The 121,896-nt window shown below is 46.8% G+C and overlaps 1 protein-coding gene across 1 annotated transcript; it reads right to left on the bottom strand.

The window, feature by feature from the left end:
• Nucleotides 1-204: 204 nt before the first annotated feature.
• On the bottom strand, nt 205-62,964 carry DRD2 (dopamine receptor D2). Its single transcript, XM_081239617.1, has 8 exons — nt 62,687-62,964; nt 13,021-13,336; nt 7,890-7,999; nt 6,716-6,852; nt 5,363-5,553; nt 4,376-4,462; nt 2,491-2,818; nt 205-736 (listed from the first exon to the last, which is right to left on the bottom strand). The coding sequence occupies exons 2-8, from the start codon at nt 13,303-13,305 to the stop codon at nt 543-545; spliced, it is 1,332 nt and encodes a 443-aa protein (XP_081095743.1). The 5' UTR covers nt 13,306-13,336; nt 62,687-62,964; the 3' UTR covers nt 205-542.
• Nucleotides 62,965-121,896: the final 58,932 nt, after the last annotated feature.

Below are 121,896 nucleotides of genomic sequence, written 5' to 3'. Positions count from 1 at the left end.
GGGCTTGGGCTTCTCTGGGGTCCATCCAGACCTGGTATGTACATGGGTCTCCCTGGCCTGAAGTTGCCTGGGGCCTTGGCAAGAGCTCTGGCTTCCCTGGTGTAGGCCTTGGGGGGTGTGAACTGTCCATCGCTCCCCACTGCCCGCTCCAGCACAGGCCTGTGAAGACCAGGCCAGCATGGCCTCTGAGCTTTGACACTGGCCCAGCAACCCCAGAGCCCCAGAGAAAGGTCAGAGAAGGCGGCTGTGTCTTTGGTGCCAAGGAGAGAGGGTCTGGAAGTGGGAGGGGGCTCCGTGAGCTGCCTCTGAGCCAGGGGTCCGGCCTGAGGGCTGGCACCGTGCCTGGCTCTCTAGCACTGCCCTGGCAGAGCGAGGGTGTGCGGGCAGTGAGGGCCGTGGAGCCAAGCTAACGCCGCAGGGCCTGCGGGCGAGGAGAAGGCCGAGTCTGCCCCGCGTCACCCTGCCCACGGCTCCCAGGGCCCGAGGCAGGGCCGCTGGGCAGGGGGCTGGGAAGCAGGCTGCTGTGCAGGTGGGCAGCTGGGTCAGCAGTGTAGGATCTTCAGGAAGGCCTTGCGGAACTCAACGTTGAAGGTGGTGTAGATGATGGGGTTCACGGCGCTGTTGACATAGCCCAGCCACGTGAAGGCGCTGTACAGGACGGGCGGGATGTTGCAGTCACAGTGTATGTTCAGGATGTGGGTGATGAAGAAGGGAAGCCAGCAGATGATGAACACGCCTGGGGGAGAGGGGGGCAGTCAGGGGTGCCCGGGGCCGCGGAGGGCCTGGGTGGGGAGGCTGCACAGGCTGGGGCAGAGGGGGAGGACCTGGATCGCGTGCTTCAGGGCCCGCCCAGGCACCAAGGCTGCAAGAGCACCGCAGTGGGAGCCGCGGTCTTGGATGCCGGACCTGCCTCTGACCCCAATTTTCAGTCACCTCACCTCCCTCAGCCTCGTTTTCCTGCCTGTGCAGTGTACATAACGATACCCACCTCATAGGGGAGGATAAAGGGCTTGAACAAATGCGAACACGTAACAGCCTGACACAGGTCAGCTGGTAGAAATGCATGTATCTACTCTACTTCCTTGTTGTCTTTGAGACGACCTTCCGCAGAAGCTGGGAGCGGAGAGTTTGTTCCCTACCGTGGGGAACGCGCAGTTGGGGCCAGAGGGAGAGCTGGATGCCCAGCCGCTTAGTCCTCTTGGCATCCCCACGAGGAAGGCGGGAAACCGAGGCTCGGGACAGCTCTGTGATGTGCGCAAGGCCACTCCACTCTTGGTGGCAAAGCCGAGATCTGAACTCCAGTCTATCAAGGTCCCCAAGTGGCCAGGCTCTTGCTACACTTTCCCCCAGCTTCCCCAGCCCTTGGTGGACACCTCTTGCTAATCCCCGCCTGGTGACACAAGGCTCTCACGAGTCCGACCTCCTGCCCACCTCTCTGCCTGCCTAACTCAGGACCTCCTGCTTGGTGGGACGCTCCGTGGGGAGGCACCGTCTGCACAGAATGCCACACGGGCACACGGGAATTCCCCGGGGATGGAGCAGTGCCTGGGCAGGGCAGGGCCGCAAAGCAGAGACCCCCAGGACTGGAGCAGAGACCCCGGCTGGAGCCCGCTCCGCCTCTCCCAGCCGCGTGATCACGGGTTGGTCCCCTAACCTGCTATGACCGCGAGCTCTCATTTGTAAAACCAGAATAGTGACACCTGTCCTTCTCGTGTCATAGGACTGTTGGGAGGCCAAAGGGATGGTGGGTGTGGGTGGGTGTCACAACTACCCTGGCTGCTGCCCGGAAGGCAGAGACACATCAGTCCCTCCATCCTGTCCCCATCACCCATCTCAGTCCAGCCCTTGATTCTTGACCTTTATTATCTGGTTTTCTATGAGAATTTATTCTAAAGCCTTGTCTCACTCACTCTCATTTAGATCGGGGGCCCCCTCACAGCCCCGTTTATTGTTCACAGCTTTGGTCCCACCGGGTCTTGGTTGAGGCAAGTGAATTTCCTGATTCTTCAACAACAGCGATATTAATAACGCTTGTGCGTAAGGCTTTGTAGTTTGTAAAATGCTTTCACCACCGTGTATCATTTGATGACCAGGACAAACCCTGAAAAGTAACCTACTCTCTACTGATGGGGAGATGAGAGAGAGAAATGACCTACCCAGGGTCATGAGGTTCTGGGAGCCATTATGGTAAACTGGTCAAGTTCAGATTCTGAAGTGGGACTGCCTGAGTTGAAATCATGTATCCTCTTTGATCAAGTCACAAAAGCTCTCTGAACCTCAGTTTCCGCATCTTGAAAATGAGCATACTTATAGAATCTACCCAGTCAGATATGTCAGTGGGCTTGACCTGTGCCTGAAAAGTGCCAGTCCTGTGACCTACCAGCCATGATTAGGGAGCAATGGTAAGCACTGGGACCTACAGCGATGGGTCCATTTCTCAGCCAGGGCTGGGCAGAGGCGGGCTGTGTCCAGCAGCTGGGGCCGACTCACCGAGAACAATGGCGAGCATCTGGGTGGCTTTCTTCTCCTTCTGCTGGGAGAGCTTCCTGCGGCTCATGGTCTTGAGAGAGGTCCGGGTTTTGCCATTGGGCATGGACTGGATCTCAAAGATCTTGGCAATCTTGGGGTGGTCTTTGGCATGTCCGTTCTTCTCTGGTTTGGCAGGGCTGTCAGGTGTGCTGTGGAGGCCGTGGTGGGGTGCGTCGGGGAGGGTCAGCTGGTGGTGGCTGGGCGCGATGGGGCTGTACCGGGTCCTCTCGGGCGGGCTGGTGCTGGAGAGCATCTCCATTTCCAGTTCCTGGGCTCGGCGGGCAGCCTCCTGCACAGAGGCAGAGAGCTCTGGGTAGAGCCAGGCAAGTTCTCAGCCATAGCTACCCAGCCTCACCCGGCCCCTCTGGCCTCACCCAGCCCCACCCAGCCCTTCATTATCCCCCTACAGAGACTCCTACAAGCACCACAGGGTCACTCTGCCAGCGAGGCAAGGGGATGATCACTGGGAGGCAGGGACTGTCTGGGTGCAGGACCCAGGGCCCAAGGCAGTCTCCACCTTCCAGGTCACCACTGGCCCCCTTCGCAGAGCAATCCCCAGGCAGCCTCAGCGACCCCACCCCATTCTATGGGAGCTTTGTACCTAGGCACTTCTCTTTTATGAACTGAGCAACACTCGCTGAGTGCCAGCTAAGTGCCAGGCGCCAGCTGGCTGCCGGGAATGTTACTGATGGGCGCTCAGTGCCTGCCTCCAGGACCTCACGTTCTTCCTGCCAGGCTGAAACAGGGGCTGTCAGGCTGACCCAAGGCACCTGTACCCACACTCACAGGTGAGCTCCATTTCTCCTGGTAGACTGAGGCGGGGGCCGAAGGGTGGACCCCTGGGTCCCCACATCTTCCTCGCTGGGCTGATCTTGAGGGCCCTGGCCTCAGGTCCTTCCTCATGCTCCCTTATTCCAGGCCTTAGGGTCTCAGCCTGAGCTTTTGAAACGCAGCCTCACCGCGTGCCCAGGTGCCCCGATCCTGGGTGCCTGTCTCGGCCCCTATCTCACACGGTTGCCTGGAGCCCTGCCCTTGCAGGTGAACAGTGAATGTTCAAGTGAAGAGCAGGGGCCCTGCTTCCTGAGGACACCTGACCTGGACTTGGTGTGCAGTTCTCTGTGGGTTCCCTGGCCCAGCCTCTTCTCACCCCAGGGGATGGGACATCTGCTGCTTGGACCCTGCGGCTCCAGTCACTGAGCAGACCCTGGGGTCTGCTGGGATTCCGCATCTCTGGGCTCTACTTACAGGCTGCACTTTACTGTGAGCCCCATACCCACTCTGCTCCCGCCTCCCCCAGCTCCCAGCCTCCAGCCCCAGAACCTGCCTGTCTGTAAGGCAGCGTATGCAAGTAGAAAGAACACGGGCATGGATTTCAGAGAGTCACTTAGGTCTGGACTCAACTGCTCACTCTCTCACTCGCTGTTTGGTCTGGGTGAGTTACCTAACCTCTCTGAGCCTCTCTTTCTCGTCTGTAAAATGAAGATCCATAAGATCGAGAAGACTTAACCTCTCAGGGTCGCCGTGAGGATTTGATGAGATACTAGGAAGATGGTAGGTGTTAATGGTCATAGCCATTATTATTATTGTTATTGTTATAGGGCCAAGTCCTTTCTCCCAACCATTTCCTTGTGCTAGGGGTCCCTCTCTGTGCCTTGCAGAATTGAGCTGTCTTGCTCCATGCCTGCTTACGAGTGTGTGTGGTAAGCCTCGCCTCAGCTGAAACAAAGTGGGGGATCCTGGGAGGTGCTTATCCCTTTGACCAGCTGGTGAGGTCTTCGAGAATCATGGCAGGTGCATTTCCCTAGAGGCAGAGACCAGGCTCCAGGTCCCTGACCTGGACACTTACCACTCTCCGCCTGTTCACAGGGAAACTCCCATTAGACTTCATGATAACGGTGCAGAGTTTCATGTCCTCAGGGTGAGTGCAGTTGCCCTGTGGAGTGAGCCAGCACATGGGTCATGACGGGGAGGGGGCTGGGGACACAATCCCAATGCAGGATAGTCAGACTGGGCACAGGAGCTCAGAGGAGGGCAGAGATTAGGAGGGTGGGGGCCTGAGGAGGCAATCGAGGCAAGGGTGAGGCACTGTGATGGGAAGAGGTGGGCAGGATGAGGGACAACAGGACCCTGACTTTTATGTGGCACCTGCTAAGGATCTGGCACCCTACTAGGCATGCTCAAGCCCTCTCACACCGAATCCTCAAGACCACCCTGTGAGATCTGTATTTTGATTCACGTTTAACAGATGAGGAAACAGGCTCAGAGAAGTTAAGCAACTTGCCCAAGGTCACTCAGCAAAAAAGTGGCGGTGCCAGGATTTGAACCTGATGTGTCTAAGCCCAAAGCTCTTGTTCCTTCTGTGCCCACATACCGTCTTTCTCAGGGAGGGCTGAGCGGAGGGAAGAAGTCACAAGACACAAGTATGGAAAAGAAAGGGAGGCAGAGGAGGGATGTAGGCGAGAGCAGGTGAGGTTGAAGGAGGTTTGAACAGAAGAGAACAGAGCATGGGAGATAAAGGAGACGGGATGGAGGCCTCGGAGGGACAGAAAGGGAGACAGAAGGGCCAGCGTGAGGGAAGGAGAGAGGGAGGACCGCAAAGACGTGGAGTTCCAGCAGCTGCTGGGTTCAGACAGTGGTCTCCATGCAAAGTCCTCTCCTCCCAGGTGGTCTCCGCCCCCTCCCCACCTCCGCCCCCTGAAGATTCAAGTCGCCCACTGAGGCCCCAGACTTCGAAATCTGCCGGTGCCCAGCTCCTCGGAGCTCCTCCAGCCTGGACCCCATGCACCCCTGGGTCACGGTTAGGCAGGGACATCGGGGGAGGGGATCTCGGGACCTTGAGCGGGGCCTTCAGGTTGGCCCTGAAAGCCCGGCTGCTGCGCTTAGTGTTGACCCGCTTGCGCCGCCTGCGGAGGACGATGTAGATCTTGATGTAGACCAGCAGGGTAACGAGGAAGGGCACGTAGAAGGAGACGATGGAGGAGTAGACCACGAAGGCGGGGTTGGCGATGATGCATTCGTTCTGGTCTGGGGGGGGAGGAGAGCCCCGGGTGGGTGTGTCGGCAGGCCCCCCGGGCCACAGTGCCTTCCCAGTTACCGAGAATATGACTAGACGCCTAAGGTGGCCTGGAAACGTTAGGTGTAAATAAATGTGCAGCATAAATCAGAGTATTAAAAAGAACCATGAGCAGAAAGCCAAGCTGTGATGACTGTTTCCAAGTGTTTCCATTAATATCCCCTCGTTACTTCGTCATTAGTTTTGTCATCCATGAGCACACAAGTGGCGCCACGGTTTTGGGGACAAAATGATGGAAGAAAATGTTAGAAGAGTAACCTATTATTTTAGCCTTCCCTGTGGATTGGCGCGAGGTCTGAGACCTTTGAATTTTAGGGACAAGATGCCTTGGTCCTCTTTGCTGAACTCACCTGGGTTCCAATGTCTTTCCAAGTTCCCTTCCAGATCTAGCAGATGTCTATCCTCTCTCCCAGGGCCTTTCCAGATTAATCCAAGCACGTTTAGCCCTATTCCTGCTTCTTGGAATTCCCATGACACTTAGATCTTGAACCGCATGCTTTCAAGGCTTCCTTGTGTCCTGTCCAGTGATGGTCTCTGGAGGCACACCGGTGTCATCTATCTCCCTGACAGGCGCTGTGCCTCTTCTGGCGGAGGCGCTCCTGACTGCCTTGCACAGGACACCGTCACAGCAAGCTAGCCCCCTACTTGTTTCTACCTTTCCTGCTCCGGGTGGCTCAGGCCTGGTCTGGGATTGGCCAGCCCGGAGGCTGCAGCTTCATTATGCAAACACTATTATCAGGGGTGATGGAGGCCCAGCAGCCTCCTACGTTGTGTGCACACACACAGACAGGCACACACATGCATTTTGCAAGGTTGTCTGGTCTGCTTCAATTCAAACAAAGTTGAAAGTGGCCAGGCATCCTCCTGAAGCATTATCCCCACTCCTCACCCAGCTCCCTTGTGCCCCAGGCCATTGTTCCTCTCTGACCTTACCAGGTACACGTTGGAGTCGGGCTTGGCCCAGGAGACTCAGCCTGGCCTCAGTCCGAGGTGGCGAACAGGCTCCTGATGGGTCACCACCCATGTCTGCACCAGGGTTCAGCTCCCTCAAGGTGCTGCACAGGGCCAGGGCTGGGGCCAGCTGAGCCCCAGGCAACCAGAGGCAGGACTCACCTGCGTTGTTGAGTCCAAAGAGCAGCGGGCAGGAGATGGTGAAGGACAGGACCCAGACGACGCTGATCATGACGGTGACTCGGCGCTTGGAGCTGTAGCGCGTGTTGTAGAGCATGGGCATGGCCACGGCTGTGTACCTGTGAGGGCGCGGGGCGGGAACCTTGAGTCTGGGGTGCAGGCCCAGGGACCACTCACTCCACAACAGTGGCACAACAGAGACACCCCACTTTGGGAGGATGGAAAGTTGGTCCACCTCCTGTTTACTCTAAATCAACCCTCCTGCCCCCAACTCAGACAGCAAGGACAGTTGGTGACTGCCAATCAAGTATTTGATGACTGACCAGCTACCATTCAATCCTGGACCGTATCTGCCACTCCAGTCTCCCTGCTTGGATTTTAGGCTTTTTGAGGGGCCATGGCCTGGGTCTTTGCACCTTTGAAACTGTACCCCCTGCACCTGTGCTGGGGCCCATGGCGGGTAGAAGTGTTTGTTGATGGATTGGTAGCCAGGACCCTCAGAGCAAGGTTAGGTCTCATTCAGCAGAAAATAATAACAATTGTAATTGTTTATGATGCCACACATCGCCCTACCCAGCACTTCTGAGACATTAGTTCCATTCATCTTCCAAGAATCCAGCAAAGGGTGTAGACCCAGGGCCTCTGGGAGCCCATGTGGCCCATGTGTGCAAATTAGTAAAAGGCTCTGGGGATAGAGCTTAGCCAGGTGGGCAGAGCCCTTGGCCTTGTGCCCTGTGCTGGACGCAAAACGCACAACCAGATACGAGACCCGCATGTGGGCAGGGGTCATCATGCTTGGTTTCTAGACAATGAAACTAGGGTTCTGAAAATATCCGCAATCCGCCCAAGGTCATGTAAGTAAGAAGTGATAGGGCTAGGGCTTCAGTCAGGTCAGGAGCTTTCTCCTCTGTCTGGGTATTCTTTGTAGCATCACTGTCCATAGACAGTCTCCCTTTAGGGGGTCTGTCCTCTCCCACACACATGCACACACCCATGTGTGCACGTGTACATGCACACATGCACACACAAACACGTGGACTCACAGGCACACAGCCAGCCGTATAGCATCATGGACAGAGCCTGACCCTGCAGAAGCAGTGGGGCAGCCCAAGAGGTGAACGGTCTAGGTCACCTCTCCCATCCTGGCTGGGCTCACCTGTCGATGCTGATGGCACACAGGTTCAGGATGCTTGCTGTGCACATCATGACATCCAGAGTGACAAAGATGTCACAGTGAATCCTGCTGAATTTCCACTCGCCCACCACCTAGGACAAAGCAACATAATGGGTGGACAGTAGAGGAGATTGGCTCAGGCACTGTAGCTCGGTGTCCCGGGGCAGGTTGGGCCATGAGCTCAGTGGGGGTCTCGTGGGGCTCTGGCCGTGGGAGGAGAGGGGCAGCCATGGGGAGCTGTACCCACAGGTGTCTGAGGCCCTTGCCCCGGCCCCTTCTCCTCTTAGACACATAAGGCCACTTTGTGCCAAGAAGTTTGCTAGAAGAAAGATGACCAGATTACTCAAGTGCCTCAGCTTTGAGCCCTCACCTGTAAAACGTTTGTGTGAACACCCTGTGATCCTCATGTTACCAGTGAGAAAAGCGAACCTCAGAAAAGTGCAGTGACTCCCCTAAGGCCTTTCAGCTCGGCTTCTGCCCTGCCCTGGCCCAGGTTTCTAGGGGAGCCGGGCTGCTCCTTGGCGTATGGCACAGAGTTGGGACCCAGTAAGTGTCTGTTAAGAACAGTGGTGAAGACAGTGACTATGAAGCAGTGAAGACGTTTCTGCCCCCTGTTACACTTAGAGATTAAAGAAGGCAAGCCTGGACTAGAGCTTTCAGAAGAGCAGGACGGGCTGGGGAAGGTGTGTAATGACACATCCCTGCTTCAGTGTAAACTGAGGAGCCCAGCTCTTGGCAAGAGCGTTTTGCAACCCTCTTCCCCCCCACAGACACACACATTCCTACCCCCCATGCACACCCACACCCCGACACCTCCCATTTACACACACAGGCACACGCACTCACACAGCAGGCTGGACCTGGCGGCCGTGGAAGGTGGGAGCAGGCCCCATCCCTGAAGACAGAGCCAGGACAGGGAGCTACGACGTGCACTACTACGTATCGGAGACAAGGGGAGCGGGAAAGCCCCTCCCAGTGACGGGGCAGGGCAGGACGCGCTCTGTGGGGCACAGCAGGGCAGCAGGGCTAATTATAATGCTCACTCTCCACACTGCCCTCTTAGCTGCTCTGAGGCATAAAACCAATCGCTGGCATTTAAGCACAGTGATGGGAACCGCTTGGAGGAAACTGCAGCTTTTCCCAGAAGACAGGAGACCTCTCGTGTTGCCACGCTGGCCAGGTGAGCAGGAGCTGGATATCCGGGGACCAGGGAGGTGGGCACAGGTGGACGGGGATAGAAGGGGCTTCCCTGGCATCAACAGAGTCTACCTTTAAGACACTACTGAGAGGGTCCCGGGCCCACATGGTCTGTGCTCCACCTTGACGCCCTCCTAGGACTAGTATTTCCACACTGCTCTCATTCCCCTGGGGATCTAGGTCTGAGATATCAGGGCTGCCTTCTCCATCCTGCCTGCTTCCTCCCGTCCGCCCTGCCTTCTTTTCTGCAGACACTTACTGGACAACTTACTATGTGTCTGGCTCTGTCCTAGACTCTGGGGCACGGTGGTGAACAATCCTGACACAGTCTGCAGGGAGCTCTCAATCCCTGCCTGCCAACAGCCTTCCTGAAAGACAGAAGAAGACGGGGCTTCCTCCGAGGTACCAGGAGCAGCTGCTCTAGAACGCAGTTAGGGGCTTCTGGATCAAAGGCTCAAGAAAGTGTGTTGACAGCCACTGTATACAGAGCATCTCCTGTGGGCACGTACTTTATCTCATTTATTGTGCTTAAAGCTTGTACAAGAGGGGATTGCTTATGCCCATTCTTGGATGAGGGAACGAAGCTCAGGAGTACACCCAGCTAGCATGCAGCAGGGCTGGAATTTGCAGCAGGCTCTTCGGGCAGCACATCCTATGCTCTCTCCTGAGCTGCCTTGGAAGGGACAATCTAGCTTGTCAAAAGAGGAGATGATTATGTAAAAAGTACTAGATAAACACAAAGTGGGAAAGGAGAGATGGTAACTGCAAGGGTAGACTAACTTGGGGTCAGGGAGAAAAAGGACTTGCCCAAGATCACCTGATAATTTAGTAACAGAGGGAGCACCATCCCCCAGGTATACTAGTCCCACTTCAGGGCTGTTTCCTCCGCACCTTTGGACAACATTCCTCAATATTCTTGCACAGAATGAGACCGGTGGGATGGGCCTCAAGCTGCCTTGGCTAAATCCTAACAATAACTTGTACACATGTGTCAGCCACGGTTCCAAGCACTTTACACTCATTTCTATGGAATGTGACAGCAAACCTCGGAGGCCACTGCTCCTCGAAACCTCCAGCCAGCTACGCCCCTGCCCCCACACCCCACTCTGGGGCTTTGCACACTTTTTTCTCTGCCTGGAGTGCAAGTGCCTTGCTCCTCTCCTGGATAATTCTTCTGAAAGCATCACTTCTGCCTGCGAGCCTTCCCCAACGCCTCCAGGCCTGGTCCCGTGCTCCCCGCCCTGTTGTGCTCCCACATCTCCTGTGGAGGCTGCTCCCTTGTCATCTCCATCGGGCTGCACTATAATGGCCCTGCCGAGGCCTTAGAGCCCAGCCCTAGGAATGGGGCAGGACGCAGACGTGCTCGTACCTGTTGACTGAGTGAGTCAAGAATGGGGATCTGAGTCTGCCCACCTTCTCAATCGCACCTGCTATTCTGGAAAATTCACGAGGCAAAGCCTCCCCTCAAAGGCTTGTGAGGCCAAAATGGCCTAGGCAGACAAGCAGGCCCTGGCTCTCTTGTCTCAGTTTCTCCAGGTGGAAAGTGGTAGGGTCAGGAATTGAACCTGGTTCTCTCACTCCAAAACCAGCATGCTTCCCATATACTGAGCAGAATAAATGATGCACATCCAGCCCCACCTAGCTGGATGCCAACATGGCAGGCTATCAGAGGCATTTAACATCCCTGGAAATGGAACAGGATGGAAAATTCTGGACAACGAGATTATCTCTGCAGAGGGTACAGTATATGGTTGGGAGGATACTTTAACAGGATGTTTGGATAGGGTGAGACTCCACTTGGGACATTCTCTAGGGACAATAAGTACCCAAGACAATGTCGCAGGGCCCACTGTCCAGCTCTTGTTTAATGGGGGAGTTCGAGCACTGCCCTCTGAGATGCCATTCTTCACCCTCCCCTAAAACACTGAGCTTCACCTTTAAAATAATGTGAACAGGTATGCTTAAAATATGTGTGTCGAGAACCTATAGATTCCTAGGAGCCCTAAAGCACAGATGTGGCTCTCCCTTAGAGGCTCTGGGTAGGGGTGGTGGGTCTGGAAGCCCCAGATCCCACACCCAGAGTCCTGGGCAGAGCAAGCCTCCCTCTGGAAGAGGGCACCTCTTTGCCTGGGCATGGGGAGGGTCCTTCAATGTGCAGAGGTGTGGATACCTATCAGCGTCTTCATCTTCATCACCGTTGTCATGACTACTTTTACATGGTGCTTACTATATGCCTGCTGCCATTCTAAACACTTCTCATATATTAACCCACGTGATTCTCAAACAATGCTATGACATAAGCACTGTGATTATCTTCATTTCTAGATGAGGAAACCAGGCGCAGAGAGGTTATTTGCTTGGCCAGATACCCATCATTTTTTACCTGATGGTCTGCGGCCTGGGAACCTCCTTTTCAAGGGAGCAGGCGGGGAACAAGTGTAAGAATCAAGAAGGGGTTCCTCAGGGAGAGGCCCTCAGACAGGATGTGGGATGGACAGAGTCTAGGGGTCTCCACAAACGTGTGGTCATGGAATAGTTGGACGGCTGGCCAGTGGCGCCTGTATGCTTTTAGGTTGTATTGTATCTATTGTTTGTTTCTTGTTGGTTGTCTCTTAACATTCTGGTCCTTTTGAAAGTTCCAGCCCGTCTGAGCCATGCTGAAGGAAACCAAGGGAGTGATGTGATGACCCAGAGCTCCATGTGGGCCCGGGTGGTAGTGACAACAGGAGCCCCTGGGGACGTGGAGACCGTAAGACCAGCCTCTCCTCCCCACCTCCGCTTCTTCTCCTAGATGTCTCCTCTGCTCAAACCTACAAAGGTTTCATGTTTTCTTTGAAAGGTGGAAGCCTTCCCTCCCAGGCAGGGGCTTGTCTCTACGGCACAGGTAAATTCCCCTCTCATCCGGGTCGGGGAGGTAACAGCTCAGAGATCTTAGTGACCTTGGCTTTTTCCTGAATGCCTGGTCAGCTTCCCTTGAATCCAGACTCCACCCCAGAACCCAGGGCAGAGAAAGCGGCAGGATCCAGCCTGTGCCCACCCAGATCCCCCAGGCCCTCCCTCATCTGCCTGCCAGCTCTGGAAAGTGTCCTCCTGGAGGTGAGTCCCCACTTCAGGACTTCTCAGTGATTTCCCCCTTTGCTGTGTGATCCAGGTAAAGACAGGCAACTTCTTAAAGCTTCTGTTTCCTCTTCCTTAAAGTGAGAAGAATGATATCGAGCCAGAATCAGGATGACTATTTGCTGAGTATGTGTCTGTGGAATGCCCGGCAGCGCCTGGCCCACAGCAGGGGCTGCCTACTCACTATTCCGGGCTCGGGGCTGGGCTCTGTTCCTGGCCGAGCACTGCGTCACCATGTGGTCCTTCCCAAGGAAAGGGGGTACAGCACAGTTCACAGTGGCCTTGAGCTGGAGGTCCCAGACACAGCCTAGGACACACAGAGGAGCGGGGAGGGCAGGGAGGAGAGTGTGGAGCAACAGCCCGCATTCTGAAGCGGGGAGAGAAGGATGAAGATTTCAGGCCCGGGAGCACGAGCCTCTGCCGTCCTCAGGGATCCTTGTCGATGACTCCCATTCTCAACACGACCTAATGAACCAACTCTGGGGCCTGAATTCCAGCCGCTGTGTGAGGCTGGAGAAGTCACCTAACTTCTCTGACCATCTGGCTCACCATCCAGAAGATGCTGTGAGGGCTCGGTGCGGAGATGCTGTATGTGAAGGACTAATGCCAGGCCTGGCACTTATTAAGCGCCTTACAACAGGTAGTCGGGATTGTTAAGGAGACGATCTACCCATTTTGTAAGACTGAGCCCAGAGTGGAGGAAGGGCCCACCCGAGAAGACGCACGCTTGGAGGGAGCCGGTGAGGAGCCTGGACTCTCCCGGGGAAGGCGCCCGAGCACGGCAGGGGCCCAGACCTACCTCCAGGTAGACCACCCAGGGCATGACGAGCGTGGCCACCAGGAGGTCGGCCACAGCGAGGCTGACGATCAGGTAGTTGGTGGTGGTCTGAAGCGCCTTCTCGCGGGACACGGCCATGCACACCAGCACGTTGCCGAAGATGATGACGAAGATGAGCAGGGTGAGCAGCATGGCGTAGTAGTTGTACTGGGGCCTGTCGGCTTTCCCTTCAGACCCATTGAAGGGCCGGCTCCAGTTCCGGCTCTCCAGATCGTCATCGTACCAGGACAGGTTCAGCGGATCCATGGGAGCAGCGGGGCCACTGGGTAGCCAGGCTCTGGCCAGGAGAAACGGACACAGGGCGTCAGCAGGAGGGCCTCCCGAAGCCTACTGCCACCCACAGAGGGCTCCGGGGCTAAAACCTACCAGGGGAGGTTAGAAGAGAATTCTCCAGCCTCAGGATTTAAGGTTTGCATCCCCAAATCTTTTTTATTTTTTTATTTTTTTGCGGTACGCGGGCCTCTCACTGCTGTGGCCTCTCCCGTTGCGGAGCACAGGCTCCGGACGCGCAGGCTCAGCGGCCATGGCTCACGGGCCCAGCCGCTCCGCCGCATGTGGGATCTTCCCGGACCGGGGCACGAACCCGTGTCCCCTGCATCGGCAGGCGGACTCTCAACCACTGCGCCACCAGGGAAGCCCCCCAAATCTTTTTAAAACATTGGGGGTTGCTGCCACTCTTCTGCTAGCAAGTTCTTGCAGGTGGTAAAACAAATGAGAAAGTACAATTTTTTAACTATAATAAAATAAATGACCTTGAAAAGAGCTGATCATTCATTCACGCATTTATTCAACAAAAAATTAAGTGCATCCCATGCCCCACACAAGCTAGTGAGGAGTTCAGCTTCTAGTGGTAAGACTAGAAATATGCATTCATTCATTCTTAATTCTATAAATGTTTATTGAACATTGTTCTATATAATGCTAGAAACATAGTCAGGAACAAAATATACATAGTGCTCCAGCTCACATTCTAAAAGAAACAATAGCCAATTAACCAAGCAGTTAAATCTATGGGTGGTAGGCGCTAGGGAAACGGAATGGGGAGAGAGACACAACCTCGTTTAGGGATTCAAAGAAGGCTTTCCTGAGGAAGTGATGTCCGACACCTACAGGATGCAGTCAGGGAAAGAGCTGGGAGCCAGGGGAAGGGTCCACATATAGGAAGCAGGTAAGCAAATTTCAGAGCTGGAGAGTAGGTGCCATGTTGGAGGGCCGGCGGGAGATTCGGGACAGCTGGAGCACAGAGGGCTTGGGATGGGCTGAACTGGAGGCTGCAACAGGCTCCACCACAGAGGGTTTTGTAATTCACTCTAGGAGTTTAGACTTGACCCTAAGGGCAGCAGGAGCCACATGATCAGATTTGCCTTTCAGAGAGAAGAGTCTGACTGCTGCGTAGAGAACGGAAGTGTGCCACTCAGTGGGGTGGCCGGACCAGCTGCAGGAACCCAAGGAAGAGCTGATGAGGTTCCGCATTTGTGCACGGAGAGCCCTGAGGAATGGGCGTCTCACCTCAGGGGGGAAACACTTCCCGAAGGAGGCTTCATCAGAGATGAAGTAGAAGGAGTTAACCAGGCAACTGAGTGCAGGGGAGATGTTCCAGCCAGAGAGAACACAACATGGTACCAAACAGCAAATAATTCTGTTCGGCTAAAAATGTAGGGCATGATGATGAAGCTGGGGAAAATTCAACTGGAGGGCCGTTCTTGGGCCAGAATGGGTCTTGTAAGCTTGGAGCCCCTGAAAGCCCGGGTGCAGAGGAATGACTCCATTGGATTGCTGCTTTGCACAGGTCGCTGGCTGTGCAGTGCAGAGGGGACATCAGCGGTAAGTGAGGTTGTGACTGTAATTCGGGTGAGATGGTGATCTGCTGAATGAGGGCATGGGAATGAGCATGGAGAGGCGTGTTCAGAGTCCCTAGCTAACTTGGAAGTCAATTTCATGGAATTTGGTCATTGGATAGACGTGGGGTGGGAGAGGGGAGGGGGCAGGCAGGGAGAGAAAGGAGACGAGGATAACTCCAGATTTCTGCACTGCGCTCTTGGAGGCTTGGTGATGCTGCTCACTGAGAAAAGAAAGCAGAGGGGCTCAGAGGCAGTGGGCACTGATGAGCTTGACAGCCTGTGTTTCAGTTGTGATTGAAACATAATGCACATATAATATAGTTGGCTTTCCTGCTCACAAAAGTGTTCCTCCTTCACACAATGGAACTAAATGATCAGTATTTCAAGGCATTCCACACAAAGCCCCACGACTTCCAAGTGCTTTGCTGCCCAAATGGATTTGAAATCCAGCAATGTATGCCATTCGATTTGAACATGGTACCATGTCCAAATCAGGGAGGAGGGCACACCAGCCGCAGTGGGTCAGAGGGGACGCCAGAGAAGGGTCTGCCCACCTGTACACCCTCATCCCTGACATATCTGCTCCGCCAGCTCTCAGCAGAGGAGTACAGATGATGTCCAACCCAGCACCACCACTCTGGAGCCCCTTAGAGAACACAAAATGCCTAATTCCACGTGGGGTGATGTGGAATGCCACCATGCAGCAAGTCTTCCAGTTCCGCAGTAGTGAAGCACTATGTCATACTGATGCTGCACTGGGCAAAGCCCGCTGGTACCTTTTCCCATTTGGAGCACACAGAGGGAGACCTGCATGTATGTATTGATCAGGCAGCAGGGGCTGGTCCTGCCATTCATTTGCTCAATCAGCATCTACTGAGCTTGCTGGGCATAAAGCATTGCGCCATGCACAGTCAGGGGCCTGAAGACTCGGAGACACACTCTCCTCCCCCAGGATCCTGCCTGTTCCTCTCTGCCCCTCCTCCCACCTCTTTAGTCCCTCTCTGGGTAGGGCCGGGAGCATCTGATGGAGATTCTCAGCACCCTGTCTCCCCCACCCCACCCATTCTCCATGCCCAACCAGACTGCTGTTTCTGCAGCAGGATCCTGACCATGCCCTGTGATGACAGCTTCATCTGCTTGCAAAGGAGATGAGAGTTCGCCGAGTTTTTTTCTTTTCTCTTTTTGATATAGTATCTCATTTATCCTCAAAATAACCTCGAAGGCTTCTAATTCTCATCTCCACTCTACAAATGAGAAAAGTGTCTGGAAAACTCTTTTTCCCTTGCCCCTACTGGCCAATCCCTACCCATCTTTCAAAGCAAGCCTTGCTCAGAATCCTCCTGCCCTGGAATCCATCCCAAGTCCTGCTGGCTGGACCATCTCCCATCTTCCTCAGGGCTCCCAAGGCATTGTCTCATGGTTCCATTCTGGAACATTCCCCATTTGTGTGTCTGTTTTGTCCACTGGGGTGTAAACATTTCAAGGATTACACCGTGTCTTGCTCATGCCTCATCTTATTCGTAGAATAAACAAAAAAGCATACTCTCTTATTTTTCTCTCCCGACTCCTAATGCTGGGATTTGCAGGCAGGAAGTGTTTAACAGCTCTTTGCAGAATTGAATCAAAGGCTCTGTGAGTCCAACTAGGAAGAAAACCCCTCCACACTTGAAATGTAACTGTTAACATAACCCATCAGATCAGCTAAGTGACCAAAGAAAGATGCAGCCCAAGAATATCATGGGTGTTACATGTTGGTCCCCAGAAAGCAGACTGAGGAGGAGGGCAGCACACAGGAAATCTACTGGGGATACAGGGATACTCAGACACCAGAGAGCATGTGTGCATGGGCACAGCCAGAGTGTTCATGGAAGGCTTCCTGGAGACGGGGGAACTTCAGCTGAGACTTACACATGGGTACAGTTTCGATGGCAAATGTGAGCGTTGCTGGTTGGGGGAGGGGGAGGGGGTGGTGGCTGGAGGTTAGCACTTGTTCCTCTGCGCTGCTGGTTACTCTGCAAGGCAAGGCTCACCAAGGCTGGAAAGGCCTCGTGCATTTAATTGTCAAAGTGAGCACTTATCCTCAATTGTTCTTGCTGCTTTTTGCTGATACAAATGTGATATAATTACATTGTAGAAAAAATGAGAAAAGATGGAATATGCCTAAATACCTGTAGACTCTATTAACCAGAGCCCAGGGTGAGCTCCAGCTTCTCCTGGGTACTTCCGAGTTGGGGCTGACACCTCGCACCCACAGGGCCTGCCTGGCTAGCTCTCAGGCTGATCCGGGATTCGGGTGTCAGCAAACCCACCTCCACAGATGGGGTACTCTGGCATAGGAGACACTAGTATAACATAGGAGCTGAACACCAAAACACCTGGGTTAAATCCCAACTCTAGCCTTACTAGCTCGGGAGTGTTGGCCAGATTAGTTGGCCTTCCTGAGCCTCAGTTTTCCCATCTGTAAAATAGGGAGAGCAATGACTGTTGTGAGGATTAAGCAAGATGATGCGTATGTGGCCGGCACAGGTGAACCCTCATGGCAAAACCAAACCAGGCTAAATAATTCAGTGAAACAAGCAGTTAGACAACAAGCCTGAGGCTCCTGGAGATGAAGTGACAGGCGCTGTCCAAATGCAGCCCATCAGGGTCACAGGTCCTGCTGGGCTCCTCCTGTGACACCCTGTTGCCTCCTACCGCTTATCCTTGAAAAGTCTGTAGACTTTTACGGGTCTAGACAAAGGGAGAAGGATTCCAAGATGCAGCAATCGAGCCCTTGGGAAGGAGTGAAGGGAAGAAAAGACGAAGTGTATTCCTGGGCCGTGGTTGCAGGATGAATCTGGGAGACCCTCGGGATGGGGTCGCAGCTGGCCCGGAAAAGTCAGCTTTCCCAGGCCACCTGCTCTAACCAGAGACTCTAATACCAACTGCCATATTTCTTAGGCTTGAAGACAGAATTAAATGGAAGATGCACCATTGTCTTAGGTACCCCTAGGAAAGAAAAAATGCCATCTAACTCCGATACTGCTTTAAGATGGGGTTGATTGTGAAAATGCGTTCTGATTTCAGAGACATCAGAATGTTAGAGAGGATATGCGTCTTAGGATGGATAAAAGATAGTGACCTCCTGGCATTTCTCTGCTGGCATTTTCTCAGGAGGCCTGAGAAAACCTACTGGTCCCCAGGCTCCCCCTGTTCCAGCCCCAGCCCCTCCTCTTTTCCTTCTGCCCAGGGCTCTAAGGGGCATCAGTCAGAAGAAAGCACAAAGGAGAGGTCAGGCTATGGTCTTTCTCACTCCAAGGGCACCCGAAGGACCCCTCAGATCCCTGCCCCTGCCCTGCACCTCAGACTTCTCCATCTGTGTCAGAGCCTGTGCCTGTCAGGGAAGGGGAGGGCTCTAGGTAAATCTGGCCTGGTCCCGGATCTGGAGAAGCCAGGTGAGATCAGTGCCTACTCTGGGGCTGCTGTAGGTGGGAAATGCCGCCCAACAGCTGGCACCCTGGATTTGCCAGGATGGTCCGAATGTCTTGATCTTTTAAAAAAAGGAGAATTGGCTAAATGTATGACCCAAGGAGAGTTATTCTTACACTTAAAAGACCTCAGATAAATAAGATCACATATCACAGAAAAAATTTCTTTTGTGAGAACAAGCATTTTGATTTGGGGTTATGAAAATATGATCAACTTGCTCACCAACCTCCACATGCCACCTCCACCTTCCTCCCAGGTGGCTCCTGCCTCGTGCGTAAAAGCTCCAAATCTCAGTCCCCAGTCAATGTCATTTAGTGAGCTCCAAACACATGCATAGTCACAGCCATTTCTAAGATCTTAGGGGGTTAGCTACCGGGTCCTATCACCTCGGAGAGGGATGGATGATCTGAGCCTGCTGCTGTGGACTGAATTGTGTCCCTGCAAGATTCGAATGAAGTCCTAACCCTCAATGTGATGTTCTTTGGAGATGGGGCCTTTGGTCAGGAGGAGGTCATGAAGGCAGGGTCCTCACGATCAGATGACTGCCCTTATAAGCAGAGACACTAGAGAACTTGATCTTCTCCCTGCCATAGGAGCACACAGTGAGGAGAAGCCATCAGAGAGCCAGGAAAGGAGAGCTCACCAGAACCTGACCGTCCTAGCACCCTGATCTCAGACTTCCAGCCTCCAGAACTAGGAGAAAATAAATTTCTCTTGTTCAAGCCACCCAGTCTAGGGTGTTTTATGAAGGCAGCCTGAGCTGACAAAGACCCCTGCAGATGCAGGCCTCACTCACGGAGCGGCTGCCTCTCCCCCAGAGTGCCACCCTCACCTTCCCTGGGCAGCAAAGTGGGGCAGCTGCTGCTCCCCACCCCAGCTCCACCAGCAGAGGTTCCCAGATTAGGATCCAGGCATGCTCTGGGGCCACCTAGGCTCTCCTTTCTCAGCTGCCCTGGCATGTGGGAAAGTGGAGGGAGCCGGAAGCACAGGGAAACTCCATCTGTGTGGGTGCCAGAAATCACCTGGGCCTCGCGTGTCTCCAGGACACATTGCCCTGGCTCCACGCAGAAGGGCAAAGACCTACTGAAAGATCTTCCAGAATCATCCACGCTGGTGGTCAGTAGCCCTCCATCAAGTTCTCCCTAATGGCCCGCCCAGCTCTAGCCTGCTGTGACACCTGCTCTCTTCAGAGCCTACGCAACAGAGCTCCCTCACGAGCTGTCTGGGATGATGGAGTTGTATGGGGTTATCGGGGCAAGTGGAGTGTGTGCCCAGGTGTGTCCAGCCCCCAGTGCCTCTGCCATTACCCTACTTGCTTTCCAACTGTTAGCATTCTCTGTGTGTGCTCTAATTTGAAAACTAGCTAGCTCTCAAGTTGAGGAGTGCTGTGTGAGCCCAGACAGCCACCTGGGGCTGAGCTGGCCCACGGAGGCGGTCCAGGCCAGCAGCCCACCGTGCTCAGACCAGCCGCTGCACAGGGGATGGGGGATGAGGCAGATATTGCAGCTGGGAGGAGGGTGGCCAATCCCCAGCCTGTAAACAGAAACAGCTTCTCACAAGTGTGTTGGAAGAGAGAAACTCCTCTGGAGCTCACAGTTCGAGGCTGACACCCCGAACTGGTATTTTCTCCTAGGAGGGACTGGGAGTCCGGTCCCTGGTCCCTAGCTGGGTGGGGTGGGGCGAAAAGGGTCAATCTGTTAGGGCACCTGGGACCCTGGAGGAGAGCTCGGTGGTCGGGAGGAGAGAGGAGAGGATTCCACTCTCTGGTTTTGACTCCATCCGGCAGCGAAACTCTGGGGCGCCGGCCGGGAGGAGCGGGGCAAGGAACGCTTGGTGCTGTATAAACTCAAGCAACCTGTTTCCCTGGTGCTGCTTCCCCCGAGAGGTTGGCATTTAAAGGAATCAAATTGTCTAATTAAAATTTAACAATCCCTTATCGGGCTCGATGGCGGGTGAGACACTGCTGTCTTAAACACATCACTTTTCCCTCTTTTCTGAGACTTGAAGCATTTCAATGAAAAAGAAGAGGGGGGGCAGGGGGAAGCGCTTCTCATTTGCATTTCAAAAGCAGCTTGCTGGAGTTGGGTGGGAATTGGGAGTGAGGGGTAAGGGGATCCTCCCCACGACCCTGGTGACTCAGGTCTGCACCTGCAGACAAAGGTCCAGGCTGTGACTTGGGTCTGGGCCCCTCCCCAGCTCCTCAGGCCGCTCTGGGAAAGAAGGGTGGGAGGGGAAACGGTAGGGAGAAGCCCCGAGTTCCTTCTTTCTCCAAAGGAAAAAGGAGAAGAGTCACCGAATGAGGCCTCACTTACGGAACCCAGGAGGGTGGCCTCAGCAGGGGTTCCCGGAGCCCTGGGTCAGGCAGCCTCGAGAGCCTTCTGGGCCCAGACCTTGGGAAGGCTGGTGTGGTGGACTGACGGGCACAGTCACGTCTTACCTGGAAAGGCTGCCCGGCCGGGGGCTGGGGAGGTGGGGAAGGATCCGTGGGATGAGGGGTAGAGGAGGAGTGGAGGGGGATGTTGGAGAGGAGAACAGGGGAGACTGAGCTGTGAGGCTAGGGTGAGCATCCCTCTCCTCGCCCTGAGCATCTTTCCCGGCGTCCCGCGCAGGGGAGCTGGGTGGTGAGGCGTGGGTCTGGCTCAGGCAGCAGCAGCTGGAAGAGATACGGGTTGCTTTTTTGCAGCTGTTGGCGTGGGATCCCCCGGGGCTCGGGCAGGGTCCAGCTCTCAGGAATTCCTAGGCTCCACGAGCTCAGGAGTGAGACTCTCCCCGTGGCGGCCGCACCCACCCCCGGAACCTGAGTGCTGCTGTGGGCTGGGGACAGATCTGGACTGCTGTAAGAGACCTAGGCTAGTGGGGAAACCTGCCTGTGGTGGCCTGGGGGGAGGGGAGGCCACACACTGACGCCACCCCCAGGTGCCAGGCCTGGCGAGCCGCCCTGGTCCAGCCTGAAGTTCCACAGGGGCAGCTCGGCAGCAGAACTTAGGTTATCTCTGGCAAGAATTGCCCAGGTTTCCTTAGAAAGGGTGGAACAGCTCGGGTAAATCTCTCTCCCATTCTCTGGCTGTGTCTGGCTCCACCCAGCTGGAGCCAGGATGGTGGGCACTGTCTCGAGGGCTGTCAGGGGCCCAACCTGAAGCTGGTGAGCTGGTGATGCTGCTCCTGGGCCAGGCATCGCCTCCCACCTCACAGCAAACAGAAGCTACCCTGGCACGCCCGCCCATTCCATTTCCTGCCGTCAGATCCACCCACGACCGGCAGAGAGACCACCTGCTCCCGCCCCTGGGCTTCCAGCGTCCTGACTCCCAGCAAGGCCCAGGCCTTCCGCCTGGGCTCAAGGCCCGTCCTGGCTGACCCCCTCCTCCTTCCCACCTTTCAGGACAGCCCCTCCCCATGGAAGGCTCCCTGATGCTCCAGCTCAGAGCTGTCCCCTTGCTCAAGGCCCTCCCAGCACACGTGCTCCGTGGTGGCAGTGATCACAGGTGTAATTAAGTTGTTACTTGTCTAATTATTTGTTTAGTGTCTGTGCTCCTCGACAAGGTGTGAGCTACACCAGTGTGCGGGCTCACAGCTGTCTTATCATGGTTTTCTCACCTCCCGGCAGGGCGCCTGGCAACGGCAGGTGCTCCATAAATGTCTGAGAGGCGTCCATAGGAGCTAGTATCTCACTCCAGCATAAGGGAGTCAGCTCCTAGGTCTTTTCCTACCCCGGTTGTTTTTTCTCCCCTGGGTCCTCCTCACGGGGTACCAGGAGCCTCCTCTGAGATCTCTCCCCGGCCTCCTGGGTCCCAGTCACGAGGTAGCTGGGCTTGATTGCCCAGCTTGTTGGGGCTCATCCGGGGAGCCGTCCAGGTGGGCCATCCCTGGGCACGCAGTGTGAACAGGCCTTAAAAGGAAAAGAGAACGCCCTGCGTGAACGGGAGTGTAGGTATGTGGGGAGGTGGGTGGGAGATGACCTGAATTGTGTAGGAAGAGGAAGCACAGAGCGTGGTGGGCGGCAGGAAGGCCTGGGGACCCAGGGTTTCACAGCGTCTAGACTAGCGCCCCCTGTGGGCGTGAAGCCTCAGCCGGCCAAGGCGGGGGCCTGGAGCCAGCTGCTCACAGAGCACAGGCTAGCGGCTGTAAAGCCTTCCCAGGGGCACACTGGGTGCAGCTGAGACTCGGCCCGTCGAAGGGGCCGCAGGGGGCGGCGTGTCCCAGGGAGAGGCTCACACAGTGCCTCCACCAGCTGTGGAAAGGGGGCCCTGAGTGAGAATTCGTCTGAGAGCAGGAGACCAGAGCGGAGGGTGACCGGGCCTCCTCACCCCTGAGGCTTCAGCCTGGGCGCCCCCTCTGCGGTTCTGCTTCTTCCCTGGGTGGCCAGTGTCCCTGGGTCTGGCCACGTGTCCCTAGGTATGTGAAGTGCTTGGAGAGGACTTCAGGGCCTCCTGGCCTCTGGGCCTGGGGTCCCTGAGTCTGCAGCAGAACAAGGAACGCGTGCAGGAAGGGGTGTCTGCCTGACAGCCTCATCCCTGTGGATTTCGATGGCTCCGTAAAAATGTCTCCTCACAAACTGTCAAAGTGTCACAAATTAATTGTTAGCGGGAGTGACTCAGGGTGGGGAGGGGAAGGGAGTGTGGCTCCCGTACTGCTAAGTGGTGGGTGACGGCGGCACTGTTCTCTGCCTGCTCTGCCTTCTGATGAAGAATCCTGGGCGCTCAGCGCCATGCAAGGGAAGGGCAGAGCCGTGGGGCAGCTCACGTGCGGAGTAGCAAACAGCAGGTGGGAAGCAGGGTGGAGGGCGTGGGGCTCAGGACCCCCTCCCCGAGGAAGGGCACGCCGAGGGGAGGAAACGTCTAGACACTGCTCAGGGAACCTACAGTCAGAGCGGAGTCTACAGGCTGGCACTGTTTTCTATTTTCTTTTCTCTCTCTTTCCCTCCCTCCTCAATTCCGCCCCCCCACCCCCGGGGAATAAAAGAATTGGGAAGTTGAGCTGGGGCCTGGGCGGGGTCACAGGAGTCCAGGAGGCAGGCCCACTTAGCTGCCAGCTCTCCAGCCGGAGAGGAGGGAGGGCGGGGGCTCAGACCAGCCTCCTTGACCTTTACTTTAATTTCAGGAAAGAACTGAGAAAACATGCTCTTGAAAGTCAAGAGGGAGACAAATCCTGAACCTTATTGCTCTAGAAGGACGAAAAACAGTCCCGCTATTTGGCAGAAAATGGCTCCGCTTTATGAAAAGACACCCCTGCTCGTAAAAACAGAGAGAGGGGCCAGTCCAAATAACAGCCAACATCCATCACGCTGCTGGGAAGCCTCGGGAAGCCCCTCTCCACGTCCCTCCATCCTTCAGCTCCAGCAGGCTTGCTCTGGGGACAGTGGGAACATTTCCACAAGGGATAAAGCCCTTTCTGAAAGGGGGTGAGGTGGCAAGCAAGCTTTAACGTTGTGACACCCACACAAGTAGCTACTTGGTGCCGGCGTCTCAAAGACGAATGGGCAGTAAAACTTCACGGCAGGAACGCGATCAGCAAAATCCAGATTGTGGAACACGTGCCAGAGCAAACGACCTGGTTTCTTCCAAAAATAAATTGCAAGGAAACAAAAGAAAAACTGGGGGTGGGGAGAGAACATTTATAATAACAGAAACTTAAAAGCCTATCTGCCAGTTGCAACATGTGGACCTTATTTGAATCCTGATTCAAGAGAAACCAACTTTTCACGATCCTTGACGTTCATGAGACTACTGAATATTTGGAGTACATTTTTTGATGATATTAAGGAATTACTGATACCAATTTTTAGGTGTGGCAAAGGCGTTCCAGTTAATTATTTTCAAGGCCTTATCTTTTAGAGATATACACTGAAATATTTACAGTTGAAATTAAATGATGTCTGGGATTTATTTGACAATAAGATGAAAGGTGCAGATGAAACAAAATCCGCTGTAAGCTGATTGTGGTTAAAGCTGGGTAATGGATACATTGGGGTTCGTTGTTCTATTCTTTTTTTTTTTTTTTTTTTTGCGGTACGCGGGCCTCTCACTGTTGTGGCCTCTCCCATTGCGGAGCACAGGCTCCGGACGCGCAGGCTCAGCGGCCATGGCTCACGGGCCCAGCCGCTCCACGGCATGTGGGATCTTCCCGGACCGGGGCACGAACCGTGTCCCCTGCATCGGCAGGCGGACTCTCAACCACTGCGCCACCATGGAAGCCCTGTACTATTCTTTCTAGTTGTGTTTATGTTTAAACTTTTCTATAACAAACTATTTTTAAAAATCGAATCTGCTCTTTAAACCTCACCACCCACTCTCTTTCCCCCCCACGCAAGAAACACTGATGTAAGCCAGACTTCAAGTTAGCCTCCTGATCCTGTTCCCTTGTTCTAAATGCTGACTTCCTTTCTTGCCTGACAGACCATCCCCCTGTCCCCATCACTCCTGTGCCCTGTCCAGCAGCTGGAGCCCCAGGACCCTTCCTTGGTCTAATGGGCTGTCTCTTCCCTTTCACAGAGGATGAGGCTTGGCTGGTAGGAACAGGAGGTAGGGGTGGATGCCCACTTTAATGACAAACGTAACGGCTACTGAGCTCCTATTCTATGCCAGTCATGGTGTGAAGCGCTGAGCACATGCATTTCATTTTACCTGCACAGCAGCCCTATAAGATTAGATATTATTTCCATGTTACAGATGAAGAAACAGGCTCAGAGAGGGTGAGTAACTTGCCCAAGTTCACCCAAGTGCAGTGGCTTATGAACACAGGTGTATCTGCATCCAGGACCCAGGCTCTTCTCCTTGTACCAGGGGTTGAGTCTGGGTCTAGCAGGGGTCTAGAGTGGGAGGGAGTGAGGTCTGCGGGCCCAGGTCCCACATGCACGCAGGAGAGCGATGTCTTTATCTCACTGCAAACACAGCTCCTTCAAGGACGTGTCCAGAGCCTCACTTCACCAGGCTGTTAGGTCTCAGACAGGTATTCACAGGAGACCTCTAGGAAACCCTCACAGCCTTATAAAGAGGGAAGAGGAGGTCCACGCCACACCCAAGTTTCCTCAGAGTCCTGAGAGCCCTTAGGCAACCGGATGTTTTCCAGAAAACGACATTCCTGGAGTCTCCAGAGCATTAGGCTGCCTGGACCACGTGAGGCAGAGGAGGGCAGACGCGCAGGATTCTGGGTAGAGTGGAAGAGAGCTGGCTGTCTCCAGGCTCATCCCTTTGGGCCACTTCAGCCCGCCTTCCTCCTGCTCCTTCCTGGGTTTCCTTTCCTTCCATGGGGTGCGGGTGTAGACCCACCAACAGGGGCGGCACTGTGGGTCCGGGCGTCTAGCCCCGCCTGGGCTGCTGGTACCTCACTCAGGTGAGGGGCACACGGCACCGCCACAGAAGGCAGCGGAGGCAGTTCCCCTGCTGAAGCAACAGGCTGGGGGTCCCGGGCAGAGCCCCTACCTTCCTCTCCCACATGACGGAAGTAGGTCAGAAGGGCAGTCTCAGCGATGGGCACAGAGTCCTGATGGCCAGCTGTGTGCCCACTGGCACTGCATTACCCTCCCCCCCATCCCTGTCCTCAACATTGAGGCTTTTATGCAGTGATGACCAGAAAATAAAGAAGAGTGGCTTCCTTCTATCCTGGGAATTGAAGGAGAGCAATCAATATGGCCTGTTTTTGTTTAATCAGACACAAAGATAGACCTGGGTTTCAGTCTCATCTCCAATACTTGCTAGCAGTGTGGTCTTGACGGTGTAATAGCTCTGGGCCTCAGTTTTCTCATCTGTAAAATGGAGACAATAAATCTCTCCTCATTGGAGTGGTTGTGAAATTAAGTTAGAAAATGCAAATGAAGAGGCCAATAAGATGCTCAGTAATCAGCAACTAATATCACTGTTGGGGATGAGGGGTGCGGTGCAGAGCTCTGTCGGGTCCCAGCAAAAGAACAGCTGAGTGTCTCCTCTGGGCCAAAGACTATGTTAAAGTCTTGATGTATCTCGTTTAACCTTCAAATTAACTCCAGGAGGAAGGTGGTCTCACCCGGTTTTAGAGCCACGTAAATCAGCACTATTGCTGTCAATGCCCACCAGCACCACCAGCAAAAGACCCACGCTGGGATGAGGGGCCCTGAGAGAAAGAGACCCCCTATTTCTCCATGGCCCCCAATCCTCTGAACACTCTGGAGAGACTCCAGCCACAGCCAACATTTAGTTCCCGCCAACCAGCCCTGAGCTAAAAGCCCTGAGATGTTGGGGGCACCTGGCAGGTGACCTTGGTTACAAGTCTTCTCAGCCTGTGCCACGAGGATTTGCAGCAACCTTGACTCTTCCCTCTAAATCTTCAAGGAAAAGCCCTACTTGGCCTGGAGCCTTCCTTATAAATTCTATGGGTACAACAGCTATGGGATGTCTCTACTCGTTTTTTTTTTTTTTTTTTTTTTTTAATTGGTGTATAGTTGTTTTACAACGTTGTGTTGGTTTCTACTATACAGCGAAGTGGAGTTCCCTGCACTATACAGCACTTCTCATTAGTTATCTATTTTATACATATTAGTGTATATATGTTAATCCCAATCTCCCAATTCATCCCACCCCACACTTTCCCCTCTTGGTGTCCATCCGTTTGTTCTCTACATCTGTGTCTCTACTTCTGCCTTGCAAACCAGTTCATCTGTACCATTTTCTAGATTCCACATATATGCGTTAATAGACGATATTTGTTTTTCTGGGATGTCTCTACTCTTGAAGGCAGAGGTGGGCCAGGTACCCAATGAGACCTTGGGGACTCTGAGGTATCCAGCCACCATCAGCACTGGATTATTTCATCTAACTGCAGGTATCTGAGAGGCAGAAGGAGAAGGGTAATCCAGTTCCCTTGGACGAGCCAGTTCCCTAATCCTCAATTTAATAATTAATAATAATTTAATGAGAGCAGTCATACCTAATTTCAGCGAGTGGTGGAATAATCACATAAACTGACATATATCAAAGTGTCCTGCAAAGTCTAAAGTCCTATAAAAATGTCAGTGTGCTATCAGCACTTCAACTTAGACCTTCCTTTGTCACCTGTAAATTGATCCTACTGACGTGCTCACTAAGGCGGCACGGAGGCTGGTGCCGTTCACTGGCTGTTTGCACGTGTTCTTTGGTACTTCCTTGCTTCTGTGTCTGTCCCAACCCTGTGATGTGTCTGTAGGGCTTGATGGGCAGAGGTTGTCTTAGACCCATGTATATCCTTAGCGTCTACTGAGAAGGATACCAGCTTGCTAAGTGGTAATGAGTGTCGGTGGTGCTGGTGGGTGTTGACAGCAATAGTGCTGCTTTGCATGGCTCTAAAACAGGGTGAGACCACCTTCCTCGTGGGGCTATTTTGAAGGTTACACGAGATACATCAAGCTTTTAGCATAGTCTCTGGTCCAGAGGAGACACTCAGTTGTTCCTATTCTCTTGATGGCTAACCTGGAAAAATGTGGAGTATTGAATTTTACTCATCAAAGAAACCTTAGAAAATATCAGATGTAGCCCCTTTATTTCACAGATTAAAAAAAAACTAAGACCCAGAAAAGTGAAAGGACTCACTCAAGGTCAAGTAGGGTCCCCTGCATGACCCTACTTGGCCCTCTCTGTGGGTCATACAAAGGGCTCAATAAATGGCAGGTATTAGCTACCGACACGGCCACTGTCATCGTCATCATCATTTGCATCTTCAAAGCTACTGTCAGCTAAAGGAGAATGACTCTGGAGGCTCTGTGGGTATCTCTCCTGAGTCTAACCTGAATTCATCCAACTTCTTGTGTATGCTCATCTCTCCCAGAGATATGTCAGCAGAGATGGGCAACAGCAGCCATCCGGGAACCTGCTACGTATCCGGTCCCCACCCAGCCTGTTCACCCCCTGGAAATAATCCTTTCTTTATAAGGGCTGCTCTCTAAGTCTGACACTCTTCTCTTGCTTTCCTCTGGATATTGATGAAGCCGTGTAGACCACAGGTCATGTGCTCATGGATGGTGTCTTGAACATCTGTTCAGGGAGCAGCCCAGGGCCACGGGGCCTGTTAGGTTGCTTTGTGGGATGCTGCTCCTTGAGACAATTTTTGGGGAGGTTTTCCTATCCTGTTCTTCCCCAGGAGTCTAGGGAAAGGGCTGAAACTCTGGATTTGTTGCTCAGCAGCCTGACATGGGCAAGGGTAGAGACAATACCAGAGACCAACAATCCGAATCCAGGAATGCTTCATGAGACATGGAGGATTCCCAGGCAGGAGAGCTGCTCAGCTACAGAGGATGATGGGTGTGACCAGAAACCCTGTTCACCCAGGCCCTCTTTGGGTAACTTTAATCCAGAGACCCACCTATGGAGTCAGGGGAGAGAGGAAGGGAGGGAAGGAGAGACATGCAGAAAAAGTACCCGTCGGGAATGTCACTAAGGAAACACCTCTGGCTCGAGCTGTCACACTGGCTTCCCATCCTGAGAATATCTGAGGCAGAACATAAACACTTCAGTCTTATCTTAGGACTCCTGGGACACAGATGAGCTAAGTTTTCTGAGCCCGACATCGCAAACAACATAATGTCGCTAATCAAACTTCCGGTGCGCCCACCTATTTGATAAATCAGCCAGCTTTTTGATGCACTAAGTGAAGATGAATTAACAGTAATGAGGCTGTAACAGCTCCCTGAGGCACAGGCTGACGGAGAGCTCTGATGGCTGTGGCAGGAGGGAGGGGAAGCTCTTCTCAGGGATTAGTTCGAGCTGCCAAGTTTGTGAAAAGAACTCACTGATGCCAAGGCACCTCGGCTTCTATCCGCAAGCCACGTGCTCTCACACACACACAAAGTCGCTGTCCAAGAAATCTAAGCCATTGGGTATCTGAGAAACAGAACTGGCTATCTTCCTCCAGTGAGCCACACGCCATAAGCAGTAATGACTTTGGGCAGGCCAGAACACACCAGAACATACCAGAACATGGGATCGATCCATTTTGTTGTATGGGAAAAGTGGAGGCCGGCAATGACAGGCTAGTAAAATCCTTTCTATTCACAAGGTTGCCAACTACTTAGTTTAGTTTCTGCCAGCCCATGAACAGAGACTTGGCACTGGTTAGCTAACCTTTTCATACCAGAAGTTGCCACATTTAGTTTGCAGATATGTGTTGTTGGGCTTACATAGCATTGTTGAAAGACTGTAATTTGTTGCCAATATTTAAAATTTGGAGATTTCACATGAGAATACGGGTTCCCATCAAAAGAATCACAGGATTCTGTAAACACTGGGTTAGCATTCCCAAGAGACAACAACAAGCTGGGGTCAATAAACGCAGCCCTTTTTACACAGAACACACACTAACTGAAGAAGGCGGTGGCCCTCGCCGACCAGAGGAGGGTCCAGCTTTGGGGAAGAGACCGTTTCTTCACTCCAAGGATAGAAGGGGGGGAAAGGAGCTACATTTCTACCCCCTGCTCCTCGCCCCTGCATTCCCCCCACTCGCCCCAGCTTGTAAGGGGTGAGGGCCAAGGCTTTGGCAGAGTGCCCCTCCTCCTGTCACTACATCCTGCCCCAGCTAGCTGGGGCACAGTGTCCTCAAGTTTACCACAGTCGCCGCCAATCTTTATACACCCAGCTGGCGTCACTCAGTTTACGTCTATTTCCAGACCCCAGAATACATTTCAGTTTGCATCACCTGTTTTATAACAGTATCCAGGGTAACCAAGTTGCAAAGACATTGCTGGACTACAAAGGCTGGTCTGAACAGTGCTCTAGTATCTTCCCACCTGGTCCACACCATTAAGGCTGGTGGCCGCAGGAAGATGGGAGCCTCAAGGCTGGGGAGGCTTTAGGAAACACTGGTGCCTTTTGGACAAAGCAGAGATTTTTCTACCACTCCCCAACCCTGCCTGAAGACTCCAGATCTCTCTCTGGAGGCCCCTGTCCTACTGTTTCCGAAGCACAGACCCTCTTGGGGCCCTTTCTGCCCGGCTGATATTCCAAGTGACATAGTAAAAACAAACATCTCTCCCCCAAGTCTGCCTTTGCTTTAGACTTTCTCTGGTTGATCATCTAATTACATTTGTGGCCCAGAAAGCGGTAATCTCTTCAGCAACTGGGGTGCACACCGCAGGCTGAGACAAAACGTTCCATCTTCCTAGCATGTGACCAACGGAGGTCTGGAGTTTACCTTGTGTACCAGCCTGATAGGCAGGCTGGGGCTGACCCCGGAGAGGAGCTAGGCACATTATCTTTGCTGCCTTCTTCACTCTGCGCGGTGCTGGGCTCCCTGAGGGAAGACTGGCTCTATCGCCTCCACCCTCCTTCCTTATCTGTAATTCTAACAAATATACCAGGGTTTGCTTACTGTCCCCTCCAGTAGAGATGGGAATGACAGTAAACAGCAGATCCAGCTACTGCTGGTGCCTTCTGCTTCCATTTCAGGGAACACCACCATCTTGAATTTTTTGAGAGGATGATGCTCAGTGGTCTCTGCTTCTTCCAGATTCCTTTCTCACTCTGAGTTCTCTGAGGCCACCTCCTCTAAGAAGCCTTCCATGATCTCCTTCAAGGGAGAATTACTTGCTTATTCCTCTTCCACTTCACATACAGGATTTGTTCTTTATGGCATTTGTGTTATCAAAACCTGAAAGTCTGTCTCTTCCCTTCTCCTGTGCTCTTTCATGGCAAGGTCTGTATCTTCTTCTTTTGCTCCTCCAGCATCTGGTACATGAGTAGGAGCCCCACAGATAACAACTAAATTAAGATGAAAGATCATGTACTTTAAAAGCTCTCCAAGGTCCTCCACGTTGTTGGCCCATTGGATTAGTCATCACTCTCAGGAAAGGATGCTTGACGGGTGCCCATGGCACACAGTCTGTTAACTGTACGAAGCTGTGCTCTGCCCATGCTCCCAGCACACCTGAAGAGCTATCTGCTTTCCTGTCAGTTAGATCTGCTCCCAAACCCGTGCATGCTAGTTGTCCTTGTAATTGCCATTAATCTAGTTCACTGTTTAATAAACAATAAAATATGAATACCAAATTAGAACATTGATTCCATTAAAACTAATTTGAATGAATTGGGGACATTTTTTGATAAAGAAAAATTGCTTAAAATCCTGACTAGTTACTTGTGAATGAGATAACTCTAAAAATTCTGAAAATCTAGGAGTCTACATTTACGTTCTTTTGTAAGTTTAAATCTTTGCTCTGCTTTTAAAAATAAAAGTAAAAATACTGGAAGTTGTAAATCAGGCATTATGGGGAGTCTAATGCAAATAAGATGAGGCAAAACTCCAGTTGGTACACTCATAACTCAAAGAAAAAACTCAAGATATACACCAAAAGTCTGGTAAATTAGTGGACATGAATGTTCTAAGGTAACATGAAATGTCTGAAGTATCATTTTTTAATGCATCTTCTCTATAATGAACTTTTTCAACTGGTCAACCCATCATTCTGGGCAAGAGGGCTTCTACTGTATTGTCTGGCCAGCACGTTAGCTTTTTCTGTCTGTTTACAGAAATAGCCCTGTCTCCCTAACAGGGCTATTGAGGAAATGGCATACCTGACACTTCTATAGCCCAAATGCCCGTCCTTTGCACTCCCTGAGTCATCTATAAATGGTGGCTGGTGGTGAAGGTGACTGCTCATTTATTCCATGTGTGTTTGTGGCCCCTATTACATGCAGCACTGATTAAGAACTGGGGATACAGAACTGAAATGAGGCAAGGGCCCCTGTTCTCATGGAGTCTACCATCTGGACAGAGTGGCTCAACACCTGAGGCTCCCGTGTGAGCACAAGCTGGACAGAGTGGGTCGGAAAGAGGAAACAATCTGGGAAAGAGAGGTGACATGGCTACCACGGTATGCGAAACAAATGCACTTCCTACCACTTTTGTAGCTGAATGGGATCTTTCCCTCTGTGGGGCAAATTTCTGGCAGAAGTAAAGGCTTTGGGAGAAATATAAGAAAGTGGAGAAGTATTAAAGCAAGACTGTAGAACTCAGCGCTGCTCACTCCATCACAAATATTTCAGATGGGTATCCCACATTCTGCAAATACCTGACTAGTACTCTTCAAAAGTCTCAAGGTCACAAAAGACAAGGAAAGACTAAGAGACTCTCACGGGTTGGAGGAGACTAAGGAGATAGGACAACTAAATGCAATATGGGATTCTGATTGGATCTTGGACCAGGAAAAGGGCATCAGTGGAAAAACGGGCAAAATGCAAATTAAACCTGTCAGTTATTTGCATTGAACCAACCTTACTTTCTCAGTTTAGATAATTGTGCTGCGGCTAGGTAGGATGCTAACATTAGGGGAAGCTGGGTGAAGGGTATACAGGAACTCTACTACCTTTGGAACTCTTCGGTAAGTCTAAAATTATCTCAAACAAAAATAGGCATCCCGGTGTGGAACACTGAATGGTCAGGAGGGCAGCACCTCCGGTACACAGGTGTCTGGGTGAAGAGGCGGGGCCCCAGCTCCTATCGGCGGACAAGGATGCCAGAACTGCTCCTAAGCAAAGAGGAGGTTCCCCATCCATTCCTCCATGAATGGAGCACAGATAGAGCATCATGTAGGTGTCAAGCTGCTAGTTCAAGGGGCAAGGGGCAGAGGAGAAAGAGGCAAATTAATATCTGCCAATTGATTAATACCAGTCATTTGAATCACCTACTGTGTTCTGGGCATAGTGATCTCCTTATATTGTTATTCTCCTTTAATTATCATAATGTCCCCATTTCTCAGGAGACCGAGGCCCAGAGAGGGTCAACAATGTATCCACAGTCCCAGCTGGTAGGAGGTGGAAGCAGAACTCTATCCAAGGGCAGCTTGTTCCCAGACCTGAGCTCAATACAGAGATGCTGAGAGTGGCTTGGCTTGGAGGCACTTTCCAGCCACAGCTCTGGTGCATTTCCAGGGGCCTGAGTCTATGAGTTGCCTACTGTCCTGGCCCAGGAAGTTTTTCTCTCTGCCTGTCCTCTGCTCTCCTCCTGTGGCTTCCTGGCAGACCACAGGGCCTGCATCACTCCTGCTGAGACACATGGACTCTGCTTCATGCATGGGAAGCAAACAGAGGGTCTTAGGCTCTACCTGTCCACTCACCCCTTTCCAGGGCCCCCTGGAGCTACTCTCTGAGCCCCAGGTCCACAGATCCCATCCCTAATCACCCAGACAACCTCGCCATCCAAGTTTTTCTTATAGTCATTTCTGCAGAGAAGACCCGTTTCTAGCCCTATGGCACCGAGGGTCAGACATGAGGCTGCCGCCCCTACTGGACAAAGCTGACTCTTATCTACAACGACAGCAACAGCAGCAGTAACAGTAATAGCATCTACTGTTCCTTAATCATTGGCTGTGTACTCTGTGCTGTATACTAAACACTCCTTTTTCCTAATTCTTAAAACAACCTTAAGAAGTAAATACTATTAATCCTTTCATTACAGATGAAGCGGGGGAGTCTAAGGGGGTTCATAACTTAGTGCAGCTGGTAAGCAGAGTGGGAGATTGAAGCCTGGATATGTCTAGTAGTAGAACCCCTCTTGTCCACTGGGCTGTGAGGCCCCTACCAACTACTAGGAAAGCAAGACACTCTCTTAGAGATTTTACCACTGCTCAGCCTCATGACGATGCTCCAAAGTCAGGACAATGACCCCATTTAACAATACAGATTGATTCGAGTAGTTGTGAAAACAAGAAGAATCAGGCAGCATTTATCATGCTTATGTGTGAAGACAGAATTCCAACTCTCCTGGAATATGTGCAGCTGGTTCCCACCTGTCATTCCACCCAGAAACTTCGTGACCACACGGCTGGTAAATGGCAGATCCAAGGTTCAAAGCCAGGCCCCTTGGGCTCCCCAAAGCCCACATTCCTTCTGCCATCACCAAAGCCAGGTCCCCGTGGCCTCGGCCCATTGGTAATGCACAGTCAAACAGGAGGAAGCCCCAGTGAGCCGTGTAGTCGTACTGGCACCACTTAGGAAGCAGGCGTCTGTGGCAAATGAAGATGACGCTGGCACCACCTGAGGTGTTTCCAAAGTGGGAGGAGCTCCACGGAACCATCCTCACTCTCCCCTCTGGCTGCCCCCCGGCCACACGTGCTGACGGGCTGGTGTCAGAGAAACCCTAACTGGCCTCCTGTGATCTCGTTTACAGCCTTAACTGAAGCAGAGCTAGAACTCGGCCGAGAGCACTGAGCTGATACAGATCTGTGCAGAAGCCCTCAGAGCCCTCAGAAACGGACCCTGTAGCATATCACAGCCCTAGGAAGTCCAAACCTGCCCCGATTCTGCTCCAACCTCCAAAGATAGCAGCCCCCACACACACTGAGCCTGGACTGGGAGAGGCGTGCACCGAGGGCCGGACACCCACTCCCTGCTCGGGTGCGTTCTGTACGTCTGTCCCCGAGTCTGTCCCCACGGCTGCTGCAATGGCAGTTGCACAGCTTTGAGAAGTGTTTTTATTTAAATCGTAAAACCGTCTCCCACTCCTGCACCTTTCCTGGCCTGCTCCCTCGGGTTTCCTTTTTTTTTTTTTCCATAAATTTATTTATTTGTTTGTTTATTTATTTATTTTTGGCTGCGTTGGGTCTTCGTTGCTGCGTGCAGACTTTCTCTAGTTGCGGCGAGTGGGGGCTACTCTTTGTTGCAGTGCACGGGCTTCTTAATGCGGTGGCTTCTCTTGTTGAGGAGCACGGGCTCTAGGCGCACGGGCTTCAGTAGTTGTGGCTCGCGGGCTCAGTAGTTGTGGCTCGCGGGCTCAAGAGTGTAGGCTCAGTAGTTGTGGCACACGGGCTTAGTTTCTCTGCAGCGTGTGGGATCCTCCCGGACCAGGGCTCGAACCCGTGTTCCCTGTATTGGCAGGCAGAATCTTAACCACTGCGCCACCAGGGAAGTCCCTCAGGTTTCCTATTGAATTTGCATCTCTGTTGCACAGGATGCCTGGCATGGTTGATGGTGGTGGCTGTGAGAACAAGAGAAAAAACTTTGCCAATTCTCAAGGTTTCTGTATCACACTTCTGGAAAAAAAAAAAAAAAAGATGCTGCTTTCTCAGCACTCTGGGAGCACACGGGCCAGGCAGCCAAGCACCCGAGCAGAGCTCTGGGGCTGAGTGCGCGCCGGCGACAGGACAGAAGGACCCAGGAGGCCAGCTCTGCCCTGCACCTCCAGCCGAGCAACCTCTGAGCTGCTGTTTCCTTTTCTAACAAGTACGTGTGGCTGCCCTGGAGGAGCTCCAAAGCTCCATTCTCCTAGTGCCCTCCCACCCGCCACGATGTGAGCTCCAGCCCGGCTGGTGCTGAGGGCCCGTGGTGGAAGGAGCGTAATCAGAGGGCCCAGGCAGTCCTCCCAGTCAGTCTGGAGACAGCTGTCTGCTATGGTTACTGCCCATTAAAGCAGATGTCTGTGGTCATGGTGAGGGTAAGGCCCCATAAAAAGATCCCTAGAGGTCTCTGGGAGTGAGGTCAGCAACAGAGAACACGCTCAGAGGACCCTCAGGCTGAGAGGTCCCCACTGTTCTGTGAGATGGAGCCAGCAAACGGGGTTGGGTGAGTCACAGGGATAACGAGCTCCAAGACAGGAAGGCTCAACCATCCTCTGACATGCTTCTGAGTCCTGATGAGATCTCTGATCCACAGGCCAGCAGAGCATCCACACCCAGAGGGGAGCCCAGAGCAATGGGGAGGGGTCCAGCTTCAACGTGAGGCAGCCCAGCCTTGGAGGCAACTGGCTGGCGACTATGCCCAGAGGAGCTGTGTCTGGAGACCATGCTCCCCTCTGGGGGTGGGGGAGGAATCCCTGGCTATTCCTGAAAGCACAGGGATTCCTGGCACCCTCCCAGAGCTGCTCCCCACTCTACTAAGCCCGGGAGTCCCTGCCGCAATATTTGCCCCTAGGAAGGAGCTGGTGTCTCAGTAATGCAACGTGGTGCTCCCTCGGGAGCAGCATTAATCACCTCTCCCAGCCCAGCCCAGCTGAGAGAGAAGGAACTGGGCAAAAGGCTGAACCAGAGGGGCCTGGGGCTGCTAACTGCCCTACCCCAGGACAAGGGCAACGCCGTCTGCCTGGCGCCTTCCTCAAGCGCAGTCCTGCATCCCTCCCAGAGAGGCCTGGGCTCAGACTTCACTCAGGTCCTCCCGAGGTGGGAAGGGGCGACAAGGAGAAGTGCAGCTCTCCCGGCTGCCCCGGAGGAGCGTGGCCTGTGCAGTGAGACCAGGCCCAGGGGCCCCAAGTGGACGGAGGCGATGTGAGGAGGGGGCTGGAACTCGGAGTCTCTCCCCCAGCTCCCACCTCCAAGCTCACCTCCCGATGTCCTGCACGGTCTCCTAAGACCACCTCCCCAAGCCACGGCTTTGGGATCCCGTCATCGCCTTGCTCAAGATACCTCCAACCCCTTTCCCGAAGGAGACAGTCGAGATTCCTCTATTTTCCACCTCCCTAAATTAAACCTGATGCTCTCCTGTGGAAAGGCGACTCTAGCCGGAGCTGATCTGTGCTTTTCCGCCCTCCTCTCTGCCTCATCCCCCCCATTCCCTCAACTTTGAAAGTCATCATTTCTCCACCTGCCACTGTTCCTGCTGGCCACATCCCACTGACCCTTCAAGGGGCAAAGCCTACCTCCTAGAAGACACCTTCCCTGACCGCCCGGGCTCAGGGGCACCTCCTCCCCTGCACTCCTTCCTCCCTCAGAGCTCCAGTGTGGGGTTCAGACCAGGTGACATTCTTAACTAGCCTTCCTCATAAAGCTGAGGAGTAGCCTGGATGCCTGGGGAGGGGATGCCCATGACGCACTGGGCAGGTGGATGGTGGGCAGGTCAGACGGCGAGGGCTCAGTGTTCAGGAGGCTCAGGAGAGACAAGCGTCTGTGCTGTGCAGTGAGCCATAGAAGCAGCCGTCCTTCCAGCCGGCGCCGGTCGCTGCGGTCAAGGGCGGGTTGAAAAGCGCAGTGCTTCTCCCACTGGGCACACACCCATAGCAGGTGCTCAGGAAAATTTTCTGAATGAATAAATGCTGTACTAGCAGAGTGATAGAGTGACATGGAGCTGTTCCCACCAAGATGACATCTGCCCGGGTGGAACAACTGGGAATTTAAGACCAAGATTTTAAGCTGGAGTCACAGCTGACGAAAAAGCACAACTAGCCTTAATATCTGGCAAGAGATTATGCTCAGACAAGCCAGACGGGTCTTCTAAGAACTGGAGCTGGAGACACAATCAGAGAAGTGAAAAGTCACTCCCAAGTCAGAGCAAGATGGCTGAAAGGCAGGAAGGAGTCTGGGGGAGCAGAGACCCATGCCGGTGCGGGAGAACTGACGGCTTCCTGAGTTACTGCTCAGACTGGCACCAACCCGTCTGTGGCACTTGTCACACCAAACTGTTAACCAATCATTTGCATTTTGTAAGCATCTATCCCTAGCATCACACCTGGCACCTGGGGGCTCCCTCAATAAACGCAGTGCTCAGGAGTGAAGTAGGGGGTGGGGCAGGTAAACTGGAGAGAACAGCTGCTCTTAAAGGATGCCCTACTGTCTATCACCGTCATATGAGAATGTGCCAGAACTTCCAGCATTTCAAAAGAAGATCAAAATCCAGACATGTATTTGAAATCCTCCTATTTTAAAATGCTGGCAACAAATTCATCACATCGTTTGAACCAAAGCACTTTGATAGGTCAGACCCAGCTTGCATCCTCCACTCACACCATCTAAAACACCAAAGCTAAACAAACAGCCACGGTCTAAAGACATTGTGTTTAAATGAATCACTTCGCTGTACACCTGAAACTAATGCAACATTGTAAATCAACTATACTCCAATAAAAAAATAATAATAAAGTCATTGTTATTTTTTTCAAAGGACTCACAACAGCCTTCTGCCCAAGCAGGGCAGGGGTATTACTCCCTTTTTAAAAGTTAAGGAAGTTGGATCAGAGAGGCTTATTAATTTGCCCAAGGTCACCCAGCTAGTGAGTAGCAAAGGCAGGATCAGAACTCACATCTCACTCTTTCTCACAGGCTCTTTCCCCAAAGTTCACATTGTCTCCAGGTCCCAATGGACAGCAGAGTCAAAGCAGCAATCAGAAGAGTCTGACTCACAGGGACCTGTGGCATCAGCTGCTTGATCATGGTGTCCCCAGAAGAGAAGTGAATGGTCATCTACTAAATGCTTACTTATCTATGTAAGCAGAGGAGTCCTTCTAGGTCAAGTCAACAGAAGTCTGACTTGAATCACCAAAAAAGAGAGTCATAACCCCTCAATCAATTCCCAGACTTGAGCCAATTTATTTACCCAGAATCCCTTGAATGAAGGGGAGGCCAGGTCCCCTTGAGGAAGAACCTTAATATACTGTGAAAAAATAATAGTTAATCTTTCTCCCAGCCTTCCCCAAAGGGATCTACAGCCTGTTACCAGGGTGACTGTGCACTGGAAGAAAAGGAAATAATCTGACTTTTCAGGGATTGCAGGCATTCCTCGTTTTATTGCACTTTGAAGCTACTGCATTTTTTACAAATTGGTTTGTGGCAACCCTGCATCGTCAGATCATGGTTAGCATTTTTTAGCAATAAAGTATTTTTTTAATTAAGGTATGTACTTTTTTGGGACATATGCTATTGCACATAATAAACTACAGTATAAACATAACTTTATATGCACTGGGAAACCAAAAAATTCATGTGATTCACTTTATTGAGATATTTGCTTTATTATGGTGGTCTGGAACTGAACCTGCAATATCTCTGAGGTCTGCCTATACTGTAGTCTGGCTCTGAACCAACACTAATCCCCAGAAACCCAAAACAACACTGTGGTCTACCAGGCCTAGTAGGGGCTTATGGAGGTCAGGTGATCAGTGGGACTTTGAGCTCAGTCCTTCTCACAATAGGTCCAGTGGGTCCCCAAACCCATCCTGTGGTTTTTTTCCCCAGACCGGGAATGCGTAATTAAACTAGACATACTCAGCAACTGGCAGAAGACCAGTTGGATTCCCTTGAACTCTTAAAAAAACATGGGGGCTTCCCTGGTGGTGCAGTGGTTGAGTGGTTGAGAGTCCGCCTGCCGATGCAGGGGACACGGGTTCGTGCCCCGGTCCGGGAAGATCCCACATGCCGTGGAGCGGCTGGGCCTGTGAGCCATGGCCGCTGAGCCTGTGCGTCCGGAGCCTGTGCTCCGCAACGGGAGAGGCCACAACAGTGAGAGGCCCGCGTACCGCAAAAACAAACAAACAAACAAACATGGAAATAAGTCAACAAGGCCACTGAAGGCTCATCTGACTCGCCAGGGGAGTGTCCTTTTTTACTTATTGTTTATTATCCATTAGGGGCCCAACCCTGTAAGATAGATGTTAACAAGGTGAAATTGATAATATGCAAACATCTTCCATCCAGTTGAGAAGATAGTCCCAAATTTTATGATTTTATTGTCCTATAAGATATTAATAAGTTTTGTATCTAATCTAGTAATCTTATTCCAGCTTGCTTCCTTTCTTCCACCGATATATTTTTTTCTTTTACCCTCTTTTGAATCTCGCTTTGTCATCTTACCGGTTCCCTCATTAATGAGTTAAATAAATTGTTGACATGTAATGGTCTGAGAAATATGTTTTTTACCTTTGGAAAATTATTACTTTAACAGTTTACATGACTCAAAAATCAAGCGCTGACAGGAAAATCCAGCAGCTGGGGATGGAGCGGTGAACTCTGCCGCCTCATTTCTCTTCCCCTCATCTGGCTCCCCGCCAGCCCAGCGCAGGGCTCACACCCGGCCTGCCTGGAGCACAGCTTCTACCATGCCTCCTGTAACGGTGATTCATGGCTTCAGGCTCTGCCCTTGTGGTTGCACCACTGCCCTCGAAGTGCGAGGTTGGCTGACTCCGGATTATGCGTGGGAGACAGGCACTTTCTAAGCGATTGGAAGCATGACAACCTCTCCAGGAGTCAGAGATGAAGGCCATGAGAAAGGGTAATGCTATCTGGGCAACCTAGGGGCCGGTGGATCCTTTATATAAATAACTTAACAAACACCCATGTAGGAGGAGAAGCTGCTGCCAAGCACATTTCCTGTGGGGTCTCCATGAGATGGGGTGAGCTTGTCTGAATGGTATCTCCTTGCTTTCCAAGTTGGGGACCAGGGGGCAGGGCCACTGGGATGCGTGTGTGTGTGTGTGTGTGTGTGTATCTCTGTGTTTGAGAACCGAACGATGACATCTGCTGATCCAGTCCACCTCCAGCTCCCCAAGGTCCGACTCAATCCCCACATCTTCTGGAAGGCTCCCTGATCACTTGACATCCCAGTAGTGCCGCCCTTCTCTGAAAGAGGATTTGCTGTGTATGGCACCTCACACTGTACTTTATTATCCTATTGGAAGGCCTAGGTCTTAATCCTAGTTCTGCATCCTATTTGCTGTGTGACTTTGGCACTTAATATCTCTCCCGCTCTCGGGCTTCCCTGGTGGCGCAGTGGTTGAGACTCCGCCTGCCGATGCAGGGGACGTGGGTTCGTGCCCTGGTCCGGGAAGATCCCACATGCCGCGGAGCGGCTGGGCCCGTGAGCCGTGGCCGCTGAGCCTGCGCGTCCGGAGCCTGTGCTCCGCAACGGGAGAGGCCACAACAGTGAGAGGCCCACGTACAGCCAACAAAAAAAAAAAAAAAAAAAAAAATCTCTCTCTCACTCCCAAAGCCAGTTTTCTCACCTTTATGGAGGTGAGATTTTGAAATGGAGATAAAAACACAATACCTTTCTCTACTTCTTGAGGCAGGATCAAGTCTTAGACTTACATCCTGGCTGTACACATACGATAAAAAATATTGGGAAATCTACTTAACTGCTGTTGCTCATTTTACTCATACATGAAATGGGGATGATAATAACAGCAAAGATTGCTGCAAAGATTAAGTGAGATAATGTGTTGAGTGATTGTTGCTACCTAACATACCATAAACATTCAGTCAGGGTTAACTGTTTGAACTGAAAATGCTTTGAAGCAGTAGGATTCTTATCGAATTGGAAGTTTTGTAATTACGATTGACTATTAATCTTGCATTATTCTCTGAATGTTTCAGATGTGTTAGTTTCGTCTCCTCCTCAGGTAGCTTTCAGGCTTCAGAAATCATTTCACAATACTTACTGAAGACCTTCAAGGTGCCAGGCAATGTGGATACCAAACTAAGACACAGTCATTGTCTTCAAGGATATCTCAGCTCAGTGGGAGAGACAAGTACAGAGGTGATTAAATGTTACATGAGAGAGAGGACAGCGCATGGGAGGGTCACCTAACCAAGCTGGAGCCTCTGAAGGTCACAGACTCAAAACAGATGCCCTTCCTGTTCCTCATGCCCCTATACTCTGCTCCTGGGATGGAGTTTTATACATACTAGGAGCTCAATACATATCTGTTGAATAAACATGCTGAAAAAACCCAAGAATTCTTTCTTGGGTCATGCAGAATCCCTGTGGTGGAAGGAAGAGAGGAAGGGAACTTTAATTAAGAACCTGCCACCTGCCAAATCCTGAGTGAGGCATTTCACATGAGGACTGTGGTGTGCTGGAGCTGGCTGTGCAGATCCCTCCTCCCAACTGAGTTCAAGACTCCAAGTTGGCAGCTTGAAATCAGCCACAGTTTGAGTATTTCCATAACAAAATCAGTAAATGCTACAAACCAGAACATTATTTTTTCTTGGAAAGCTGGTTGTTAAAGCATTTACCAGCACAAAACCTCACGGATCTCCCACAAAATAATCTATTTTACAGATGAGGAAATTAGCGTTCGGAGAGGTTAAGTAATTTGCTCCGGATCCCACAAGCCATAGGAGGCAGACTTGGGATTTGAACTGGTCTCACTCCAAAGCCCTGGCTTTTCCCTTTGTAACTTATAACTGCCTCCCTCCCCTGTCAGGCCCCAGTGGGCTTGATCAGGAGCCGAGGAGCACATCCTCTGTACCTTATCCTGTCTGAAGGGGGAGAGCAGAAAAGCTTCATCCTCTACTCAGTCTCCTTGTGAAAACGGGGATCCCTGGACCCAGGCCAAGGAATCCCATGAGATCTGCCTTTTTAGTATCCACTTTGAAGATCCTTGTTCAGTTCCACCAAGAATGAATAAACCTATGAAAAGATGTTCAACCTCACTAGTCATTAGAAAAATGCAAATCAAAATCACAATGAGATATCACTTCACACCGCTAAGATGGCCACTATTTATAACACAGAAAATAACAGGTGTTGGCAAGGATTTGGAGAAATTGGGCACTGTTGTGGAAATATAAAATGATGGAACCTCTCTGGAAAGCAGTATGGAGGTTCCTCAAAAAATTAGAGTTACCAGCAATTCTACTTTTGGGTATTCATCTAAAAGTATTAAAACAACGTCTCAAAGAGACATTTGCACACTCATGTTCATGGCAGTATTATTCACAATAGCCAAGAGGTGGAAGCAGCCCTAGTGTCTATCACTGGATGAATGAACTTTTTAATATATGATATGTACATACAATGGAATACTATCCAGCCTTGAAAAGGCAGGAAATTCTCACATGTGCTACAACGTAGATGAGCCTTGAAGACATGATGCTAAGTGAAATAAGCCAGTCACAAAAGGACAAATATTGTGATTTCACGTATAGGAGGCATTTAAAGTAGTCAAACTCATTGAAACAGAAAGTGAAATGGTGGTTGCCAGGGGCTGAGCAGAGGGGGAAATGGGGAATTAGTGTTTATGGGTATAGAGTTTCAGTGTTACAAAATGATAAAGTTCTGGAAATCTGTTACAAACAATGTGAATACACTTAACACTACTGAACTGTACACTTAAAAATGGTTAAGATGGTGAATTTTATGTCATATGGGTTTATTTTTTACCACGATAAAAAAACAAGAGAAAAAGCAATTAATGGTGGTTCCAAATGGAATTCACCTTCCCCTCTCCCCGGCCCACCAAAAGAATGAATGAACCACAGGGCTCACCGTGGGTCTTCTCTGTGCAGCTTCTGAGAGGCAGCTATCTCCATGGGGCCAAGAGACTGACCTCAGACAAACCAAGATCCAACCAGCCCTGGAAGTGATTGTCATCTAAGATTCTCCCAGGAGGAATTTGAGACACAAAATGTCAGTAACTTGCCCAAGTCTCCATAGCTAACTAGGACAACCTTAAGTAGTTTTACAAGAATTCTAAAATCAAATGCATTCATTTTATTTAACAAATATGTATTTGTGCCTACTGGATGCAAAGCATTTTGCTAGGCCCTGCAGGGTGATAAAAGGACAACAAGGTCCTCAGAGCTTACATGCGTGTGGGAGAGGCAGATGAGCGCACAGGAGCTGTTGGAAAGGTTACGAGCTGCTTTTCAATACTGACTGCGCCACTTCCTTGGATCAGCCGCTCCACTTCCCTGAGGCTCAGCAGACCCACCTGTAAAATGGAGATGGGTCTGCGGCCATACCACCCTGAATGCGCCTGATCCCATTTGTAAAATGGAGATGGTATATCTTCCCTCAGTGGGACTGAATGCTTAAAGGATACACGTATCGTAGAGTGTGTTGGTTTATTCAATGAATATTCATTCTTTCGATCAGAGAGAGCTACAAGTAAACAGCAAGAAGGACAGCTCCCGGCAATAAAAACAATGACCCTGTGCTCTCATCTAGCACTTTTCAGTGGTCTGTACGTGTCTGTATCTTTCTAGGCAGGAGGCTTGAGGATTAATCTAAGGGTTGATAGTACTTCTGTTTCCACCCAGTTGAAGGAGCGCGATAGGACTGGCTCTTAGCCCGCGCCAGCTTCGCTGATTCCAACACCTCCTTCCCCTCCTCCAGGCCCCTGTAACTTGATAACTTAGTCTGAGAACCTGAGCTGGAATCCTCACCATCACCAACACCCCCAGGACCAGGACCAGAGCAGCTGGACTTCCTGGCAACAAAGGCTCCATTTGCATCTTAATGAAAAAGGTGGAGAGGGAGAGGGAAACCCAGGCTGTCGACGATGAGTGAAATCACTTTCCCTGTAAGGTTTCCATTTGTTTGCTTTCTGCAACTTCTGCCAGAGCCGCCTCTGAGCGCTATCTGCACCGCGGAATCCAAGCCTCAGAAACAGCTAATTTGGAAATTATGTGCCGTCCAAGTGGCAGCTCTCCAGGCTACTGGTTTGATGTTCGTCCTGGTCCCTTTGCAGGTAGCAGTTCTAAGCAGCTGATGGGCTTTGTCGTCTTGGCTCTGCTCATTAGAGCCTGGGCCAATTACCGCCCAGCCCTGGAAGCTGAACCTACCAGGAGCCTCTCATTCCCAGGGCTTGCTCACTGGGCTTGGGGCAGGGCCCCGCCAGGACCAGCCTGGGCTGGGGAGGGGTTCCGAAGACCTGCGTCCGCCCTCCTAGACCCAGTGGAGGTGAGGGGGCAAGACTCTCTAAAAGGGATTTAAAAGGACAGAAGAAGACTTTCTTAGCTCCCCCTGGGGCTCCCAGCTAGCTGGTGACACAGCCAAGACCTGTAATTAGAAAAACAACTGCCTGAGGCAATAGCTCAGCTGGTTAACTGTAACTAACCTGAGTATTTAGCAATTTTTATATATGAACATACAGTGTAATTTTTTAAATTATAAGATCATTTTCCAGGCCCCATGTTTTGATAAATGCCTCTCTCCCCAGTTTCCTTATTTCATGCCTTGACTCTCCTGCCTTTGTAATCTCTGGCCCACATGGGTAACACAGAATGCCAGGTGTAGGCCTACAAATATCACTAGGAAAAAAATGAGAAAAAGGCTGTGTTTACTGCTTCTCGATGTCTTTGCCATGTGGAGACAAAGCCCTTGATGGGTTTTGATGGAGAGGCCACGAGGGTTACTCTCGCACTGGCATGCAGATGTACTCTTCCTCCAGATGTGTCAGCCAAGATTATCAGACTAATTTATCTGAAAGGACATGTATCAGTTGTGATCTAGAAAAAAAATATGCTGGTCCATCACAACTTACGTTCTGAGTACTTTGTGTGTGTGTGTGTGTGTGTGTGTGTGTGTGTGCGTATAAATTAGAATTCATTGAATTTCCATTATTGTGCATAACACTATGGAATATATATATATATTCTCCAATTTCCCCAAGTTCCAAATTTTTGTAATACATGCCCTCTTTCCTTCATATATTCGCTCTACAACATTCAGGGTCTACTAAACACCAAGGACAGGAAGTTGCCCTAATTGACCTCACATGCTGGGGGCAGGGGTGGGGTGGGTTGGGGGGAGAGACAGAGGTGAGTCATTATAATACATTGTGGCAGGTACTGTAATAAAAGTGAAGAAGATAAACCTACCACAGGGAGAACTTAATGTGGCCCAGGGGCAGCATGGGGGGCAGCTGTACCAGCCAGACCTGGGCTCAATACCAGCTTCAGTTCCTAGCAGCTGTGTGGCCTTGAGTACATTTACTTAATGTCTCTGAGCCTCGGTTTTGTCATCTGTAAAATGGGGTTAATAATTCCTATCTTTTAAGGGCTGTCACGAGGATTAAAGATGATGTGTATAATGCATATAGCATAGTCAGGAGTTTAAACTAGTAGATATTATTCACTCGGGTAATTTGAATACTACTGTAGGTAAGAAAGCATCTGATTATAAAATTAACACCTAAACAGTAGATGTGTTTCAAAGCAACGTTTGTGACTCTCAAATGTAACTCTGAGTGAAGGGAGGTAGAATTAGAGCCGCCGTTGCTGGTCCTGGTCTGTTTGCACTGGAAAGGACCTCATCCAACCCAATCCCATCATTTTTTTTAAAAAAAATTATTTATTTATTTATTTATTCATTATTTTTTGCGGTATGCGGGCCTCTCACTGTTGTGGCCTCTCCCGTTGCGGAGCACAGGCTCCGGACACACAGGCTCAGCGGCCATGGCTCACGGGCCCAGCCGCTCCATGGCACGTGGGATCCTCCCAGACCGGGGCACGAACCCGTGTCCCCTGCATCAGCAGGCGGACTCTCAACCACTGCGCCACCAGGGAAGCTCCAATCCCATCATTTTAGAAATAAGAATCAGAGGACAGGGAGGTTAAATATCCCTAGGGAACCCGATTAGAGTTGACCCAACTTTAGTCAGGCTCCTCTGAGAATGCTTTTTCGACTAGACCTTGTCCTTGGGCCCTTCTTCACCCAGCCCAGTTTTAGCAAGAATCCTGCTGTCAGTTTAGAGAGAATTCCCCATCCTTGATACCTGATCACACTGGCCTGCCTTCAGCAAGAATCTCCCTACCCCTGATGTCTCCTCTTAGGAATCTTCCATCCACTGTTCCCCCCACAATTTTGCTCATAGGTTGTAAACCCCCAGCTGTCTTTGTATATTCAGAGTTGAGGAGGACCTCTCTTCCCTCTTGTGATAGTCTCGACACCTATGACCACAGTCCTGAATCAAGTCTTCCCTGCTGTTTTCACAAATGTCAGAATAATGTTTTCCGAGACTAGAACCTAAGACTCCTGACTCTCTAGACCCCTATAAAGGCTCATGTGGGTCCTGTCTGCATAAACAGAAAGCAAGTTAGCAGATTGCCAGAACGGATCACCTGGGCAGTGGGCTCCAATGAGCAGCACCATGGTCGGGCAGAAATACACTGGATTCCAGCTCTGCCTTTTATCTCTTTGCTTTTTGTGTCCATTCGTTAGGTTTTCCTGGGTCTCTGTCTGGTGGACTGAAACTCAGAGGATATGCTTAGAGACACCATCAAATTGGCTGTCTTCAGACAAGTTGCTCATTTTGACCATTACCCCAGTTTATTCACCTGCTCCCAGGATCCTGTGGGGATCCAAGGAGATCCCTGAGCCACCAGCCTCCAAAAGCCCCCTCCACCCACTGCTCAAGAGCTCCTGGATCCTTTTCTGAAATGTCTAGAGGCAATGCTGCGGGACCCTCTACACTGCCAGCCTTGTTGATGGGGGCCCCTCCCTCGCCTGTTGGAGCCTCACTGCTCAGAAGAGGCACGTGGACACCATTGGCCACATGTCCTCTGTCCTTGCCCTTTTCCATCTCTCTCCCTACCAGGACCATGGACCCCTGGGGCTATGAAATTACCATGGAGACTGAATGGGGAGATGCTGCAGAGGACCGGTAACTGCTTGGGAAACCAGAGAAGCTGGGAGGCCCGGGCATTGTGGGTGCTCAGGATGCTGGTGCAGGTCCCAAGCCAGGCCCCAGGTTGAGCCTCTAAGACTTCAAATCCCAAAGCTGGGCTGAGAGCAGCTCCTCCCCTGATTACAGCACCCTCACCCCACCCCAAACACACCTGTCACAGTGAGGGTATTCACTTTTCTCTCCAGGCTAACTCAAGTCACTTAACATATAATTACTGAGTATCTACTAAGAACCAGGTCACTATAGACCAACATCCAGATTGGAAAGTTCAGGAGGGTAGGCTTGGAGGGCCCAGCCCCACTGGGAGACACTATAAGCAGCTCCAAATGCTGCCATGCTGTCTTCTAAGGCAGGGCCCCAAGAAGGTGAATCTGCAAGGCTGTGGGTTCCTTATTTGCAGGCTTGTAATCCATGCTAAGGGCCCAGAAACCTCCCTAGCACCATCAGCATCTCCCAGGTCCTGGAGGACCTGCCAGCTGGACAAACTTAATGATGGGGTTCCCTCGGGGTCTATGGTTTATAATGCAGAGTGTCTGCTAGCCTCTGTCTGTGGTCTCAGCTCTTCTTTCTCCAGGGAGATCCCATACCTCCCTTCCTCCACACCCAGCAAAACTGAGCTCTGGGGCAGGGGCCAGGAAGGCCTCTGCACAGTTGCCTCCGGTCCCATCACATCAGGGAGCAGTAGTAAAATGAATTCTGGGGACACACTCTGCACATAATTAAGCCCTGTCCAGATGCACAGTTTACTATTATTGTTACTATTGCCTGATGCAGACCAGGGATTCCATGGCAGACTGGAGTATGTGAGAGAAGAACACTGCTTTGTGTGAAGTACACTGAGTTAGAAGACTTGGTTTTTGGTCCTGACTCTGCCCCCAGGAGACCTTGGATGAGTCCCTTGGCCGACTGGAGCCTCAGTGTTCTCACCTGTGAAATGAGTGGGTTACACTGAGGACCTGGGCACATAGGAGGCATTTAATAAATGCTTGTAGGATGAATATTGAGTGAACAACTCCACATCCTTGAGCTCCTTTTATCAGGCACTTTATATTTACACCCAGCCACCACCCTCATTGGGCCTGAGCCAAATTGCTGCATGAATCCAGGTTCCCATGGGACTCCCCTCTGTGAAACACTTGAGGGACCCCCTCCTTCTCTTCTCTTTCTCCAAACTTTTCCTAGCTTCCCCCTTATTAACCACCAAGGCAGGAAGTCAGTGAATCTCTCTCCCTTTTTTTAAAGATATTTTTTGATGTGGACCATTTTTAAGTCTTTATTGAATTTGTTACAATATTGCTTCTGTTTTATGTTTTGGTTTTTTGGCCGCAAGGCATGTGGGATCTTAGCTCCCTAGCCAGGGATAGAACCCACACTCCCTGCATTGGAAGGCGAAGTCTCAACCACTGGACCACCAGGTAAGTCCCAGTGAATCTCTTTTAATCCTGAACTCCCAGTCTGACTAATTGCTTTCTTTCTTGTCCTTATTTGCTTTCTAACTCAGGAGATGAGGCTTCAATTAGATAAGCAAGCAGCTGTTCCAAGAACAGGTGTCTAGAAGAGAAATGGTCCTACCCCGGAAGAGGCAAAGGATGTCTCTAGGGACAAGGAACCAGGGAGGCAGGAAGCTCCTTGTGGTGGGTTGAACAGTGTCCCCCAAATTCACGTCCACCCAGAACCACAGAATCTGACCTTATTTGGAAATAGGGTCTTTGCAAAGGTAATTAGTTAAGGATCTAGATAGGATCGTATGGGGTTAGGGTGGGTCCTAAGTCCAATAGCTGGTATCCTTGTAAGAGAAGAGGAGACAGGGCTTCCCTGGTGGCTCAGTGGTTAAGAATCCACCTGCCAATGCAGGGGACACAGGTTCGAGCCCTGGTCCAGGAAGATCCCACGTGCTGCGGAGCAACTAAGCCTGTGCACCACAACTACGGAGCTTGCGCTCTAGAGCCCGCGTGCCACAACTACTGAAGCCCACGTGCCTAGAGCCTGTGCTCCACAACAAGAGAAGCCACCACAATGAGAAACCAGTGCGCTGCAACGGAGAGTCACCCCCGCTCGCCGCAACTAGAGGAAGCCCGTGCATAGCAACGAAGACCCAATGCAGTCAAAAATAAATAAATAAATAAATTTATTGAAAAAAGAGATAGAGAGAGAAGAGGAGACGACACAGGGAGACAAAGATGATGCAGAGATGGAGGCAGAGACTGGAGTTATGCTACCACGAGTCAAGGAAGCCAGGAGCCCTGAGAAGCTGAAAGAGTCAAGGATAGAGCCTAGAGTCTTCAGAGGGAGCACAGCCCTGCTGGCACCTTGATTTCAGGCTTCTTGATGCCCCAGGGCCCAGGGAACTCACACAGGTTTGCAGCCATCCTTCTCCATGTGCTTTTCTTATCACATTTGGGAGCCAAGCAAAAGTGCTTAGAAAAGAAGGCTGTAGATGTTTGGTTTCTCCGGGCTGGTTGCCGGGTTTTATCCAGTCCCTTCAGAGTGCTGGAACCCAGTTCCTTTAGGATGTGATATATCAGCTTTTGAGCAAATCTCAGCCTGCTCTGCAAGAGAACAGTATTCATTCCTTCATTCATACAATAATTATTTACTGACAGCCTACTAACCGCCAAGTATGTGCTAAGCGTAGGGCACAGAACTCCCCCTTCTCCTGTCCCCTCCTTGCTGCCCAGCACTAAGATCTGACTGATGACAAAGGAGCAATCAGTGCACCGTATTATGTTACTGTGAATAACAATAACAAAGCATTCAAAGGGCTTTTGCATGTCATTTGATATACTGAGGAAGCACCGACTTGCCTACAATCTGCTTCTTTGTGAGAAAACGGGAACATTAATAGCCATTAATGCAGCCCCATCACTCAAAACTGTAAGTGCCTCAAAATATATAAGTTTCCACTTGGTCCTACTGCATTTCACTTATCTGCATTTTCCAGGCAATTAGACTAGAGCTGAGTGATAAGTGTCATCAACTCAGAAATTCTGGACCTAAAAATGGGAAGACAGGACAAGGGGATAAGTTTTGGAGCTGGTTACATTGAGGAAACTTTTGATGCGGCTACCTGAGGCCAAGCCATGTGGCAAACACCATCTCTGGCTACCAGGCACAGTGCAGGGCATGGGCTCGGTGTGGTGGGGAATGGGCTGGGTCACTGGCAGGCCGGGGATCCGGGTTTGGTCTGCTGCTGAGCAGCCGTGAGACTCTAGATGCATCCTTTACCTCTCTGGGCACAATTTTCTCATCCATGCATGAAGAATTAGTCTAGGTCCCTGAGGCTCTGTACAACCTTGACAGGCTGGGAGCTCTCTAGTCTAAATCTCTTGCTGGAGGAACTTTCTAACCTACCTTAATAATACGGGGGAGTTCAAGGATGAGCAGAAGACAGCATGTCCTCCTATCTTATTATTGTAGGTATGTGGGGTGCGGGGGGATTTCCCTGATCACAGTCTCATCATATGCAGTGCAGTGAGCTGGTACGTAAGCCTGGAGAGGTAAGGACTGCATTTTTGCCTTCAAGGAATTTATCATCTAGTGGGGAGAGAGACCAGTAAACAGGCAAGTACAGCACAGTATGATAAATCTTACACTTCATGCTATGGAAATAATAAAGAAGGGGTTCCTAGCCCAGGCTGGTGGGACAGTGGAGGGGGAAAATCAATGAAGTCTGCCTGGAAGAGGTGGTATCTGTGCTCAGTTGTAAAGGCTGACTAGCAGTAACCCTTTCAGGTCAAGGGCTGGAGCATCCAGGCAGAGAAAACAACACGCTCAAAGGCTGGATGCGGTACAGTGAGCTCAGAGGGACAACAAATGTCCACAGATCCATTTTCTTTCCTCTTCCTTGTAATCTCCACCCTCCTCACCTCTCTCATTTACAGCTTTATACCCACCTGCCACCCTTTTTTCTCTTTCCTTCTCCTCTTTCTCTTCCGTTCTCTGCAGATAAAGAGAGGAATGTAATCTAATGAGTTCATGAGCTAATGAGGAAGCAGAGGAGATATCCAGCGTGCTGAGGCCTGGAAAGGTGTGTGCTGGGTCTCAGCAGGGGGCTCCTCCCCTCCCAGCCTCAACCGAGGGCCCCACTTCTCTGCAGCTCTTCCTATGACTCATGACCGCCTCCTCCACCCTCTTGTAAGACCCTGTTCCCTTGAGGTACATCCATGACCCCTCCATCCCTGTGTGTCAGTGTCACCCATAGATTCCTGGTCACTTTTACTTCACTGAAGACTCTGGCACCTAGCTCACTATCTTCCGCTCCAGCCCACCTCCTGCCCTTGACTGGGTGGAACCAGCTTCAAACACCTCGGCCCCTCAGCTCCTGGATCCCCTCATCTCCAAGTCCACACTCCACTTCAGTTCACCTGTTCACACGATTTCAACCTGATCCTTGCCGTCACCCAAGACTGCTCCTCTCCGAAGTCAGAAGTTTAGTTCTCTCCCTCTGTGATCACAATTGCCTCTGCGTCCCAGTTCAATGGCTCAATTACTCCAAGTATAGCAGGTCTCTGACCTCATCCACACCATCAGTCCACTGATTCTATCAGTAATCCCCCCTTAATATCCACAGCCTGTCTTCACTTTCCTTGTGAAGAAAGGAAAGTGAAGATTGGGTCAGATTTCTGGCCCAACATTCAGACACTTTCACCAACATCCTTCATTCCCTTGACTCACTGTCCTTAAATCACCCTTGGCTTCTTTCCCTTCATCCTCCTGGGCCCATCAATCACAAGTTCTGTTGACTTTTAAATAATTTTTCAAATCACCCATGTCTTTCCACCGGTCTCCAGCATGACTGTCCCAGACAACTGGAAACCCTTCTCGCTGTTCTGCTTCCAACCTCCTTTTCTGTCATCAGATCTCCCACTGGGCAGCCTCTGTGATTTTTTTTTTAACACAGATGAAATCAATTGAGTTATTCTGCTGCCTAAAACCCAACGCTTCAGAATGACTTCTTGGTGCCCTCAGGATGGAGCCCAGTCTCCTTCCAAAGGCCTCAGGGTTCATAGTCTGGCCCCGGCCTATGCCTCTAGCCTCACCTTAGACCATCCCCAGCTCAAACTCCACTCTTCAGCCCTTAGTTTCTTTGAGTTCTTTGAATTCTCCATGCTCCAACCTGAGGTTGGTGATAGCAGGGCATGGCAGAAGGGGCCCCAGGGCAAAAGTGAGTTCTAGTCCTGTTCTGCCACGCTCCCTTGCTGTGTGACAGTGGCTCCTTCCAAGAAGAACTCTGTGAGTCAAATCCCACATTGTCTAATTTCCTCATCTGCAGTGATGTTCTTCTTCCCTCCAGAAGAGAGAAGATAAAATTTGGAGATTGGGAAGGATCCCGTGGACATTTCAATGCTTCCTAATAATTATGATAAGAATAATGATAGTGAATGTTTACCATGAGTTTACCACGTGTCAGTATAAGTACTTTATATGCATGATTCATTCTCTTCCTACAAAACCTTATGAAGTGAGTGCCATGGTCATCCCTATTCTATGGAGGAAAAACTCTGAATCTCAAAGGTAGTAACTTGATTGAAGTCACATAGCTGGTTTCCGGCAGAACACAGCTCTGAAGCTGCATCAATCTGGCTTCCAACTTCATCGTCTGAATCACTTTGTTATACTGAATAGTTAGATGGGCAGGGCGTGGGTATCCCATTTTTTTTATAAGTGATTTTAGGAAAAATAGGTTCAGACAGTTATTGCTTTTGAAGGGTCTCAGGTAAATGATGATTATCTGTACTTTTTAAACTAAGGCTCAGTTCAGTTCCCCAAACTCTAAATTCCAGTTTCAAAACCAACTACCCGGAATTCCCTGGCAGTCCAGTGGTTAGGACTTGGCGCTTTCGCTGCTGTGGCCCAGGTTCAAGCCCTGGTCAGGGAACTAAGATCCCACAAGCCATGTGACGTGGCCAAAAAAAAACAAAAACAAAAACAAAAACAAAAAACTAACTACCTAGAGCTGCAAAGACCACCCCCAACAACTGTTCTATCCTGTTTGTCTTCACTTAACCTCTCTGAGCCTCAGTGGCCACATCTGCAAAATGGGGTTACAATAGCTACTTCAATGGCTTGTTGTAAGGATCAATAGGAATAGTGTATGTGAAAGTGAGTTACAAATGAAAGAGATTGCTATTGTCTCATGGGTTTTGAAAATTAAAAGGGAGTTCCAAATGCAGAGTATTATTACTATTTCTCCTTAAAGAATAAGACAATTACTTAAAATGCCTAAAAATGCAAGCAGACTGTAGGATCCCCCTGCCTTGAATGCTCTTCCTTCTGATATATACATAGCTCACTCTCCCACATCCTTTAAGTCTTTTCTCAAATGAAATTTTCTCAATGACATCCATCCTGACCACCTATTTAATAATGTAAACTTTCCTTTCCTTCCACCCTCCAGCACTCCACATCACCTAACCTTAATCGATTTTGTCTTTTTCCAAGTACTTATTGCTTCCAACATACTCACGAATTTACTTTTTATACTTATTGTTTACCATTTTTCTCCTCCCACCAGAATGTAAGTTTCAGAAGGGCAGGGATCTTAGTTTTGTTCATTGATGTATTTGTAACCAAGATGAGTGCCTAGTACACAGTAGGTGCTCAATAATTTTTGTTCAATGAAAGAATAAAAAGTGAAATGCATGTTGAATGGCTGCCACACCAGAAGACATTCAGGCAAGACGGAGTACAGGAAAGCAGAATACAGAAGTCAGCAGCCTGGTCTGGAAAGATGATGGCTGAGAGGTTCATGACCATAATGTGTGAAACATGAGTTTTTTCGAATCCCAGAATAACAAAACCAGAGAGCACCCCTTAAAACTCACAGAGGCAGTTTTAGTCCAGTAAGAGGAATTCATCTTTATACCTGAATAGTGAAGAGACTCCATGTTATTGTGGAAGAAAAGTATGAATAGTTTCAGAGTGTGTATTAGTTTTCTACTATGTATAATAAATTACTTAAAATCCTAGCAACTTAAAACAACAAAAATTTATTATCTTACAGCTTCTGTGGGTCAGTAGTTCAGGCAGCTCAGCTGGGTGGTTCTAGCTCAGGGTCTTTTAAAAGGTTGCAGTTAAGACCTTGGCAGTGGCCATGGTCATTGAAGGCTTGTCTGGGGAGGAAAGATCTGCTTCCAAGATGGTTCATCCACGTGGCTGTTGGAAGGAAGCCTCAGTTCCTTGCCAAGCAGACCTTTCCATAGGGCTGCTTAGGTGTCCTGATGACGTGGCAGCCGACTTTCCCCAGAATAAGTGATCCAAAAAAGAACAAGGTGAAAGTCATGATATCTTTTATGATCTATCCTCAGAAGTCACAATCTGTCATTTACACATTATTCTCTTGGTACACAGGTCTTCCCTATTTAATGTAGGAGAAGACTACACAAGAACATGAATAGCAGGAGGTGGGGAGTATTGAGGGCCATCTTGGAGGCTGGTTACCACCGAACGAAACTCAGGAAGAATCTAGAATGTGTGCCAGCAGCATGGATCTATGGAGAGCAGTGATCACCTCCCACCACCCCCTTCGGCTCACCAGAGAAGACTGGCCAAAGGGCAGACTTTGGGCCATGAGTCATCCAGAGCAATGCCAGGCCTTCAGCTATACACATTGCTCAAGGTAAGATGCGTATGGAAACATGGATCCATTTCAGGGGGCCTGACTTCTTCCGCTTGGGACCCTGGATGCTGGTTTCTGCTTGCCAATACATTTCTCTTGTTGACCCTGCCATTAATGAGGGAAGGAGCAGGGGGAGCTCAGAGTCCAAGAAGGCAGTGACCACATGACCTGAGGAAGATGATCAGGGAACAGAATACCAGCATGCCCTCAGAAATCTCCTCCCATTGCTAAACAGTAAGCCTTTTTAATTGGCCAGGAGGAGCTGTGTCCATTAGGAAAGAGTCCTCCCCAAGGAAGGATTCATAAGAAAAGAAAAAAGCCAAAAAGAGGGTGTTGCTTTCATGATTGGGGAGTCTTAAGACCACAGCTATTGTGTTCCATCCTCCTTTCTTAGGCAGGACCATACTTCATCCAAAAAATGGGTAGCATTTTCTCCTGTAATTAATGACTCCAAAAGATGGACAGTGAATTTCTGCCAGCTTCAGGGATCTTCTCAGTGTGAGGTTCTTTAGCCTTCTCAACCTGGGAAAGAAAAAGAAACGTCTCCTTGTCCTTGGACACCAGTATATTCTACTTATTTTTCATTTTTAATAAAAAGTGGTCTGTGCCAGAGTGCACTGTACCGTGTAATGGTGACAATCAAGAAGGCTCCAATCATAAGAAGGCAGATGAAGGAAAAGGCAGGAAGGAAACTAAGGCTGTGCAAAACCATCACCATGAAGACCAACGCCTCTTCCTGGTTCGTGCGTGGTAAGATGGAAGTTCAGCGGAACCTGATTCAATGGGATGACAAGCAATTTGAACCCCTCTCACTCAGGATGAGTAAGAGCTTCTGACAGGCGAGTGCCAAAGAACGGTGGTGCAGATAAATGGAGGGTGTAGGAAAGACATGTAAGCTTGAATCCTGTGAAAGTTTTAGAAACATGCTTAATTTCAGAGATGTAAAATCAGGGACTGAATTTGTGCAAAAGAAAAACAGCTGAAAATATTCCCGCTGAAATTTTTTTTTTTTTTTTTTGCAGTACACGGGCCTCTCACTGCTGTGGCCTCTCCCATTGCGGAGCACAGGCTCCGGACGCGCAGGCTCAGCGGCCATGGCTCACGGGCCCAGTCGCTCCGCGGCATGTGGGATCTTCCCGGACCGGGGCACGAACCCGCGTCCCCTGCATCGGCAAGCGGACTCTCAACCACTGCGCCACCAGGGAAGCCCTGAAATTTCTTAGTGATAACAATAACAGTCATTAGAGTTAACGTTTATGGAGTGCTTCCTTTTGCCAGGGACTCTCAAATGTCTTACATCTAAATGTCCTAATTAATGACTACAACCCAATGAAGTCAGTATTAACATCCCCGCTTATAGATGAGAAACTCAAGACGACAGAGGTTAACCAACTTGCTTAAGGTAACAGAGCTAGTAAGTATTATAGTCAGGATTCAAACTTTGGCAGTTTTACCCCAAAGCCCACAGCCTTAACTACCATGTAATATTGTTTTCTGTTTTTTTTATATTTTGGCCATTTTAGTTCCCCAACCAGAAATCAAACCCGTGTCCCCTGCAGTGGAAGCTTAGAGTGTTAACCACTGGACCACCAGGGAAGTCCCATGCTATATTGTTTTTAAAGGGTTTAAAAAAAGGGATCAAATGTTGGTAAGTATCATTCATAGAATTCATGGTGAGCTTAAACAAGACAGGCTAGAAGTCTTCTAGCTCATTTAAGGCGAACACCATTATCCCACCATTTCAGTGGAGCCTTCAGTGCTGCTGAATCCTAAGAATTCCAATCTAGTAGGCAGCATATAAATAATTCCTTAACTTTCTTCCTGAAGAAATTGATGCTCAGGGCCACCTGGGCCTCTACTGCCTCTGTCCACCAGAAAAGCACTGACCTCCAAGCAAACTCCTGTGAGTTACTCCTGCATCTGTGCAGGGTCCCAAGCCATCCCACCCTCACCCTCATCTTCTGTACAATCTAGGAGCTTAGTCTTGAAGATGTGACAGGTTTCCATCCCTTGGTAATAAGAAAGCAACACCAAAGGCCTAAAGGTTGGAAGGAGTCTGGGTTTCACCTTTTGGACAGTTCAGTTTACCTCAAAGAGGTGTGAGCTGGGACGTGATGTCAACAGGTTCAGAGTTGTTCAGGAAAGCCCCGTCTTTATCAGTCCACAGCTCTTCTCCTGCCCCTCCACCCCCCTGCCTCCCCTCTGCCTCCAGTGCTTGCTGAGGTTCATTTCCGGGGCATTTCATCCAAAGGCTCCCAGATCAAGGTGCAGAACTACTTCTTAGATGGTCTTAGATCTTTAAGAATCCCAAGAAGTTATTCATCCTTTCTTCCCCCTCTGCTATATCTCCTCCTTTCCTGGTACCATATGCAAAGGTCAGGTTACTTCAGTTTATCAAAGAAAACGCTTTCTTAACCGCATTCTCTTCCTTTATTCTATATGCCGCTGACATAGGTCAGAGAAAAGTATTGTTTTAACATCAGGCGGTCTGGCTTTGACTCTCCCTATTAGCCCTGTGACCTTGCGCAAGCCACTTACCTCTCTAAGCCCACACTCCTTCCTCTGTAAAATGGGGGTAATAATAGTGCCTGTTTCATAGAGTTGTGGCAGGATAGGGAGTTGAAATAAAAAACAAAAGTCACGTGCTCAGCACAATACCCTGCACATAACAAATGCATGATAAATGGTAGCTGTTATGATGATTAGGCCAGCAATGGGGGGACTGGTGAGCAGGGCCACTTGTCAAAAGCAGCCCTTCTAAGGAAGCCTGTGAGTAAGCCACTTTCCCAGACCAAAGGATCCCGGAGAATTGCTAGTGATGTTGCTGCCTGGGGTAACAGAAAGGAGAGGAGGCAATTATACAGCGTGTAACAAAAATAATTTCGTTTCCAATGCCTTTCCCCTGCTGGGCCACTTAGAATCCAAACGATAGCAACAAGGCGGGTGTGGAAATGAGAAGGGCAGGCAGGTTCTGAAGGAGCCCAAAGGCAAACGGATGGGCCCCAGGACTCACCTTGGCTCCCAGACTTCTACAGAGGAGCGTCCTTGGGCCTATGGCTGCCATTCTGTGCTGAACCACAGTGCCCTGGAAGGCGGGACTGCCCAGGCTGGCTGCAGGCATATCAACAGGGCCCCTGGGAGCTGAGTCTGCCTGACTTCACTTAAGCATCTTCTGTCTGGGAACAAGCTGACATCACTCAGAGGACTCCAGGGAAAGCCAGGGGTCCTCCCTCCTTTCCCTCCCCATCACTGCAGACAGCAAAGAATACCCCTCTCTTCCTGGAAAAAGTGAAAATTCCTGCAGGTGCCGTCACATTATGACAAATTGCCCAACTGCACCAAGCTGCCTTACACATGCATGTTTAACATCAACCTCTTCCAAGGGCCCCCAAGAGTTTACTTTTCCTCGGCTCCCACATCCATTACACTGCCCCACACTCTTGGATGTCCCCACGGTCTTCAGGGCTCTGAGCTTGGGACACTGCAGTGGCACAGCCTCTTCTATCCAGGGGAGGGGGGAGTCCCCAGGCCCCAGTGTGTCATCTCTGGCTCCGTCCTGTTCACTGAAGCCAGCAGGGGCCCCTGCTCCTTCAGAGAAACATTCCCATGTCTCCCAGGCAGAGAAGAGGCTGCACCCTCCCAGGGACTTCCCAGCTGCCAAGGGTGTTGATTTACCCCATTTATCAGATTGAGGTGAAAGGGAGAAGAAGAGGGGAAATGTACAGACCAGAAGGGCAAGTTTCTCTCCTTTCTCTGAACCCAAACAGGAGCAAACCAAGTGGCTGAATCTTGTAGTTTTACTCCTCCACCCACATGTACTGACACTATAATCAAGCTATTTTCCAAGCCTATGCGTTTAGATAATATGATTCTATTGTTAAAAGAAAAAACAAAACAAAAAAGAAATCTTCACTTACATTGGTGATGGGGACAGGTTAGAGGCAGAGGTGTATTAACACTGAATTCCAATGCTATTGCAGTAATTTAAAAGGCTGTAGGGCTTCCCTGGTGGCACAGTGGTTGAGAGTCCGCCTGCCGATGCAGGGGACACGGGTTCGTGCCCCGGTCCGGGAAGATCCCACATGCTGCGGAGCACTGGGCCCGTGAGCTATGGCCGCTGAGCCTGCGCGTCTGGAGCCTGTGCTCCGCAACGGGAGAGGCCACAGCAGTGAGAGGCCCACGTGCCGCAAAAAAAAAAAAAAAAAAAAAAAAGAATCCCAAAGCAAATGTTGGAGTCACCCCCAGAGCCATAAGAGGCCCTGTGGGGGTGAGGGGAGGGAACTATGATACTGGGGGTCAACTAAGTGAGAGGCCACATATAGGGGAGGGTGCCTGCTGGGAAGCTGAACCAGGCTGTGCCCTGCCTGCTGCCTGGGGTTTCCAAGCATTTCCTAGATGCCGGATACTCTCCTGCTAAGCAGAGCTCCTGGTAAGATAGAGAACCTTTGGTTGCCAAGGTCAGTCCTGATGCCCTGGAACTAGAAAGCTTATACAACTCCTTTTCTGGAGAACCTTAATAATAGGAGAGAGACACCATATTTCTGGACTAAAGAAAAAGCTGCCCTGTTTGGGGTCAGGTGCATCCAGAATGACTTCTGAGGAAGTCCAAATAATCTAAGGATTTAAAGTCCTGGTAACTATGTCTGAGGGGAAACGGGACTGACTGGGCAGTCAGCCTGTTATTTTCAAGCCCTCAAATATTAGGTTGCTGTGACCTGTGATATACAACCCGATTCTGGGAGATGCTGGAGATATGGCTTGGGGTCCTGGCATTACAGAACCTCAACTTAGATTCTCCTCTCCCTTCCTAGGTGCTGAAATACCTTCACTGATGGAGATTCATGAGTATTAAGCCACAAGGCAGGGAGAAATGAAGGGTGGCATGTCGGAAAATATGAGTCACTGGAAGGGGCAGGATTGGCTCGAGAAAGTCTCATCATCCTCACCCCAGCCCCCAACCCCTGCCGCATATGGTCTCTGTGCTATCTTCACAGCCACGCTTCTTCCTCAACACCAAAACACGACTTTCACTTGCAGGGAAGATGGCGACGGCTCTTTCCAGACTGAGTCCTCATGCCTTTCCTCCTACACATGTTTACCCAGAGAACAGTGACCTTAGACCAGTCTAGCTTCAGCAGGTCAATCCCAGGTATACGTGAGGCCATATTTTTAATGAGATCCTGAGCTTCCTTTGTTTCCACTGGTAGAAGGAAGAACAGAGGGTTTCTCTCAAGTTCAGATTTTCTTACGTCATTGCATGTTTTAGACAGAAATAATTGAACCTCGCAGGTGAAGATAGAAAACTGACTAGCCTACAAGCATCATTACTGGCCTTATTCACCCCTACAAGCTTCCCGGCTTTTACAGAGCACAAGAACCAAATCAATACAGTCAATATGTCACTGCCAGCAGGGCACGAGTGGCTGCCAGCCTTGGGGAGCATGGCATGCTACTAAGCTGAACTAATCGCTCCTTGGCATTTCAGGAGCAGTTGGGTTAGCAGATCACAGCACAAGCATACTGAACGATGATAATTCCCCCAGAAGGGGAGGAGAGGAAGAACACACTGGGTTGGCCCCCAAAGGAGCCTTAGTATTTACACAGGTCAACGTAAACCATATTGGTGATTCTTAGAGAGGCCAAAAATCTGTTTTAAAAAGAAGGAAAGCCCAGGCAGATCCTCTGGGAGAGGAGATTGTGCTGCATCTTCTATTGCAGCAAAGGGATTGAATCAGGGGTATGGCCCCTCCATCAACAGTCCCACACCTGAAGAATTCAACATGCATAACTGCAGAAGGCAAGGGGGTGGATTAGAGATCTTAATCATGCTCCCCCTAGTCAAAGAAGCATGATCTTATGTGAGAGACGATTTCTTAACCCAGTGGACACATGGATCACCAGAAATATTGCTAAAATATACATTCCTGGGCCTCAGCTTGAAACTCTTATTCAGCAGCTCTTCAGACAAGAACCAAAAAAATATGCATTTTAAACCAGCTTCCCCAGTGATTCAGATACAGAGGGTTCATTAAAACAAAAACCAGCCCTTACAGAAATGCTGTCCCAGGCCTCTGCAACGAATCAGAACCTCCCATGTTTCAGGTACCTTTCTCCCCCACCCCGGGCTGTGCAGGGAAGACATAAGAAACTCAGAATGTTCTTCAAGAGATCAAGGCTGGAGCCACCAGTGAGGGCTGGCCCTCACTTTGTTCTCGGTCTAACTGTCTCAAATGTCTTCCCTGTCAGATGTCTGATTTCAAAGACGGCATCAACAGCTCTCTCCCAGTCACATAAGCCAGGAATCTTGAATCCTAAACAGAGAAGTCAAAAGCAGGGGGCTGGGACCCAGCAAATCAGCTTGCTGATTCTCTTGCAATTGGTCACATTCACGATGGGCTCCTCTCTCTGCCCACCCTCATTAAATAGCAGCAACAGGGAGAAAAATGAGAATGATTTCTTTTTCAAGTGGTCCTAATGCTGAAGGATGAATCAGGGGTAAGCAGAGTATTTGCATCCAAAGGGGTAAGAATCACTGATCACATAGTTCCTGAGAAGAGCAAGAATTAGCCTGAAAGGTTGGTAGCCTAGTCAAAATCCAGAAAAGGTTGGATCTGCAGAAGGAACTAGAGAGGGATCCACAAAGTGTCTTGCATGTCACCAACCTCAGGAGCCCCCAGAACAAAAAGTAGCGGGGTGCTAGGTGGGGCAACAGTGACTCACTCGCTCAGATAGCTTCCCTGTGTCTGAGAGAAAGGGCCTGTCCCTACGCAGCTGCAGTGCTGTGACTTGTGTCCACGGCGAAGCCTGTTGTGTAGACGCACACGCACCCTCTTACCTCTGCTCTTCAACAGGGACTGCTCACAGGCTGCCCGCCGCAGGCAGGGATGGACGCGCGCTCTGTCTGGCGCTTAGAGCGGCCTCTTGTCTCTGCACACCGCCCTATCGAGGCTCTTGGTCCAGTCCAGAGTAGGAGAGTCACCCTCCGCCTCTGCTCCCATCATCACCCCCATTCCCAGGTCGAGATGGGTCTGAAACCCCAGCCTCCCTCCTCGACTGAATCTCAAACGGGGAGATGGCGAAGGAGAACGTAAATCCAGGACCAAGGACAGCGGCACATTAGGCGTGGAAGAGTAGAGCCAGAACCAGCCTCTTCCCTACCCTTGGCTTTGGTCCTTAGAAACTGAAAAGTCTCGGGTCGCACAAATGCAGAGCTGCCAAGAACAACTCTTCTCCCTCCGGGGCAGCCGGAACTCCGGCCGCGCGCCTTGGGGTCCCGGACTCGGGTGCCGGGTGGAAAGTGCCCTCCCGAGATGGGCCGGGAGCCGGCAGCCCTGCCAAACCGCGGCTCCACCGGGCTCGCTCCCGGCGCTCTGCCCACCCGTGTCCGGAGCGAGGGTTCGCACCCGGCTGGCAAGAAGGATGCCAAGAGGGTGGGAGAGGGGCAGCCGCTGTGTTCCCTTCACCCCGGGGAGGCGGCCCGACGGAGGGTCCGTGGAGAGAGCCCGACCTCAGGCGGGGGAGGTCCCCTGGCAGACGGCGCCAGAGTGGCCGGACAAACTTCTGGTCCCAGACGCGCCGCCCTTTGAGCTCCCTCCTCCTCTCCCAGCGACCTTGCCTGGGCCCGGGCCGCCTGTCGCTGCATACTGCCGGCGCTTACCTTCAAGCCATAGGGCGCCCAGGGGCAGAGACGGCGCCGGCTGCTCGAGGCTTCCGGCTCCCGCCGCATCCACGCGCGGCCGCCCCTCCGGCAGCCGTCCGGGGCCGCCGCTCTCCTCGGCGGGTCCCTGGCTCCCGGCCCCGCCGCGCCGCTCAGAGCCCCGGCGGGCAGCCACTTGGCCGGCTCCGGCCCGCAGGGAGCAGTGGACTGGCCGCGGCGGGGCGGGGCGGGGCGGGGGGGGCCGGGAGCTGGGCGGGCGAGCGGCGCAGGGACCCGGCGCGGAGGCGGCGCGGTGCGCGCGACAGTCGGCCGGCTCTGGCACCACCGCTGGACAGCTCCGCGGCGCCTGAGCTCGGGGAGCGCAGGAGGGAGGGGGCGGGGCCGCCTGAGCCACGGGGCGCCTCGGGCCCCGCCCCTGGGACAGGCCCCGCCCCGCCCCCTGCGCGCTTGAGTGCAAGCCACCCGCGCCTGGGCCTGCCAGGAAGGGCCAGGGGGTGGGAGATGCCGCCATCCCTGGTTTTGAGGCTGGTGGGAGCCGAGGCGCGAATTGAGCGGTCCCACCACACCCCCAAAGTTACACCCCGTATATGCAGGGCTGCAGTGACAGGTGTCCTCATTACCTGAGGAGTCAGAAGACAAGGGTTGGGGGAGATACCTCGCATCCAGAGGGTCAGGGAAGGAGAGGTCCAGGACCTGTCTTCAAACAGCTGGTCAAAGCTGTGCTAAGTTCTGTTGCTTAACTCTTCCAGGGGAAAGCCTGCTTGGAGTTGACCTGAGATGGAAATTCTAAAGGATGCCTGAGATTTCAGCTCACCTTTGACTCCAAAGGGAGTAGGGGGTTGGCACGGGAGGGAGGTGGTGGTGGTGAGGGCTGCTCTGCTGCTGGTCCTCTGGCCCTGGTCTTGTGCCACCTTCCTCTCACCTTTCAGCCTTCCCTTTATTTCTGCTTCTGCAATCAGAGTTGAGCACTGAGCAACAGGGATTTGAACTTTGTGGGTCCACTTATCCTGCTATATTGTTCAACAGTAAGTAGTACAGTACTACACTGTAGGGGGTTAGTTCAATCCATGCATGCAGACCCGTGGATGAGGAGGGTGGACTGTAAATTATATGCGGATTTTTGAGGATTGGCACCCGTAACCCCCATGTTGTTCAAGGGTTAACTGCAGTTACTGACTGCCCATCCTTTGCCAGGCTCTATGTCAGATTCAGGGGTCACAGAGAGGAATGAAACCAGGCTCCTGCTCTCACCGCCTGCCAATCCAGAATGGAGACCTCCAGGAAATATCCGCAACATACCTGTGGCTTATACAGGTGCTGTGCAACACACAAAAAGGAAAACCTCACAGGCGCTAAGCATTGAAGAAGCAAATACCAGTTCCCTAGGGGAAGAAGGCAGCATTCCAGGCAAGCGGCAGAGCACGGACGAAGAGTTAAAACTACATATCAGGGAGTCAGTCCATCGTGGCTGGAGTCAAGCCACTCCAGGGCTTTGGGGCTCTAGGTCCCAAAGCTTAAATTTGACTCAGCGTTTCCTCCAATGACACACACAATTATCAAAAATTAGAGTTGGAAAAAAAATTAGCATTCATCTAACCCCCCACTCTCATCCCTCTACAAGAGGGAACTGAGGCCCAAAGAAATGGAGTCCCTTCCAGATGCCACAGAGATCCAGTGCTGGACCAGTCCCCGTCTCCTGAGGCTCAGACCAGCACATCCCCCATCTCCGGAGGCAACTGGGGGAGGGGGAGGAGGTGTAAGCGGGTGTGGCGTGCCTCTTCTGCCTCTTGCCTTTGGCACTATATGTGGATCTGGACTGTCCCCATCTCTCTGCAGGCTTGATAGGGAGACATTACAACAATCAGGAATCCTAGCATTGTGCCATATTTGCTTATAAAGAGATAAAACGTTCCAGACATAGTTGAAATCTCAGTGTTCCCCCTTGTATACCCTCAGGTCATTCTTCCCAAGGTTTAAAATCCACTTAAGGAAGCACTTGGTGCCTCCCAGCTCAGCATCTCTACATTGGTCGGTCGAGGGACAGAACCACTCCGTGGACAGGGCACCCCTCTCCTGACCAGTCAGAGGACCTGGACTGATGTCCTGCTTGTGTCACCTATCAGTTGTGTGACCTTGGCCAAATAGTTTAATCTCTTTAAGGCTCAGATCTCCCCATCTTTCAAATGGGGCTAAAAATACCTTTCTCTCTGGGCTACACTGAGGACAACAGATGAGGAAGTATTAGATAAGCTATAACATGGGCAGCCCCTGGCTGATCCAAGGTGGGGAGGGTAGCTGTGCTCATGCAGGAAACAGAAGATGACTTCCATGGGGTACGCCAACCCAAAGACATGGTAGCTGCCTTTTCTACTTCAGGCTTGCATGGCTGAGTGGATTTCATGCTGGCTCTGAGTGAGACGGATGGATCTTTTAGTTTTCAATTAACAAATGCCTCGCTCTTTAAACAAGCGGCACAACAAACAGATGCCCTGAATGATTGATGACAGGGAACATCTGTGGCCAAGCAGGCGCTGCACCAGTCTCTGGCTTCCCAGGCTGGCAGGGCCCTCTGGGGGTCATTTGGTGCCTCCTCTCCCCTCCAGGCAGAACTGTACCCAGTCCAAGTAGGCCAGGTGGGGGCAGGGTGGCCCTTTTCCTTATAGCTTTCTTGGAAAGGGGGACACGAGAGACTCCTTAAGTTTCTGTATGTTCCAGAAACTTCCAGAGTCAGGAAGTTGTTCCTGGTGTGCTACCTACATCTTTATTTTTATGCTTTATCCTTGAAAATGGGAAGCAAATGTTTAGCAATGAGTATTAGGGGCAGAGGATGAGTTGAGGCAGGTAGGGGTTTTGCTGGCCCATGGTAGTGAGGAAACAAAGGATGGATCCAACAGAAAGGAAGGAAAATCTAGAACTGCCTCTGTGGTCCAAGAATGTCCTCTAGCTGGAGGAGGAGGCATAGCTAGGGCTTGGAAGGGAGTCTCTTGCTGGTCTCTGTCAAATTCTGATGCACCCACAGAGAGAAACACACACAGGCTGTCATAGGCCCCCTTCTGAAAATCATTCCACAGAAGATAAGGGAAATGCTCTCATTAGAGAGGTTGGAAGCAGATCAGGGAAGCAGCACCACTGGGGTCACACAGGAGTTCACGGCCACATTCCACGCCCTTGGAAGCATTCTGAATGTCTCTGAGCCTCAGTTTCCTCAGTTGGAAAGTGGAGATACAGATACTTATCTCAGTGTTATCATAAAGAGGAAGTGGGAATGACAACCGACATATTGGTGCGTAATCAATACATTTTGCCTGTTTTCTGCTCTCACCAAAAACTTCAACCAGAGAAGCACTGACAGAAATACATAAAGCTCTATGTGATGTTCCAGCCTACTTTTCAGATTTCTTAACCTACTTCACAGATGAAAACTGAGTCCCTATTTTCAAGCTCTGGGAATGTTTCTTTTCTCGCCCTCTTCTCTTTTGTCATTTTGCGCTTATCCCATTTGCAAATGACTCTGAGAATGCTAAGGTGTCAATCCTTCTAGATCAGTGGAGGTGTGGGGCAAAAAGAAATGCACATGTCCTTCTCATACTTCATTATTTTTATCGAAGTGCAGAAAACCTTAGAGAGGTAGAGGGTTCTTGGTTACCAAAGTTGCTGAGAGATCCACAGCCCCGTGTCAGAAGAGTCCAGTGAAGGGACTGAGGAAGAGAGGGCTGATCCTCCCAAGGGAGGGGTGGGGAAGGAGAGGATTCTTTTCAAAGGAGAGGTTTAGAGCATGCTCGCTCTTTGACCAAGACAGGAGAGTAGAGGGAGTTACCTGAGAGTTTTGATATCTGCATGTGCAATTCACCCTTAGAGACTGATTCCCTCACTGGGCTTTTCCACATCAGTGGGAAATGGACATTTGTAGATATTCTTTGCATCCTCCTATTTTGGAACAATAACGAATACAGGTGTGACCCACTTTAAGAAAGTCTGTTATACAACTCTTCCGAATTACAAAACAAATAAATTAAAATGCAATCATTCACATGAAAAATTTATTTAATTACTTGAAGGGAAGAGGTCACAAAAATATACACCTTACCTGTACACCCAAGTTCATAGCAGCATTATTCATAATAGCCAGAAGGTAGAAGCAACTCAAGTGTCCATCAACAGATGAATGGATAAACAAAATGTAGTATGTACATATGATGGGATATTATTCAGTCTTAAAAGGCCAGGAATCCTGTCAAGTGCTACAAGATGGATGAAACTTGAGGACATTATGCTAAGTGAAATAATCCTGTCATAAAAGGACAAATATTGTATGATCCTACTTACATGAAGTGTTGCCAGGGGCTGGAAGGAGTGGTGAATAGGAAGTTAGTGTTTAAAAGGTATAGAGTTTCCGTTTGGGAAGATGAAACAGTTCTGAGGATGGATGGTGGTGATGGTTGCACAACAATGTGAACGTATGGTTAAGATGGTAAACCATATGTTATGTATATTTTACTATAATAGAAAATGTATAAACCTTGTGTTTCTATAGCCACTGTGGTCGCCATACATGTGAAAATAAAATAAAACATCTTGGAGATTACCAGTAGGTGGAAAAGTGACTATTTAGAAAACAATCAATTTATATATAACTTGGGAAGTTGTATTTAGGGAAGTTCAATCAGTACTGCCTTGCATTTCCTCAGCCCTTTCTGTGATCTCATCTACCTTCCAACAGCCTTGTGATGTCAAGAATATCATGAATTGGGGAGAGCAATGGAAGGTTAAAGGGCTTCCGTTTCCAGAAGATGGGAATAGGCAATGAAACTAGAGTGACAGTTTTCTGATAGCCTGCACATTCAAGCACTCAGGTTTGTTTGCTTTTTAAATTTTTATTGAAATATAGTTGATTGTGTTAATTAGTTGTTAGTTTCAGATGTACAGCAAAGTGACTCAATTATACGTACATATATATATTATTTTTTTAATGCATGCTCTCATGCCATTTTTTTTTCTCTTTTTTAGTTGTGTTGGGTCTTCATTACTGTGTGCGGACTTTCTCTAGTTGTGGCGAGCGGGGGTTACTCTTCGTAGCGGTGCGCGGGCTTCTCATTGTGGTGGCTTCTCTTGTTGCGGAGCATGGGCTCTAGGCACACAGGCTTCAGTAGTTGTGGCTCACAGGCTCAGTAGTTGTGGCTCACGGGCTCTAGAGCACAGGCTTAGTAGTTGTGGTGCATGGGCTTAGTTGCTCCGTGGCATGTGGGATCTTTTTGGACCAGGGCTCAAACCTGTGTCCCATGTGTTGGCAGGAGGATTCTTAACCATGCGTCACCAGAGAAGCCCATATATTCTTTTTTTACATTCTCTTCCATTATAGGTTATTACAAGATTTTGAGTATAGTTCCCTGTGCTCTACAGTAGGTCCTTGTTGGTTATTTATTTTGTATGTAGTAGTGTGTATATGTTCATCTCAAACTCCTAATCAAGCACTCAGGTTTTGAATGGAGTTGTACAGCTCAGAGAAATCTCTAAGAGTGAAGAAAAGCTCAATCTGAGCTTTCCTTATTGAAGGTGAACAAATCAAGAGCAGAGGTATTTTTATTCTGTAAGCCAACCAGCAGCATTCAGGATTCTTTCTCACTCCCTGCTCCCTTGTATGTGTTTGTCATGGCTGAGGACTCTGCCTAGCTGCTCATGCCCTCACTGCCTCCGACACAGTCTGGGTGTCAGTCAGTGGATGTGGATGTAAGAAATGAACAATTTGGGCACTTTAAGGGCAAAAAGGGAAGTCATCAAAAATACTGTAGTAGCTCACAAAATCACAAGGGAGATTACAACACCAGCCTGATAAAACAGGCAGGAACAAAAGAGCTAGACACTGTAAGGTCTTCAACTAAAATCATGCCCACCCAGCAGTCCAGTGAGAACTCAGTTATTGCAGGTAAACACAGGGCACCAGATGGCATCAGCACCGCTGCTGGCATCAGGCACTGGCATTCCCCTGGCATTCTGTCATGCTGCTTCTGGAAACTGAAGTTGTGGCTACTTGGGCTGCCTCTGGAATGAATGATCTGCTCTCCTTGCTTCTCTGAGTCACCAGCTCCTGAGTCAAAATCTGGGACATCTGCCTCTAATTGAGCTGACCAGGAACCACACAGTTTAGGAAGGGACAAAAGCTGCAAAGCCTAACAGCAATGATCCACTATGTCCCAGATCCAAAGGAAACAAGAAATGAGTCTGTTCTGTCCATTCTACTTTCTGAATGCACCCTTGCTGCCACCAGTGCAATCCAAGTCAGCAGCAGCATCTCAGGCAGTTATTACCAAAGCCTTTTCTCGGGTCTCCCACCTCTGGTCCATCTTCCATGCTGCATAAGAAAGCTGTTTCTAAAACATAAATTTGATCATGTCACCCCTGCTGAAAACCCTGCAAAGTCTTTCCCTTGCCTTTCAGATAAATTCTACTCTTGTTAAAATGGATTAAATCTGCCATATCTGTCCCTTGCCTCTCTCCAGTCTCATCTCTGCTGGTGTCCCCTCTGCAGAGAATGAATCAGTGAGTTTAGAAAAGAGTCACAGAGATGATCTACCCCAGTTTCCCAAATGTCAGTCCTTAGATTGGATGCAATGCAAACACCCAGGAAACTAAGAGAAATATAGGTCTAAGATCTCAAACGCCAGACCTACTCTATAAGAATTTAGAAAGTGGGCGTTCTGATATTTCTAAAAAACCAACCAGTGGTTCTGAGCATCAGCCAGATGGGGAAACACTAATCTAATCAATAGCCCTCATTTTACAGACATGGGAGTCAAGGCCTGGACAGGTTAAATATTCAGTGTATATGAATCAAGTTTGGTGTTGTAATGAAGCAAAACTTCAAGCAAAGTTGATCTCAATCATTTAGTGTTCTACGTATCATTATTGGACCACATGGTAATTAGGCATAAATAGTGGGTATGTTATTCAGAGGGAAGACTATTATTACAGTTATAGAAACCAAGTATTTGGGGAGGGTCAACTTGATGGGGGGAGGAAAAGGAGACATTGGGAAAGATTGGGATGCTACTCTGAGGCTCCATAGAGGGCCCCCAGGTCTATCATCTGGTCTCTGACAGATCTGATGATGGGTAGGGCTGTCTACAGATTTGGAGAGTCAGTTGGGAGCTGAGTTGATGGGATGTGATTCAAGGCAAGCCCTTAGATAAGACCGGTGAGAGACAGAAGAGCCCTGGCCCCTTCCTCCAGTGAGGCAGGGACTGGACTGGGTGGGGCATCATGGGAAGAGGAAGGAAGCAGGATTATAGACCTTGGGTCCTTCTGCTGCAAGAACAAGCCAAGGGATGGGACTTAAATCCCTTTCTCTGTCTACTTTCAAGCAGAAACCTCTTCCTCACACACTGGAATTGCCCATTGAGTCATGTTCCAGGCCCATCTCCAGGACTGTGTCCACACTGCTCTCTTTGTCTGAGATGACTGACTTCCCCCCACCCCCATCTATATGTCTGATTCCCACTAGTCTTTCAGAGCCCAGCTCAAACTGTTGTGTTCCATAGGCCTTTCCTCATCTCCCTCACCCCACCCTCATCTCCCTCACCCCTCCCCAGTTTTAATAAACTCATGAACTTCTTTGTGACATTCATGACATCATTATTTGTGTTCTTGTCTTACTTCTTGACTAAAGAGTGAGATCTCCTGGCTCACCTACATCCCTCCCTCCATCCCCCAGCACAGAACCAACCCATCACAAGGTAGACTCTCAACAAATGTCTGTTAAGAGAAATCTCCCCAGTTAGTCATCAATTTGGCTCAACGAACAAACACCCCTGAGGGCTTAAAGGAGAGTTTTCTGTTGTACCCAATTTAGTGTGAGTTGTTTTGTTTTGATTGCTTTCCAACTTTGTAGCTGAGAGCCCCTGAGGATGTGGAAGCTTTGATGGGGGTAGGAATGGGGAGAGTTGGAAGGCAAGGAAGAGAGCAGTCCAGATGCCCAGAGTGTGGACAAAGGGTGACTGGACAGGTGGGTTCAACTGTCAGGGATTTTGAGAGAGTAGTTGGGTGTTGACTTGACTCTGAGGTTCCAGGAAGTAGGAAAGGGGTGAGTGAAGGAGGGAAAGGTGGGGAGAGGTGAGAGGTAGGAGAGAGGGAAGGAGAAAGGCAAGGAGAATGATGAGATCAAAGACATATCTGGCCCCTCTTTTTTCTGTAACATATTCTTGTTTTGGGCATAGCACCTTCTCCTCTGCAAAGAGCTAGTACAGAAAGAAGCCACCCCGCCAGTCAACCAGTCCCGACTCAGCCCCCGGTCTGCTTGGATTACAAGGAAGAGCACACAAGTTCAGGAGGAGAAACTCCCTTGCCCGTGTCCTGACCTTCCCTCAAAGCCGAGTGACTGGTTTTCCCGTCTGACTCTCCCGCCCCCAGCTCTATCACAAAATTGCTACAGGGGTTTGTGCTGAGATGGCCAAACCCATGGAGGGCTCCAAAAGCTGTGTGCTGTTGCCTAGCTCTGTGACTTTGAACAAGTTGCTTAACTAAGTCTCAGTTTCCTTATCTGTAAAATGGATATAATAGTTTATTTTTAAAAGTTCTTGTGAAAATTAAATGTGATCCTGTATGGGGGAGCTCCCTGAGAAAGAATACTTGGCCCACAGGAAGTGCTTCTTAAGTGGGATTTACTATTATTAGTGATGGACTTGACTTATCAGGCAGGGGACTTAGTAGGAATTATGGAGTAAACCCACCTGCTTCCACGGGCATCCTCTTCTCTCCTGTGACACTCCTGGGGAACATCCTCCCCAGCTAGGGGGATGTCCATCCTTCCTCATCTTTCCCCACCCTGCCCAGCTTCCAGCAACATCCAGCAAGCCCTCCTAGAGGGCCTTGGCTTACCTCTTTGCCACTCATGCTGGCAACCTGAGAACTATTTGGGTTTTCCTGAGCCCACTAGGTAATCTTGTAATTACCTATGGGCAATATCATTTGCTTATAACCATGACTGTCTTAAGCATGGTTTAAGGAGAATTACTGCTCAGCCAGACAGCTGGGGAAAGCCACCTGCAAGGAAGCAGCAGCAGCAGTACCTTCCGTCCTTTGGGGAAGGGTTCCCAGCATCATGCCAGGTATGGCGGGCACAGGCCCAGTAGCTGAGCTGTGTTGGGCTCTGCAGGACCAGTTCTTGCTGGCACACTTGCCTAGCTCGGGCCCTGGTCCCCTCCCACCTGGACCATTGTAATTGCCTCCTCACTGCTCTCTCTGCCTCCAAACTTAACCCTAGATCCAACTTTGGCCCAGCGTCAAGAGAGAGCCATCCAAAGGCAGATGTAACCACATTACCCCTCTGCTAAACTCTTCAAGGCCTGCCTGTCAGCTACCAGGGAGTGTGGTCCTCCTTGTCTGCTCCTGACAAGGAGCAGCCTCCACCTGCCTCCACCCACATCTCCAGCCTCATCTCTTGCCCCTCCTCTTCTCCCACTTTAATCTGCAGCAGTGCCTAACTATGCTGTGGGCTCTCACATCCACAGACATTTGCTTGTACTCTTCCCTCTGGCTGGAATGTTTTCCTCTCCCCAGGCATCCTTCTCTCCAGCAGGTCCTGATGGGGTCCCCAGAGCACATTAAGTATCTCTATCCAATCACACGTCCCATTACGTTGCAATTACTAGAAAGGATTACCTTACCCATCTTTAGTTTCTCACTGCCTAGCATGGAACCAGAAACAGAGAAAACTACTCAGTGAGTGTTGAGCTGAATTTATCTGCTGAGGTCTCAAGCCTGCCTGAGCATCCTCATAGCTGTGCCCAACCAGCTGGATGGACCATCTATGTCCCTTCATTTGGACACCCACTCCTTTGCCCATGATTACACCACTGCCCTGCTGCCTGTTGCCCAGTCTTCCAGACAACCACCTGCCAGACTAGCCAGCCTACCAGACCTACAATCCCCTGTTTTCTGGGACCTGCTCTTTTAACTGCAGGTGGTCTTTACTGCTACTCTGGCTTCCTTCTCCTTTCTTTGGTTCTCTGCTAGATGTAGGGTATAGATTAGCAAAACTCAAACCAGGAAATGAAGGAACCAGCAGAACAGTGTTCAAGTTCTCAATTTAAGACCATTGCCAGGGAGAAAAGTCTCCATGCTGGAGATCTCAGATTTCCCCTTCCAGGTCTGCTCTCTACTGTTCTCCACCTGTGCTAGCCCTGGAGCTGAACTGCAGGGACTGCATCAAGGCCCCCCCTGCACCTGGTTGGACCACTGGAAGGAAATCAGAAAAAGAGAAGAGAATGAGGTCAGAGTTGGCCCCAGATGGTGGCTTCCTTGCCTCTCTATTCCCTGGGGGACAAACCTGGAGGGACTGCCCTTGAGCACCTCAGTGACTCTCATCACTGTAGGTCCTCGCCCCTGGACCTTGACACTCTCCATGCCTTCCCTGGGATCCAGGCTATTCTGTCACTGCCTTTGTCCTTCAGGGAGTTTTCTAAGAGTTTGAGAAAACTACACTTGCCCCTGATCCAAGTCTGAACGTGTTGGTCATTGTTTATAAAATGAGGAAACAACACTTCTCTGGGGCTTACTCTGCTGCAGGTGCTGTGCTTCCCATGTTGGTGTTTAATTTAATCCCCACAACCCTTGATGTCACAAGTGGTAAAATGGGCTCTGGGACTGTTTGAAGAGGGAGAACTAGGATTCAAAGCTGGGTTCCTCAAACTCCAAGCCCAGTGCTTTATCCCTCATGTTTTCATAGAGCATCTATGTCAAGGATGGCAAAGAGATTTCATCTCACATGTCAGTTCTGACTGACTTAGTTACTGCCTGCAGTGCTGTGGTGAGAATGATTACGAGGCCTCATCTGTGCTCAATGGAAGAGAGTATCATGATAAGTTAGAGATGTCTGGCATGGGGAGAACAAGAGGGAGTGACAGGCAGTACATGTGCCACATATTTGCTGCCCTTGGTCAAAGCCATTTCTGTGGCAGCCACATGGGCTTAGTGACAGGCACCATTGCAACTGGAACTTCTCTGCTTCACATCACTCTCCTGTCACATGGAGGAGCGTGCCTCTTCTCAACCAGAATTCAAGTCTCATCGTTGCTACTTATCTGCCATATGACCTCAGGCAAGTTACTGCATCCCTTTGAGCCTTAGTTGATTTGTCAGGAAAATACAAAATAGTGTTGTACTTATTTATAAAGTAGGTTTCAGTAAGTCTGACTTGGCATAATGCTTGTAGAGCCCCTAGTACAATGCCTTATACACAATAGGCATTTGACAAATAGTAGTAGCAGTAAGTTTTTGTTGGCCATCATACTATCAAGGCCGGTTGCCCACAGTATTGCACCAGCTTCTGGTTTCTATGACCTGCCAAGGGAAGAAATGCCCAGTCCTCCCAGCTAGCCCAGACATTCGTTCAAGTGCCATTAGGTCTGTGATTGTCAGTACTGTTTACCATGAAGTCCCATTACTCTCCACTCTATTGTTAGACATCTCAAATCCTCCCCAGGGGCACCCCTTGTTAACATGATTACCTGTCTTGAGTGTTTCATTAAGCTCTTTTTCATAGAGAGGCTGATAAATATCTGGCAGAACATGGAAGCTCATTATCATCTTAATTGGAGAAGATGACCTGATAAATAACATACATAATTTAATTGCCAAGGTAAACCCCATAAAAGTTCATGAGAAATCAAAAACCCATAATCAAAGGTTTTGACATTTCTGGACAGGTAATTCACAGGTTTGGAAGCAATAGGGGTCAGGTTACTGCAGCGCAGCAGGCTGCTGACTTTTCCCTGCTCTGGACAAGATCAGAGCCATTGCCTTTTCCAGTAGAGGAGAAGGTGGCTCACGGATCCAGTATTTTCTTTGGACATGTATTCGTTCTGTTAAGCGTTTCTTAAGGGCCTGGTACTTTTCTAGTGAGTTAGGGCTGCCTCATTGTCTAAGGACCTCTGTTGTTTTCCCCACATGATGAGAGTCCCAGGAACTAACTCTTCTGGCTTTAGATTTCCTCTTTCCAGAAATACCTGGGACCTTCTTTCCCCCACGGACCCAGCCGTACCTCACATCCACGCTCCTTCCTCCAATGTATCTCTCCTCTCCCACTGCCTAGGGCTTCCTCCACCACAATGCCAGATCCCATGGTTTCCCATGGTTTCCCATGGAACCAACTTTTCAGTAAACAGAATTTCCTGTTCCCTCAGACTCTACCACTGAATGGCTCTTCTCTTTCTAGCTTAACCGAAACTTGGCTTTTTCCTCCAACTTTTGTTTTCCCTGCAGGCTTATCGATTAGGAATTGCTCTTTCTTCCACAACCCACAAATGTCTCCATCAGGAGCCAGAGATGACATCCTTCAGGCTCCCTAATGCAGCTTTCACAAATTTCACCTCTACTTCCATGTAAAGTAAGGCCCGGGTCCCTCCCCGACTCCATCCCTATCTTCTCCAGTTTCCCTCGAGACAACCTCCCTCACAGTCTCCTCCAACCCAGCCCTGCTGGAACCCTGGGGATATCTTCATCTGCGTGAACCACCCGTCCAAGCCCTGGGCCTCCCAGTGCCTCGACAGCCTTAGTTCGGACTACCTTCACCGCCTTTCAAATTCAACTGTTTACAGCTACAGCCTAAGTCTGGTCAGCAGCTTGGATTGTGCCACTGCAAAAAGTTCAGATTCAAAGGCCTCACTCACTGCCTTCAACGTCTTATCTTACCATCTCCAGCTCAGGTACTTGGACACATCTCATCCTCAGCCTCACCAGCACCTCTTGTTCCCTATACTTACCCTGTCAGCCTCCACTTTCTGTCCATTCTTCTCTGTCTAGCCTGGACCACATGGTTTATTATTTGAGCTACTTTATTGCCAATATTTTATTCTCTTGCCATTCTCAATCCTCAAGTAATCCACCTCATCAATTGGCTCCATATTTCCTCTCTCTCTCTCTCTCTCTCTCTCTCTCTCTGGCATGCAAACCTCTCTATTCTTAGCTCACAATTCTTTCTTCCCATCTTTGCTATGGTCCCCTGTAGGCAAAGCACTTTTCCCTGCCTGATTAATGTTCACATTGAGACCGCCACGTGACTGGCTTTGCACAGTGGAATGTGGGCAGAAGTGATAGTGTGTCTGTTCTGAGCCAAGACCTTAAGAACCTTGCTTGTTTCTGATCCTCTCTCTTCAGCCTCTGCCAACACGATGAGAAAAACATGCTCGGCTAGCTCACTGGCCCAAGGATGGAAGGCACATGGAACAGCCCTAGATAGGCAGACCTGCGACACAGTGCAGAGCCCCCTGCAGACACATGAGTGAGTCAAATAAATGTTTATTCTTACCATAAGCCACTGGGACTGGGGCTCGCTTGCTCCGCAGCATTATTGTGTTATTAGTATTGACTACTACAGCCTCCGATATCTTAATCTCCTTCTTTCCTTCCAGATAGTCCCCATCAGTATTTAAATATGTCTAAGTCTCTTCCATCTTACAAAACAAACCCTCCATCTCTCCGTGTCCTCTTCTAGCTGTTGCCCTGCTCACCCTGACTCTTCTCAAGTAAGATTCTCGGAAGAAGTGTCTCTTCTCATTGTGCCTCATTCTTGCTTCATCTTGCTGTTGTCTGGCTTTGCTCCACTACTTCCCTGAAACTGCTCTTGCCAGGGTCACTATTTTTTCAGCAGTGTTTACTGAGCACCTACGCTGTGCTCTGGCTGGACACTGAGAACACAGATATGAAAAGATAAGCAAGAGTTCTGTCAGCCCATGGAGCTCATGGCCCAGGGGCAACTAGACAGGCAATCAGACAATTACAAGCCAGTGTGCTGAGAGCTGTACTGAGACCTAAAGAGTGCACGTGTCAAATCAAAACTGCAGTGAGGTATCACCTCACACCAGTCAGAATGGCTATTACTAAAAAGTCAACAAATAACAAATGCTGGAAAGGGTGTGGAGAAAAGGGAACCCTCCTACACTGTTGGTGGGAGTGTAAGTTGGTGCAGCCACTGTGGAAAACAGTATGGAGTTTCCTCAGAAAACTAAAAATAGAATTACCATATGATCCAGAAGTCTCACTCCTGGACATATATCTGGACAAAACCAAAATTCAAAAAGATACATGCACCCTTACATTCATAGCAGCACTATTCACAATAGCCAAGACATGGAAGCAACTTAAATGTCCATCAACAGATGACTTGATAAAGAATATGTGGTACATATACACAATGGAATACTACTCAGCCATAAAAAAGAATGAAATAATGCCATTTGCAGCAACATGGATGCAACTAGAGATTATCATACTAAGTAAAGTAAGTCAGAAAGAGAAAGACAAATACCATATGATATCACTTATATGTGGGATCTAAAATATGACACAAATGAACCTATCTATGAAACAGAATCAGGGACATAAAGAACAGACTGGTGGTTGCCAAAGGGGAGGGGTTGGGGGAGGGATGGGGTGGGAGGTTGGGGTTAGCAGATGTAAGCTTTTATATATAAAATAGATAAACAAGGTCCTACTTTATAGCACAGAGAGTTATATTCAACATTCTGTGATAAACCATAATGGAAAAGAATATTAAAAAATAGAATGTGTATATATATATATATATATGTGTGTGTGTGTGTGTGTGTGTGTATCTGAACCACTTTGCTGTACAACAGTAATTAACACAACATTGTAAATCAACTATACTTCAATTTAATAAAAAAAAAAAGGGAGTGCACATGGGAAGGCACAAACACAGGATGAGAGGTCAGAGAAGTATCCTTGGAGTAGGGGACATCAAATTTGAGAAATAAAGAAAGGGAGGACTTAGCCAGGCAAAGAAGGGAAGAAAGTTCCAACTGAAGTAGAAAAAAATGATATTTTTGATGACACAAATCCCATTAAATCATTGCCTTCCTTAGAGTCTTCAAAAGTTCCTCCTTGTACTCATGCCACTGCAGGAGGGCAGGTTCTTGTTCATCATTTTATCCCCACTAGGCTCACAGTAGGAATTTGATAGCTATTTCATAACACAAAATAGTTAACTTACAAAATACAGAAGAGTTAATATATTCACAGGTGAAATATGAGAAGCACAAAGCAGAATGTTATTTGCTGGATTCCCTGGAAGACTATTATTGATTACTGAGTGTTATAACAAAACTAGCATTTGCGTAATGTCTAGTTTAATGTTGGTTGCACAATTGGTGCTTAATAAATGCTTGTTGAATACAGGTAGTGTTTGGTAATTTAAGGGACTTAAAAATTATATTATCTTGTAATTCTCACAACATCTCTGTGAAAAAAATTTTCACAGAGAAAATTTCTCAAATGTTAAGTAAATTTCCCAAGATCACTCAACTAGTAAGTAGTGAAGTCGCAATTGGATCTTAGGGCTTCCAGTGGCAAAATCTACACTCTTTCCATGAAGCATGTAGACTCCAGACACACGTAAATTGTAGCATCGGGCAGGCTGTCTCACAGCTGAGACTCGAACTAGACTGTGACAGATCAGTAGCATTTGGTTAGACCATAAGAGGTGCAGAGAAGGAATTCTTGGTGAGAGGACCAGCATGAACACAGGAATAGGGAAGGGGAAAACATTCTTCTTTCAAGAGACAGTGAGGAGACTGGTCGGCTTGAGGCAGAGGGGCCACATGGCTGGAGCAGGGCCACATCCAAGGATCAGAATGAACTCAAAGTCCTGACTCTAAAGAGCTCCTCTTTCACCCTAATAATTGAGCATCAAATGGTTTCTGACTACAGGCATTAGGCAAAAAGGAATCATGATAACTAACACAAGAATTGTTATCCAAGGGGAGAAAGCACACCACAAGCTCATCTACGCTCAATTGTACAAGCCACCATAGGACACTAATATATATTCACTGTGCTAGATGTGTGTGCAAGTACCAAAGAAGGCCGCCCTGGTAGGATCAGCAGAAGATGCCTATTTTTTAGACAAAGCTGTATGACTCACTGGAATTCATAGGACTTTAATAGACTTTATCTGCTGGCAAATCTTTCAATGGGTATAAAGTTTCAGTTATACAGTATGAATAAGTTCTAGAGATTCGCTGTACAACATAGTGCCTATATTTAAAAATACTTTACTGTGCACTTAAAATTTGGTTAAGAAGGTAGATTCCATGTTAAGTGTTATTAACACACAGGCACACACACAAACCACAAAGAGGCACAAGGACACTTTTGGAGGTGATACATTTGTCTATTACCTTGATTGAAGTAGATAGTTTCCCAGGTGTATGCATAAGTCCAAACTCATCAAATTATATACATTAAATATGTGTGGGGTTTTTTGGTATATAAATTATACCTCAACAAAGCTGTCTAAAAAAATTAAAAGAAGCATCTGAGATGAAACTAGAAAATGTAGCTTTGTTATACAAGGACCAGGAAGGAAGTGGAACCAGAATTGGTGATGTCCAAGAAAAGCTGGCGCTGCCTGGGGCCAGGCAGTGCTGCATGAAGCTGGGAATGGCAGCACGCCTGGAGGTAGACAGTCTGAATGCCCTTGCAGAGTCGGTTGAAGCCCATAAGTGTTAAAATTGATATTCCATGTCAGTTGTCTTTTATACGACTTCCCCTTCTCAATTTTGAATAATTTCTTCACACTTAACAGGAAGATCAAGATTTTCCTGGCATCAACTTTTTTCAGCTTACATTTCAGTGATTTTGTGTCTTATAACTTTCACTTCCTTATTACCCAAGCAATACTTGCATACAGATAAACTACTGTAGAAACTACAGTTGAGCAAAAAGGAAGGAATGAAATTTACCCACAATCCCAGCACCCAGAGATAAATGTTAATAAAGTATATTTTCTCTAGAATCTTTGTATAATTTTAAACATAAAAATAAGACCAGGGCTTCCCTGGTGGCACAGTGGTTGAGAGTCTGCCTGCCGATGCAGGGGACACGGGTTCGTGTCCCGGTCTGGGAGGATCCCACATGCCGTGGAGCAGCTGGGCCCATGGGCCGTGGCCACTGAAACTGTGCGTCCGGAGCCTGTGCTCTGCAACGGGAGAGGCCACAGCAGTGAGAGGCCCGCGTACCGCAAAAAAAAAAAAAAAAAAAAAAAGATCATACTATATATACAGTCTTATATCCTGATTTTTTATTTGACAATATAACATTGAACATCTTTTTGTGTCAATAAATATTCTTCCACAGCCTCATTTGTAGCTGTGCAGTGTTTTGTTGTACTGGTGTTACTGGGAACCTATTAATTGACATCTAAGTTGTCTCCAAGCTTCAGCTATAATAGCCATCACTGATGCTTTGGTGAGCTTTTGCATGTACCCTCAATTATTTCCTTAGGGTCCCTTGCCTCCCTTTCCATCCTCCCACCTTTTCATCCTCTCACTCTTGCTTCTCTGGCCAAACCAAACTTCCTTAGGCTCCTGAACTATGCTATGCTCTCCCTGCCTCTGCGATCTTGTACATACTCTTCCTGCCTAGAACATTCTTTCTTCACCTGGGATCCCATGCCTAGCTCACCGTTTTCATCTTTCACACATCACTTCCTCAGATGAACCTCCCTGACACTCTGCCATCACCATTATCATCACAGACAGATATCCCTCCCGTGGTGGCCACCATCACCACCATCACTTCATTCTGCTAGAGCATGATTGATGCTGTATTGTAACATCCTGTTTTTCTGTCTCCCCTTCAGTAAACTGTAAGGTCTGTAAGGATAGGGATCATGTCCATCTTGTTAACGTACCTGAACAGTGTCCGGCACAAATTTGGTGCTCCATAAAAATCTGTTGAATAAATAACTATATTCCGAAGAATAAAACTGCTGGGTCAAAGATATGCACATTTTTAAGGCTTATGACACATATTTCCAAATCATCCCCCCAAAAGACCTCCCCAGTTTATCTTAACTCCCATGGTGTGTGAATGTGTTCATTTCCTCATGTCCTGGAGAGCCTTGCAAAAATTTCTGAAACTAATTTCCCTCCCAGGGCTTTATTTAGGGAGCACTGACTGGAATGATGTTCAGTGGGTTACCGAAGAGTCTCAACTCATGGGGTATAAATGCGAAAATTAATTCTTTCCAGTCACTGCTTTCTGCTGTGTTCTGTCTAATCCCTTTTCCTCATCACTTAATGATATTTTGGGCAGAAAGTGAATGTTCCTGTCGTTTTCAGTTATTAAAAACTCAGTCCAGGTTAAAACTCCCAATTTGTATCTGATTCAAAGCTCTTCCTCTTCCTCAAAACCCAGGAAGATTTCGGCCTTAGGGACCCAGAAGAAGGAGCAGTGTGGTCTCTTCTTTCCCTCTGCTCCTCCTCCACCTTCTCCTGGGTCTTGCTCTCTAGGCTTAGGGACAGGAAGGAGGGATGGGGAAGCAGGAGGCATCTCAGCATGGCTGAGGACCAGTGGTGGTGAGGAGGCATCTCCAATCTTGGCCTGGTTCAGTCTGATCCCATGTAAGGCTAGTAGATTCTACATTGAAGGTGGGGTGGTGTTTTGGAGCAATGCTCAACTCAACCTGGATCTCCTCTCATATGACAGCTCACTCAGAATGAAGGGGGCAAAGTCCTCCTTCAGTCCGGGTTATGGTCCCCAACCTTCTCTGGATGGAGGTTCTCCTCACTTGTCACAGCAACTGCCTGGGCAGCCCACAGCTCCTGACCCCTCTCATTCCATGCTCCTGCAGGTGGAATGACAGGAAAGGCTGTGGACTTCCTTTGTGTTCTCCAAGGATGAGGGGATGTGGGTTCCTCCAGTTCTTCCTTCCCAGGTCTTCTGCAGTCCCCTGTCCCTCTCCTGGCATAGGCCACCTCCACAGGCCCCTCACAAAAACCTCTAGACCAGAAGTAGCCAGTTGTCTCTGTGATCACATATGTCTTCCCATGGGAAGAAAAGAGAATCTCCCCTCATCACGAATGCTGTAAGGTTGGCAGGTCTGATGCCATCTCTCCACATTCCCTGATCCTCTTTTCATATAAACAAGGGTGGAAGAATAAAGGTCAGGATTGGGTGTGGATTGAAGGTGGCAGGCCAATTCTGCAACCTGTTTTCAAACCACCTTGTCATTGCCAGGATGCATGGTTTCTGTTCCTGGGCAATGCTTTTTAGAATGCAGAGTTCCTCAGTGCTTCTTGTCAACTGCTTTGGTTTGGAGATTGGCCACGACTCCCTCCCCCCCAAATCATCTTGTTGTAGGTGTACAGCAACTCATGGTCCTCAACAGTATTTTTATAATAACTATAGAACCAGATTGCACATGGCTATTCCTTATAGCAGCACTGGATAAAATCTAAGGGTGAGACAAGGCAATTTGGAAAATTGTCACATAAAGCAAGAGAGACAGAACCCAGAGCCCTGTGATGTGAGAGTTGGAGAGGACAAAGGGTAGACAATGAAGAGAGTAGGCACTCTTATGCCTCCAGGAACCTTTAGGGTCAGGAGACCTCTCTATCCAGTCTTGTCCATTGTCAGGGGCAATCAGACATCTCATGCAAAGCAGGGAGTTGGGGAGAAGGGGGTCCCAGTGAAACCCTCTCACCCTGCTTCAGTCCTCCAAATGTAAAAGTCACGTCCAACTGAGCTGATGCTCTGGTCAGAGCCCCTCCCTGCGTACTGGCACTGACCATAATAATCCGTATGGTCACTTCCCAGAGTCTGAGCTATTACAGGCTGACTGGGTATGTGTAGAGGTGGCCATGGGATGGGAGAGGGTGGCCAGAGGTTGGTTCCGGCCCCCCAGCATCCATGAGAAAAGGAATCTTGGATAGGGTCTCAATGAATCAATCATGGCGAGAACGGCCCTCTTCCCTCCAAGCTCTCTGGTACGGTCGATTGAAATAAGGTCCTCAATATTGCAATTACAGTGAGGGTGTTGGGTGCCTTGGGATTCATTAGTCTTGACTTCAGCAGCATTGATTTCTTGTTTAGTAATTAGCTTACCAGAGCCTCTGCTGGCATAATTGCTCTATTTACATAATTAAGACATAAATCTTGAGGCTGGATCATAGCCAGGACACTAAGGACACTGGACACTAAGGGCAGCATGTGCTTAACTTCTTGTAGCTCCAGTTCCACACTCTCACCAGCTGTTGCCATTTGCTTCAGTGACTTCAGTGGGCTGAGAAATTTTCCTTAGAAACACATTTTTGAAGGTTCATGCAAGGAGATAATCCTACTTAAACTAAGCTTACAGAGAGATTGTGATGGTTTTAAAATACACTTGCAACTTCTTTGACACTTGTTCCTTCAAAGGGTGGAGTCTAACTCCCCATACCTTCAGTGTGGGCCAGAGTCAGTGATGCTTTTCTAAGGAATAGAGTATGGCAGAAGTAATGGTGTGTGATTTCCAAAGTTCATTCAAAAGCCACTGCTGCTTCTCTCTTTCTCTCTCTCTCTCTCTCTCTCAGATAGCTTGTTCTGGGGAACTCCACTGCCATGTTGTGATGATACTCAAGCAGGGTGTGGAGAGCCCCCATTGGGGAAGAAACTGAGGCCACCTGTTAAGGACTGACACCAACTTGTCAGCTACATGAGTGAGCCATCTTGAAAGTATTGCTCCAGCCTCAGACAAGCCTTCAAATGTTGCAGTCCTGGCTGACATCTTGATGACCATCTCATGAGAGAGTCCAAGTCAGAACCACTCAACTAAGCCACTCACAACTTCTGAGTCACAGAAACTGTGAGGATAATAATTGTCTATTATTGTTTTAAACCATCAAGTTTTGGAGTCATTTGTTACTCACCATAAATAACTAATACAGAGGGCATTTCTCTCTCCAATGCTGTTTCTTCAGGAAAGAAATGGCCTGAAGTCAAGACCAAGACAACTAAAAATGTTCATACTTTGTGACCCAGCAACTCCCCTTATAAGCATTTATCTTATAAAGATGTTTAAAATGTATCTTATAAATATGTTTAAAATGTAAAGATGCACAAACTTGCAAAATACTTGTATAAATGTGTTCATTGCAGCATCCTTTGTAATAGTGAAAACTGAAAACAATTAACATTTCCATCAATAAAGTTCAATTAAATTATGGAGAAAAGCTGAAAAATTCTATGTAAGCCTTAAAGAAATAGAATTAGTAGTAAAAAAATATATTTCTGAGTATAAAACTCCAAGTCCAGATGGTTTCACCAGTAAATCTACCAGCAATTTATGGAAGAAATACTTGAATCTTTATATAATCATGAGAAATTAAAAAATAAGTAAACACATTCCAACTTAAGCATAAAACCTGGATACCGAACCTGGCAGAAATATTAAAAGAACTGAAAATTATAAGCAAATTTCACTCTTGAACATAGATGCAATCATTTTCAAAAAATTTTAGAAAGCAAATCCAACGATTTATAGAAGGATATAAAACATGAATAAGTTGGATTTAATGCCAAAATGAAAAGCTGATTCAACATTAGAAAAATCAGTCAAGGTAATTTACCTTATTAATAGGCTAAGGAGAAAAAATTATATGATTATCCCAATTGATGTGGGGAAATCTTTTGATAAAATGCAACATTCATTTATAATTTTAAGGAAGAATCACTTAGCTGAATAGAAATAGAAAGGATGCTTTCTTTTTATTATTATTATTATTATTTAAGACCTTTACTAAGAGGTGCTTGCAGTTTATTGACATTTTTGGAAAAAATTAAGAAGCAAACATTTCTTACAATTTAAAAATGAGTTATATTATTTATATAATATATCCAGAGTAAACTATAATTCGAAAAGATACATGCATCCCAATGTTCACAGCAGCACTATTTACAATAGCCAAGACATGGTAGGAACCTAAATGTCCATCAACAGATGAATGGATAAAGAAGACATGGTATATATAGAGAGTGGAATACTACCCAGCTTTAAAAAATAATAAAATAATGCCATTTGCAGCAACATGGATGGACCTAGAGATTATCCTTCTAAGTGAAGTAAATCAGACCGTGAAAGAAAAATATAACATAATATCACTTACATGTGGAATCTAAAATATGATATAAATGAACTTATTTACAAAACAGAAACAGACTCACAGACATAGAAAACAAACTTATGGTTACCAAAGAAGAAAGGGGGGGTGCACATTAGGAGTTTGAGATTAGCAGATACACAGTATTATATATTTATAAAATAGAAAAAAAAACAAGGTCCTACTGTATAGCTCAGGGAACTCTATTTAATATCTTGTAATAAACTATAATGGAAAAGAATATATATATATATATATATATATATATATATACACATATACACACACACATATCTATATATATCTGAATGACTTTGCCATACACCAGGAACTACCACAACATTGTAAATCAGCTATACTTCAATTTAAAAAAGTAAATTTAAAAAAATTAAAATGAGTTCTTAAAAATCTCAACTTGACCAGATATAAAACAATTTAAAAACCTCTAAAGATATACTGAGAGAAAACAGGCTTTAAAAAAACACACATTTGTCATTAACCAGAAAGAGACATCTTTAGATAAAAATAATAAAAGCCATAAGCTGCACAGATATTGCAGATGGTTCTAGTTATCCAGTCAACAGGCAAAGAGCAAGCACTTAAGGTCTTCTCCCATTTTTGTTCATTCTTATTGTTGGAACTTCATACTCATTTCCTCTCCTCAGATGACTAAATCTGGTAATGGTAGAGATGGTAAGCCCCTTTTACTCAGCCATGCCCTGCTCGGCCTCAGGAGCAGTCAAACTCTCAGTTGCTCTTGGCTCTTTGCCACCTTGTGGTAGTGGGTTTTCTGGGCATCTCCTGTGGAATAGATGTTGAGGTGTCTGCTGACCTGGGGTCTCCTCTTCTTGATTTCCTTTATCTTCTTCATTGCTATCCTCTGTAGGCTGCCTTCTGTGAGAAGAGCCCCTGCAGAGTCACCGTCAATAACCTGATACATATTCTGTCTCACAGGTCTACCTTGTTCTTCTACACTCTAGTTCTCAGCACCCTCCTCCCTTCTCCCTGCCCAGGACTATTGTGTGGGGTGCCCATAGGGTCTCTGTAAGGTGCTTGTAGTAGGGATGGCGCTGCTGGGCCCGGCCTTCTGGAGCCCTCTTCAATCCTTTTCTTTCCACTCTCACTCTTCTGAAAATTCTGCTGGTAATCATGTGGAGGACCCCTACCACATGTGTAGGGTTTATAAGCACTGCTTATGGTCTGCTACTGCCTTGCTCTGGAACTCCACCGGGACCTGTAACATCTGCTGCTTCTCCATCCTTTTCCCCTTCAACAAAATCAAACTCCACAGTCTCTCCTCATCTTACACTGCAAAGGTAGCTCCTGGGATTTCCTTCTTTCTGGCATTCTAGTGTGCAAAAACATCTTCCTGTTGATGAAACCATATCTGTTTCTTATATTGAGCTTTTTTACTTTTCCCCAAACCCTCATTGTGATGACTTTCTTGGTGCCTCCTAGATGAGGCTGCTGGGGCCACTGCTCCCTTCACCCACTGCTCCAGGTGCTGGGTTTGGTATGGGCATCACTGAGGGCCAGACTGTGGGGTGCTGGGTCTCACCTGGCTGCTCATGGGTGTGGTGATGGTGACTGAGTCCAGCTGTAGCAGCTGTGGCTCCTCCAGAGAGTGATAGTAACTAAGATGGTGGTGGCAGTGGTGCAGCTCAGGACTCTCTGAACAGGACATCCTTCCTGATGTGGTAGAGAATATCTATAAAATGGCAAAAAAGACAATAATGCCTGATATAACAATTGCAGTCTGACATTGTAGTAGAGATCCTCCCCAGCGCATTAAGGCAAGAAAAATAAATGCAAGGTACAAAGATCATAAATGAAGAAATAAGACTGCCACGGTTCACTGGTGAAATTATTGTGTACCTAGAAAATCTGGAAAAATTTACAACTAGACTATTAGCATTAATAAGAAATTTAGGGCTTCCCTGGTGGCGCAGTGGTTGAGAATCTGCCTGCCAATGCAGGGGACACGGGTTTGAGCCCTGGTCTGGGAAGACCCCACATGCCGCAGAGCAACTAGGCCCATGAGCCACAACTACTGAGCCTGTGTGTCTGGAGCCTGTGCTCCACAACGTGAGAGGCCGTGATAGTGAGAGGCCCACGCACCGCGATGAAGAGTGGACCCTGCTTGCTGCAACTAGAGAAAGCCCTCACACAGAAACAAAGACCCAACACAGCCAAAAATAAATAAATAAATAAATAAATTAATTAATAAAAAATAAGAACTTTAGTACATTGGCTGGATACAAAGCTAATATTTTTTTAAACAATGATATTCTTGTGTATCAGCCACTAAGAGAAAATTTGTGAAAGATCCTTTTTATTACAGCATCAAAAAATATCAAGTACCTAGGAATCCTGCTGTCTTCCATCAAGCGAGATGTTAAAGAGTTTTGCAAAAATGTAAAACAATGTCAGCAATCTCTGTGCATTGAATCTTTGAATAAACTTTGGGAGAATTAACATCTTTACAACATTGAGCCTTCTAATGAATGTGGTATATTTCTCCATCTATTTAAGTCTTATTCAATGCCCTTCCATGAAGTTACAGAGTTTTCCTTGTAGAAGTTTTGCCCTTCTTAAATATTTCCTATATACTTGATATTTTTTCAATGCTACACAGAATATTAAAAAGATATTTACTCAAGAATCAAGGTTTAATACAATTAGTAATTTTTCCTACTTATACAGGGCATTCTTAAAGGGAACTGGCTTTTTTTTTTCTACTGTGGTACATTGTGATGAATAATACAATGACTACTAGTGCAGTATGGTGCCACTACCTTGATTCATGTTGAGTAGTTTTACCACCATTGTTTTTGTACTATTGGTGCAAATGTAAACTCAGTGAGAAAAAGCAAATCATGTCTTATAAAAAGTTTTGACCTCATGAACCCCTGAAAAGGTCTTAGAGCACCCTAGGAGTAGCAGACTGCCCTGCTGTAGAAAAATGCCTGCTCATGCGCACCAGGAAACACCTATAGGAATATTTGCAGAGAATTGTTTATAGTGGCCCCAAATTGGAAATAACCCCAAAGTCTTTCAACTGTAGAATGCATAAACTATACTCATCAGTGGAATACTATATAGCATTGAAATTGAAATAGCTACAACTACCTGAAACAGTATGCAATGATACCATGCCCAAGGCAGCTAAACTGGTGGCATCTGGAGGGCACATTAGAGATCTCAGAGATTGTGAGGAGAGAGAGTGGGCTTTATTATCCTTATATCCAAGCAAGAGCCAAGGTTCCAGAGGAATAGATTTTCATTTCCTCAGGCCTGGGAAGAAGTTGGGTATTTTTGTGGTTTTTGGAAAAGTGGGGGGAACTTAGCCAGCAGAAGGCTGTGAACTGCTTGAAGAAAGGCTTTTTTAAAATTAATTTTTATTGGAGTATAGTTGATTTACAATGTTGTGTTAGTTTCTGCTGTACAGGAAAGTGAATCAGTTATACGTATACATATATCCACTCTTTTTTCGATTCTTTTCCCATATAGGTCATTACAGAGTATTGAGTAGAGTTCCCTGTGCTATACAGTCGGTCCTTATTAGTTATCTATTGTATATTTGTAGTGTGTATATGTCAATCCCAATCTCCCTATTTATCCCAGATGTAGAAAACAAATTTATGGTTATCAAGGGAGAAAGGGGGATAAAGAGAGACTTTAACTGCCTGCATTGTGCTATTCTAGAAAGGAGGATCTACCTGATCCTGCTACTTCTAGTGGTCCAGGAAGGGAACTGCAGAGGTAGAATTTCTCCAAGTACCTTCTGTTGGTAGACCTAAGAGCAGGGAAATATTCTTCTAAAAAATCAACAGAAGGGCGATAGTTGCCAGTTCAGTCATCTCTTGTTCAGAAAAGCAAAAATCATTGTATGTCCTATCACCTGTCATTCTGACACCACTAGTAGAAATGCAAACAACCTGCCTATATGGGGCTGAAGGGATCACACAAATCATAAAAAGACAGAGCAAAATTACAAATCACTTAAGGGAACTCTGGAATCTTAAGGCGGAATGACTAAATAAGAGGTGTAGAGCAGGTGGTTCCCGCTGAAGAAGGGCTGTTGGAAGAGCATATGAGAATATTAATTTTAAAAGGTGGTGACGACTCTCAAAAAAGATGCAGTTTCAGCACCAAGGGACTTTCCGAAGCTGAAAACAAAACAAAACCTCTGTATTTAATAGATAAAATAAGTAAACTGAGAAACAAGATAGTTACAATTGAGAGTCAAATTGGAGATCTAGGAAATCAACAGAAATGCCTCATAAAAGCAAGCCAAGGCACAAAACAAAATCAAAAAAGGAAAAGATAATCAAATTGGATAAAGATCCAAGAAACCTAATAAGCAAAGAATAGGATATCTGGAAGGAAAGAGGGGGAACAAATGGAAAACACTGTTTCTCCTGAGCTCCAAATAGACTTGAAATTGAAGATTGAAATGACATTTTAAAAAAACTAAGTGAGAACTGATGAAAATAAACAGACACCTAGAAATATCCTAGTGAAATTCCTAAATTATAATATTGAATCTTCTCAAAGGGTAAAGACAAAAATATTGAAAGCTGTCAAACAGAAAGGAGGGGGAAGGGAGAATCAGACTAACCTTGGATTTCTCATCTGCAACGCTGCAATCACAAGGCAGCAGAATTATATCAATAGCTATAATATAGACCACTAGGGCTCATCTTGGGAGAAAGGCTGTGCAAGATTATGACAATAAATGGGGACAGAATTTTGATGTAATAGAAGTGATCAGTGTAAATCTGACTGTTAGGAATGGGAAGGTAATCAACATGATAATCAGAAAGCATAATAAAACATCACAATTAATGAGAGGAGAAGAGAATAAGCAGAAATTAAACCAAGGAAAATATAGTGGATATCTCTTTTTTAATTGAAGTACAGTTGAGTTTCAATATTATATTAGTTTCAGGTGTACAACAGTGATTCAAAATTTTTATAGATTATACTCCATTTAAAATTATAAAATACTGGTTATATTCCATGCACTATACAATATAGTCTGTAGCTTATTTATTTAATACATAGTAGTTTGTACCTCTTTGTCCCCTACCCCTATCTTGGTGCTCCTCCCTTCCCTCTCCCCACTGGTAGCCACTAGCATGTTCTCTATATCCGTGAGTCTGTTTTTGTTTTGTTATATTCATTATTTGATTATTTTTTAGATTCCATATATAGGTGACGCCATACAGTATTTGTCTTTCTATGTCTGACTTACTTCAGTAAGCATAATACCCTCCAGGACCATCCGTGCTGTTGCAAATGGCAAATCTTCATTTTTTTGTGGCTGAGTAGTATTCCATTAGATAGATAGAGAGATAGAGAGATAGATAGAGATACAGATCTAGATATATCACATAGATCTAGATCTAGATATATCACATCTTCTTTATCCATTCATCTGTTGATAGACACTTCAGTTGCTTCCATATCTTGGCTATTGTAAATAATACTGCTATGAACATTGGGGTACATGTATGTTTTCGAATTAGTGTTTTTATTTTCTTCAGATATGTACCCAGGAGTGGAATTTCTGGATCATATGGTAGTTCTATTTTAGTTTTTTGAGGAATCTCAATACTGTTTTCCATGGTAGCTGAACCAATTTACATACCCACCCATAGTGTACTAGGTTTTCCTTTTCTCCCCATCCTCATCAACATTTGTTACTTGTGTTCTTTTTAAAGATAGCCATTCTGACAGGTGTGAGGTGATATATTATTGTGGTTTAGATTTGCATTTGCCTGATGGTTAGCAAAGTTGAGCATCTTTTCATCTGCCTGTTTGGCCATCTATATGTCTTCTTTGGAAAAATATCTATCTATTCAGGTCTTCTCATACAGACTGTGTGTTTTGGAAACAAAATTTTTTTTTACTTAGTATTGATTAATTAATTCGATGTTGATATGTTACACTTAGGCTAATAAAACAAATTCTACTTATTTTTAGACAAAACTGTTCTTCTCTATAGACTTTCTCCATAGACTTCTGTATACACTATCCTATATAAAAGTGAAAATGAATGTTATCTTGAACTCAAGGTGGTAATAACTTGTCTCAGTATATTTTCATCAGTTGCTTCCCATCTTAATTTAGATTGATATTGATTCCAGATTTTATTTAGAAACATTTTCAAAGATGATGATTAAGCCATATGTTTTCACTTTCTTTTTTTTAAGTTTTCAATAGTATTTTTTAACATCTTTATTGGAGTATAATTGCTTTACAATGGTGTGTTAGTTTCTGCTTTATAACAAAGTGAATCAGTTATACATATACATATATACATATACATATGTTTTCATATCTCTTCCCTCTTGCATCTCCCTCCCTCCCACCCTCCCTATCCCACCCCTCTAGGTGGTCACAAAGCACCGAGCTGATTTCCCTGTGCTATGCAGCTGTTTCCCACTAGCTATCTGTTTTACATTTGGTAGTGTATATATATCCATGCCACTCTCTCACTTTGTCACAGCTTACCCTTCCCCCTCCTCATATCCTCAGGTCCATTCTCTAGTAGGTCTGTGTCTTTATTCTTGTCTTTCCCCTAGGTTCTTCATGACCTTTTTTTTTCTTTCTTTCTTAGATTCCATATATATGTGTTAGCATACCGTATTTGTTTTTCTCTTTCTGACTTACTTCGCTCTGTATGACAGACTCTAGGTCCATCCACCTCACTACAAACAACTCAATTTCATTTCTTTTTATGGCTGAGTAATATTCCATTGTATATATGTGCCACATCTTCTTTATCCATTCATCTGTCGATGGACAATTTCTTACTGCCTTTAGAATTCTCTATTTATCTTTAACTTCTGCCATTTTAATTATGATATGTCTTGGGTTCATCTTGTTTGGAACTCTCTGTGGCTCCTGTATCTGGATATCTGTTTCCTTCCTCAGATTCAGGAACTTTTCAGCCATAATTTCATCAAATACATTTTCAACCCCTTTCTCTCTCTCTTCTCCATCTGAGACACCTATAATGCAAATGTGAGTACATTTAATGTTGTTCCAGAGATTCCTTAACCTATTCTCATTCTCTTAATTTGTTTTTCTTTTTGCTGCTCTGCTGAGTGACTTCCATTATTCTAACTTCCAGGTCACTTATGCATTCTTCTGTATCTCCAGTCTGCTGTCTATTTCCTCCTAGTGTGTTTTTCATTTCAGGTATTGTATTTTTCAGCTCTGACTCATTCTTTTTCATATTTTCTAGTTCCCTGTTAGAATTCTCACTGTGTTCATCTATTCTTTTCCTTAGTTCAATTAGCATTCTTATTATTAATGCTTTGAACTCTTTATCTGGTAAATTATTTATCTCTGTTTCATTAGTTGTTTTATCAGGGTTTTTTTTTCCTGTTCTCTCATTTGGAACAAATTCCTCTGTGTTCTCATTTTGCTTAACTTTCTCTCTCTCTATTAAATTAGGTGAAACCATTATCTGTCCTTGTCTTGAAGGGGTGTCCTTATGTGGGAACATCCCTATGTGGTCTACATGTGCACAGTGACTTTAGTGGGAGAGCTGGATCTGAAATAACCAAAGGTCACATCTTCACCCAGGGTGTGCTGGAAATTATCACTTTGTTGGGAGGTGTGGCTGGAGATGGAGGGGCTAGAGACAGAGTCAAGTGTGAGCCAGAGCTTCTCCCTAGTGTGGAGCTGTGCTGAAGCCAGAGGTTCTTGAGTGAGTGCTCAGAGTGGTCTGGGACTCATGCTGGGGCAGTTATGAGAAACTGGTCAGATCCCTGAGCTGTTTCAGTCTCCTTCCTCCACCTCATCCCCAGGAGTAAGCAAGTATGTGTGCACTCTTCACAAGCAGAGTGTAGGTTTCCTACAGCCCCTCCTGTAAGTCCCTGGTTTTCAAACAAGCCAAAGGGACTTACCTTCCTGATGTCAGACCTGAGGGATGGGGTGCCCATTATGTGCTTCAAACAACTCACTCATTAGGGAAAATCTCTCAGCCCATGTAATCCCCCTCCTTCCGCTGTGGACACAGGTCCTGACCTGAGATATATATATATATATATATATGTATATATATATATATATATATATATATATATATATATATATATATACATATATATATATATATAGATAGATAGATAGATAGATAGATAGATGATAGATAGATAGATAGATAGATAAACAGAATTAATATGCATATTAGTTCACACAATTATGGAGGCTGGGAAGTCCCACGATCTGTCATCTGCAAGCCGGAGACCCAGGAAATCCAGTGCTATAATTCAGTCCAAGTTTAAAGGCCTGAGAACCAGGGGAACCAATGTTGTAAATTGTAGTCAGAGGGCCAGAGAAGATGAGATGATATGTCCAGTGAATTTGGACAAAAAAGGATGAATTCTTCCCTCCTCTGCCTGTTGTTCTATTCAGGATCTCAACAGATTGGATAATGCCCCACACTAGGGATGGTAATCTACTTAGTCCACTGATTCAAACACTAATCTAATTCACAAACACCCTCACAAACACACCTAAAAGTAATGTTTAAACTGAGCACTCTATGGCCAATCAAACTGACACATAAAATTAATCATCACAGCAGCCAAATCATAAATTTTTAAGCCCCTCTAAAAATAAGAAATATTAATAAAAACAGTGGAAGATTTTAATACATTTCTTGTAAATCTGACAAATCAAGTAGAGAAAAAGTAACAAGGATAAAAAGGATAAAACCCTAGCAATATAACAACTAACTGAAAGTAAGGTACAATTTTGTGTTTATGATTTCAGATACAATTGTTACTTTCTTAAATAATGACTACATTTAAATTATAAATAGGAAATAATTGGAAAGAAAATATTATGTATCAAAACTTATCCAACAGGGCTAAATCTACTCACAGAAATTTTAATGGTCTTAAATTTCCCCTTTTATTATTAATTAAATTAAAAATAAATCAACTAAGTACTCAACTAATAAAATTAGAGGATATGATAACAAAATAAACCAAAAATGTTTAGAAAAATAATTAATAAAGATACATGTTTCGGGGCTTCCCTGGTGGCGCAGTGGTTGAGAGTCCGCCTGCCGATGCAGGGGACACGGGTTCGTGCCCCTATCCCGGAAGATCCCACATGCCGCGGAGCGGCTGGGCCCGCGAGCCATGGCCGCGGAGCCTGTGTGTCCGGAGCCTGTGCTCCTCAACGGGAGAGGCCACAGCAGTGAGAGGCCCGCGTACAGCAAAAAAAAAAAAAAAAAAAAAAAAAAAAAATTAGGAGGGTAAACAAAGCCAAAAGCTATTTTCTGAGAAAAAAATTATAAAAGAATCCCTGCATAGTTGATTAAAGACAAAAGAGAAAAAGCAAAAGTACACAATACTGGGGGGAAAAGAGGGATATAAATAACCACAAAAATGCAATATATACAATAAATGAATATTATGTGCAACATAGTTGAAACTCTAAAGCATACTAATTTTTCTAGTCAAATAGCACCTCCAAAATTGGCCCAAAGAAAGAAAGAAAATCTGGACAGATAATAACTGTCTAAGAAATTGGAAAGATAGCTAAAGATGTACCATTATAATTGACCTCAGATTCAGATGTTTTTATAGGCAAGTTCTATCTAACCCTTAAAAAATTGATCATTTCTATGTTATTTAAAATATTCCAGACCATTGAAAAAGTGGAAAGCTATCTAACTTATTTCATGAATAATAAAGCTGGTTGAACTTAATAGCAAAATCTCACATAGTGCAAAATATTAAAATATTGACTAATTTTACCATGAAAAAAGATATAAAGGTTATAAACATAATAATAGCAAATAAGATCTCTCAATGATACGTAAAGATTCAGTATAGCAAAACCAAGTAGGGACTATTCCAGCTATTCCAGGAATATTAATGTAGGTTCAACATCAAGAAATCTATTAATTTATAACTTCAACCAATCAGAAGAGAAAAACCAAGTGGTTATAACAGCAGATTTTGAAAAGGCATTTGATAAATATTCACATCTATTCCTAATTAAAGTGCTCAGTAAAATAGGAATAAAAGAACTCAACTGAATGTAATAAAGAATATTTTCCTGAAAGCAATGGCAAATTAGTAGTTATCTTATCGGATCCGGGGGAGGGAAAGAAATAGTCTAGAGAAGGAGCAGGTAGAGTCAACAGTATTGCAGCCAACAGGTTGCAGTTCTTAAGTGGGTGGTGGGTTCACAGGTATTCATTTTATTATTATGCTTTTACATATATGTCATGCATTTCACATATTATTTTCTACATAATAAGGGTATCTAGAGCAATAATGAACTTTATACTAAACAGTGAAATTTTAAGCTTTTTCCATTAAAGTCAGGAACAGGCAGGACTATCACCAAGATTAAATATTATTTGGGAGAGTCTAGCTAATGTCCCCCAAATTAATTAATCCATATAAAAAGTAGAAGAGCCAAAATTATCTTTATTTGAAATTGTGATGCTCTTATAGCTTGAAGGTTCAAGGGACCCCATTAAAAAAAATAAAAACTTCTATAATTGATAACTTGGTATGGTGATAGATAAAAGAAAAATATATAAAAATCACTTTCCTTTTTTGTACTCAAAAATAATCAGTGAAAAATAAAAATGGAAAGAAAATCCCATTTCCAAAAGGGACAAAAACTAAAATATTGAAGAATACAATTTATAAGAAAAGCATAGAAACTTTAAAAGAAAATACTAAACTCCAATGGCCATATAGGGAAACAGAAAAAGATGGAATATTTAACTATACAAATTTTTTTTTTTAGTTCATGACAAAAGACACCATAAGAAAATTGAAAAGAAAATAATATAGGGAAATATTTAAAATTATATATTAAGGAGATAATACCTTTAATATACAAAGAGATCTTACAAATTGGTAAGACAGACCAACAGCCCAGTAGGCAAATGGGCAAATGATAGGAACTGATAATTCACAGAAGAGAAAATCCAAATGGCCAATAAACTTTCAATCTCATTGTGTTATGGAAATGCAAATTAAAGCAGGTATCAAATACCACTTCTACCCATTAGATCTGCGAAATATAAATTTAAAGAATATTGATTCCAAATAAACTGCCTGATTCAAATCTCAAATTACTGCGTAAACATTGGCAAGTTACTTTTTAGCCTATTTGTGCCTAAGTATCTTCATCTTTAAAATAAGGGTAGTAATCATACCTACTTCACAGGGTTGTTGTGAGAAAGAAATGAGCATTTAGATCAAGTTAAGCTTAGAACAGAGCCTTGCACAGCATAAGCAGCCAATATTAGCTCTCATTATTACTAATGTAACAAGTGGGCAAGTGGAGCAATGAGCCCTTAATTCATTACTGGTGGGGCTATGAATTTCTACTAGCATTTTAGAAAGTCAACTTGCAATATATTTTAAAACTTGTAAATATACTTACATGGGCAGTGAGGGCAGGGGTTATCTGGAAAGGGACACAAAGGAAATTTCTGGAATGATGATAATGTTCTATATTTTGATAGAAATTTGGATTACACTAGTGCTTACATTTATCAAACCTCCAATGTATACTTAAGATTTGAGCATTTTATTACATGTGAATTTTACATAAAATTATAAACAAATATAGAATTCAATGATATGCTCACTGAAGTATTTAGAAGGATATGGACAGACGTTTGAAATTTACTTTGAAATGTATCCAAAAATAAGTTGGTCTTATGGGTTGAATTTTGTACCACCAAAATTCAGGTATTGAAGTCCTAACCTCCAGCACCTCAAAATGTAACCTTATTTGGAGATAGTGTCGTTACAGAGGTAACCAAATTAAAATGAGGTCGGTCATTCGGGTGGGTCCTGATCCAATATGACTGATGTCTTTAAAAGAGGTGGAGCGGGGGTAGGGAGGATTTGTACTTGGAAACAGACCTGCATTGAGGGAAGACAATGTGAAGAGATACAGAGAGAAGATGGCCAAGGAGAGAGGTCTGGAACAGATTTTTCTCTCAGAGGAACCAACCGTGCCAACACCTTGATTTTAGACTTCCAGCTTCCAGAACCGTGAGACAATACACTTCTGTTGTTTAAGCTACCCCATCTGTGGTACTTTATTAGCACAGGCCTGGGATACAATTTGTTTGATGGATGGTTAGAGGCTTGGATAAATAGACAGATACATAATAAAATAAGTACAGTAAAATGTTAATGATAGGTGGAATCGAGGTGCTGAATTTATGAATGTTCACTGTAAAATTATGTCAACTTTGCTGCATGTTTGGAATTTTTTAAATGTTAGGAGAAAAAAAGAGCATTATAAAAATATTCACTTAGAACAAAGATAAGTCAACTCCGTTTCAAATAGTAGTTCCATTCCTAGAAGTTCCATGACTAGATAATTCCACAGAAAAGATCAAATCCCTTTAGATGAGCAATTACCACAGTAACAATGGCATTTAAAACACACATACAGCTGATTCACTTTGTTATAAAGCAGAAACTAACACACCATTGTAAAGCAATTGTACTCCAATAAAGATGTTAAAAATAAATAAATAAATAAATAAATAAATAAATAAATAAATAAATAAATAAATAAGAGTGGCAAAAAAAACACCACACATACACACACACACACATACACATCCCCACATGTGGACTCAGAAATTCCACCCTGGAGACTCTTATAAAAGTAAAATGCCCACATGTAAGTATATATTTACTTATTTCACTATAAATGGTGGTCCATCTGTGCAATACTATGTTGCTGTTATTTAAATGACGTAAATCTATATTGTTTTCCACTTTTAGCCTTTTCTGCCTTATGCTGCAGGGATGAAATGTGCTCATCCCCTTCCCCTGACAGCTGAATAACAATGGGAATAAAAACTGAGCTGGAGTTTAGGTCTGGTGAAGAAACTGGTATTTGTTCATTGAAAATCTGGGTCTCAGGGGCCCAGCAGAACAAGAAACAGCAGGTGGGTAAGTGAGTACACAGATTTGAGAGCCAGAATAACCTGGGTTTGGAAATTCTGGATGTTCTATTGCCTGTGAGGTTGGGCAGATGCCTTGGACCCTATATAAAAGATGTCAGTTGTAAAATGGAAAAACTGTAAAATGGGAATAATGATATTTTCCTCCTAGGTTTGATGAGAGGAGTAAATGTAGTGATGTGTGTAAGATACATACCACAGATCCTCAAGAGTGACAGCTGTCATTATCGACATCCCTGTGTACGTATCCACTCGTAGCAGGGGCTCAACAACGGTGACCATCGTCATCATGATTGCAGTGTTTTCCCAGTCTTCCCTGAAGATGAAAAGAGAGCAAGAAACTTGCTTCTGCCCTCCCTGCTCTCTGCTCCACGACCCCGGACGCTCCTTCTGTTGCTTCTTTTATTATCTCTGCATGCCGCTGAAGAGTGTGGTCCTTAGACAACTTGAATGGCAGGAAGCCAAGGGAAGAACCTTCACAACAGTGTCCCGGTAATAACTGTCTTGAGTCACTTATGCAAATGGCCCGAGTGTGCCCTGTGCCAATGAACACAACAGGATTTGCAGACCAAGTTTAGGAATCTGGTCCAGGGCTAGGTTCTGACTGGTGTGTGTGTGTGTGTGTGTGTGTAAGAGAGAGTGACAGATAGACAGAGACAGAAACAGAGACACAAAGAGGGAGAGAAGGCTGGCTTGTTTCACATAGCAGCACAGTGAAAAAGGAGGCAATATCATGATATTTGAAATATTATTCAAGAAAATCGGAAAAGGATAAACCCCATGTTCATGCAGCTCAGTCCTGGGAATATTTAGATGGAATATGATCTGTTGTGATAAGCTGTATGGCTGGTAAATCACCCACCCCTATCATATAGGCTGAGTCTGGTGAGATGATTTAGGCAGCAGGGGACGTAAAGGTGGATCAGAAGATTGTAGAACCTGTCAATCAGAGAGGTGATTTGCAACCCCTTCCCTACAGGACAAATTACCCCTCACCATCCCAGGTGGAAAGAAAGACTCCTGTGTTTTAAAGACCCTTGAAACCCCTCCCATCCTGCTGGCCACCCTGCCTCTTTCAAAAGAAATCTCCCAACTTTCTTGCTCACATGCTCACGGTCTTCATAGGAAACTCTTCCCCCAAATTTCACTGGCAGTTTTCCTGCTCTGTTAGACCCTCTTTCCTTGACAGATACAGAGTTCAGGACATCACCCTTCTTTAAATAAACCACCCATCACAAAGTGCAGGATGTCTTTTCTTCTTCCACAAGAAAGTCCTAATCTGAGGACCACCTAACAGCTCTGCCCTGGTTCTGAGCAAGCCTCTGCCTTCTGTCTCTGGCTCCAGCATCTTTCAACCCGGCTAATCGTGCAGAGATGATAGCGAAAGGGACAGCAGGCAGCTTCTCTAGGGAGGTGCCCCCTATTCACTGGCACTGTGAGCTCTGACCTTCCTGGTATCCACACCAGCCTTGGTCTTTGAGACTTAGCTGATGCTTTATCTCAACTGGCTTCCTGAACACCCCAAAAATGACCCATCACCTGCCTTTTCTTTGTAGCCTTGTACTCATCACATATTGCCCTCAAGTCTACGTTCCTGCCCAGACTAGTAACCCTGGACTAGTAACCACTAGTGGCCCTGGTGGGTGGTCACTGAGAACATCTCTCTTCTTGAAGGTTGGCCAGTCTCTTTCGGCTTGGCCATTTCCCCCGCCATTACCTAAAGCTGGAAGCTGAATTTAGTTTTGTTCTATCTCCCTTGGTGACATTGCTCCACGGCTCCACAGTTCAAGGCTGCTGCCCTGGGCTGGCCCTTCCCATCATGTCAATTGCATAACAAGTGCCTTTGTTTCTGGCTGAGTGTCGACACAACTCAAAAGTCACAACGCTCCCTTTGTCCTCCCCTTCCCAGCGCATCAGCGGCAGCCATTCCACACCACACCACCGTGAAAAACGAATCAGCAGGAGCCCGCTGGAAATTGATGTGTGATGCCTGAGAAACTCGCTCCAGATGCTAAACAGATGCCCATTATTGGCACCTTCTCTTGACTCTCAAAATTGCTTGAGGGCCCTGTTGCTTTGTCAGCCACACAAGTAATGAGCTGTTAAGCCTCACCTACCTCGGCCTGTTGCACGGTCATTTCTGGACTCACTTAAGTTTTCCTAGAGTTATAGATTCCCAAGAAAGGCAGTGACCTGAAGAGGTCATTGAGTCCATCCCCCAGCTTCCAGGCTAACTAAACCACCCGTCCACTGTCCACGACAAAGGGGTGTCTATTATCCCTTCAATCCTCATAAGGTCCCCAGTGAAGGAAGTGTTCCATTCTCATTACACAGATGAAAAAAAAAAATGAGGCTTGGAGGGGACACAAGGCTGGTAAGTGGTGGCACTGGCCAGGAACCAAGACTTAGGTCTCTTTTCACTCCTGCAGACTGGCTCTGCAGACTTAGAGAAAACAGTTCTTCCCCTCCTCTGCTTCTCAGCTACCGCTGACAAAGAGGAATAGGGCTTGAATGGGGGCGGTGGCGGGGGGGGGGGGTCACAGAGGCAACCAGAGTCCCAAGTCCTAACTCTGGAGAAGCGCTCCTTGTACCATGGGGGCCGCAGCAGGTGTGATGGCAAACAGGACTGCCAGTTGAATGTGCCATGTGCCAAGCTGAGCTAGCACAGGCCCTGAAAGCCAGGGCTTTTCTCTCACTATCCCAGGACAGGGGAAGTAGGATAGAGGCACATGGGAAATACAGACTCAGAGGTCTCCAGCCTAGGCTGCAGCTGCCCTGTTGAGGGCTTCCAGACAGAGAGGCAGCCAGCCTGTGGAGCCTAGAACCACAGGTTGAAGAGTTCAGGGCTCCCTTGCTGAAGGTGTTGGCTTCTCCCAGGTCTGTATTCCTCCTTTGCTTGCCTCCCTGTGAGATGAGTCTCCCTGAGTTTGGAGAGTAGGTCCCCCTCTCTGAGCTGGAAGACAGCGGGTAAACTCCCCCATTTTGATTCCCAATTCTCAAACACCACTGCCAATGCCTTGTTGAACATTTGGGTTTTGGGGGGTTGGTTTGGTTGTGACTTAGTTCAGCCTGCTATAACAAAATATCACAGACCAGGTAGTTTATCAATAACTGAAACTTATTTCTCACAGTTCTAGAGGCTACAAGTCTAAGAACATAGTACCAGGATGGTTGGCTTCTGGTGAGGACTCTCTTCCAGGTTGCAAACAAACAATTTCTCCTTACAGCCTCACGTGACAGAAAGAGAGAGAAAAAGCAAGTTCTCTCCTGACTCTTATAAGGGCACTAATCCCATTCATGGGGGCTCTACCCTCATAACTTCATCTAATCCTAATTAGCTCCCAAAGTCCCCACCTCCTAATACCATTGAGTGGTAGGATTTCAACCTATGAATTGAGGGAGACACCAACATTTAGTCCATAACAGACTGGAAGTTTTTTCCTTTCCTTTTTTGGTTTCTATTAGCAACAAGAGCCGCTCCCATGGCCAGGCTCTTGTTGCATTTGGAGACATAAATGCTAAAAAAGCATGAGGAGGAGGAGGGTGCAGGTAGTGTCTCCAGCCTTTCCACCCTCCCACCTACTCACCAAAGTGTGGCTTAGTCTGTGGCTTGGGAAGAACATGAAACCAGGTCAGTGAGGGCTCCCAGGACCTGAGTAAGAGAAGGCAGGAGTGGCAGGGGTGGTGAAGACCTGGGCAGGGTCAGGAATGGGAAAGAGGAAGAAGGGGAGAAAGAGGAAGCTAGAGGAAAGAGTGTGGGAGGGAAGAGAGGAAATGGAAAAAGAGAAGATGGGGAAAAACAATAAGGTAAGGAAGAAATGAGGGGGAGAGAAGGGCAGGGAGGTGAAAACGGTGCTTTTGCTATTGGTTTCAGGGCCAGACTGTGCAAGTTTCCAGCTGACAGTGGTTTTCCTGGGAGTGATCCAGGCTGAGCCACAGAAAATAGAATCTGTTCTAATAGTAATGATAATATTAATAAATAAAACAACTAATGTCGAGGATAATTAGGGACGAAAGGGAAGCTCACTGTCGTGAGAGACAAGCAATTCCACTGCCCATTTGACTTCAACAGGTGTCTAGAAGGGGATTTTAAATGCTTTAGAAACAGTATTTTTGAGCCAGAAAGAAGCTTGGGTGTCTCAGGGGCTGTCTGACTCCCTCATTTTATAGATAAGGTTTAGAGATCAAGTGATTTTTCTCAACGCCACTCGGCAAGTTAATAACTCATTCTGACTCAGGGTGGTCTGGACACCAGTTTGAGAAGTGGCTGCATAGAGCCAAGAGTCTGGGGCTCTGGAGCCAGACAGCTCTGAGCTCTAGTCCCAGCTCTGCCCTTGCTCCAGAAAGAGAGGCTTGTTCTTTTAGTGACTCCTTTATGGCAAGGGTTTTTGTTGTTGTTGTTTTGCAGTACGCGGGCCTCTCACTGTTGTGGCCTCTCCCGTTGCGGAGCACAGGCTCCGGACGCGCAGGCTCAGCGGCCATGGCTCATGGTTCCAGCTGCTCCGCGGCATGTGGGATCTTCCCGGACTGGGGCATGAACCCGTGTCCCCTGCATCGGCAGGCGGACTCAACCACCACGCCACCAGGGAAGCCCTCTTTTTTTTTTTTTAATTGAAGTGTAGTTGATTTACAGTGTTGTGTTAGTTTCAAGCGTACAGCAAAGTGATTCAGTTATATGTATATATATTTCAGATTCTTTTCCATTCAAGGTTATTACAAGATATTGGGTATAATTCCCTGTGCTCTACAATAGTTCCTTGTTTACCTATTTTATATATAGTAGTGTGTATCTGTTAATCCCAAACTTCTAATTTATCCCTCCCCCTCTTTCCCCTCTGGTAACCATAAGTTTGTTTTCAAAATCTGTGAGTCTGTTTCTGTTTTCTAAGAAATAATTTCATTTGTATCACTTTTTTTTAGATTCCACATATAAGTGATATCATATTTTTTTTTCTCTGTCTGACTTACTTCACTTAGTATGATAATCTCTAGGTCCATCCATGTTGCTGCAAATGGCATTACTTTATGCTTTTGTATGGCTGAATAATATTCCAGTGTGTATATATACCACATCTTCTTTATCCATTCATCTATTTTTTTGCAGCAAAGAGGAGGTTTATTCACAAGGCAGCCAAGCGAGGAAGTGACGTGAGAATAGGTCTCAAATCCTCCTCCCCAGAGGCAAGGGGCTTGGGGTACCTGTGGGATAAAGAATCAAGAAGCAGGGCAGGATGAGGCATGGGGAGCGTGAGGAAAGGTGATTGGAAAAAGGTGTGCTCGTCGTTGTTCTGAGCGCCAGCTCAGTAACTAGGCTACAGGGCTCAGCACATTCTCAGGCTGGAGTTTTCGGCCCTCTGATGGCAGAAGGTCAAAAGGCACTTGCCCAGGTGGAAGATCGGTGGTCCTGTCCCCTCCAAACCAGCTCCGCCTAACTAGGCACAGCTGATTCCAAGTTCCTGGACAATACCGGGGCAAACATCTTATTGCTTATGCTACATGCTACTTGGAGGACGTGCAAGTGCTCAAGGTACCTTGATGAGTGAAGACAGGATTTCACTAATCATGACACATGGTTTCACCTCCAGGCGAGCAGAAGAGACCTGTAGGCTGAGTCCGGCTCCTGGCACCTGGAATTGGAGGCAGATGGTTTAAAAACGGGCTCTCCCACCCTCTGTGTGATCTTAGGTAGATAGACTATTGAACATTCCTGTGCCTGTTTCTCCACCAGCAGCATGGGGACACTCAGAGTCCCTCTCTTGGGGGCTGTTATGGGGGTTCAGTGAGATATAGATGCATGCACAGGCACGTGGGAGACACCCAGTGTGTGTTATCTTCGTGCTTATTTTTATTAGGAGACCGGTATTGTTAGAAGATTTCTGGTTTGGACAACAAATTAGATAGGTGGTCATTACCCCTGAGTGTCACTGAAAAGGGGGACATCTATAGTGTCAAGTTTAAGTGGATTCTCCTCTTCCTCACCAATAGTAGGTTAAAAATCAACAATAGTTTAGTTTGCTTCATGTTTATGTCCGTATAGCCTTTTGTCCTCTGGAGTTCAATTTCAGATTCTCCTCTTCCTCTCCCTCCTCCCTTCCAACAGTGCCTAATACGTAGTAAGTACAATATGCCTCAAGGTGTTTCTAAACTCTCAGTCACACAATCAATAGAAGCCTCTCCACTCTAGACTAGCTGCAATCTGCACTGAATCCCCTATTACCTTCCTTCTTGGTTTATTGCCTCATTTTGCTGGATTACTTCCATAAATAGCTTAAGGTGTAGCACAGGAGGCCAATTTTTCAAATTTCTTTGTGTACAAAATATCTTATTCAGCCTCCATATCCATTCATCTATTGATGGACATTTAAGTTGCTTCCATGTCTTCAGTATTATAAACAGTGCTGCTATGAACATTGGGGTGCATGTATCTCTCTGAGTTAGAGTTTTCTTCTTTTCCAGATATGTGCCCAGGAGTGGGATTGCAGGATCATATGGTAGCTCTATTTTTAGTTTTTAAAGGAGTCTCCATACTGTTCTCTGTAGTGGCTGCACCAACTTAAGGTAAGTGTTTTGAGAACTGCTGCAATGGAAGAACAGATCGTTTCTCCCTTGAGTGCTGCAGGATTCAGTGGTAGCCTCCCCACATGGTGCTGGAGGTGCCATAAGAACGAGAATTCTCTGCGTCAGCCCAAGATCTCAAGAAGCCACAGCTCAGAGAGTCTGGCTCTCACAGTGAGGGAAAATGTTTTATAAAGTATTCCACTCCACACAACAGGGACTTGAAATTTTTGCCCAAATTACGTGCCAGTGTTTTCCTTCTCTTCGCCCACCCCAGGCTAAAGCTCCTCCCTCCCCACCCATTCAGCTCTCTGCATAGACCTGCACTATCCCATATGGCAGCCGCTAACTAATATGGCTGTTTAAATTTAAATTCACTAACATGAAATAAAAGTTAAAAGTCAGTTCCCTGGGCTTCCCTGGTGGCGCAGTGGTTGAGAGTCCGCCTGCCGATGCAGGGGCCACGGGTTCGTGCCCCGATCCGGGAAGATCCCACATGCCGTGGAGCGGCTGGGCCTGTGAGCCATGGCCGCTGAGCCTGCGTGTCCGGAGCCTGTGCGTCCGGAGCCTGTGCTCCGCAACGGGAGAGGCCACAACAGTGAGAGGTCCGCGTACTGCAACAACAACAACAAAAAAAAGTCAGTTCCCTGTACTGGTCACACTTCAAGTGTGATGTGTAGCCAGTGGCTGCCCTATTGGACAGCCCAGTGTAGAACGTTTCCACCACGGCAGAAAAGATCATTGACATTGATAGTCAAAGGTCCACTTCTTTAGTTTTGTTGTTCTTATGTATGCTGCCTTGCTGTTTCTATTAAAACTTACTGTAAGCCCAGCCGTTGGTGGTTTACAGATTCCTGGACTTGGTTTGTGTCCCTGATTCACACCCCTCGCTTCCCGCTGCCTGCCTGTTGAAGGCGGAGGAGAAGATGTGTGTCCCTGCAGAGCAGAGCAGCCACTTTGCCCCCTTCTGGTAGCAGATGAGTCAACAGGGGTCACTCCATGCTGCCTGCAGGGGCTGACTGATTGGTCTCTTTCTTTCTTCACCCTCATCCCTGACTTGCTCTGTTTACTCCCTAGGTTAAATGGCTTAAACAGTTCCTCAGACTCCAAGGTCCTGCTGGGTTGAGCCAAGCACGGGGGATCAATCACCAACTCCCCACTGGCTCATCCCTCCTCCCATTTGTAGTTTCCCTCTCCTCACCATGACCTCAATTTCCAATCCAATCTATGCGCTAACAGCAAGACAACCATGGCGACCTGCAAATTGGAACCCAAAGAGAAAAAGCCAGACTCCTGTTTCTGGGCAATTATTGACTTCTCCTAGAAAGAAGGAGAAGGAGTGACAGGAAGGGGGAAGGAGCTACTTCTTTCTTCCCCAGCAAGTGCTGTTTATTTTGCCAACTGAGTGAAAAGAAAGAAGACTAGTAGAAGATCATCTTTACCAAGTTCCTAAGCCATAAAGAAGGCTCATCTGTCTTTGCTTCTTCAGTTTCTTGGTCCCAACTAAAACCCCTCCTATTAGCTCATATGTTTCATTCATTCATTCCCTTGCTGATTTTTCTTAACCAGACCTGCACATCAGAATCACCTGGAGAGGTTTTTTCAAAGCACACAAACCCAAACTATAGGCAAACACACTGAATCTGAGTTAGTAGAGGATGGGGAGGGGGATGGAGGAGATTGGAGGGTGGAAGGGGCCCGTATATTTTGCAAAACATTCCCAGGTTATTCTGTTGCTCAATTGGGGGAAAATATTTACAAACAATGCAACCAACAAGGGCTTAATTTACAAAATATACTAACAGCTCATACAACTCTAAACAAAAAACAAACAACAACAAAAAACAACCCATTCAAAAAAATGGGTGGAAGACCTAAATAGACATTTCTCCAAAGAAGACATACAGATGGCCAATAGGCACATAAAAAGATGCTCAGCATCACTAATTATTAGAGAAATGCAAATCAAAACAACAGTGAGGTACCATCTCACACTGGTCAGAACGGCCATCATTAAAAAGTCTACAAATAACAAAGGCTGGAGAGGGTGTGGAGAAAGGGGAACCCTCATACACTGTTGGTGGGAATCTAAGTTGGTGCAGCCACTGTGGAAAACAATATGGAGGTTCCTCAGAAAACTAAAAATAGAATTACCATATGATCCAGCAATCCCACTCCTGGACATATATCCAGACAAAACTATAATTCAAAAAGATATATGCACCCCAATGTTTAGAGCAGCACTGTTTATCGTAGCCAAGACACGAAAACAACCTAAATGTCCATTGACAGATGAAAGGATAAAGAAGATGTGGTACATATATACAATGGAATACTACTCAGCCATAAAAAAGAATGAAATAATGCCATTTGCAACAACATGGATGCAACTAGAGATTATCATACTAAGTGAAGTAAGGCAGATGAAGAAAGACAAATACCATATGATATCACTTATATGTGGAATCTAAAATATGACACAAATGAACCTATCTATGAAACAGAAACAGAATCAGGGACATAGAGAACAGCCTGGTGGTTGCCAAGGGGGAGGGGGAGGAGTGAGGGTTGGAGTGGGAGGTGGGGTTAGCAGATGTAGGCTTTTATATATGGAATGGATAAATAGCAAGGTCCTACTGTATAGCACAGAGAAGTATATTCAATATCCTATGATAAACCATAATGGAAAAGAATATTAAAAAAGATTGTATATGTATAACTGAATCACTTTGCTGTGCAGCAGAAATTAACACAACATTGTAAATCAACTATACTTCAATAAAAAAATTAAAACTGAAAAAAATTTAATCTCTGTGTCTCAGTTTGTTCATCTATGAAATGGGAATAAAGTTACTTATGTGGCAGGATTATTGTGAAGCTAAACGAGATGGGTAGTAATGTGCTGAGACAGTACCTGAATACATTGTTTTCATGGAAAAACTCACCATCTACTAAATGCCCAGCCACCTGATCAAAAATGTCAGCCATCACTGCTGTTACAGGCTGTTCGATAGCAACCTGGTCAGCCTTCTTGTCCTAAGCCCCCAGCCCCTGCAGAGCCCATGTCGCATCAACCGTGGAAGGCAACTGGTGTGGTGAAGGACCTGGGGTCACACAGACCCAGAGTGAGTCTGAGCTCCGTCCTCTCCCATCTGTAGGGCTGCAGCAAATCCCGCCTTCTAAGACCTCTGGCTCTCCCGCTGGTGAAAGGGGGGGTGGGGGGTCAGTCTTTCTCAAAAGCTCATTTTATGGATTAAATGATTATATATGCAAAGTGCCTGGCACAGAGTAAGTTCTTAATAAATAGCCTCAGGCCACAATGGACATAGGTGGGGACACTGAAGGGAGCAAGGGAGGGGCTCAGGGGGGACAGGGGAGGAGGGGAGCTGGAGGCTAGGCTGAGCCCAGCGGTTTCTCCACTCACACTCTGAGACATCACCTTGGGAAGAGGTCTCTGGACGTCAGGAGCCTGACGAAGGACCCCACTCCCAATGGAAATTGTACCAGGGAGTGTGTGAGAGGGAGAGAGAGGAAGACACAGTTACTATCGCCATTGGCAACCAGGTGCTGGACACAGCTAAGGTCTAGCGCCTTAATTGGGGATTAGAGGCTGAACTTTACCAAAGCACTGCCTCGGTGCCTTCATTAAAAGCTGGAAAATTCTCCATGCAGGTGCGATGACCTTTTGTGAAGTGACCTAGAGAGTGGCTGGACCCGGAGGAGCATCGTGGCCCTGGCCAGACACTGCGGTCATCTCCCCACCTGCCCGTTCTCCTGCCCAGCACGACACGAATTCCCCCTCCCCCTCCCACCCTCCTGCAGCACCTACCTCCTACCCCACGTGATGGAGCAGGGAAACAGGCTGACCAAAGACTTGTGCTTACTTGTAGGGTATCGCTGAGCAATCCTGGTGTCCCCATATTACTTTTCTTCCCAGAAAAGAAGAAGAGTCTGAACTTGGTCTGAACTTAAAACTCAAAACCTAGATGTTTCTCTTTAAAATGCAGGTAATAATGACCTGACAACTCTGTTTCACATGATCCAGGTGGTAACGTCTGTTAACACATAGACCATATGATCCTCCCAATGATCCAGTAAGTGAGCAAGGACAGGAGATGATCTTCATTGTTCCAGAGGCAGAATTGGGGTCTGGAGGTGGGGCAGTTCCAGAAGCAGACCCGATCCAGGCCTTTCCCACCAACCTAGCAGGGATGTGTTTCCCGCCAGGTGGGACCTGGAGTGGCTGACGGCCTTGGACGGCAGTTGAGTTGGGGAGGAGGTGCTGCAGAGCGGAAGGCGAGTGAGGACAGAGAACGTGAGGGCATGACTCAGTTTTGCAGTCGAGGGATGTTTAGGGGAGAAGATCTGGGAGAGGGACATGAGGCCAAGAATTTTCAAAGAACACACCAGAACTCAGGACCTACTGGGAAAAGCAGACATTTCTGCTCTGAAGCCTTTCAAGGAAAGATAACCGCTCCTCACCTGCTGGACCTGGTGGATGGCAGGAGCTGGACAAAGTGACCTCTGTAAGGTCCTGTTGACCGGGCATCCAATGGCATTTACCTCCGACCAGGTAGCATGCCATCTGGTCCTCTTGGTTCTGGAAGGGGAGTAACCAATCAGCAGACAGTCGTGGATGGAGACGCACTTTGCTGAGAGCACCATGGAAACCACAAAGAAGCATGAGTCCTGTTCTGATTCATAGAGCTTACAGCCTAAATGGGGAGTCAAGACAGACAGACATCTAATGATAAATCGTGATAACAAGATCATCTTCAATTTTCTTGTGACTTTATGTAATTTCAAAGCATTTTAGTACTTGATATTATGATCTTTATATTTGTCTGTATATAAAGCATTTAGCCCAATGTGCCCTGGAAAGCATAAATGTGAAGTTATTGCTATTATTATTGTTGTTTAGATTATTTTACACTGAACTACAAGCTACTTGAGCGGGAAGCTATATTTTATTTACCATTTTGTTCTCTGCACCTAGTCCTGCATGTTTTGAACTAAATACAGAATAAATGTTTGTAGATGGTCATCGAATGAAGGTCATTTAAACCTCACAAAAATCTCTGGGGGGATTTTCTTTCCTCTAAAGACAAGGTATCTGAGACCCAGGTAGGGAAGGTGACACAGTTAGTGACAGAGCTGAGGCCAGAAGACATTCTATGCCAAGTGTACAAGGAGGACCTGGGAACTCTGCCCTGATGTGATCAAGGAGGGCTTCATGGAAGAGGTGTCACTTTCATAGGCTTTTTTGCAATGAATGAGCTTCAAAGAGACATATAAGGAAAAGGTATCGATAACAGGGAACTTCACAAGTGAACTCCTGGAGGAGGAAGGAATGCTCTGCAGGGAAGTGTTTAGAGAACAAAAGGTCCAATGTGGCAGGTGGAGACTAAGCCTGCAGGGGCCTTGAGTGTCAGGCTGAAGGTTGACACTTAATCCTGCAGCCCATTAGGGCTGGGGTGCCACCTAGACCCCCTTTCACCCAATGACACCAACTCTGGGCCTGTGTCCATCCAACGTGGGGGCTGTGTTGGCCACTAGGTCCAGATCCTGAAAGGATGGGAGCACTTTCACCCCAGGACGGCACAGGGCCATCTGCTGGGCAGCATGATTCATTCATTAGCACCAGGAAAAGGAGATGAACAATCTGCCTCGGCCCTAATGAGAAAGATTGGAGACCATGAGGTGCATGTTTATTACTGAAGGTGCTGCATTAATTATGGAGTCTGGAAGGGAAGAGGGAAGCTGTGCTTGGCCTGGGGACCATCTGGAAAAGGTGGCGGAGGAAGGCTCCCATTACTCTGAGCCCAGCCTCCAGGGCTCACACGCAGCCCCCTGAGGAATGCTCACTCAGCTCTGTGTTCATTCATTCACTCAGCAACTATTTCTTAAATACCGCCTGTGTGCCAGGCCCCTGCACCAAGGCCTGGAGACCTGTGCCCTGGAGGACCCCAGAATCTGGTGACTGTTGGGGACAGATGCACAACCAGATATTTAGAATAAAATCTGCTGAATAGAATCACTGAAAGCATAGGCTCCTAACCTAGTCTGGGGGTGGCATGGATTGGCAGGAGTTATCTGGGGATACTTGTAAGGCACTTAAGGGGCTGACTCTTTAACTTTCCATCAAGGGGAGCCACTGAAAGGATAGAGACGGGGAGTCACATGGTCAGATCTGCTCCATCTCACCCCAGGCTGCCCAACACCCGTGGCTACCTCCTGCTTTCTCTCTTTTCTCCTCCACCCGTGCCTGTCCTGGGCTCCAACTCCTCAGGGACAACAGATGTTAGGATGCTATGCCCCACCCTGGACTTCCGGAATTGGGGTGTCCAGCAGCTAGACAAATGTTTGAAGGCAAGATGACCAATGGGAATCATACCGCATGGACTAAGTGCCTACTTGGTCCCCCCAACCTGAACTCAAAGGGTTGCAGAGGTCCTGCTGGCCTAAGGTAGAGGACAGCTACCCCAGACCAAGAGCCGTCATAAGACCTAGACTCAATGTTGCGACTGTGGCGTCCTAGAGTGCATGTGGCGGGGGAGAGTGGAGCGGCTCTGGGCAGGACTCTGTGATCTAAGCTGAGGATGCAGGAGCCCTGTGGTCCTGATTCCCTACTGCACTCCCACGTCAGCACAGAGCCTGGAGGAATTGTGGGTGAATGAATGAATGAGTGAGTGAAGGTTCAGATCCCAGCTCAGGCACTTTCTAGCTCTGGAGCTTTGGAAGGGTCACTTTACCATCTGAGTCTCACCTTCCACACATGTGAAACACTGATTATGAAGCGTCCTGCATAGAACTGCTGAGATGATGACGTGTGATGGCTATGAGTCTAGTACAATGCCTGACACTCAGGAAATGTCAGGAAATTCTTGAGAAAATATGGCCCTGAACGTGTAAGTTTTTGTAGAAGGATTGTGTCCTATGTAGGCAGTAGTCAGTTTTCTAGAGAAAGGGAACCAATAGGAAGTGAACATAATATTATATATATATATATATACATGTATACATATATCTATAAAGTAAAGAGATTTTTTTATAAAGCTTTGGGGCATTGGCTCACGCAATTACGGAGACTGGCAAATCCAAAATCTGCAGGGTGGGCTGGCAGGCTGGAGACCCCAGAGAGCTGATGCTATAGTTTGAATCCAAAGGCAATCTTCTATAGAACAAGAAAATCTAGTGTTGTAGATGAAATCCAAAGGCTGTCTGCAGGAGAAATCTCTCTTGCTCAAGGGAGGCTGGTCTTTTTGTTCTATTCAGGCCTTCAGCAGATTGTATGAGGCCCACCACATCTGGGATGGCAATCTGCTTTACTCAGAGTCCACAGATTTAAATGTTAATCTCATCCAAAAACACCCTTGCAGAAACACCCAGAATAACATTTGACTAAATATCTTGGGCATGCACTGGCCCAGCTGAGTTGACACATAAAACTAACCGTGTCCCAGAGCATGTGTATGTGTGCATGCTGTTTGTGGGAAGGGTTGAAGGCACAGTGTCTCCCACTCCCAAGCCAGCTCCCAGCACCAGGAAAGGCCCCAGCCATGGAATTTAGCCAGGGGAAACCAAATCTCACCCAAATGGCCTCTCAGCAAGTCTGGGGAGGGTTGCACTCAGGCTGTGAGTGTGGGTGTGTTCCTGTGCCAGTGTGGCACTGTGTGTCTCTTAGTGGGGGTCCCCGTCTGTGGGAGTCATGTGTCAGTGTCACTCTGTGTCCAGGTCTGGAGGTCAGTATACGGAAGTGGCCGGATACTGGCGACAGGAAGCATGTGGCTCTCTCAGTGAGGGCCAGGGAAATGAGCATCTGTTCTTCATGTCCACACTGCCTGCCACTTTCCCAGAGATGATGACACATCACTGTCCAGAAAGGTTCCTATTACCCTGCTGTGCAGGCCACTCTTTGCAAGATCACAGGAGCGCTAAGTGGGGAGTGCCATGTCAAAATGCTTGGCACTCAGCTGATACCGCAGTCAGGGGGCTGACAGCACCAGCTGTGCCAAGAAGCCAGTGGTATATGTTCATCAAACCGGGAAACAGCACACAGAACACAGAGAGATGGACAAGCCCTGGGACCCTCAAAACAGAAGCTCTAAATTATCCAGTGAGAAATGCCAATGTTTGCTTTACTCATCTGGCCTGGGACCTGACCCTCTTCCTTTTACTTAAACTGCACCCCTCTTGGAGTTCAAACCCATTTCCTTTATTCTGTTCTCTGTAGAAGTGGACAGTAGCCAGTCGCCCTCCCTCCCCAAGACCTCCCCCTCCCCCTGACTGCGGATGCCACCTCCGCCACACCCGCATTCTTGCCTCTGGCTGCCATCTTCCCCGCGGTTAACTTGTCCATTTCCGGGCCACGCCATGCTGGTTTTATTTCTACAGCTTTGACTTCATCTTCATAGATGGCCAAGGGAAGTCCCCTCCTTTGTTCTTCTTTTTCAAAATTGTTTTAGGTATTTGTGTTCTTGATTCTACCATGTGATTTGGGGGATCATTTTGTCAAGTTTCTGAAATATCCTCCTGAGAGTCTGATTCAAATTCATCAAATGTAAAGATTAACTGGGGAAAAAGGGTCCCCTTAGAGTGCTAAATCTTCACATCGATGAATACGTTTCATCTCTCTGTTTATTTGTTTTCATACAATTTACTTCAAAAAGGTTTTGTACTTTTGTAGTTAGGTTTATTGGTTTGCGTTCCCCCAGAAGCAGCCTCTGAGCTAAGGGTTCAAGTGTGAGCAGTTTACTGAAAGGTACAAGAAATGCAGGGAGGAAGGAAGCCAATAAAGGCTGCATTAATAATCCAGCTTCCGAGTAGGTGACTGGAGCTGAATTCTGCAGGAAAACTCTGGAAAAACAGAGCAATAAACATGCTTCAGAGGTACCTCAGTCAAGGGATAAGGAACCCCTCCATGCATCACTCATTGGTGAAGGGCTGCCTTTGGGAAGATATTAATTCCCTGGTACTTCTGTCCAGGTCATTCAGGCAAGTGGGTTCTAATAGCTCTGCCACAAGGAACAGGAGCTGCTGCTACAAAGAAAAGGTGATGGCCACAAAGGTGGTATTAAAGCAGCATCTACTTTAGGCAGCTTGCAAGAGAGATCCTCCCTCTCTAGGAGGGAAAACCAGAGCAATGGGTGGAAGCCACAGACAGTTCAATAGCGATAAAAGCTTTCTGTCTAATCGAGCTTCCAGTGCGTCGCTTCCACCAGAATTCTCCATTCTGTTGGTGAATTCCAAGAACTCTCCTGATGACTGGACGATTTCCCAGCTCCCTCAGTGAACACCTGTGTGTCGGGGCAGAGTGGGGAGTAATCAGTCTGACGACGGGCTGCATGTAGAGCTAGCCCCACCCACCTCTATCCACCTAGGGCAGAGGGGCTGGGGCAGGCCTTAGCTAGCCCCCCTGAAATACTTCTCAGCCCTGATCAAATGGAATCTATTGCTTTTTAAATTATTATTATTATTCCTATCACAACGGAAGCTTTTGAAAATGTAGAATGCAAGCAGGGGCGGGGAGTAGGTGATGGGGTACCAGAACAGACATTACCCTGTTCCCCAAGGTTTCTGCAGATCAACTTCTGAGATTCATTTGGGGGTATAGATGCTGTGTTTGATCAAATTCAGTAAACATATATTGAACCTCTACTATGCAGAGGCAGCCTTTGGCCTCTGGCTAAGGCACTAGAATGAAGCACCCCAAAGACATGAGAGCTTAAAGGGAGAAGTAGACAAGTAAAACATAAATGCTAGTTCTGTGTGATGTGTGACAGATACAGTCATCTTTCCTTGCTTTCCTCCTTCCTTCTGTCCTATAATATTTAACTGTCTGTTATGTATCATCCCTTTTCTAGCTTCTGAGAACAGAGTGCCATATATAACAAATAAAATCCTTGCTCTCATGAAGCTTGTATTCTAATGAGGAAGATAGACAACTAACCAAAGATTAAAAATCTTTAAAATAATTTTCTATGAATGTGGTTCGAGGGCAATTTTATACAGGGGAGACAGAGACAGCCACTCTGAGCAGATGACTTTTGAACAAAGACCAAGTAAGATGAGGGAATGAACATTGGAAAATGGAGGGAAAGAGAGTTCTAAGCATAGGAAAGAATAAGAGCGAAGGAACAAGCACAGGATCTTTCAAAACAATGGGACAAGTAAGAGAAACAAAGGAAATTCAAGGCCAGGTTACCTAAATGGACCAATGCAAGAGCGAAATGGGAAGGGTTAAGGAGGGCTGACCTCTGAGGGATGCATAAGAGGACTGTGGCTGGCAGGGGCTGGAAATGGAGTTGGAGGAAGAAGTCACATGCAGGGGACAGGTATGCCAGGTCCCGAGGCTGAGAGTGCAGAGAGCCTTCTGGGCCTGGCAAGTGTTCTCTTCCTTAAGACCGAGGATGGTTTGGGAGGCAGAATGCTCAAGAGGAGAGAGGGCTTCCGGCTGGAAACTGGAAGGCTCATTTGCTGAGACCTTTTTTCCCCTCTAACCCTTGGTTGCGCCATCAGTAATTGCAAGATGAACACTCTTGCTCCTCTGTCCACTGAACATGTTGAAGGTCATGGCGTCCCCGCCATGTGGAGGGGATTCTGGGTCCTCAGGAGGCAAAGCTGCATCTGTTCCCTCAGTGCCTGCCCTCATGGGTGGTTGTCACAAGCTGGGCACCCACTTGTCAGTAAGACCATTTTCATCCGAACCTGGTCTCCTCTGAGCCTGAAGACTCAGACCCTCCCGACATCTGGCAGGGCCACCCTTTACTCTGACCCACTTCCTAGCAGCAGAGTTGCAATAATATCAGCTAGGACAGTCAACTCCCAGCATGACCAATGTGACGTAAAGCTGGCATTTCTTCCTTCTTCTCTCAGAAATCACCTCCAAGCAACAAGGCAAATGAGAGGTTGAAACATTAACTCCATCTTCGCAAAGTAGGAGAGACCTGAGTCTTGGAACCATAGACAGATGGACATGTCATCCCGCAGTGAAGATCCAGGTGGAAGAAGTGGGGAGAGGAAGTCTCAGCTGCAGAGCTCAGAAAGAAATTTCAGAGTACATTTCTGGAAGGTGAGAAGACAGCCCTCCTCAAGATGTAAAGCCTAAACCCCACAGTTTCAAAAGCAGGAATGGAGTACATAGGGTGGTACCAGGAGAGTCCATGGACCCAGCTCCATGAAGCAGAGAAGGTGGGGCAAGACCAGATGTCACACAAACAAGCCATAGTTGTGAAAAAAGGTCCATCTTTGTGACAGTGGGGAGGAGAGAGGTTTTTTTCCTGTGAATTACCCCACAGCTGCCTGTCTTCTCTGGCTGGAGAGAAGTAAAAGCCCCAGCTACTCATACACAAAATTCTTGAGTCCTAACAAGAAATTCTGGTCACCTGAAACACAGGCTCACCCACCTCACACACAAACCAACCACAAATACCTGCTTCACGGAAAAACTCTCCTTTACCAAAAATATTTGAAAAGGAACCAAAACAAGGTCTATACACAAAAAGCAAGAATAAAGGAGGAAAGAAATAGTAAAAACAAAGAGTAGATGAAAAAGGATCAGCAAGAAACTGTTTTCACAGAGCTGAATAAGTTGTGACTAAATATTTCACCATGATTTTTTAAAAAGAAAGTAATGAGGCAATTATCTTAGTGAAGCAAAAGCACTGAACAAAGATATGAAAGAAATTGCTACCTATTATCTAAAGAAATAGGGAATTGAATGTATTATATAATTCAGACTGTCTAAAGAAATAGGGGATTAAGCATGTTATATAAAGTTATAGTTATTAAGGTAACTGCCAGAAAAATACAAACCTTCCAAATTGCACACACAAGAAAAAGGAGAAAAAGTTCCACAAAGATGACGTTTCTTATATAAAAAACCTGAAAACATGACAAAACAGTGACAGAATGAAGACCAAACGTATATATCATATAAATACATGTAATGAACTAAACTCTTTATTAAAAGAAAAAGATTTCAGATTGTATCACAAAGCAAAACCAGCTCTGCTGCATATAAAAGCCACCTAAAACAAAGGGATTTAAAAGGTTGAAAATAAAAGGGTAGACAATGGTATGCCAAGTACATGCACAGAAAAACAAAACAGGTCATAATCTAAAATCAGGTAGGTTGAATTTGTATGAAAGCACAGAGTGAGACAAAGAAAGACACTTTATAATGCTAAATGATAAACTCGCAGTGAAATTAAAAAGTTATGCCTACCTATGGGTAAATAGCATACCATCAATATTTACAACACAAAAATAAAAGGAAACACAAGGATAAATAGGTGAAAATACATCAGTAGTAAAAGATTTTGATTCAACTCTCTATGATCACAGGTCAATTGGATAAAGATTAAGCTTACAGAACACCAAAATAACCTAGCTCAATAAGTACATTTAGCTTATATATTTCCAACTCTGTATCCTCAAAACAGAGAAAACATATTCATTTGAAATGTACTCAAAGTCAAAAAGTACAAAATTCATTCTCTGGTCATATTGCACTAAAACTAGAAATAAATAATAAAAACAAAAATAAAAAATTCTTACCACTGGAAAAAACATTGGAAGTCTTTCTAAAACAACTCTTAGGTCAAAAAAGGTATGCAGATAAATACGGTAGGATAGTTAGAATATGATAATTGAGACAATATATATAAATTCTATGAAATGCAGCTAAAGTAATATCAAAAGGGAAATTTATTTCAGTAAGTAGTAATAATAATCAAGAGTCTATAAAATAAATGAGTTAAACAGTCAATTCAAGAAGCTATAAAAATAATAAAACAACCCTTAGGAAAGCATAAGGAAGGATGTAATAGCTAAAAGCAGAAATGAATATATTAATTTAAAAAGGAAAATGTTAGGATAAATTGAAGAGCTGACTTTTAGGAAAATAAATAAGTAATCTAATTAATGAAAGAGAAAGAAAGCAAAACTACCAAATAAGGCATATGGAGGGGGAGAACTACAGATATAAAGGAAATTAAAACACTTAGCTCTACATAAATACATTTGAAAATTTCAAGGGAATGAATAATGGCATAAGTTGTATAATTTTCTAAACTGACTATAAAAGATAGAAAAACTAAACAGACCAATTATGAAAGATTAAATAGAAAATGTTAGCAAACTTTCTCTCTGTAAAACTACCAAGCCAGACATTTTTACAAGGTAATTTTCTACATCTTTTTTTTAAAGAAGAAAAAGAAAATAGTGGTTTCTAACAGCCCTGAAAATTTTTTAGAGCATAGAAGAAAAGGAATTCTTCCAAATTCTTCTGAATGAAGCAAGCATAACACTAATTCCAAAACCTAACCATAAACCAACACCCTTATAAATATCATTTCCAAAAATCCTAAATAAAGTGACACACCAAGACCAGGTAAGATTTGTTTCCAGTAATGCAAGGGCGATGCAATAGTAGGAAATCTATTAACACATCCACTATATTAATAGATAGAAGAAAAATGATATGATTATCTGCACAGATACCAAAAAGGCATAGGATAGAATTCAACAATCACTCTTTTCCTTTTTCTTTTTAATCTACATGTACTATATATACAGCAAAGAGCATAAATCACAAGTATACAACTCAATGATGGTTTACATTTATATGTATAATCATCACCATGATCCTAATATATGATATTTCCAGCCCTCCAAAAGATTCCCTCATGTGTCTTCTCAGTCAAAAATCCCTCCACCAAGGTAAACATTGTCCTCACTTTTTTTTTTTACCATGTATTAGTTTTTTGTCTGTTTATGAACCTTCATATAAATTGAATCTCTTAATTAAGAGGTTTTAATGAATACTCCCTCAACATGGTAAGATATATCTCTCTGAACTCCAAAGTTTAATGAGGAAACATCATAAGCATTTCCATTAATGGTAAGAATGCAGAAAAAATGTCCACTATCTCCAGTATTAAACTGTTCTAGAAGTACTAGCCAATGCAGTTAGACATAGGAAGAAATTAGAGTTATAAACATTGGAAAGGAGGAGGAAAAATTATCACTATTTTCATTTGGGAAAACCCAAAAATCCTACAGGGAGATAAACAACACCAAATAAACTATTATAAGTAGTGAGAGATTTCACTACATTGGCTGGATGCAAGATTAGTATATAGAACTTAAGAGCTTCATGTAAGCAAACAACAAATGACAATTTGAAGGCATAATAGAAGAAGACTCCATTCACAACAGCAAAAAATACACATACAAATAAAGATGAAATACTGAGCAATAAAAATTAGTGGTAAATGTGCAAGATTGATATGAAGAAAACTAAAAATACAAAAGAAGACTTGAACAAATGAACAGGCACACTAGGGTCTTGACAAAACACAACATTATAAAGATGTAAATTCTCAATCTATGAATATAATTAATGTAAAAGAGTACATTTAAGTATATTCAAGTATAAAAGTATATTCAAATATATTATAAAGCTACAAAAATTAAAGCATTCTGATATGGCATATGAATAGACTGACAGATCATTGGGAAAGAATAAAAAGACCAGAAATAAATCCAAATAACCTGGGAAATTAGTACATTATAAAGAAAGCATCATAAATCAGAAGGGATAAATGGATTTTTTTAAAAAAATGATTCTGGGAATATAGGATGAAAACCCTAAAAAGAAATTAAGTTTTATTCATACAACACTTACACAAGAAGAAATTCCAAATGATGAATAACAGTTTTAAATGCAAAACTAATACCATAGTAACAACAGAAGAAAAATGGGGGAACATTTTTTTATCATCTCAGAGTATAAATGATCTAAATCTGATGCAAATCTCAAAAACCACAAAAGAAACACTGAACAACTTGTCAACATAAACGTTTTTAAGGACCTGCATAGCAAAAGCCACCGTATGTAAGATAAAAAGACAAACTAAAAACTGAGAAAATATCTTCAAGTCATATCACAATTTCTTTAATATATAAAGAGTTCACAAATCAATAAGAAAAGAATTAGCTGGGCTTCCCTGGTGGCGCAGTGGTTGAGACTCCGCCTGCCGATGCAGGGGACACGGGTTCGTGCCTCGGTCCGGGAAGATCCCACATGCCATGGAGCGGCTGGGCCCGTGAGCCATGGCCGTTGAGCCTGCGTGTCCGTAGCCTGTGCTCCACAACAGGAGAGGCCACAACAGTGAGAGGCCCGTGTACCGCTTAAAAAAAAAAAAAAAAAAATTAGCTAAAAGCACAATAGAAAAAGGAACAAAACATTTGGAACAGTTTACTGAAAGGAAAATGCAAAAGGGTTTTAAGCATAGGGAAAAATACTTAATTCCACACACAATAAGAGACTTACAAAATAAAATGATGCTGAAATACCATTTGTCACCTATTAAATTGGCCATTATCAAAATGTTAGATATTGCTAAATTACTCTCCATAGAGGTGATGCCAATTTACACTCTCTCTAACAATGCATGATAATGTGTATCCCAACACGCTCTTCATGCTCACACATTGTTAGTGGAGGTGTAAATTGGTATAACATCTATATAACTTAGCAATATCTAACAAAATAAAAAATCCATGCACGCTCTTGATCCAGACATTCTACTTCAAGAAATTTATACTTAGCTAGACTCCAGCGTGAGTGAAATAATGTCATTTGTTCTTCATAGCACCACTGTTCGTAATAGCGAAAAGTTAGACAGTAGTTCACTAGTTTAAGAAAGTACTTATGAGAAATCGTAGCCAAAAGTGGGGGGAGTGCAATATAATGTTATAAAGTACATTCACCCTTGTGTAATAAAAAGAGGGAGCATATATGCATTTTATTGGACGTGTATAAGCTATCTTAAAAGAATGCCCAAGAACAATTGTCACTGTGAGGGAGAAAACCTAGATATCTAGGGGATAGTGGTAAGAGAGACTTTTTTCCATACATATAACTTTGTACTTTTTGAATTCTGAATCATTTGGAAGATGTACCTATTCCATAAATATACAAGAATTAGGCTTTTTAAGGATTCAAAAAGTTTAATAGATTATACTCCATTTAAAGTTATAAAATATTGGCTATCTTCCCTGTGCTGCACAACATAGCCTTGTAGCTTCTTTATTTTATTCATAGTAGTGTGTACCTCTTAATCCTCCTTCCCTATCTTGCCCCCTCCCCCTTCCCTCTCTCCACAAGTAACCACCAGTTTGTTCTCTATATCTGTGAGTCTGATTCTGTTTTGTTTTGTTCATTCACGTGTTTATTTTTTAGATTCCACATATAAATGATATCATATGCTATTTGTTTTGCTCTGTTTGACTTTCACTAAGCATAATTTCACTAAACATAATACCTTCCAGGTCCATCCATGTTTTGCAAATGGCAAATTTTCATTCTTTTCTTATGGCTGAGTAGCATTCCATTGTGTATATCACATCTTCTTTATTCATTCATCCATTGAGGGACACTTAGGTTGTTTCCATACCTTAGCTATGGTAAATAATACTGCTATGAATATTGGGGTACATGTACCTTTTCAAATTAGTGTTTTCATTGTCTTCAGATTTTTATCCAGGAGTGGAATTGCTGGAACATATAGTAATTCTATTTCAGTTTTTTGAGGAACCTCCATACTGTTTTCCATAGTGGCTGCAACAATTTACATTCCCACCAACAGTTTACTAGGGTTCTCTTTTCTCCACATCCTCACCAACATTTGTTATTTGTAGATTTTTTTATGACAGCCATTCTGACAGGTGTGAAGTTGTATCTCATTGTGGTTTTGATTTGCATTTACCTGATGATTAGCAACATTGAACATCTTTTCATGTGGCTGTTGGCCATCTGTATGCCTTCTTTGGGCAAATGTCCATAGAGGTCTTCTCCCCATTTTTAATTGGATTGTTTGGTTTTTGGTTATTGGTTGTATGAGCTGTTTGTATGTTTTGGGTATTAATCCCTTATCGTTCACATCATTTGCAAATACTTTCTCCCATTCAGTAGGTTGTCTTTCGTTTTGTCAGAGGTTTCCTTTGCTGATCAAAAGCTTTTAAGTTTAATTAGGTCCCATTTGTTTATTTTTGCTTTTGTTTCCTTTGCATTAAGATACAGATCAAAACAAAACTGCTACAATGTATGTCAAAGAGTGTTCTGCCTATGTTCTCTTCTAGGAGATTTATGGTTTCCAGTCTTACATTTAGGTCTTTAATCCATTGCAAATTTATTTTTGTATATGGTGTGAGAAAATGTTCTAATTTCATTCTTTTACATGTAGCTGTCCAGTTTTCCCAGCACCATTTATTGAAGAGACTGTCTTTTCTCCATTATGTATTCTTGCCCCTTTTGTCATAGATTAATTGACCATAAGTATGTGGGTTTATTTTGGAGCTCTCTGTTCTGTTCCATTGATCTATAGTTCTGTATTTGTGCCAGTACCATATACCATATTGTTTCGATGACTGTAGCTTTGTAGTATAGTCTGAAGTCCAGGAGCAAGACACCTCCAGCTTTGTTCTTCTTTCTCTAGATTACTTTGGCTATTTGGAGTCTTTCATGTTTCCATACAAATTTTAGAATTATTTGTTCTAGTTCTGTGAAAAATGTCATTGGTATTTTCATAGGGCTTGTCATATTTGGCCTTTATTATGTTGAGTTATGTCCCCTCTATGCTGACTTTTTTGAGAGCTTTTATCATAAATGGATGTCAGAAGTTTTATCTGCATCTATTGTGATGATCATATGATTTTTATTCTTT

The sequence above is a fragment of the Mesoplodon bidens genome (assembly GCF_964165515.1).
Source record: "Mesoplodon bidens genome assembly, chromosome: 7".
In the NCBI taxonomy this organism is placed as follows: domain Eukaryota; kingdom Metazoa; phylum Chordata; class Mammalia; order Artiodactyla; family Ziphiidae; genus Mesoplodon; species Mesoplodon bidens.
The sequence above is the reverse complement of the archived record's forward strand: the minus strand, read 5'-3'. Positions and strand labels throughout refer to the sequence as shown.

Excerpts from the sequence above, each read along its gene's own strand:
- DRD2 (XM_081239617.1), bottom strand. The coding sequence starts at position 13,305 with ATGGATCCGCTGAACCTGTCCTGGTACGATGACGATCTGGAGAGCCGG. Across the intron at positions 8,000-13,020 it reads CCTGGGTGGTCTACCTGGAG|GTGGTGGGCGAGTGGAAATT; the intron begins GTAGGTCTGGGC and ends GCTTTGTCCTAG. Across the intron at positions 5,554-6,715 it reads CTTTGGACTCAACAACGCAG|ACCAGAACGAATGCATCATC; the intron begins GTGAGTCCTGCC and ends CTCCCCCCCCAG.